General features: G+C 43.5%; 4 protein-coding genes and 1 long non-coding RNA gene across 6 annotated transcripts in view; 3 read left to right on the forward strand and 2 right to left on the reverse strand.

Moving 5' to 3' along the window:
* Positions 1 to 418: 418 nt before the first annotated feature.
* On the forward strand, positions 419 to 81,380 carry LOC120786477 (glutamate receptor ionotropic, kainate 5-like). The gene is made up of 21 exons (XM_040121948.1): positions 419 to 470; positions 1,182 to 1,375; positions 13,706 to 13,781; positions 16,036 to 16,200; positions 19,060 to 19,157; positions 21,337 to 21,502; positions 24,663 to 24,841; positions 28,467 to 28,520; positions 33,999 to 34,160; positions 36,458 to 36,610; positions 40,549 to 40,653; positions 44,840 to 44,947; positions 45,082 to 45,285; positions 53,273 to 53,386; positions 59,784 to 59,893; positions 60,727 to 60,900; positions 64,074 to 64,239; positions 65,413 to 65,638; positions 72,439 to 72,567; positions 75,418 to 75,539; positions 77,651 to 81,380. Exons 1-21 carry the CDS (start codon positions 419 to 421, stop codon positions 78,419 to 78,421), a joined length of 3,528 nt encoding a protein of 1,175 aa, XP_039977882.1. The 3' UTR covers positions 78,422 to 81,380.
* A 9,525-nt stretch (positions 81,381 to 90,905) lies between these two features.
* LOC120786682 lies at positions 90,906 to 91,912 on the forward strand. Its single transcript, XR_005706746.1, has 2 exons — positions 90,906 to 91,352; positions 91,459 to 91,912. It is a non-coding gene; the product is annotated as an uncharacterized LOC120786682 (long non-coding RNA).
* A 7,775-nt stretch (positions 91,913 to 99,687) lies between these two features.
* Positions 99,688 to 135,811, reverse strand: LOC120786619 (carcinoembryonic antigen-related cell adhesion molecule 20-like). 2 transcript variants are annotated; one of them, XM_040122150.1, is made up of 11 exons: positions 129,133 to 131,499; positions 127,254 to 127,353; positions 126,574 to 126,903; positions 123,688 to 123,851; positions 122,900 to 123,026; positions 120,641 to 120,919; positions 117,468 to 117,746; positions 116,359 to 116,613; positions 114,883 to 115,000; positions 103,976 to 104,015; positions 99,688 to 101,991 (listed from the first exon to the last, which is right to left on the reverse strand). In XM_040122150.1, the coding sequence occupies exons 2-10, from the start codon at positions 127,300 to 127,302 to the stop codon at positions 103,997 to 103,999; spliced, it is 1,620 nt and encodes a 539-aa protein (XP_039978084.1). In that variant the 5' UTR covers positions 127,303 to 127,353; positions 129,133 to 131,499; the 3' UTR covers positions 99,688 to 101,991; positions 103,976 to 103,996. The 2 variants fall into 2 exon arrangements, 1 of the variants encoding a protein (XP_039978084.1); XR_005706735.1 differs by lacking the exons at positions 99,688 to 101,991; positions 103,976 to 104,015; positions 114,883 to 115,000; ... (4 more) ...; positions 123,688 to 123,851; positions 126,574 to 126,903 and adding an exon at positions 135,172 to 135,811 and having other exon boundaries at positions 127,308 to 127,353; positions 129,133 to 132,913.
* Positions 135,812 to 136,647: 836 nt separating this feature from the next.
* On the reverse strand, positions 136,648 to 140,257 carry LOC120786629 (zinc finger protein 572-like). The gene is made up of 2 exons (XM_040122173.1): positions 139,803 to 140,257; positions 136,648 to 138,051 (listed from the first exon to the last, which is right to left on the reverse strand). The coding sequence occupies exons 1-2, from the start codon at positions 139,972 to 139,974 to the stop codon at positions 137,111 to 137,113; spliced, it is 1,113 nt and encodes a 370-aa protein (XP_039978107.1). The 5' UTR covers positions 139,975 to 140,257; the 3' UTR covers positions 136,648 to 137,110.
* Positions 140,258 to 142,548: 2,291 nt separating this feature from the next.
* LOC120786628 (zinc finger protein 500-like) overlaps positions 142,549 to 144,179 on the forward strand; it is a 4,245-nt gene continuing 2,614 nt past the window's right edge. Inside the window, exon 1 of the mRNA XM_040122172.1 lies at positions 142,549 to 142,823. Within this exon, the coding sequence (XP_039978106.1) occupies positions 142,652 to 142,823 (172 nt within the window). The 5' untranslated portion in view covers positions 142,549 to 142,651. The remainder of the gene's footprint in view (positions 142,824 to 144,179) is intronic.

Here is a 144,179-nt window from a genome sequence, read left to right on the forward strand (position 1 = left end):
CCGTGGGGATAATATCGTTGGCCAGCGTTGCTATGAAGCTTGTCAACGACTTTAACTCCTGCTCTATGATCATTGTTCTATGGTCATAAAATCATTTCACAAAGTGCTCATCAACACACACAAATGAAAACAGCTGTACTGTGTGATCAGCTATATGGAGACTAGGGCTGATGTCAACCCTACGTACTGGGGCCGACACACAATCCTTTGTCAACATCTTACTAGATAATAGAAAAACAGAAAATAACAGAATTTCAAACATGTTTTTTTCCACCAAAATCTTTTTTTTCTTAAAGCAAAAGAAGCCAAAGTTCTTAAATGTTAAATTTAAATTTGTCTAAATAAAATACAGTTTAAAATTGACAAAGGTTTGGTACTCGCCATCTAGATGACATGAAATTACATGATTTCATCCGATATGACCTTCCTCAGCGGTGGTGACTCCACCTGTCCTCCGGGTGGCGCTACGGGTAAATCATTCTCCACAAAGTCCGTTTTTTGCTTTTTCAAAATGTTTTTCAGATTAACTGGTGCATGACGAAACAGCAAAAATGGGATAAACTGGAACAGACACAAGACAAAAATTGTGACGTACAAAACATAACAATCGCACTGCAGCCGTAGTTCGATGGTTTGGGGAATCTGGGTTGTATGAGAGTCGTGTTGGGGTGAATCAGTCTGCCCTACTTTACGCTAGAGCATAGGTGTGTGTGTTTAAGGATGTGTGTGGGACAGTTTCACGTGTTTGAGTAGACTGTGTGTGGACAGAACAGAGAGGAGAAGATGCCTTTTCAAATTTAGGCAGCTCTTTATAATCCATTTATCACCCATTTCTTGCCATGGGTTCTGGTTGTTGTCTTATTGTGACGGCAAGGCTGAGACGCTAACAAATCTAATATACTGGATGTGGATAAAAAGCCTCCTCACAGCTGATAGCGTTGCTGCTCCTGCCTTCTGCTGCAGCTAATGACATGGGGGCTCCGGAGCTTGTAAATAGTGTTACCGTGTTGTGTGCGATGTGTGTTGTGCCTTTATAGAGCAGCTGCTTCCCGTCGACCGGCCGTGGTAGTAAAAAACGACCCTGTAAATGTGTGGCAGGACTTACTGTGTGACACGGGCCAGATGGAATATACAGTGTGTGTTACAGACTGAGTAGTTAATGGTTCCCTCCTGTCCTGCAGGTGGCGGTACAGGCGGCCAGCAGACCATTCTCCATGAGGAGCAGTGGAAGATGCCGGCTCTGCCAGCACTGCTGCTGTCGATTTACGTCGCCGTCCTGCTGCTGACCATGGCGCCGCTCTCCTTCAGCCAGGCCAACACCCTCTCTGCCGTCCGGATGGGTGAGTACCGCCACTGTGGGCTGAAGTCCCCCAGTGTCTGCCTGGTCCCGCCAACACCTGAAAATTTCGGAGTTGTTACCTGGTCAGCTCAAAGTTTCCGTTTGGATGATTGTTGATACAGTAATGCTGCATAAATTCCCAATCATTTCGCAGCCTTATGCTGAAGAACACACCAGGTACAGGGCCCTTTTTTCTGCAATCGTAGAGTTACTTTTGATACTTTAAGTACATTTTGCTGATTATCTTATGCAATTTTATCTAAGGAGGATTTTGATGCAGAACTGCTTGTACTGGAGTATTTTTACAGTAACGTATCGATACATTTACTTCCGGAAAGGATGTGCAAAGTAAGACCAAAAGGGCTCATTTCAAGTTATTCTTGTTTTCAATTACAAGACAAATAATATTTAAATCTCGCCTAATGGCGACTGCCATTGAATTTTGCACAGACATTGATGTCTATATTCTATGAACTTTAGTCATCCCCTGACTTTTTGCCTAACTACACCTGCGTGTATGTCCTCCCTTGTTTTTATTTAATCATGTCACATTGCTACTTTAAGCTACAATTTTTTTAATCAAACTACAAGATCAGATTAGAATAGATGGACAGCAGCAACCTGCTGTTGTTATACTCGACTTGGGACTTGTTGGTCTTGACTCGGGGTACGAACTGGGACTTGCTAATGAAGTGATTGGGACTTGTTGGTCTTGTCATGAGACTGAACCTGGGAATTGCTGGTCTTGATTGGAGACATGTTTTGGACTTGACTGTTGACATAACTTGGGACTCCTTAGTCTTGACTTGGAACTTGACTTGGGAAGTGTTGGTCTTGACACGGAACTGAACGTGGGACTTCACAGCAAAGACTTGAGACTTGGAAGTCGCGCGAGGACCTGAGACGTTCAAACCTGCCTAGTGTCTCATCTCCAGACACCTCGACCAGTCACGGTGTGAAGAAAAAAAAAAAACATTGCCAGATGCAGCCCGATTACTGCATCGGGAAGGTGTGTGTGTGTGTGTGTGGGGGGGGGGGGGTTAAGACACGGTTAGATGACCAGAAGTATAAAATGAGGACCTTACGCCCGTGCTCCCAGTCGAAAGTACAATAATTTAGTATAATAATTACCCAGAATCCGACTGCCTCTATGAATAAAAACACCTTCTCTGCATCAACCTCTCTCCTGTTTGAACAAGTTAACAGATAAACTTCAGCATCTCCTCTGTCTTTACTTACTCCTCCTTCACTCGTTTTCTCCTCTGTTTCGTCGCTTTCTGATGTCTCTCCCCTTGTGTTTCCAGATCGTTTTGTTGCTCCTCTCACCACCCACCGCTGTCTCTGTTTGCCATCTTGATTCCTCTCACACTATCTCTTTGCTTTGTTTGTCTTTTTACGAGCCCCTAGAGGCTTCCCTTTGTCTCTGCCGCTCGCTCGCTCGCTCGCTTGATCCGTGTTTCCGTTTCTTCTTCCGTCCTTGTTTTGTTTCCATCCCAGGTTGGATCATTTTTAAGTGCAAATAAACTCTGCCGAAAACGTATTAGGTAGCGTCTCCGTGACTTTCCTTCGTGGTTCCCAGCGAGGCCTAAGTGCTCTGCCATCAGCTCCTCATCACGCCCCGCGGAGGAGGAAGATTAACTCCAGTAGCAGCAGAGACTTAACGTTGGAAGCCAAAGATCAGTTCTCTCCTCGCAGCAGATAAAGATTTGCTTCCTGCTCATCTCCCAGCTCCGTTGGCCCCGGAGTTTAAATCCCTGTAGTTTTTATCACGTGGTACTTCTGCAAAATCAGCAGGCACTTACACCCACGCTGCCATGGCAACCGGGTCGCCAGGCGATGTGTAATGGCTCACCTTACCCTCTTCCATTAATAACATCTAACTGCTACACACACACACACACACACACACACTTATATTTGACACATGCAAACACACCCACAGTAGAGCACACACACAGGTTTTTTTTGGTTTTTTTCATGCTGTGATAAGTCGGGTGGCAGAAAATAACAGCGTTAACACTTTCACCTTTTAGATGATACTGTGGCAAAGAGAGACTGAACTCAGCGGCAAGCACCATTTACTTGTGAAGGGGAAAGAGATGAGAACCAAATACCTAAATCTGAAACAGGTCATACACTCATTAGAAGATGACCCAGACTTTATCCTATATTTTCTCTTATTTCCAACAAGTCTCATGCCCCCATCCAAACCACCGACTTTGACCAGTCTCTCAACACTTTCTGCCTTCCCTCTTCTGGCTGTAGCTCACACACACATATAGTTTTATTTTTAAAAGAGGCTCGGTCGTTATCCTTGAACAGCTGCTCACTGTAGTTTTTCGTTTCAACAAAACCAGGAGGAAACAGTGAATGTGTTGGGGGACTATTTTCAGCGGCGGATTAATCCACATCTGGTGCTGCAGTGACTCTTTGTGGAAGCAGGACGGTGTGTGCGTGTGTGTGTGAGACTGAGTCAAAATAAACCGCAGTGTGTGTGTCCGTGGCGATGAAGGAACGTGTCGCCCAGAGCAACAGAGTGACTCACTGATGCGTTTTAATAGTTTCCGGAAACAATGGGGGAATAACATACCGTATCTCAGGCTTTGAACACTCACACAAGACTTGTTGCCTCGTGGAAATTGTTGCCACAATTTCGTCTGCACCATTTAGGATGAGACTGGGCCATTCTGGAGGTTTAGTTCACGTTAAATATTCACAAGTCACATTTTGTGTGTGTAGAAAAAGTCTGGTCACTGATCATTTTTAAAGTTCAACATCACTCTGCATTTGACAGCCTCCATTCTTACCGTAGACCCTCAAATCAGATAAGGAAAAATTCTGCCTTAATGGGGAAAAAATGGAAGAAGAGCAACAAGAGAGAAGATAAAATATGAATCTGATTAGATTTTTTTTTTTAATAAAGTAAGGATCGGAAAAGCAAATGTCCAAAAAGTCACACCTACAATAAGTAATGTTATTTAATTTCTTGCCAAGGTTCTTGCTGGGCACATCACTTAAATGCATCATAAATCCCCTCATTACTTTCTGTAATGAAAGAAATCCAAATGTTGGCAAAATGTCACTACTGAAGACAAATGGATTATCTTTACCAGAAGTCCTCTACGATGAAGCGTTAGCGCTGTCTGACTGTCACTTTCTCAACAGATAGATAAATACTGTAGATATGACGACAAACATTAGCAGTCCAATGCAAGAATTACTTCATCAAGTGTTAAGATGTTTGAGCTGTACAGCAAGCCAACAGTGCAAACCAAACGTCGCAGCGGTTCACCGCCGGCCTCCTTTAGATAAATGAAGGTCAAAATTAAACCTACTCCTTTTTTTCCCCAAGTTGTTGAAAGGAATTGGTGACAGTCAGACTGTCTGTTGGCCCAATGTACCATTCGACTGTGTTTAGGTGCTTGAATGTTTCCTTTCAGCTGCATATCTCTCTTCAGGTGGTGGAAAATCTAATTTAGTTCCACTCCAACACACTCAGCTGTAACCAGATTTTCAAGGTTCATGATTCAGTGGCTGGGAAATAAAAAGGACTGTGTGAAAGCGTCTTTGTCATTCAAGAACTCAGGTTTTTGAGGGAAACTGTCAGCAGTCAAATGTTGGTACAGTTTGTCCTGCGATGGATCCCGAAGGGCAGATTTACCTGTTGCTGTGGCAGACACCACGAGCTTAAAAAAGTGTTCGTGGAGGTTAAGCTCACCGTCAACAGGTCCAAGGTTTGCAGGGATTTATCACACGTGAGTTTAACAAACTATGAGGGCAAAGGTCTGCGTGGGCCGTCACGATAGCGCAGCGGTTCTGACACATGTTGCAAAACTGTTTGTTTCTGAAGACAGACTTGAAAAATTGTTAACCTAAATTTTAAGGTTAAAATGCCTAAAAGAAAAACTAAATAAAAAAAAACTATGAATAAAAGCACTTTGATTAGCTTTAGGCGACTAAAGTACTTGTTTAGGGGTAAGAAGAGGTTTTGTGGTGGTCAGACGACAACATGCTGCTTCCATGTTTTGTTGGTGAAGACAGTCTCATTGGGAAACAATGTCGTATTTGTCTTATTTGTTTGTGTCAGTGGCTTTGATTGTCGTACCAGGAAAAAAGAATTCTGGCTGAAAATGGAAGCAGAGTGATTTAGTTGCTCATGAGGATGAACAGCTGTTTAATGGCTTAAGATCATAGTGGTTTTGTTTTTTTTTAAGTGCCAATTTAGACACGTCATACCCGTACCTGCTAAAGTAGGCCTACCTCTCCCTGCCTGGTGATGATGATGATGATGAAAGTTCTTTGATAAACAAATCCGTAGAATGAGTTTTTTCTCTTTCCAAGTATGAGTCAATAAAATGAAACAATCTTAATTTTAAATTCTCATGTACAAATCCATGAACACTTGTGCACCAACTTGCCTTATAAACAATGACGCCTAACAAACTCTCTATTTACTGAACATAGTAACTAACAGCCAAAGACGCAAACTGCAGTCTTGTAACAAAGCAACAAACCTCTGTGTCAGAGAATCTTATTTACAAGAACACCTACACAAAACGTGTCAGTACCTCTTCTTATCCGGGGAAACAAACCTTACTGTCATTGTCACCAGCACTTCAGAGGAGCAGCAATCAAATCACGAAAACAAGAATGACTCAGCTCTAATTATCAAACAAATACTGAACCTTAAATGAGCAGATGAACCGCCGCCACGCTGAGAAACGACCCAGATCAGATCAGAGACGGCGACTGTTTCTAGAGGAACTGAGTGTTTATGTTGCAGGTCTCTGGCTAAGACGTCACACCAGCTCAGGTCAGTAAATCCCAGTTACTCTGCCGATTAATGTTCAGGGAAGCACAAACTCGAGTCAATCTGTGTATCAGAAAGTTGACCGGACGGTGTGAACCTACACAAAGATGAGCGGTTTCCATCGACTGGTTTGTGTCTAAAGGTCCCTAAAATAGTCTTTAACTCAATCTCAACAGGATTAAGAGTCTACAGCCGGGATGGCAGCTCTGTAAAGATGTTCCTAGGCACCGCTGTGCTAAATGCTAATAAATCATTATGCTAACATACTGGCAATGACAATGTGTGCTTGAAAAGAGTATTTCACCAGTTTAACTTTTCACTCCTACAACACTGTCAGACTCACGACGGACAGTTTTAAAAAAGGATCAGAATCAATAGAATAGAGTAGAACCGGAGATATTCACACATTCTTCGTATTCGTAGAAACCTGGCGCCTACATTTCCCACAACGCAACCCGACCGCCTGCAGCAGAGACGGGCAGCGGGCTCCCCCAGACCTTTTTTACTTTCCAAACATGTAGTGTTCAGACGCGACTGACGCTGACTCAGGTGACATCACCTGGGGACGTCCATCAGACAAGACACAGCTGCCGCTGGAGACACCGAAGGATTTATACTGCTGTTTTCACACACGCGGTCGTACTCCCGGAGACACCTGGAGACACACTCTGACGGGGAAAATAGACGGAGTCCTCCTTTGAATCAGCGTGGTCTTCTACTATGGCTCGCATTACACTGCGCAGTTGCTCATGTTGTTATGTCCTCCCTCTGTACTGATGTAAAATGGTGATTTGCACTTTTGAAAATCAAGAGAGCATGAAATAAATCTTTAAATGACATCGTCATGCAGATACTTTCTCCCCCGGCAGGACTGAAAATCAGTACATAAATATTGCAGTGAAGGATTTTAACAATTCAGCAGCATCAGTGTCCTTCAGCTGCAGCTAAAAACCTCCATGAATTATTTCAGCCTGCACTATCAGTCATTCTGAAGGAATCATTAGCTTATGTTCATCATTAAATATCTCTAAACTACAGAGAAGCCGCCTGTGTAAAAGGTAGTTTGTCAGCGCAGGACGGCCGTAGAGTTATCCTTTAGGAATTAACTTAAAGTACATTTTTCAGATTTTGGGCATAAGTCATTTTGTAAGTGAAGGTGTCAGTTTTTATTCCAATAGGCAAATGTCTCATCTTGGAGGAAACCCCAAACTAAATATAAATTTCATGCATGTACTGGAGGAAATTGTGACTTCAGAGTCCGTTGAAACCATTACAGACTACGCACACCAAAAAAAAAAAGGAGACGAAAAAGAAAAACAAAAGAAAAAGTTAAAGACCGATGGAAAGAGAAGACAACACAAAGTTGAAACAGAAAGAAAAATATCCACTAGAGAAGTGAGAAGTCAACTGATCCTTTGTTGACCCGCAGCTTTAATCTGAAGGATTTTGTACCAAAGTTTTACAAACACATCCTGTGGCCTTAACAACGTATCTCTGATAAATTACACTCAGACCAACACTGCAGGGTTTGTCTCTGATAGAGACGTTTTCCCGTGGCTCTAAAACCATCACTTGGTTGGAATGTATCAGTACAGGAAGCTGGCATTTCTCACCATATTATCTTTAAAGGTACCATTCTGTACGGTAACATTCAGAAAACCCTTGATGTCAACAGACACCGGTGGCCGTCACGCGAACTGCAGTCAGCATCCTGTAGCTCACGCTCGTGCACTTTCTCGCGCCCCGTAGGTAGATGCGACTGAGCATCCTGGGCATCTGCGCTGGAGAGTCAAGTATAGTCTTCGGTCTCTGATACAGTTTTTAGTCAAACTCTAACAGCGTAACTTTAGTTACCTCATCCATCAACACGATGCCGGTCAGTCACGTTCAGTCACATCGTTATTGATGTGATAGTTTTCATCACAACTCTCATTTCGCTGAGTCGATTCGCTAACGTTTCAGCATAATAGACGAGACTGAATAGGTCTGGCAGTGGGTTGAGGACACGACAATCCTGAAATAATGTCAGTTATAAACAGATGACAGGACTGGGATGAGTCATTTAGTTAATGCACATCAAATCTACAAAGTAATGGGATCTAAAGAGAAGAGGCCTTGTTCTGTGCCGGGAGCCGGATGTTTGCTGACGTCGGCAGACTTTTTAAGCTAACGTTAGCTAGTGTTGCAGACTGTTGGCGCCGTTACAGGCAACCGAGAAAGTCGGGGAACGTTTCATTCGTTACGTTACGTTACAATCCGTTCACACAGTGGCATTAAAAAAGCGATTAATACGTGTAAATCGCTTCATATTCTTCCATGTGATTAAGACTTAAACCACATACCTGCGGACACTTAATCAATACATCCTACATATTTTATATTCTTGTCGTTCGTTCATGTGTGTTCTATGTTTTGGTAGCCACATGAGTGTAAACAGTGGGTTTGAGTTGTTGGATAACAATGGGGAGGAAATGGAACTAACCAGTCAGAAACTGGGAAGAAACCATTAAGGTAAATGTGAGAGAAAACCACAGAGGTACAGTACATGTATATTCAGCTGAGTATCTCGACTGTTTCGAAAGAACAGATTGATATTTTTGGAATTCGCTTATTCACTTCCTCGCCCAGTTAGATGATCTGTTTCTTAACTGTTAACATACAGCCAGCAGCCAGGTAGCTTAGCTTAGCACAAAGACTTGAAACATGGGGAAACAGCTAGACTGGCTCTGTCCAAATATCCCCCCACCAGCACCTCTGAAGCTCACTGATCAACAGGGTATGTCTCGTTTGGTTCGTCATTACAGTAGCTGAAGGATAAAAACAAATAAACTAACACATTTCACGATATTCTCAACTAATAAAACTATTCATTTAGCATGGTAGCATGTTAACATTTGCCCATTAGCACTAAACACAAAGCACAGCTGAGGCTGATGGGAGAGTCATTAGTTCTGCAGGTATCTGGTCATGAACCAAAGTATTGGACAAATAAAATGTGACCTGGTGGTGGCGCCAGAGGAAAAGACAGAGGATCACCAGTTATTCCAGTTCATCTTGAGGGGAATGTGAACGTCCGAACCTCATTTCATCACAGTCCATCAGATAGTTGTTGGACCAAGCGACATTACCGTCCCTGGAAAATCCTGCTCAGAAATGGTTCTGGATTTAATGTTAAGGTGACAGGACTCTGACGCTAAAGAAGAAGAACAACGGAATTCTTCAGGGAACTGTTTTCCCGCCACGTCTCACTTCACCATGTAAACAAACTTTTATATCGTCAGGGCTGCCTGTTCAGAAAAAAAAAAATCAATATGTCCCGTAAATACATGGACGCACACTTGTATACGCTCAATGATGTCTTGTTTGCCTCTGAAAGGACACCAGCCACCAGAGGATTGCAGCACTGTGATTCCACCCACCAGCCAAAAAAGCAATTTGTTGTTTTTATTCTGCTTTTTGTCTTGTCTGGTTGAATCTGTTGATCTACCTGTGGCCCCCAGAGTTCAGACTTTCCACATTAGTATCAGAAAATGTCAAATGCGTGGAGCCCAGAGGTGGGGAGTGACGAGAAAAAACCTGTTAGTTAATTTTTGGTTACACCGCCTCTAGGGGCGAAATAAAATCACTCTGCGGAGCTTCCTCTGCCTGATTAAATCTAGAGCAAAGCGCACGGCAGCGTCGGTTCAACCAGCTCTACGACCCCTTTACACAAATACAAGATGGCGCGGGGACAGAACGGGAGCGAAGGCGTTTCACCACCAGGGTGGGTAAAGAGGGAAGTTGAAACAGCATAATTTGACGCTAAATCGGAGCGGGGCTTGTTTTACAGCTCAGAGACAGTAAACGGGGCTGTCGAGAGGTAATTCACAGCAAACAGCAGGAAACACAAAGAAAAGGAATCACGACAGCGGAAGAGCACGTCCGTCACAAACTGCAACAAATGGGGTCAGAGCAGGAGACGGTAAAGATGTTACTCTATAGGACACAATGGAGCTGGAGAACGTGAATGGATAGAACAGAAGCAGGCAGGATGAGGGTGTGTAGCCACCAAGGGGACTGAAAACTGTGAAAATGTCCTCAACTCGCTCCAGCTGATATATCTGGTCCTATAATTAGCCGAAGTCCTGATATCACTCTGACATACTTCCGTAACTGAATACACTCACTCACTCGGCGTTTCTGTTATGCCCGGCCGAGGGGAACCCTGAGCCTAGCGTGAAAATGACCCCCCCCCCCTTTCCCAGCAGTGCCACAGCAGACTGCCGTCCAAACAGAAGTGATGTATTTACGAGAAATAAATGACGAAATCCACAGCACCAGCAGGCGCCATCAGTCTCAGGCCAATCAGCAGCCGCCACCTACAACTGAACGTACCGGGAGAGTGTTCTGTTACACATGCCCCACCAGAAGAATCAACCGCTTTGTGTCACAGAGCAAGTAATATCTCATTTGGCCCTCTAATGATCTGTCTAATGATCTGTGTATATATCTATATACTGCTCATTTTTTGTGGAACGTCTCAACAACCATTCTAGTAAGATTTGGTACAAGTATTCCGAGGATGGAGCGTAAGTGGGAATCCTCATCTAACTCCACCAGAAGGTCAAAGTTTACCCTCGTCCAACCCCGGGCTATGGTTCATGACGGGAAGCGTCTGAGACTAATGACAGGCCGATGTGAGCGCGCCCTAATGCCGAGTTTGAGGCTGCGCTCGGACTAAACGCTAAGTGACTTTTGTTTTTTGTCCCTTATTATTTACACTAAAGTGACCGCAGCTTTGTGTCTGCATTCTGTGTCCATTCTGCCGAAACAGCCATTTGACCAAGTGACGTTACAGATGTTCGCCATAGCTGCTTAGCAACGTACGCGCTGACTGTGCGTACGTTGGAGTGTGTCCGTGTGATCCGTGTCAGCTGAGACTTGGACTGATCTTAACACGTACGAAGACCTCTAGCTTCTGCCCATGTCGCTGTATATTCATGAGTTGGACTCGTAAAGCCTCAAAATAATCACATTTTTCATTTTATGCTCAAGTTGAAACATGTGCGACTTTTGCGCCACCTGTCTGAATTCTATGGATTTTTACATTATCTTCATTTACAGTTGTGCAGCCTCTAAAATTGGATCCATGCTCCGTCTGAAACCAACATAAATAATGATTTAGAGTCTAGCTGCTGTATCACAAATACCTTTTGTAGCAAGACTAAAGAAAACAACTTTAGGGGGTTTTCTCAAGGGTGACATTTCCTGATTTGCTATTGACAAGGGAGCAGGAGGTTTCCAAAGAAGAACGGCCTGAGCTTGGGAATGTTATTTGGCAACTTCCCCTTTTTTCGCTTCGGACTTGATTAAACTTTCAGATCATTTTCCACCTTTTTTTTCAGGATCTGGTTCCTTTTGTCAGATTCATCAACACAGCTTTCTTGTTTCTTTTTTTCAGCTGGGATCTTTTACCTCTCATCCCCACCAGCAAGAACCACACCATAAAAACGGTTCAGTGCTATCAAGGCAAATTTATTCTTCCTGTTGGACTGCGGGAAACATGGAGGAAAGATGAACATTTTCATAGAAATCATATACAGAAAGATTCAAGCGAAGGGTCATAGGTTCCCTGCACTGCTTTATTGTTATGGATGATGGTGTTTGAAGCCTGTTCTTCTCCTCAGACGTTACTGATGCTTCTCTGTTCCTTCTGTCTCCCGGTAGCGAAACGTTCGCGAGCACAGGGCTGGTGACAAAGATGGCCGCTCACGTTGCAGAAAAACACCCAGAGACGAGAGAGCGAAAACTTTGAGACAGAGTTGAAGTGCTCGACCCTCTGTGATTACATCTCTCCATCGTCTTCCTCCCTCACGAGCAGTGTCAACAAGCCTGTGTGTGTGTGTGTGGTCGCGGTGACCCAGAGAATCAGATACTGTGTAAACAGAGATAGTGTCTGAACACTTCCGAGGCTGCTGAAGAAGACTCTTTATCTCCCCCTCTCATCTTCCTCCTCCCCCCCTGCCCTCCATCTCTCAGAGTGCATGGCATTCTGGGAGAATACTGAGCTGTATTTTGGCACCAACAGACATCATCAGGAGTTTTCCAAATAAAGGGGGAAGGAACAGCACAGAGCGGAGGACGAGAACAAAAACAGAGATGTATAAATAACAAAGTGCAGTTACTCAGAAATGGAACTTGAGCGCTTTCATTTTTCCACATTTCCACCTTGGGGAAATATTGTAGTTTTTTTTCTTTGGCAATCCGCTGATTCATTCGAATGAAGCCGGTCCGCCAACGCAGAGGTGGCACCAAAGCAGGGGCCCCCCTGCGACCTGCCGCAGGCTCATCCAGCAAGGTGCCGCGTTGGCCAATCAAATGCAAGCAAACATTCCTGGTAGATGAATTTTCTTTAGCCAAACTGGTCGTCTTCCTGGTTTGTACTCTAGAAAACAGGCCCACTCCGAGCGCAGCCACTTGTGTTGTTTTGATGCAGGGCTGCTCTGCGGTCTGATAGCCCACTTCCATCAGTAACATCAGGACCTAGGACCTTGACTAAGGAGAGAAAGACTTACTCAACCTGCGAGACCCTTCCTTTCTTTCTTTCCTTCTTTATAACAACTTTGTTTTCTTCCCTTGTTCTTGCCTTTTCTTCTTTCTTCTTCTTTCCTTCCCCTCTTCAAATCTGAATCCATGAAATCCCCCAAAACTGGAGGTTGAGTTTTCCATCCGACAGCAAAGCTAAGCTAGTTCTTCACCGTTGTACATTAAATGGGAGTAAAAGTCTAAATAGACACTTGGAATAGAGTATTTTTATTACACTGGGGTCACGCTACTTTTACATAAGTAAGGATTTAAATACATATACTGTACTAGCGCTGATGAAAGCCACCAGTTAACAAAAAGAAGATTTTACAAATGCCTCAAAAGGCTCGGATCTTTTTGTGCCGGTTCAACAGTTCCTGATAGTAATTCTTTGAATGGCTGTCCTTTTTGGAGCGGTATTCCTGAAGAGCTTAACACACCACAGTGATTCAGAGAGCATCAGATAGTTCAACAGGAACCATCTGGCTCTCTTTGTGTTTTCCTAAACTGCAAAAACCCACAAAGGGTCTTTTTTAGGAAGGACACGATAAATCGCCTCCCAGTTCGCCCCGAGAGGCGTTAATTATTTAAGAAACACAAATCAAATCCAGAACAAACCCCGGCAGCGGCAGCAGACTTTCTGCTTGTTACTGAGTCTCAGCAGCACACTCGCTTTGATTTTTAGGCTTGTTGTGGGGTGTCTTTGCTCTGCAGCGTTATCCCTCAGTGTCCACTGAAACAGGGAAATAAGGAGGGATGAATTACACTGTTAAAAGAAATCTATATTAAGGCTAATAATCAAGCCCTGAGCCTGAAATTCTTTCCTTTTCTTCCTTTTCTTTGTCTAAAGGAGAAGAAAGTGTTGCTCCGGTTGCAGCAGCAGATATTATTTACCTCCTGGTCTTAAAATGGGATCTGCCTCAGGATACACTTTCCATATAATAAACTAGTTGATCGCACTCTCTCGTGCATTTCCATCTGCTATCTGTGAGCGCTCTCGTCGTCTGCATTCTGCCCACTCTCCGATCGTGCCGTCGCATTTTTCTGCGTGCGCCAAATGCAAAGCAGGTGAGTCAGCAGGGAGGGGGCAACGAAAATAAATATGGCAGGTGCTACGGCACACAGCCAGCGGGTAGTCTTTCTTTACCATTTCTAGAAGGTGGAAATGACGAGCAGTCGATTTTATTCGCTGCAGCTGCTTTGAACACTCTGCTCTGCCTCCTGTTTCAATCCAAAGAATATTTGCGGTACATCGTCTCAGTGCTGGTGATGTTTTCTCTCCTGATTATCTACAGGTTGTGTTTCACCTGGCCAAGATCCAATCCAATCATTGCTTCATTTACACCTTGTGGAAGACAGTTTGCCTCTGCATGCATACAACGTTTCCCACACATAATCCGGTGTTTATAAGAGAAGAATGTGTTAATTAAAACAGACCTCAGTGCAGGTGTTCACACAAATTTTTGTAGAGAGAGATCCACAGGTGATACGATAAGGAGGAGATTAAACATAAGGTGAGAGACGTAACCGCAGAGAAAACACAGTGTGTTTAGGTTGTTAAGTTATTTTCTGTGCAGTCTGCACAGCGATCTGTTAAATTGATGAGCAGCAGATTTTTATTATTGTTTTTATTTACATCGGAGGCGTAACAATGATCCTGAACGGCGAAGCACCTTTTGCAGTCTGTTTCAGTGTGAGCACGATAAATTAATCATTGATCATCCCCCTGACTTTTAATAATTAGGACTGAGATGCCAATAATGGTTTACCGGTGCATGCCACGAATTAGCGGTACAGGCGCCATAAACAGCCGCAGCCCCGTGCGATGGTCGTGCGTGATGACGGCCGATCTTTGGGAGAAGCCCGCTGACGAACAACTTCTTCTCCTTTGCTGATCTTCTCCCTGACAGGTCCAATTACAGGAGGATCAATATCCAAACAAGTTATTCAGGGCGTATCTACGTCCAGTCCGGTCTAATTGTGGGGGTGAAAATGAGGCTCATGCATTTGAGTCCAGTTCCGCAATGACTGCGATTTATAAAGCAGAACCAGGCGTAAGCACAACTTTAAAAATCTGATGAAAATGTCTTTGTGAGCTTCCTACGTCTGGCCCCTGGGGTTTGCATGTTTACGCTGTTCTCAACGGATAAATGATGTTTATTCAACTGCACATAACCGCAGGAACAATAAGAGGATACGCCACCAAACTACCTGCAGCCTACGGAAATCATTTAGAGACAACAAAGGTGATGCGATTACCTCTTATCTTGAGAAATCAGTTTGTTTATTTGTGATCATGGCTTGAATATCTTCTTCTCTGTGGAAATAGTGTGTGTATCACTTACACCACGTCTAGACAGAATGTGAGGTCTCATGTGAACTGTGCCTAATATTTCCACCAGTATCCACACAGTCCACATTCTTCAGACTAGGATACAGGTGTGTATTGTTTTTTAGCTTCCCGGTGTCCTCAATAGTTCGGTCTCCTGTCCAGAAATGCTATCGGGACAGTGGAGATGTTGTTAGTGCATGTGTTAGCGGGGAAGTTGGTAAAGAGCTGACAAGCCTGTCTTTGGGATGAAGGGGATGCATCTGTGTGAATTCGGCCGTCAAAGTATCGTAGCTGTAGAAGAATGAGAAGTTTCTCCGCTTCACGACAATGAAAATGGCTGTCTGTCCTCAAAGAGCCGTGGGAAACATGGCAAATAAGAACAATATAATACTCTAGAGGTTGACACAGAGACAACGACTTGTCTTAAAATAGTGACATGACTTGTTCTTAAGGGGGTTAAACTCAAGTGTTTTTATGTGTACAGGGAAAAGACATATTATATCTTAACTATACAGGAGGTTAGCACGGATCCTTTTTCCAGGAGCGCCCTGTTCACACCCAGTACGACCACAGTCTGATCGGCTGGCCGCCAAGCAGCTGCAGTGGAGCAGCTGCGGTTCTGGGGCCTTGCTCAGGGGCACCTCAGCGGTGGTACTGAGCTTGATCAGGATGCCTCGTTCTCTCAAGGACAAAACTCAATTGTTATTTCAAGATACTGAAACTTATGAACAACTCAACCTCATGATCTCTAGATGATTTCATTCCGTCATCATCTTAAGATGATGAGCCGAAAAAGCAACAGCTATGGATCATAATGCATTTTATTTTACATTAATGTTAAAAATGCTATTGTTTTGACTGATACATTTTTGGGCCTTAAACCCTGTTCTTGTTCAAAACTTCCTTTGGATTCGACTTTCACCTTCTAGACTCCCTGTCCTCTCTTCATCTTCATTCCTTAATCTCTCCTCTTCCCCTCTCTTCCTCCAGCGGCCATCTTGGATGACCACTCAGTGTGCGGTCGTGGTGAGCGTCTGGCGCTGGCACTGGCGAGGGAGAACATCAACAGTCTGATGGAGGGCTCCTCCCAAGCGAGGGTGGAGGTGGACGTCTACGAGCTGCAGAAGGACTCCCAGTATGACACCACTGACACCAGTAAGTGTCTGTCTTCTCCTCCATCTACCAGAAAGTGTGGTGGTAAGCGTTTCCTCCAGCTTCCTTCCTCTGCTCTCCTGACATTTCCAGTCAGGCTAAACTTTAGCAAGCGTTCTGTGTGAGGAAGCAGAGCGCTGCAATAAAGCAGCAACCTTTATTTAGCAAGGCGGGTCAATAGTGCAGCAAGTGCAAATGGCTGTTCTAGCCTCAGTGAACCTGCACTTTAAATACCACACATGTTCAACTGAGCCGAACACCAGGGAGCAAACGGGCGTAGAAGAAACTAACGAAGGAGCTAAGTGTGCTGAACGACGGCGTAATGATCCCAACACCTAAGAATCGACTTGTCATAGCAGAAAAAGTACATGTGTAAATAATGACCCTGTTCCATTTACTGTAGGTTTCCCTGTTGCACCAGCTCTGTCAGTTCCTCGGCTTAGTCTGAACGTAGTCTGGGAGTTGCGCTATAATTTCGTGAAAAACGACTTGCACCATACGAATGAGTTACTCACGACTATCGGGCCGGAGACCAGGTCCACATCCAGAGTCCCGTCTGTGGCTTAGGCAACAACAGCACTTTGGTCAAGGTTCGGGAGAGGTGGTGGTTTTGGTTCAGTGTAAATAAACAGGTTGGCGTCTGAAGTCAGCTGTGAACTTTTTCTGTATTAAACCGGACCAGGATCTTTCCCGAACCTGAACCAGGTGCTGCGAGAGTCTGAACAGAACCATAAAACGGTTTAATGATGCTGGAGTCACTGTAGGTGGATGTTGTGCTGCAGGATCAGATATTGTTCAGTAACAACGTATCTGTGACTTGCCAAATATGTAAACGAACAACATTTCCTCATTAAGTTAATAGGAAACATGATCTGGTCTCAGTAACATTTTGTAGAAAACGGATTTGCTGTTGCAGTTTACTTGAATAGAAACATCATTTTCAGGAGAAGGGTTGGCTCGTGCTGCTCTAAGTCTAAATGTCTGCTGTGAAAAAGGCCTAATAGTTGCAGTATTAGTCAACACATGTGGTTAACTTGTGAAATAAAGTGCAGGTTAAAAGTGAGTATCTCAGACAGATCTTAATATTTTATGACTTCCTTCTTCACCCTTGTTTAACAAGTGTAGCAACTCACACAGCACAGGTCTGAGACTGCTAATTAAACTTGAACTGGTCACAAAAGTTCTTAAGATGATCGACCTGGAGCGAAAAGAACGGAGACAAAACAATGGAAGCAGAAAAAAAAGGAAGGATTTTTTTTTTTTCCTGCAAAAAAAGCCTCATTGCACTGGGATGACTGCCGGAGAACCGAAACCATCTGAATGGCCAGATACCACAGAAGGTAAGTAGGAAAATGTCTCATTCTTATTTTCATACTGTCAGTATCTGCTCAAACGTGATGGCGGCAAACAGATGGATGGTGCTGGCGCTTTACAGATTCAGAGTGTGGAGCGGGGTCATGGTGACCGGAGAGCCCGCATCGTTCTGCACGAGCAGCTGCCGAGGACGTTTATTGATTATGAACTGCCAGCAGCGCAAAAAGAGACTTCACGATGGAGAGGCAGTTAATATTTTCTGTCAGAGCAGCGCAGAGCACACACACACACAAACTGAGAGGAAGCTGGCACAAATTGTACAGTACAAACGTTGCATTATGTGCAAGGACAAACAGTAAGTAACAACCACAGTACAGTCATAAAAGCTTCTACATTGAGATGTTCATACAGAAAACCGTCAGCTCCATGTACGTTCTCTTCTCTCTGTGTGTTTTAAAATCCGGAAACCTCTCATGTTGGCCCATGGTCCACTCTGAATGCGACTGAAGCAGTTGTGTTACCTGAAAGCCTTTCCTGTTTCTTACCTGCTGAGCGAGCGTGTCTTTTGGTTTTCGGATGTTCCTCTCAGAGTCCTCTCACCTTCGTGAGGCAGGAAAAAGGAAACCAGAGCTTTTGGATCTAGTCACCGGCCGAATTAATGACTACAGGAACATTCATTGCGTGTGTCGGTGTTAAAAGGTTGTAACGTGCACTGGGGATGGGGAGACCTGTCCTCATCACTGTTCTTGCCGCCGCTTTGCACTTACAGTTTGATTGTCTAACTAAATTCTTACATTTTGGCAAAAAACAATCTAAATGAGAACCGTGCTTTACTCTTTATCTTCGACTGATCAGTTCTGGCATCTTTTTTTAGGGGAATTTGAACAATAAACAGAAAGACGGACCTTTTTTTTCTTCTTTTTAACCTAAAAAATAAAGCTGGGAGTCGCCTTTTCAGCCCTGAGTGTCTGCAGGTATTCCATAACCTAGACTAATAAGGTAGGGCAGCCTGTATGTGGCCTGAAAGGTGAAACCCAGGGCACCAAGAGGCAGCAGGGCACTGGCCACACCCCTGCTTTGCTTGTGAAGCTTATTGCTTTGAGCGCAGGGGAACAACTGAAGGAGACTCAGACAAAGCATATCAGCATTTTTATCAGCTCTTCTCTTGTCTGGACTCCGGTGGCTGGACCGTAAAAGGACGACGCCTCCAGAGACTTTAGTCTGAAAAATTAACCTGAAACACCCATTCACACGACACTATAAATATACCCCAAAATCATGCAGTGCAAATCCACCAATAAATAGCGCCACTGTATAACACATGCTAGAGAGCTACAGTCCGTATTGAAAAAGCAAAGATTACCATACACTCACAGGAGAAAGCTTTACAATGCCCTGAGTTTCGCCTGTCAGGTTGTCTACTGTTTGTTTTGGCCGTATGCAGCCCGACAGGAAGATGTTCTCTGGCTCGACCCACGAACACAAATATGTCAAATACGCTTAAACGTCTGATGCAAAACTTTGTGTTTTTGTGTTTTGCTCTGTCAGTGTGTCAGATCCTGCCGAAGGGTGTGGTCTCAGTGATCGGGCCCGCCTCCAGTCCTGCCTCCGGGTCCACCATCAGCCACATCTGCGGGGAGAAAGAGGTGAGTCACATCTGGCCCCCGGAGCTTCTGCGGGACCTGCGAGAACGTGAGGCCTTACGGTGACCTCAGCTGAGAGCGGCAGCACTGCTCCAGAAAAACCACCCCTGGATTTAGAAACTATCGGAAACAGGTTGATTTTCGTTGGAAATACATTGAAATATTCGCGCTGGTGGATTTTTGCTCTTCTAAGAAACAGAAAAGAAGACAGTGTGCCACCAAACTGTACTTGAGTAAGTGTTCCCAACTTTACACCTCAGACTACGAGTAATGCTTTGCAAATGTAGTAAATGTATTGTGACCGCTACAGTATTCGGAGCTATGTTCCAAAGTCCAAAGTGGTGAATTGAATTACAAATCATATCCTGATAAAACAGCTGAAGTGGAACCATGGTTGACAAAAACGATGATGACGTTATATAAAAATATAATGTTATTCAGGTAAAATACTTAGGAAGGTCTCTTCACACGTGTCACAGCGCGTTTTTCTGCAGTGGCACTGAAACTGTGCTGAGAAAAAAAACCCGTCACTTCTCAGGCAGCAGGTCTCAAACTGTCTTTATGGATTTTTAAAGGCTTTAATTTTTAACTATTTTCCTGCCTGAGTGAATCTACGAGTCCATCTCCGTCTCCCTTTAGGCCTCTAACCGTCCTCATATCCTTTTTCTTTTGCCTGACAGGTCTCATATTATTGAATTCTCAGCTTGGATTTAAAATAAGCTGTGCAGATCAGAGCGAAGTCCTGTTGAGCTAATTACAGTTTAACGTTTAAACCTCTGCAGGTGTGAAGTGAGGTTAAATCACTGAGTGCTGGATCACGCAGGACATTTGGCCTCTGACCTGATTCCTCATTCATCGGCGATATCATTCATTTTTCAGCCTGATACAGACACTGTCAGTCACAGGACCTCTGCTCCGTGGAGTTTGAATTGAAGCAGAGCAACTTTGAAACTCTCGGTATTTCTCAAATTAACGGGTAAAGATCTCAGATGGTTTCATTTGGCCAGGTCCAGTTTTCTTACGCTTTTCCATCCGTTCGTTGGAACCTACTAACTGTTTACCCATGTTTTAACCAAACATAGAACCATACCATGTGTATACTACATATACAGACGTTTGGGTGTCGAGAACTATGGTTGGCCTGTTACATTTAGAACCAGGTTTAGACTGCTGCATGGGCCCTAACCTTTGTGTTACTTCCTCATTGTTGCTTTTACCAGGTTCCTCCAATCCAGAACCAGCTCCTGTTTCATGAGCTACCTGAAATGGGTCCTGGGCCTACCTGGGGAAAAAAAAAAAATGCTGTGATGAAAAAGGTTTATCAGAGTTCAAAGTCCCCCGAACTAAAAAACAAAAGTCGTTTGTCAGTACCTTCCCAAACGGCTACAAAAATGAGTTCTGTGGCTTCTGGTTTCTGATCTTCAGCCTCCATGGTAAAATTCTTTTTAGATTAGGGCACAAAATCTCCTTGGGTAAGGCCAAGAAAGGATCGGGGTCATGGTCAAAAGAAAACAAAATGCACTGTAGGCCTAAGGTTCGTGGTCACCAGAGGGACACTCATAATGTTTCTTTAGTCCCAGCTTCAGGCCAAAACTTCTACCTGAGCACAAGAATCTGATGCAGAGAAAGCTGTGAAATTTCCTGAGCACATTCATCCTCCCCAGAAGATGAACTCTGTCCATTTGGACACTTCTTTCTGTCTTCGTTCCTCCAAAATAATCCGCCCCATAAATCCTTTAAATATTAAAGTTTGACTGTGTGGAGGTGAACTTCAAACTCTCTTTTCTAATATCGCTGATGATCGGGGCTTTGCTCTATTTTCAGAATTTCTTTTTTTGAAACGGAACAAAGCCTCGATTATCAGCGAGTGTCCGTCTGATTAAAGCTTTCATTTGTTATCTCAACTCCCTCTATAGCCTGTATGGTTTGATTATTTTTAAAATATTTGATCCCCTGATGTCATCATCTCCTATTCTCTCCGCTTTCTCTTTTTTCTTCTTTGCTTTCCTTTTGATTCATGTTCATTTCTTTTCCTTTCAGTCCTCCCGCCCCTTCTTGACTTTCCTTTACTTTTTCTTCCCCACTCTTTTTCTTCGACATGAATATTGGCCTTTAGGAAACCCCTAAGCTGCCATCAGTTCTTTTCCTAATAATTCTTCTTCCTCCCTCATCATTCCCCCAGATCCCTCATGTGAAGATTGGTCCCGAAGAAACCCCGAAGCTGCCCTACCTTCGCTTCGCTTCAGTGACGCTCTACCCGAGCAACGAGGACCTGAGCCTGGCCATCGGATCCATCCTGCACTCCTTCGGCTACCCAACAGCCAGCCTCATCTGTGCCAAAGCAGAGTGTAAGTCCGTTGTGTTCGTGTGTCCTCCTCTATTTCCATCTTCTCCTCCATATCTCTGTCTGTCCTCTCTTTGGTGGTTACAGCGCCTCCTCACCTACTTCAAGGCGGAATAGATTTGATTTTAGAGCTGCTGTAGCTTTTCTGCTGTGCCCTCCGGTAACTTCATGAGCTGAACTGGAGCTCCTCTCTGATTATTCATGTTTATTTGATCAACTCTATTATTTTGAGTCTGCGCAGTGTTTCAGCTGGAATTAGATACAGTTCTTCCAGAAGTGCTGAGTGGCTGAATGTGCTGTATGTAATGTAGGACAGCTGGGGTTCGTTAGCAGCAAGCGGTTTATGCAGATATGGTAGCGTTCACCAAAGTTTGGATACTGTTGCCAGGGGATAAAGTTCATTTGCACTTATGGCAGCAGATTAGGAGTTCTGATATGCTTGAAGACGAAATATGATATTTAGTTTCTTTCAAAAGAACTAGCTTGATTTGTTAGGTGTGTAGCTCAGTTTGCATGAGACAGGATGAACTGAATAATGTAAACACTCTGGACTGTAAATATGAAGTTAGGACGGAAGCGTGATGAAGAGTCACGAGATTGAATTGCCTCCATATTAAATTGACCGTGGGAATGCACTCATCTGTGCCGCCGAATGGTATCAGTGCCGGTGCTTACCTCGTTGAGTAGATCATATATCAGTCAGACACAATCAGCATTACACGTAAAATGATCCCAATGAGCTGCACGCAGTGAGGTGTACAGATTTCCCATGGCGGCAAAAGAGAGCACTGGTATGGGATCAGTGCTGGGTACCCACAGATACCAGTATGGGGAGAGAAAGGGTTGGAGAGGTGTATCCCTAATTTATCGCAAGCTGTCAGTACTGCTTAGAGATCGTTTGTGTGATTTCTGCCTTTAGTCTGGGGCTTTTGATCCAGCACATGCCAAAGTTTTTGGATTTGCAAATGAAGCTTTTGTTGCACCCAGATGTACAAGCTACAGAATGGCGCTGAAAAGCAAAACGTTGAAGAATTTCTTTGAGAGCACAACTGGAGTGCAACTACATGCTCTGAAATGGAGCACGACCACGAGAACAGGACTTCAAACAATTGTTTCGGCAAATTATAAACGAGCTGGTGACCCACCTCATCGGCCAGTCAGCTGGTCAGTACAGTCAAACACTGATTCGGTCATAATGTGCATCATTCAGTCAGTTCATGGATTAGCAGAGTCTGTCTGATGAGCTGGGTTTTTGAGGGTCAATAGTGTGAAGATGCTTTTATTCATCTATTTATTTCCTCAATACTCTCGCCCTTGCATCCCTCCTCTCCTCTCCCTCTCATCCGCTCCGTTCTACTTTTATCGACGTCTCTCCTGTTTTTCCACCTGACTGGGCTGCCCGGCTAACTTTTAATGCTCCTCTGCTCTAGCTGCAGGACCTTCCCCCGGTCTTTAGCCGGACCCTCGGCCCGTTAACGGCAGCGTTTAAGAGGCCTGTATCGTTGCGGTGAAGGGTGCTGTCGGGTGCACTTAAAGCCAGCAGGGCCACGATCAACGCTTTATGGCAGCATTACCCGAGACATGCCCGCTTCTTCTGTCACGGGCGGACGAGGAAAGGAGTCGGAGGCCGAGAGGCTCTGAATGTTATTACTGAGATGATGCAGGAAATATTTTAATAATGAAACTTTCCTCCTCCTTTAAATGTATTTCTATATTAATATTTGTACCATCAACTACATAAAACACAGTAAATACATACCTGTGGCTCTGACATCAGTTGTGGTTACAAAAATAGTCACACAAGATATTGCATGTGAATCCTTTTTGGCCAAATACGAATTTTCTTAAACCGTCAGCCCCTACAAAAGCGTGGCTTCACAGGGATTATGCTTGTTTTCCTGCTGAAGCTCGAATTACTGCTGCCCCTTTTTTTCAACCAATTCATCACAGTTTCACATCTTAGACGTCAGAAGTGAATGAAAAATTACCATCACCACTTCCCGGAGCCCAGGGTGATGTATCTTAACGTTCTCTGTCCAAACCCAGAGATACAGTGATACAGAACAGATGGAAACAGCAAATCCTCCCATTTGAGAACCAGACAATGTTTCTGCTTGAAAACTGAATTAAGCCAATAATCCATCACTGTAATTGTTGTTGATTCATTCAGCAACGATTCCCTCATTTTGAATAGTTTCAGCACTAGATCCAGTACTTTGAAAATCTCAGATAGTGCCAGTATGACTTGAGGGGATTTTATTACCTACAGGGTGGGAACAGTTTTCTCATTTTGTATTTGGGGAACTGCCCCTCTGTTCGTGAAGAAAGTCATGGTGTGGCACTTGGTTGCTACTACTTTCACACCTCCACACACCTGACTGTCCACTCTGGTTCCCTCTGTCAAGTGTGCGTGGATGCTCTGTTTGGGAAAGTTACGTCGGAAAGGTGTGAAGGGAGGGGGTTTAAAGCACACCGACCCTTTTCAGATTCAGTCTTGCTTAATCTGATGACAAACGTGGTTATTGGTGTTTACTGCGAATGCATTTTAATAATGAGCTTGCAGATTCATTGATACAGGTTGACTACAGCACCATTCAGCACAATAAAAACGACTAGAAGTAATTAGTGAATGTAAATACACTGGATGTCTATGAGATAGTATCAAAAATGGGCTTTGATTTGATCAAATGTTAAGGATTGAAACTTTAATTTACTTCAAAATGTGTCACTGTGTAACAATCAGCAGCTTAAGTGAATCCAATCTCCTCTGTATGGACGCACGGGACCAAGTTGATTCTCTGAGGGGAAAATTAATGGACTCTCAGCATAGTCACCATTATCCCCGTCTGTGTTTATTGCCTCTTTACCGGCCAGGACGTTTTTAAGGCAGCACCAGTTATTTGTCTCCTTAATGACTCTGAGTCCCATCAATTCCTGGAACCTTTTTTTCCAGGTCAAAGCAATAATTTTACAAGTAAACAAGATAAACACTCAGGCGAGAATCATTTATGGACTCCTGTCTCCTGTTCAGCTCCACTGACGTCCTGAGACCCAGCTTTAACCCAGCCATAAATTCATGTTTGGGAAAACGGTACATATTTATTGATGTGTTTAATGAGGTTGTGTTAAGCTCCATCAACTCTCACACCTTTCCCGCCCTTTAGGCCTGCTGCGATTGGAGGAGCTGGTCCGCCGCTTCCTCATCTCCAGGGAGACGCTGTCGGTGCGGATGCTGGATGACAGTCTGGACCCCACCCCTCTGCTGAAGGAGATCCGTGACGACAAAGTGGCCACCATCATCATCGACGCCAACGCCTCCATTTCCTACCACATCCTCAGGAAGGTCAGGGCATTCGGAGATTTCGCTTTTTTCTTGAAACTGTCACAACTACCATTTACTAGACAGCTGTTGGTGTCGACATTTTCAAAACCTGCATTGTTTTACTTTGTCCTCAGTATCAAAAGGAATCCAGGTCATTGTTTTCTGTACGTCTATGGTCAACAGTGAAAGCTGGAAGCCCTAATAACTAATGAAACATGACTTTTCAAGGTGCAGATTCATCACAATGTAAGTGATATTAGAAAAAAACTAATATACTACAAGTTTGTTTTCAAACATTACTAAGAATCAGACGTCCCATCAACGTGGTTCTTACGCAGCTGGAACATTCTTCTTTGTCCGCTCATATACAGATACCAGGTTTCCTGCCGTGTGTTAAAGCAGAAAACGCTCTGCCTCACCTGAAATAAAGAGCACCTCCAGTAATGTCAGAGGAAATGAATGCGCCGTTAGGAAATGGACCATCGGGGTTAAGGCAGCACGAGCAAGTGCTAATTTACACAGCAAAGGAAAAGTACTTCATGAGTGAGGTGACTATTTAAACCGTCCTCTAGCGACGACATGATGGGTCAGGGTTTGTGTCTGATTCAGTTGAGCAGGTGACGGCGATTGATTGGCTGACCAGTCATGTTGTATGTTCGCTTCATGGATCGAGCAGGTCTGTGTGACGTGGGCTCCACACTTTTACTCTCTGCCTCTGTAATATTACATCACTCCCTGCATTAGCACTAAAACCTGGCACTGGATGTAAATCACGAGGTTCATGAGGACGTCCAGTATGGATGTCATTTCCCAACAGATTCTGCATCGAGTTGGAACTGGTTTAAAGTTTGTTCATTTTGTTTGTGCTGACTTGTGTGATCAGACAGAGAATTATTTTAAAGACGGAAGATGGCGAAGAGCCCGGAGATACAGTATTCACTGCCTGACAAACAATTCCAAGCTGTGTGAATCTTATTTTTCTTTTTCACAAAAACTCCTCCCAGACCTCGTACAGTGCTGCTCACACGCCAGATGATCCCATTTGTGAGCAGCCTAACTTACTTTGAAAATGAAAACATATTTCATACCTAGCTGAGACAGTGATGATGCCAAAAGCTTGTGAATGAAGGAAAAAAGAAACCAAGCAACAACAGCCTCCAGGGTTCAAAGGGTTAAGATCTGCAGAATGACATCTGATATTATGTTCTATATTTCAGTTCCGCCAAGATCTTGCAGAGTTTCAGTCTGATTATTGAGCTGATAATGTCTGCTGAGTTTGCAGCATCTTTTCAAGAGAAATACAACTTTAATTTGCAGCCTTTGTGTTACTGCAGCGACTGTGAACTCCTGTGGGGACCGATGAATGTCCCAGTGCAAACATTAACTGATTTTACTCAGCAGTCACAGCTGAAGGATCTGCTGTTTAATTTACTTCACGGTAGAACTGAAATATCATGAGGCTTTTAAAGAATCTCAGCTGGGACTCTGAACAGTCCTGCTCATCTGTCTGTTTGAAACATCTTTATTTCCTACCTTGTTTGTGTGTTTATTCCTCTGTGGTGTTTACAGAGTAGAACGGGACCTTCAGACACAGATTGGTTTCTTGCCAAACTGGCTAGGAGAGTCGAGAGACTTTACAGCCCCAAACTAAATCTACAGGCTTTTGGCAGGTTGTAATTTCCCTCTCTGCTTAGTAACCTTGGAGGCCTGAGAAGTTTGGAATATGAAATAAGACCGCTCAGTAACCTGCAGACTGAAGCAGCGTGAAGGTCGCGCTGTGTGGAAGGTTAATGGCTTACTAACCCAGGCAGTCTGCAGGCTCCTCGCTGTGAGGTTGCCGGTTGAAATCCCAGGCTGGCTGTGAACATTTATAGTGGGCGAGTTGTTCTGTTGTTCGGATGCTGCATGTAAACAGGCTGAAGCAGTAGCTGCCCTGAAAAAAGAGCAGCAGGTAGAAGAGGAACAAAGTAATTTCAGCAGGTTCATGAAACAAAAGGAGAGCTGCTGAAACAAAGATCTGCAGCCACATCACATCCAGACCTGAGCGGTGATTTCACCTGCTGCTCAGATAACGCCAACATGAGCGCCCAGCGTTAGCGAACGATGCCTAGCGCCCTGTTGTTTTGCTTCACGAGGTTAGCGAATGCATGTCTGGCAGGAGAAAGTCAGCAATTGTCTCGTGCTGACGGGAGTACTGATACTTTTCTTTAAAAGAAACCAACGTGCTGGGACCAGTTTGCTGAGTCCTACCCTGCAGTGCCAGGACGTTGGAGTGTCATGTTGCCTTCGTATACCCAGGTCCAGACCTCTAAATGTCGTGATCTTTTTGAGCATCGGACGTTGCTCACCTTTTAGGCCACAAAAGTGCAGAGCACAATAACAAGATATGCGAGTATCGAAAAAAGGGGGAAAAATATCTTCCAGAATATGACGCTGTTGGCTACATAAAGCTGATAACTTATGAAATCAAGACATCTTTTGCTTTACTTACTGTATTGTCATTGTGTTGATGCGACATGTGTATCATTTCTATGGTAAATACGCAAAAATCTACCAACTCAAAAGTATGTTGTAACATGTAGTAGCAGAAATAAGAAATGACCTGGAAATGATAAAAGTATTTATTTTACTTCTACTGGGTGTATTTCAGTCAGTGTGTAAGAATACCACTAACAGGCATCACATACTGTAGTTGCCTAACCATCAGCTAAACTGCAGCGGTGAGTCTTGACAAACTCCACAAGCAACAAGAATCTACAGTCCAACAGGCTAAAAGCACAGAGTCTACTGTCAGACCCTGGTACATGAATGAATCTGGCGAACCTCAGAGCTCCCAGGCGGTCTCTTCAGTATGCTCCAGTGGTACAGGCTTGAGTCCGGCACGTGCAGGATCTGGTAGAGTCGAGCCACGTACACGGGTTTCTACACATCAAAGCGTTTTTTGCCAGCACTAGTACCGAGGACACAGAGCACACACTGGAATTTGTGCAGCCAGCAAAAACACAGTAATTCACCGTGATGCTGAAATGCTGACACCCAAACTGAATGACAAATACCAGCGAGACTCACTTCCACCTACTCCCTCACAGAGTGCTGTGGGGAAAGCCACTCCCTCAGCGGGTCAGGAAGCATGCTGAAGTAGCAGCAAAGCTCCGCCGAGGAGGGAGATGCAGTAGCGCTGACGAGGACTTGCTTGCTCAGCACTGAGTTTTGGATTTTGGGGTGAAAAGACACGTAGAAATGTGGCTTTTAAATGTCTGGGTTACACGTGGCCACATAACCTCTCAGAGAACAGCTTTCGGACGTCTAGAGAACGCTCAGTTTTTGCTGCACGTGACCCAGTGGGAACACACTGGCCTTCTTTCAGCTGCTAGTGTTACCTGCCCAAACTATTCTGAGCAGCTTTTCATCACTGACAGATCCTGTAGTCGAATTCGGAGACATAACCAGTTTCAAGGTCGTTTCGTCTCAGCCAACAAGCAGGAATGCTCCGATACAGCCTGTCAGTGTGCAGGGTGGAAACTACAGAGTAGATGGGTCCTTTTGTAACAAACCGTGTCTCGTGTTTCTTCAGGGAAAGCTTGAGGTTCATTTCTGCTCTCACAGTGCTGAGTTTTTCTTCTTCTCCTCCTCTGGTGACCTGCAGGCGAACGAGCTGGGGATGACGTCCGCCTTCTACAAGTACATCCTCACCACCATGGTAAGAACCTCAAGCCTGGTCAGGAACCACTCACATACTCGTCTTCCATTAAAATAGGCTTCTTATCTTCTCATTCCATTCTTCCTCATAAAGACGATGATCCTTGTATTTTTCTGTACAAGTAGTGGTTTTGTCCTTTTTCCATTCCTCGTCTCTTATATCCTTATTTCCCTCCCTCTTTCATTCTGTCTGCTGTTTTTCTTTCTTCCTTTCCTCTCCAAACCCAATCCCTTTCTCTTATCCCTCTTCTTTCCCATTTTCTCATCTGTCCTCTTTGCCTTTACTTTCTCCTTCTCTTTTTTGTTTTCCTTTCTTTTCCCAAGTATCCCCCTCTTCTATCAGCCCCTCCTTTCCTTCACTTTCCTAACTTTTCCTGCCTCCTCATTTCCTGACCTCCCTCCATTTCTACTCTTCCGTTTTCCTTTCCTGTTTTTTCTATCCTCATCTCCTTTTTCTGTCCATTACCCTCTTTTCCTTTCCTAAATCCCTACGCTCCTCTCCTCTCATCCTTTCCTTTCACCTTTCCTTCTTCCCAATGATTTCCTTTGCTGTTCTGTCCTTTTGTTTAATCCTTCTGTCCTCTGTCCTTTTTCTTTTCTTTTCCATCCTCTCCTTAACCCTTTCCCTTCCTTTTTATTTCCTTTTATCCCTCCCTTATATAATAGAGCTAATTATAATTGTTGTATAATATTGCAATTTTCTTACATCCACTCTTCTTCCTGCCATCCCCATCTTTGTTAGTTTGTTACACCTTTAAGAATGTTTTTGGGTCACATCCTAAAACTAAACTCCCCAGGCGTCTCTCTGTCACCCATTCCTCCCTCCATCTCTTCCCTCATCTCACCCCTCGCCTTCGTATATCTCCTCTTTACCCATAACTCCCCTCTCCTCCTCTCTCTCTTCTCATCGGAGATGCGTGCTGGTCCCGCCGCCGTTTGTCATCATTATAATTTCCCTGTCGGGTATCGTGCCCTTGTGCGAAGAGACTTTGCGTGGATAATAACTCGTCTCGATCCCCGCCTCGTCTCTAAACGCCGTCGAGTCACAGACTTTGACTGAGCCATCCACAAGGGCACTTCACGCAATGCTCACAGACCAAGGGCGAAACTGCCGTTCTTCCCCTTCAGCAGAACCCTGGATATGGACCAACAGTAAAATGATTCCTCCAGCGCTTCCATACACGCTCAGACACCTGCAGCGCTGTCTTTGACCTACCTTTAACTTTGTTTTATACACGCTCTGCTGACTGTGACAAGAACGGCAGATTTCAGATGACAGACGTTACGTAGAGTTAGAGCCACTGTTTGGCTACGAGACATCTGAGTTTAGCGAGGATGGAAAAAAACTGAGACAGGATCTACGGTAAGGTGAAAGCCACCAGGCAGTGGGGTACCTCAAGCCATTGTCTCGCAGTTGTGAAAATCTTGGTCAAGAGTGATAGAATATCAGACTAATCGCAGCTCTTTAACCTGCCTAATTAATATTTTTACAAGAGCAATAGCTGAAATGATTATGTGTAACGTGGAGGGGGGGTCACTCGTACAAGCCCACGGAGAATTCTCACCATCTCTAGTACTTTGTGGAGCTTTATAGCCTCTTTTAGCGCCTTGCTTTGGTTTTACTGCTCATTCTCTGTATGTTTCAGTCTCAGCGCCCTCATCAACAGAAAAAGTGCTGAAAAGCCAGCCATCAGCTGTGTGTAATGTGGGTCAAACCGAACATTAGATGAAGTTCATTACATTTCATCTAATTGACTGCAGGATCCCACATTTTCCCAGAGCAATGCCATCTGGACCTGCTCCTTCGTCCTGTCAGGTAACTGCTGTATGTTGGCAGTGTGAGTGAGCGGATCCACCACTTTGGTCCCGTCTGGAATATCCTGACAACAACCGAATGGATTGCCATGAGAAGAATCATTGACGTTGCCCTGAGGATGAATTCTAATCACTTTGGTGATCCTTTGGCTTTTCATCTAGCGCCATTATCAGGTCAAAATGTTAGTAGCACTACGCCCAACTTCTCCCTCACCAAGCTGCTCTTTGGCGGCAGTATACTTCTTCCGAACCACTTGCCAGATGGTCAGACAGCTTCAGACGCGTCCCCACACCTTTCCTGGCGTCGGACTGGGGGCGGCTGTATCCTACCATTTTTTCTGTAAATTGCTGAGACCAACATTTCGACAGTCAAGCCTCCTTTACGCACTGATTGGTCAGCTGTGTGGAGGTGCGAAAGCAATCAGGCTTCTCTGTCAAAGTCTCTTTTTTTTCACTTGTTGCACAAATATGTCTGGCACTTTTCATGTGAGCAGTCAAGTACAACACTATGAACGTCTTCCAGGAGAGACTGTTCCTATCATCTCCATATTTACATCTCCCCCCTCTCTATGACGACGGGCTTTTCATACTGCCTTCGAGCGTGGTCTTTTGACGTCGTGCCACTTCTTTTGTAGCATAACCCAGCCCAGGACACACATATTGACCACGTCACATAGTGTAACATCAGCTGACATGCCTGACAGACAGAGGACGCACGTTGACGCTGGGAAAAAGGGTAAAAGGTGAATCCTGGTGCCACCTGTGCGTGAGCTTACGTAGAAAACGATGGGTACAGGTGTTTTACGGCATGTGACTTGCCACTGATGTCACAGTAAGCAAAACATAGCAGAGAAATGAACAAAGTCTAGGCAACTTTTTTGAGATGCATACATGAGTTAAGAATCTAACAAATGTTTTAATAGAGGGGTGTCAGTGTGTCCCAGAATGACTTCAAGTCAGGAAGTCCGTTTGAAAAGCCAGAACTCTCCCTACAGTCTCCGTGAAGTAAAGTTTGAGTCACAGCTATCGATCAATATCCTTATCAAATCTGAGCCATGTTGAAACTGTCACATCTTTTCTTCAGAGTGCACAGAACTGACCTTGTACCAGCCTCCTCACCTACTGAAAACCTGGTTCTCTCTAAATGAGCATCCTTTCTAAAGTGTGCTGCAGTCACGGCATCGCTGGCGTCCTTCTGGGACGCTGTCGCAGTGTTTCCTCCCTCGGCGGAGCTGGCCTGGTTGCTGCGACTCCTCCAGCCAACTGCTCTTTGTCACGGCTGGCGGGCGTACAGTCTGACAGCGGACTTGGCTGTAGCTGAAATTGATTTGGCAACTGGCAACCACACCAGCAACAATAACAGCTTCCGGACCGGCCGGGACGCTGCTAAGTAAATGTCGGAGAGATTCGGGGAAAAGGAAATTAACCCCACACACAGGTTAGCAGCTGGCCAGAAAAGGGTCCAGGGTCTGAATATTCTCAGTTTGTTTTTACTACAGCTCAGTGGTTTGGACCTCGACGGTGACGGTGGCTCCTACCCTCTACAGACACCGTTTCTGCAAACAGGATAGATTCTGTGCCAGATTGTTTTTACCCCGCGGGAGACGCCGCCAAATAAGGATGATGACACTCCGTCCGTCCAACACTGTTGCCGAGAGTGACAGCTACTGGCCAGATTTCTTTCCATTGTTTCGTCAATCGACAACAAAACAGCAATAACGTAAACAATACAGCAACATGACCACAGGTAGAAAGTATGCTTCAGTATTTTCCTTCAACCAGGCCCCGACCACCTCCATAAAGCCTACTGAGTAAAAACAGAAACACACCAAAACCAAGAACAGAAAAACTCCATAAAGCACAAGACAAATGGACAAAGATATATCGACCAGTAAAAAAGGAAGGAAAGAGGAAAAGAAGAAAGAGAGAACATTGTGATGTAAAAACAGAGAATGAAGGAAAGGCTTTTTTGTTTTTTTGCGTTCAGTTTTTAGCCGAACCAGCATTTCGGTTTAAGGATGGCAAGGTCTGATATTTTCAGACTGAAATATCTCAACAACTACTGGATGGATTGACATAAGATGAGACACAGACACTGGTGGTCCCCAGAGGATAAATCCTACTGACTTTGGTGAACTTTTCCTCTACTGCCACTGTGATGTTCGCTTATTTGTTCTTTGAGTGAAATATCTCAACAACTACAGGACAGATAGTCATGAAATTTCGTACACTCTCTCATATTCCCCAGATGACGAATTTTATTGACTCTGGTGATAAAGTTTTTACTTATCCTCCATCCAATATTTATTCAGAAATGTAAGGCCCTCAGGCGATAAATCCCAATATCTCTGGTGATCCTCTGAATTTTCATCTAGCCCCAGCTTGTGGTCATAATTTAAATATTAATGTCCAATTCTTTGGTTTGTGACCAAATAGCTGCAGAACTAATGACATTCCCATCAGCCTGCGCTGGATTTTGCGTTTAGTGCTAATTAGAACCTGATAGGATGCGAACTCGCTAAACTAAGTTGGTGAACATGGTAAACATTACCTCTATCCCCAAGGAAGCCATGTGTTGATAAACACTGATCTCGAAATAAAAAGCATTGCATTGATCCGTCAACATCAACATTTTCGCATGCTAATTTTAGCATTTAGCTCTAAGCTCTGCTACAGCCTCACAGAACCATTAGCATAACTGCAGAGGCCTAGAATTGTTCTAACGGACTGAAGTAAAACTTAAAAAAACTTTAAAAAATAAGCCAATGGCAGAAAATTAAACACTGATAATTGTTGGAAGTGATTTATGGAGTAAAAAAGTCATATTTTCTTCTTCAACTTCTCCAGTGTGAGGATTTAAAAATGTTTTTAACTCATCCAAACAAAAGAATGAATTTGAAGAAGACTCTGGGAACTTGTGGTGGATATTTCTAACAATTTTTTTTTTTTTGCACTTCATTTTATTTAAAAATCAAGTTTATGTTTTGATAAAGGAAATAACCCTTAATTGAAACTGAAGAGAGACAATAAGAGCAGATGAATGAATGAGGCACATTCAGTGGAGCGTGATTAATAACCACACCTTCGGCTGGGGAGGACGCACAAAGTGAAACGAGGCAGGTGTTTGGTTTGACTCAATTATCTTCTCGCTCTGACTCTGAAGGATGCGGTGTCTGTTTTAAACAGAAACCTGCCTGAATTCTTAACAGCTAAAGCTAAATGTTTCACCGTCAGCATGTCTCGCAGAGCAAACACAAACCCTCTGAGGGCCGAGCAACAGTTTGATTCTTGTTTTTTTCAGCAGCAGAGCTCGGCGTGACACTGACACTGAGTCTTCATGGACTATTTGAACTTCTTTGAAATTCCCCAGCGTTTGACTTTCAGGACTTTTCTATCTGTCACCCTTCCCAGAGCATAAAAGTGGAAAAGAAAACTCCCATCATGACCCTCTTCTGTGTCTATCTTCCTCTTCCTTCTGCTTTTCTTTTATTGTCCTCCCCACTGTGATCTTGAATGGTCGTTGTTTCTGCATCTCACAACTCCTGCTTTTTGAACAAATTGTTAACACACATCACACGAGTCAGTCAAAACATAAAACTTCCTTTTCCTTCCTTCCCTTCCTCTTCCACCCTCTCTTTTTCTCTCTCTCCCTGTCTACCTTCAGGACTTCCCTCTGCTCCGGCTGGACGACGTGGTGGGCGATCAGTCCAACATCGTGGGCTTCTCCATGCTGAACAGCAGCCATCCCTTCTACCTGGAGTTCATCAGGAGCCTCAACCTGTCCTGGAGGGAAGGCTGCGATATCAGCCCGTACCCCGGACCGGCGGTGAGAGAGCCAGAGCTTCTGAATGTTTTTTTAAGCCTGTTATGTTGATTTCACAACTTATTTGGAACTATTATCTTTAAGTCATGATTTAGATGAGAACTGCAGTGATCCAGTATTGCTCTTCAATAAGGTTGAGGGACTCAGCTGTGAAAGATTAAAAAATACATAAATAAAGTCAGCTGAGGCGGAGATATCCTGACTTCTCAATTATTTCATTCTCTCCCAAGACAACAATCCTTTGTGCTGCTGACAGACAGACAATAGCGCCACATCTTATGAAAGTCAGGAATCCACGTCATAGCTGTGTCATTTACTAAGGCGTATACTGTACATAAATACCAAGGAGAAGCTTCAAGTTGCTCCGGAGCAGAGAGTTCGGGGTGAGGCAGGCACCTGATTTGGATTTTAGTCAGTCAGTGTAGTTTTCGTCATTTAAAATGTAGCCTCATTTAGTCTCACCCCTCGTGTACAGTTACTGTTCCTCAGCTGGAATAAAAACAGACCGACTCCGTTCCCAATACGAACTCTGAACTCTGACTCTGAATACTGACAAATCCAAAACCACATCCTGTCTCATGTTTCGAGTCAGCGCGGACTTTTCAACGCAGCACCGACGTAATACCCGGTTACCTTTACCCACGTGACCCAGTGTTGATTTTTAGTGTGTAGTATGACAAGAGAAGCATTTTTCCCTTTTCTGTCACCTAGACCCTCAAGAACTCAGTGAGAAAGTCTACGACGTCCCCAAGCTATGGGGCAACTTCACCTACAGAGTTGTTTGACAATGATCAACACAGACCTTACAGATGTTTAAGTTATTCATTAAGCAGGTAATGGAGTTGAATACTAAATGTAGGTATCAGAACTTATCCCGACACTAGGTTAGGTCACAATCTTAAAGTAACAGTCGGATATTTCCTAAGGTTACAATATGTTACTTAAAGCCGGTACATATGTCAACTAAAGGAAAAAGCAGCAGGATCAAACAGAGCAATGAGAGCCAACAATTATTTTTCAGCCTTTCCGTCTCTGTCTCCCTTCTTCTATCTTTCACTCTTCAAACCGTAATTAGATATCTGCATCCAGCCCTGAAACTATCGACTCAGAGACGAGTCCAATCGCACGCAGTCGTACATCCATCTTTTTTATCAGCTGTCGACAGACTGTGCGGCTCTGCCTCCATACAATTTGTCTGGTTCCCTCCAAGTGTCAGTTTGACTGACAACTGACCAAACAGAGCAGAACGTCACACTCTGATAGGATCAATGAGCTGTACGAGCTGCGCACTGAATGCCGCTGATAGCTGGAGCACTTGAGTGTTTCTTTTTTCTGCTATCATTCCCCGACGTCCTCGACCAGCTCAGTTTTCTATGTCTGTTTACCACCCGGTCTGTATGAATGTTATACAATAGAACAACCGGTGTGACGTGAAAGGGGGTCACTCACGGCATAAAAATTCCAGAGAATTACCAGCTCCTCAGAGCTTTTCAGCCTCTTTTAGCTCCTAGTTTTGGTTGTGCGGCACATTTACTGTCCAGCTGGTGAGGAAACACCACTGCGGCAGCTGGATGTGGAAGGAGGCAGCCGGTTGCTAAAATCTTCGTTAACACAACATTATAACCAGGAGATACAGAAGTGCTTTGTATCTGTCTGCTCGTTTTAAAGGATTTCTGTCCCCTGGTGGTCAAAAAACAACTAATTTATTCGTAAATTATTGTCAGTAATGAAGGAAAGTAAAAACAGTTAAATAGCTTTGTGGAACAATTGTTCAGCAGGGAAAACAGATTTTTAGAGTAACCTTTTGGTTAATAATGCATTTTTAAAAGCTAAAACTCTTTTTGTCTGCTTTCTTTCTAAACTAATCAGTGTATCAAAATGTTTTAGCAGCCATAAAATGAGTGTCTCACATGAATTGTCCCACGTCTCAAAAATTGTGCACAGACAATTTTGATTCAACAAATTATTAACTGATTGAAATTAATTGTTGTATTAGCGCAAGCAAATAACTGAAAGATTGAGAAAAGCACAGCATTAATTTGTTTAATCATACATAAAACTTTCCTTTTCTGTGTCTTTATAAAGCTGAAATAATTCATTTAATATTGTCAGCTCTAAACATGACCTTTTTAAAAATGAAAATTTATCAGTGAAACTTTTACATTATAGTCTTTGAATTTCTCTTTTAAGTCAAAGTAAATCGTTTTTTGTGGGTTTTTTTAATGGATACACACAAGACGCCAGTGGAAGTTGTGATTTCCAAAAATCCACTTTTTTACTGTATTGTTTCTGTGTTTCAGCTTTCGTCGGCCCTGATGTTCGATGCAGTCCATGTGGTGGTGAGCGCCGTGCGGGAGCTGAACCGCAGTCAGGAGATCGGGGTGAAGCCGTTGAGCTGCACCTCTCCACTCATCTGGCAGCATGGAACCAGCCTCATGAACTACCTACGCATGGTAAACACGCACATTTATTACACACACGTACTGTGTACAACTGCTTTTAATCAAAGCCTGTGGGAAACATCACAAACACTAAAGGAACGCTCAGGCAGTTTGGGAAACCCTCCTGTTATGCAGAGTTGGTTGAGAAGAAGACTTTCAGGTCTGTGCATCCAATGAAGAGAGCTTTTGGTGGTTAGCCTAGCTTAGCATAAAGACCGGAAGTATGGAGAAACTTCTGGCCTCTAACTTATTAAATAATCAGCCGATTTTTATCCGAGGCCAGAGGTCCAGAATGATTGGCGATAACAAAATAACATTTAATTAACTCACTCTTAACTTCTACGCAACATACATTTAAGTTCAAGACACTCAAGATGGTCAAAATACATTATAAAAGTCACAACCTATTTATCCCCACAATACGATAGAACACAAATGGCAACTGAGACCAACACTCCCCTCACCTCAGTCAGGACTGCTCACAGAAGACGGTGCTGAAGGGCAGAGGAGGCTCTTGGGTAGTTCACAAGCTTCATAGTATTCTCTCCGGAGACTGGCACACAGCACTGACTGGTGTATCATGCAACGGTTTGACAGCAGGTCTGGATGGTGCTCTTTCAGACCCCGGACAGCTCCAGTGTCCTTCCCAACCATGGCTGGAGCACCGCCAGTTGCTACGGACACAGCAGTCTTGATGTCAGTTCCCCTTTATTAAGCATCTGCACGATGGCTTCATAAATGCCCTCCCCTCCAGTGTGGCCATGGAGTGGCGTCGGGCGCCGTACGTCTTCACAGAGTCACCCCTTTACCTTGCTGAAACATCTGACGAAGACACATATGTGGGCTTTATCAGCGGCGTCTTTTGACTCGTCCACAGCAAGTGAAATGCACTGTGCGCTCTTGATATCGTCAGATAACTGCTTTACTAGGTCATCAGCAAGTAACTCTGTCCTCCTGGTCGAAGCGCAGGTGGATAACTGTAGTTGCTTGAGGTTCTCTGCCATCTCCCGTTTCTCTTGTCCCTCAGACGTAGCCTCAACTATCCCATCCAAACACATGCTTAACATGTTCTTTCCCTGCCCCCAGGCCACTCGGAGAGAGGATTTATTTACTTTCTCCTCTTGTGTCGCAGATCTCTCAAACTATTTATTTATTTATGTTGAGTCCTAGAAAGACTTCCACTAAATTTTGTTGTCCTCACCTCTGTGTTCTGTGGGTACCACTGTTCCAAATGGCAGTGCTTGGTGTCTTGGTGACTTTTTACATTGGCAGACTTTACAAGCCCAACTGTTTCTGTGCAAATCAAACACATGGGTTTGCCCCAATGCTGGATTGGGTCAAAATGAAGGCATATTTGTCTGTCCACTCCTCCTTGAATACTCGGTTTTCTTGGTCAACTTCTCTTTCCTCTGTAAATTGTGGCGACATCTTAACTTCATTGGAGATTGAATGTTCTGAGAAGACCCGACGCATCCTGCCTGCCGGCAGGTTACCCGTCGTCGCAGATAATTCAACCGTCGACATTTTGACACACGCCCCGTGCAACACCTGAACTCTGATGTGCGATTACACCAGAAACGTCACGCCTCTTGTGACTGGGCCAGCACGAAACCGAGGCAGACACGGCTCAGACACATTCTTACAACTACATTGTCTGACCACGGATTGACTTGCTGTTCAGTTTGGATGCGGACCGAGGTCCGGACTTTGAGAAGCGATGTTATAGAGGCTTAAACCCTTTAGGGACGAGGCTAAGGTGGATGGATGTGTCAACAAACTGAACTGAAAAAGCCTATGTTTGTCATTTGGAAGGAAGAACCGCTAAATATATTGTGCAGTTTAGTTTGGAAGACGTCTCCTACTTGCTGCAGGCTGCAGATCAGATCTGAACTGATGGTTAGATTCAACAGAGCCACTGGGCACAAAGCGAGAGGGAGGGAGAGTTTTATTGTTTCTCTTTTTCTCTCTGGCATCTTTCCCTTTCTCCCTCCTTCGTTCCTCTTTCATTTCCATGTTCATTTAATTTATTCTCGTCCCGTTCTGTCTGTTTCTGTATGTTAGCCACTTCCTCTTTTCGCCGACCACTGAGGACGCCTCTCCCTCTCTCTCTCCCTCCATATTGTTTTTGTTGCTCTCAGTGCATCACTTCATCATCTCCACACTGTTTTTGGCAGCAACCAGAGATCTCTCTGTCTCTGTCTCTCTCGCCACAGAGTTTTTGGGATGTAATTCATCTTGAGTCATGCTCACGCACACGCACACGCACACACACACACACACACACACACACACACACACACACACACACACACACACACACACACAGGGAGCACCAGCAGCTCTGTCACTGATCTGATCAACTGTCTGTCTGCTTGTTTTCTTCTTCTAACATGAATCTTGTTTTTCTCCTTTCAATCTGAATCAGTCCAAAGTTTCTGATTCAGCTGCTACAAACATCTTCTGTCTGCTACAGCAGGTCAGACACTCTGAAATCCCCACTAGTTTTCAAAATGTGAAATTTATCCATGCGTCCCCACAATATAGGTGCAGCTAGAAGCTTGGTGACCGAGGGACTATTCCTGCACTGCTGTGGCTGCTGTGCTTAGCCAGCCTGCAAACATGCTCGTGCTTGTCAGTTACAGTATCTCTCTGAACTAGTGACCTCAGTAGTTTGGTCGCTAATGGGACACGTGCGGTTTATTCACGAAACATATTCCACAACTTGGAGGAGTCGTTGGAGCAACACAGCTAATGAGCTGCGATTGCTTTCTTCGTTTTGGGCTCTCAGACTCTCCATTCCCTCGAAGGTCAGATCTTTGAGGTTGGTTTGCTCTCCAGTTTATATGATGTGATGGTTACATTCAACGCAGGGCAAACTGGTTGATTACATTCCTGTATACATAATCCAATATAGTAATACAGGACAAACTGGGTGGTTATTGAAAAATACTTAAAACCACAGAGGCTAACACTCATATAATAATGCCACTTTCCATATATTGTTGATTGATTCTCTCTTTTAGTTAATGTATTTTTTAACCTGGGTCTCAAGGACCGGCCACACCATCATTTAAAACAGCAAGACTTTGCAGCTAAATCACTTCATTTAAGTGGAATTAGCGCAATCACTGGATTCACCCATGAATTGTTTGCATCATGTGGAACTCGATGCAAGCACAAATCTGCGCCCTTGATCAGTAGCAAGTAGTCTAGAAAATACTTGGAGGTGCTGGGGATCCGGATAGTCCAAAACGAAGGTAGCTGTCATAGCTTTATAGCTGTGGGTCCCCATCATGTTGTAGTGAATCTCCTCTGAGTATAAACTGCTCCACAACAGAAACATGGTTTTAAGACAGCTACGAGACAGGATTCAGTGGCATAGAGCTTTTTTCCCCTCTTCAGTAATTCCTTATTGAATGAAATGATGTACAGCCCTAAAATCAAACTGTCAGGCACTAGGAGACAGCCAGTAAAGAGAAAATAATAAGAAGCATAGAGGGATATTGTGACTGAATGGCACTAACATCTTCCTAGCTGGCCAGCATGTTAGTGGTTAGCTCGCCAGCTGCAGCAGTTTACCAATTAGCCTTGCGAGTAGTCGCCATGTACCCAAGCTTTTTCTCGAAGACGGCCTGATGTGACCAAGCCTTTATTTTCCTAATTGTGGCTGTTTTAATTCCGGGTCATGTTAACCTTTCTGTTGTAGAGATTTTGGACGAGCGATTCCAGCAAAACAACGTGTATCAGGACATCCTAAAGCTTTCTGAATAAACATCAATTTCATATAAATCGTTTCAGGTTTCTCTGAGTCTGACTGAGTGAACAAAAACATTAGTGCCCTGGATTAGCTGTTCTAACTGCATAGCGATCCACCTTCGTTGCAACTTGCTGGCAGACCTAGCTCATCTAACAACATATTTTCTTTTCTTGCTCTCTGTCTGTCTCGTCAGGTTGAGTACGATGGTCTGACGGGTCACATTGAGTTCAACAGCAAAGGCCAGAGGACCAATTACACTCTGAAGATCCTGGAGAAACACCCCGGGGGCCATAAAGAGGTAAGAGGTCAAATGGGGTCAAGTGGGAGGCAGACAGGCCAGGGGTTAAATTAACATTAAGCTGCTGCATCTGAACCTGTGACTATTTGGCAGTATTGCCCAAGAGAAGAAGCAAAAATCAAACAAAAAGAACAAAAAATAACGTACAAAATTTTGTTTAACAGAAATATATTTTTCTTTCTTTCCATTTAATCAACTGTTAACCCCTGGGACTCCCAGATTTGGAACCACTGAACTCGTGCAGGGAACTCGGACAGAGTCAATACAGTATTTTCCTTAATGTTGAGGGTTACAGTCATATTCTGTTCACTGGCAGTGGGTCAACAGTAAGCAGTTCCCTCATTGGTTCCTCAATAAAATCAATACATACAGACTTTGTACAAATGGGCTGAGTATTGGTTTATGACCTCAGATTAACATTAAAAGGTCAAAGATCAACTGAGGTCCCCGTAGGGTCAATTGGGCTCCCACGGCAGGATGAAGTTCGCAGTGCAAAGTAATATTGTGTGGGTGATTCCAACTTGATTTACATATTGACTTTGATGCAAGTATATGAACTTAATTGACTTCAGTGTGGAAAATCTGAATTGCTTCACTGTCACCAGCAGGAGCATTTTGTTTTCCATCCTGTTTTGTTTAGTAGGTAGCTGAAATTTCAACCCCCTGATGTTTCTTCTAGCATCACCCTCATTTTGGACATTCCACGAAGTTTAGCTATGTCCTCTCGACAAAATGTCAACTTTTCACACGATATCTGAATGTATGATTTTCCAGATTTCCACAAAGAGATTTCCCTCACTTATTGGCAACCTGACCTTATCATCACTCAGATGGACCTATTCTACCTTGCTAACACGTAATTGTACACGTGCGAATTTCCATTTTTCTGAGCACTTTCGGCATTCGTAATCCACGTTGGCTTCAGAATGTAGATTAAAAGTCCATTCTTTCCTGTGGAGAAACCAGTTGACGAAACAATCTCACCTCAAGGTGTATTTAGTAGCCGCTCTGGAGCTTTTAATGATATTAACCCGCAGATGGGGATTGGCGCAAACTCAATAAGCTAACATAGACATGAAGTCCTGCAAGTACTCTATAATTCCATGACAAAGACTTCAGTTGTCATTTAAATTTAATGCTTTTAACTTTTTGGTTGAAGCTTTTAAGAGTAACGTATAACATTAGAACAAGATCACACAGATCAGATAATAATACTACAAGTCAGTTTCAGTTATTAGCACTAAAGTAAATCCATACTCACTTATTAAGTAATAAAATGGGAACAAACCTGACTTGTGTCTATTGTATCAATAATTTGAAATCAACAGTTGAAATGTTAGCTGTGGTTTTCTTGCCAAGTGTAAGATGAAACACTGTCATGTCAGAAGAAATTTAGCTTAGCTCAGCATAAAGACCGAAACAGGGGGAAACAGCTAGCCAAAAAATGGTCCTGGACATAACCTCCCATAAAACCACAAGATGTCATTTTTGTACCTATTAAACAAACCAGATACACTGTAAATTAGTGAGCTTGTGAGGGGCTGTTAGGCTGATTTTATTAACTTTGGATAGAGCCAGGCTAGCTGTGTTCCAATGTGCCCATTTTTTATGACAAGCTAAGCTAACCAGCTGCTTTTTGTAGCTTCAAATTTACCATACAGACATGAGAGCAACATGATATCAATCTGAACATCCAGATCTCCACAAGAAAGCAAATAAGCATATTTTCCAAATGTCAAAATATTTCTTTAATCATATAAGCTGGTGGTCCAATTTACTTTAAATACCAACCTCCCTTATGAATGGCGTGTTGTCCTGCGAAAAAACACTGGCGCAACCTATAGTGGAACCTTGTTTAAGAAGAGCATTTAAAATCAGAAAACGATGAAAAAATGTTGGCGATCAGAGCCGTTTGGGTGTTACACAGTAATAGAAAAGAAAAAGAAATGGTCTTTTGCTCTAGAATCACAGTGGAAACCACGTGCGATTAGGCCTTGTAGAAAACTTGGATTCTTGGGTAAACAAGTAATGAAAAAAGGTAATAAGACAGACTGGAAATGGTGGCAATGATTTAAGTGAGCAGAATGGTAGGACACCCGAAATCTTCCTAACGTAGATGAGTTTTCACATCGTGATGGTAGTTGGAGAGGGAGTGGCTACTGCTCTTTATCAGCCGGTCCCTTGGGTGACAGCGCAGTATCCTAACAGCTAATAAATACTCAAACAACAAACAGGAGGTCAGGTAAGGTCACGAGGTCGGAAGATTTTGATGAGGTCAGTTTTAGGTCAGCAGATGGGCATGCACGTGCCCCATTTTATATTTATGACCTTATTTAACCTGCTGAGTGAGCCAGGAGGAGCAAGACCCTCCCTCATTGATTTAAGAATTGATTCTTCAGTGAGGACCATTCAGCTTCTTCTCTCTGTCTGGCTCAGTGCCTCTCTATTTCTGTCTCTTTGCCTTTTATTATACACTTTTATGATTCTTATCTGTTTATTTGTTGCCCTTCGTTCTTGCTCTGCTACATTTTACCCTCTTTCTGATCTTTCGCTTGGCATTTTTATTCCCTTATGTCCTTCTGGTTCTCTTTGTTTTTTGCCTCCATATTTTTTCATGAGAACTATTGAATGCAAAAAAGGTTTCAAACCTTTGAAGCCACTTTAAAGCATACACGGTAGTTGTGTCTCAGCACAGGACCCGTCTCATTCCAAGGACGTGGCCGACGAATGACCAAAGTCGGTATAAAGTCAGTAATGTAAAGTATACATCTCACGTTGATGTAAGCATGAAGCCTGCAAACACTTAAAATGGCTTTTATGGATTATGGATTAAATCAATTTCACATCCGTTGGTCCAGGCCAAGGTTTAGATATCACACTGTTTGTCAGAGACAGCTTCTATAATTGGACGTTCAGCCACTTCTGACTGTCCATAGACGCTCAGAACAGGGTCAAGTTTTAGACTGAAAACCTTTTGTGACAGGCTCAAGATCTGACCTCCAGCCACCACTGATCATCTGTGGACATTCGGCAAGGGGGCATTTATGAGACTGCTTTTGAACATCAATGAACGTTCATGACAAGCTTATGGTTAGACAACCGGCCTTTGTCCGTGGATATTCAGAACAGCATCAAAATTTAGATGTCTTCATGAGATCAATTCTGAGCATCAGTGAACAATCGGGACAGTCACTATTAGACGTCTTGTGAAGCCACGCATCAACATCAGTAGATGTTCACAAGTTTAGAATTTTTTCAAGACCACTATTGATTGTCAGTGAGTGTTCATGGCCGGGTCAAAAATAAAACATCTGGTCAAGACCACTTCGTAATGAATATTCCCCCCCTTATGCAAAATAATATAGGAAAAATGAATAATACTTCTTCCATTGCTGTCTCGCCTACTCAGCTACCAAACAGCACAAAAATACTAAAAAGTGCTGTCAACGGAGAAGACAGGTAGATTTGCTGCTAACCAGAGAAAAGTGTTTGACTCCTGTCTAGAAAACCTGCATCTTTAGTAGAGCAGTATATTCCTGCAGAGCGAAACTATATAAAATTAGGTGGTTCAACACAAGTAATAAACTGTGATAGAGTTTGCTGTTGGTACAGATTAACTTCCACCGAAATTAGTTTATTTTGCTCTAAATGTTACTATTTAAAATGCTGGTGTCAACAGACATTAAGAGGTTTGGCGGCACTATGCCAATGTCACACTACATGCTTCTTTGTAGACATAAGTAATTTTAGAGATTTAAACAACTAATGCTGTCAGAGGCGTTGTCATGGATGTACCTGTGACCCATGACCCCCTAAACACCGCAAAGACCTGGGAAATTCAAAGTGGTTGTTCAATATTCCCTGTATCTATGAGTTTATGAAAAAGGCTTAAATGCACCATTAAATAACTGATGATGGACACGCAGGTTGTGTCCACCAAATCTGAGTAACATTTCTCAGTTGGAGTAACCGTGGATATAGGGCCGGCCTTTTTGATCTGTTAAGACAAGTTTGGGTCTTGGCATGTGGACTTTGACAGTGCCAGTAAAAGCATCAGCATGTTTTTAGTCACACATTTCCTCTCTGCTTTAAATCTCCTGCCTTTGCCACTTCTTCTCCTCATCTTAACCTCTTCCTTTTCTTCTCCTAACTCATCGTTTTCCTCGTCTTTTTCCTGGTGGAACAGATTGGTACCTGGTACTCCAACAACACGTTGGCCATGAACTCCACTTCCCTGGACCTCAACGCATCAGAGACGCTGGCTAACAAGACGCTGATAGTCACCACAATACTGGTAAAAAAAATTCTATATATATATAAATATAGACATACATATATCTGTCATAAATGTGTTGTAACATGAAATATCACGGGTTGGTGTTCCCCCTCCTTTGAATCCGCTGGATGTTCTCACATCTCTTCTGACAGGAAAACCCGTACGTCATGCGTAAGTCCAACTACCAGGACTTCCAGGGTAACGATCAGTACAAGGGTTTCTGTGTGGACATGCTGCGGGAGTTATCGGACATCTTGAAGTTCTCCTTCAAGATCAAACTGGTGGACGACGGGCTGTACGGAGCCCCGGAGCCCAACGGCAGCTGGACTGGCATGGTGGGAGAGCTGATCAACAGGGTGAGTGGGGGAGGAGGGCAACAGCACACACTACAACACACTAATGAGCATCTTTACCCAGTTTATAAGAAAAGTCATTTCTAGGAAAGGACTAGACGACAGGACCAGGATGAAAGTCAGCTGCCAAAAAGACCTGGAATCAAGAACTATGTTGTCAGCAAAGCGATTAATATTCCAAACGAATGCCACACATGCGCATCAAAGAAGGAAGGGGAAGGGGAAGGGGGGTGAATTTGGGTGCTTCTTTTACTAAAAGTTTGCAGAACAGCAGCCAGCGTCACAATCTGAAGTGCCCCCATTTTCCTAAAATGTTCTCATGTTCTTTCAATGTCCAGTGTTGTCTCTTGCCCAAAATGTCCTCACTTACCAAGTATAACATCGATTTGCAGAATGTTGTCGCTTTTCAAAGTTTTTTTTCCAACATCTGTCCGTCCCTCCATCCCGTTCTCTTGAACGCGATATCTCGGGAACGCCTGAGGGAATTTCATTACATCTGATACAAACGTCCACTTGGACTCAAGGATGAAGTGATGTAGAATTTGGTCACTATGGCCTCGCAAAACACATATTTGGCCAAAACTTAAGAATTCATATGCAAGTTATGATAAAACTCACTTTTTATTAACTTTTTATTAAATCCTCCAAAGTCTTCACTACATATATTACATGACCGACCTGGATGTAAACTGCTACATGACTGGTTGGCAGAGACTTACAACCGTGAGGCGGTAACTTTTTTATTTTATTTATCTTTTCATTTTGTTGTTGTGTTTTTTGCCTTTATTCGACAGTGAGCAGTGAAGAGTCAGAAAGGGAACACGGGGGAGAGAGAGGGGGCCTGACATGCAACACAGGTCGCCAGCCGGAATCAAACTGCCGACGTTGCAGGTGTTTGACATGCGCTGTAACCGTTCGGCTACCAAAGTTCTCCTTGTGGCAGTAATTCTAGTTAAAAGATGCCCTCACCTTGCAGGTATAAAAGTCAAAATGGGAGAAAAGAGCGTAAACACAAGTCTTAAACCTTAAACAACCCTTTGAAAAAGTAAGGACAAGATAAAAGATCCTCCATTTTCAGGTCCAAAATTCAAATTGGTCCCCACAAAAATAAACTGCATGGGCACACACACACACACACACACTTGCCGACATTTCTACTTATTGTCTTTACTGTCTCTCGCAGCCTTGTTGCAGGCAATTCTCTGCACAGCTTTAATTAGACTCAACTTGACTTGAAATGAGCCACTTTCCCTGAGAAAACAACTAACGGGGGAAAGTGGGCTTCGGCTGAGCCACTTAACACGTCCTCAGCATCTGTGTGTGTCTGTGCTGCTCAGGCCAGAGGAGCTTTCTAACGCTCCACCACTTCTTTAATTGGCTTACTCTTGTGTTGGAGTTAAGGGCGCCATCACTGTCAACAGCTCGGAGCCCACGTCTCACACCCCTCACGCCTGCCCACCGCCACCTGTTGCCATAACAACGAACGCAGAGCAAATGTTAATGCGATCTCGGAGGCGCGCTAGTGTGTGCGCGTTCGCTCGGCCAGAGTCGATACGCTGCTTCGGTGTGTGCAGTGTTTTCTGTGTGGTCACGCTTGAACTTGTTGACTGCTGTAAAACACTGAATAAAATACAGATTATCTTCTGGCAGTGTCTGTCAACACAGGGTTTGCTAGTTAAGGAGTAATGTGTCGCTTCATTGCTTCTTGGTGTCATTCTGCCAGTTGTTGGTCAGATTGTCTCGAGACTTCCAGATCTCTGATAATTTGACCTTTATAGGGGTTTAAAGCTTGAAGCGGGGGGTGAAACTTTGGGGAAATTTTGGGACAGAATCCGAGACCTCCGGAGTTTAAAGTAGGCGTAAACTAAAACCACGTCGGCTCAGGTTATGTCAAGTTAAACCTATATGTGGAATAATGTAGCGTCACCTCACCTCCGCTCACCTCAGTTTAGACCTTTGTTGTTCACATTCGTTATGAAACACAGTGGGTCTGCAGTAGCTGCACCGTTGAGCTGAAGAAAGCTGACACATTTTAAGGAGCTTCAAGGCAGTCCTCTATGCTTCCTAGCCTGTCTGGTTCAGTTCAGATGAACTCCGGTGCGTTTGCAGGTCACCACCTGAGTACGGGGCTTTTCCCTGAACAGTTTAAAAAGCACTTCATTAAGTCCATCAAAGAATGCATGACATCCCATAGTAATACCTCCTTTACCTCCTACCGGGGTAAAGGATGTCTCTTTCTCACCTTTTTCTCGTCTAATAAGGTGTTGATAGTAAGTTATTCATCAGTTATTATCATGAGTTATTTCTTTGTGAGATCTCTGTCACACCATTTGTTGTCAACACTGAAGTGCAGTAAACAAAAAAATATCCTTTATTTATTTGTATTTTTTTTTATTGTCGGTCACCTAACAAAATTGTTCCGATGACTTAAACCGATCGTTTTGTCTTTCTGACGTACGACTTCTTTGACTTCCTTTCAAAAGTCCGGAAGTTTTGTCTGAGCTGTTTGAAGGTCCTCAAAGGCAAAGAAGTACCAACATGTGTGGTATGTAAAGCTGTTCCACATAATGCAAAGACTTCACTGCTGTTTGTCATGTTCGTGCCTCCTGTCTACTGCTGCTAATAACACACAAACAGTAACACTTAATGGTGATGGTGGGTAATGATTGCCTGTGTGTGTGTGTGTGTGTCAGAAGGAAAATGGGGAACACAAGGAGACCATTAAGAGGCTAATCGACTGTCTTTTTTCTTACTGCTTATACAGAGCTGTTTCAATTACACTGCGGGATCCCACAGCATGAACACACACACACACACACACAGGGGCCAGCAGGTATTCGCACACTTTTATCTGTAGCCAGAGACTCTTTATGCATTTTATATAAATGGGTTAAAAGTCACAAATGCTCTTCATCTCTTTCTCTCCCTCCCTCTCTCTTTTCATCTCTCTGTAACCGTCTCTCACCCCTCGCTGTTCTTCCGCATTGGAAATTTCAAGGTTGAAGCTGTTAAAACAACCGTATGCTTTCAAACACACACACAAACACAGGCTTTGCTCTCTATGAGGCCCAGGAGTCTGATGAAAGTGGGTGAAATTCGTTTAACAATTGTCTACTCGTTAATCAATTAAGTGTTAATTAAGGCGCAGAGAGGTGTCTGGGGTCCAGACAAACGCTCCACTGTGGATCCACTTTGTGTCTCTCTGTTGACTTTAACCTTAATGAGATTATCTTTCAACTTTAATTCCGTTCTGCCGTGTTTTCCCAGCAAGGTTAAACCCACACTCAAATGTGAAACTTCATTATCACATGTAACTGCTGGGACAACACATTAAAACGTGCACTTTGATGTTGTTATACCGATTATAATTTTCTTTCTTTTCTGTCATACATATAATGTTACAATGTCAGATGTAAATATTAAATTGCGCCAAAGTTTCAAATGATGAGGTAAATGTATGTAAAAGTATTCCCTGTGAGACAAAAGCTCAGGCGTCAGACTGCTCCGATGCTACGTTGCCAACGGTTCTTTCTACTTCAGCTGCGAGATGACGTCAGCTCGTCACAGATTTCTTTATACGTTCATCTGCTGCAAGCACAGCTCGTTCTTTCAAAACAGCCTACCTGAGTAGTATTATAGGCACGTAATGTACTCCAGGATATAATGACCGATGGTGCAGGTTTACATATACATTTTACTAGCAACATTAGCTTTTGTATTTCCTGACAGACATTTACATTCGGCCCTTCCTACACATACAACTATTAACAGGGGCATGTATAGAAAAAACTTTATAAAATGATTGTGATTAACAGACTAAATCCACCGTTATGCCACACAATGAGCAGGTAATTGGCGTAATATTTAAAGAGCAGAAAAATCCTGCTATAATCTTTGTTGCTGCAGATGTTCGTGTTGTCCACCCTCATATTCTGGATCGGATACGGGCTTGAACATTTCCAGTTATTCTGTTGCTTAGTTTTACAGTTTGCCTTCGGAACCCCCACACTGGTAAGAGGATGAGGCGGTGCTCATAATAACTGGCTGCCCCTCAGCAGGCATCCCGATGTTCAGAAGAAAGTGGACTTTTACGGAGGCCCTTTAAGGAGGCCTGAGCTAATATTGCCTGTCTCAGTCGGAAGCTCAACTGAGGCGATGGATAACAGGCAGTTTGAGATAAATTAGGATTTTCTTTTAACTATGAATTGTGCAAAGCTACTTGAGTGGAGTCCCAGAATAAAAATGTGGAGCTGGAAATGAGCATAATAGATCCTCTTTAAATTATAGCACATAACATATAAATGGCCATTTAAGTGTTTAAATGAAAATAACGCTAAAATGGAGCTGCTGCTTTGACAATGAAATATAAAAAACACATCAGCTCTTCTGTGTGCATTCAACAGTGGAGCAATGCCAGCACTGTCAGGGGAAATTAAGAAAACATTATGATGCATTATGACAAAATGTTCGCTAAAATACACAACAAAGCACAGTCCCAGTGTCATGAGAATTTGATTATAATGAGAAAGGGTCCTCAGCTCTGCAACATTAACAAAATTCATCACCGGTACAGATTCTGAATGTTAACAGAACAACACAAAAGGTCATCTAAGTTAACCCAAAATAATGAGGACATTTGTGGATGCGGGCTGCTATAAATCAAGTGGTGTGTTTTTAAACCGATCTCCAGAAATGTCATCAGTCAAATTCTTTGTAGTTCTCCATTGCTCTTGCATTCAAACCTTTATTGAAGCAGCACATCAAACTAATGTTTCGGTCCCTGCAGACCTGCAGAGCGTGAGTTCTTAAAAACCTCATATACTGATTCAATAAACTCTTAAATGCAAGAGCGGTCTGCAGGGATCTCCTTTTTACAGGATCTGTTCCTTACCCCCCGTATGTCCAGTTCTCTACCATTCTACAGCGAGAAAGAAACCCATTCGATTTAAAACGTGGTCACTGTGACATAATTCAATTTGTTTTTTGAGGGACACAATTAGAAAAAGCCCCTGTCAGTACCAACGATTCATGGCCTAAATTAAAGTGTGTCTCAGCTTGAAATGGGACCAGTATAAGCGCCATGATTTACCCATAGAGCACCACCAGAAACAAAAGCTTTTAAGTGGCAGTTTTAGTGCCACGCTGTCCCCTGGCAGTTGCACAGTAACAATTAACTGTTAACTTGTAAAGCATTCAGCAGCAACAATGACTTCTGTACAATAAAAATCAATATTTCATTAAAAGCACCAGAATCTCTGCAAAAACGTTCAAACATCTGGAACAAAAGTGCTGCCTTTGAGTGTGGTCTCTGTGACTGAAAAATCAGGAGCTCTGCCTTATAACAAGAGATGGCTCCCGGTCCGTTCAGATGACCAGATCATCAGTCAGGACAGACGCTTATCGCCATCCGTACGTAAAGGCCAACAAAAATGGTTATTGTTCTCTGTTCTGGTGAAGGTCCGGGACGGAGGCGTGGCGTTGAGGCACGTCCAAGACAGATTGGGGAAGAGGTTTTAAATGTTAGTTACTGTGATGCAGAGGTTGTCTTTAGTTCTGGTCCCTGAGAAGAATCAGCTCTGTTAAGGACCAGTACAGCTTGTCAGAACTGGCTGTCAGTCTCTGGAAACCCCCTTCCCCCGCACCTTTCCGACATGGGATTAGGGGGGGTCTGTGTCCGACCATTTAAGTAACCTTTCGAGTCTGACGAGCCGACACTAACACCCACTTCGGTCACTTGCGTGACCGCTCGGCTGTGCGGAGGTGAGAAAGGTCGCCGGCGTTCACTTGTTACCCAACTACGCCTGTCACCTGCCACACTATGAACGTCTCCCTGGAGAGACAGTCTGATAATGTGTGCTGATACGCCTGCTTGTAAATGATATTTAAATGATGGTTTTAAATCGGTGCGTATTGCGTGTTCAGCTGAAGGCTGCCATGGCAACGGCACTGACAGTTTGGGCTCTGTTAGCAGTTAACTTAGCAGTGAAATCAACCTTTCTATGGGTCCTAACACTGCTTGATGACAATGACAAAATTTGAACTCTCCTGCTAGATTTTCCACGAGGCCCTTTAATGTTTTCTGATTCAGGAACACCCGCTATTTATTCGTGGCTGTAAATGTTTACTTCCTGGTATGCTTAGTGTGTCCCAAACACGCACATTGTTGACAAAATATGTTGAAATACACGGCGTCTGTGTGTCGGTGGCGCCGTTAGCCGTTTACCTTTACCGCACACACTACACTTTCGGCTAACTGAGCTAGCTGTGTATTTTAGCCGCGTGAATGTTGTGACCAGACTGATCATACAGACGGACGATGAAGAAGTGGAGCGGAGAGGAAAACGTTTCTATGGAGGTTTGGGGATATTTTAGACCCGAGTCGCATTTGAATCCACCGTAACTGCCGGCAATCTAAACCAACTCCATGTATCACCCTCCGGGGAGCAAGCATCCAAGTTTTCAGAGCAATCTTTCCCGTGGGGGGGTGGTTGAGTTAAAAAGACAAAAAACAACTAATAACCAGTAAATAACACTAGCAGCTAAGGTTTAATAGATACAGTAGATCTAGGATGACATCTCAGTGGTTTCATTGTCAACATCACATAAACAGCGCTCACTGATGATGTTGTGAACCATCAGCACTGAGCTGGGAGGAAATGCTGGGATTTGAGGACGCTTCAGCATCAGAGAGTGTATCGCTGCCGAAAAACATTGGTCCTGAAGGCGTTATGTTTCCTGCAAAATGTTTTTCTCTTAGTGCAAAAGAGTTGAACACGAATGTAATTCACTGGAGGTTGTTCAGCTCATTGCAGAATAAATTAGGAGCCATTAGGTAGTTAGGAGCAGAAAGGGAAGCGAAAGTCTCCTCCTCTGCGATCTCTGAACAGTTCCCGTTACATTTGGTTCACTTTGTTTGCTCTGTTTATTCACACACACGGAATATTTGTGGTGTTTAATCAGTTTGTCCTGAGTATGAGCTCAGGGCCAGACCGCAGAAACACAGACTCATTTCAAATATGCTTTGTTATTTCAGTGTCTGTGTCTCGCTCTTTCTGTTCTCACCACCTGTACATCAGCTTTACTTTCCTGTCCTTGACGTCTAACCCCACTCGACCCCTCCTTTCTTCTTCTGTCCTCTCCTGCTGACGACCTCCTCCAGCGCTCCTCCTATTTTTCTCCTCTTTGATGTGGATTTCTTTTTCTTTTCTTTTTTTTACCGCCTCTCCCTCGTTTCCGGCTCGTCTTGTTTTTCTCACGCTTCCTCCTTCTGTCTCTCCGATGATCTTACTCCCTCTCTCCTTTGTACTTGTTTACTCCTAATCCTCTGTCTTCTCCTCCTCTTCCTCTTTCGCTCCCACTCCTCTCCCTCATCCTCTTCATACCGTCAGTTCAAACAAGTTCGATTCAACTCACTCCATTAAGTTCAATTTGATTCAATTTCCATTCATTTAAATGGCAGACGATCATAAAGACAGTGTAATGTCATCCCACATCGCAGTGTGCAGACACATAATGGTCAGTTCAGTGAAATAGCAGGAATCTTTCCATCTATCTAATATAAGGGGATGGATGGTTTTCCTTCCACCTCTGCAGGTCAAACACGTGTAATGTTGCTGAAATCAGCTCCCTCTTCCTCTCCCTCTCTCCCTCCCCCTCTCCCTCTTGCTCTCCCTAACTCCCTCCCTCCCTCCCCCTGTCCCTCTTCTTCTCCCTCCCTCCCTCCTCCTCTCCCTCTCCCTCCCTCCCTCTTCCTCTTCCTCTCCCCCTCTCCCCCTCTCCCTCCCTCCCTCTTCCTCTCCCTGCCCCCCCCTTCCTCTCCCTCTCCCTCCCTCCCTCCCTCTCCCTCCCTCTCCCTCTTCCTAACCCTCTCCCTCTTGCTCTCCCTCTGCCCCTCTCCCCCTCTCCCTCCCTCTCCCTCTCCCCCTCTCCCCCTCTTCCTCCCTCTCCCCTCTCCCTCTCCCTCTCCCTCTCCCCCTCTCCCCCTCTCCAGAAAGCGGACCTGGCAGTGGCCGGCTTCACCATCACCTCAGAGAGAGAGAAGGTGATCGACTTCTCCAAACCCTTCATGACTCTGGGGATCAGCATCCTCTACCGAGTTCATCTGGTAAACTCACTTTTGCATTTTACTTGTTTATTTTATTTTTTATTAAATCTTTAACAGGGATTGATTTTATACATCGGCGTAGTTGTATCTTATATTGAACGATACTCGGGACTAAAGATAGCTTTTGTTTATCAATTCTTTTTTTTATTTGTCCGTGAGTCCCCCAGTTTTATGGAAGCGTAATGATGAATGGTTTAAAGGATAAAGCTTATGCGACACTATATTTTTCTTATTTTCAGCAAGTCCCACAAAAAGACCTGAACCGACAGTGTGTCAGTCCGTCTCTCAACGCCTTCCCTGCTCTGTCTGTGGCTCTCTGCTCTGAGCCCATTGGCTCCTGCCGAAGACGTAAATCTTTCAAACCACCTCAGAAATGTATAGTTTCATTTTTCAAACGGTCTCGGTAAATTTGCTAAAACAGCTGCTCATTGTAGTTTTTGAAACAGACAAACAGGAGGGGAAACACAGCGCATTTGTTGGGGACTATTTTCAGCAGCGGATTAATCCACCTTTGGTGCTCTAGTTTTTGTGGCAGCAGGACAGCGTGTGTGTGTGTGTGTGTGTGTGTGTTCATGGTGACGAATGTCACCCAGTGCAACGGTGTGACTCACTGTGTCTAAAAAACAGAATTTATCTGATGCGCAAGCTGATGTTCAGCAAATCAATACATAATCAGAGGATGCAGCTGTAAGTCACTTTGTGTTTGTTGTGAAAAACCCAGCAGGCGGTTGGTTTTCTTTCAAGGGAGAGTTTGAAAATGATTTAAAAAGGGTGAAATTATTTCACAGTCCTGCCTGCAGAGGTGATCCTGTACAAATTGAACAACAGTGCGTCTGCATCTGTTGACATTTTCTGTCGGCCTCTCCGTCTGGCCGACGATTTGATGAATTCGGAGAGAAACTGCTGCAGTCACAGCAGCAGTCGCCTCCTCAGCAGGAAGTCTGCTGCTGGAGGCGACAACAGTCCCCCGACTGCTCGGGTCACTCAGTCAAACCTCGAGTTCAGGACGCAGCAACAGCAAATATTCCTGCGACTAGAGATCACGCAGGGGGAGAAGAGCTGGGCGAGCAGATAAAAGCAGAGCGGAGGACACAGATAGAGGGCATGTTTCTTCTTCTGCTCTTTTTTTTAGGAGAGGAGCGGGGATATGATTCAGTTGGGGGGAAGGTTACAGGAGCTGCTGCTTGAAAAATATGAGTTTTTCAGCCTCTGAGGAGGATTGAGGACTCTGCCTCCCTGACTGGAATATGAAACTCTGACTTCGCCCCTCTCCGCTTCCTGTTAGTCTGACAGAGACCTGCTCAGGTTAGAGGTTTGGGTGAAGACCCTGCAAACGGGACGAAATCACTGAGCGGTTCAGTCGGTTAAAGTTGAGAGGCCAGACGTGACCATCGGTTATTTCTGCTTCCAGCGGGGAAGGTGTTGAAATAAACTACTGGGGGACATTATGTCTTTACCTTTTTCACTCTCTGAAGCTATTTTGTGTAAAGACGTTTGAGTTATTGCTGCAAATATCAAGAATGAATATCTGAGAAAATGATGCAACACAAAACAATAATTCTGCAAGAAGCGTTGTGAAGCTGCTGTAGCTCTCCGAGTCTCTCTCAGGACAAATCCTGAGGGACTTTTCAAATCTGCGGCTGCAAATTTAACAACATATGTGTCCTGCTGCCTTCAGATGCTGCAGGGATTTAACGAACTGAGGGGAAAACTTTTCATTCAGCATAAAGCAGTGAGATACTGGGGGACTCACTGGCGTGAATCTACAGATCACTGCAGACCACGTTCCTGCTGCGATCGCACGAAACATTTGCTTTTGATGCCGGGTTCAATGCGTCTGCTGCTCGCGAGGTGATTAATTGTTTCTTTACGTTTTTCAGCCTTATTCAGAAACTGCGTCGTGGTTCTGCATCCGAATGCTGTTGCGCCGTAATCAGGCGAGGTCCTGAGACGTGTTTCCCGAGTGCAGTGTCTCAGAGGCAGTTTCCACCGAAATGCCAATACCCCTCTCCCCCCATCTGTGCCTCATGCGCACTGCGCCAGGCGGGGACAAATGCGCTCATGCCACAAATATAGAGCCTGGACCCAGGGAGATTTCTAAACGATGCAAAGGGCTTATTTTTCTCAGAAATGCAACAGAGATGAAACAATGGCAAAATCATAAGCAGCTTTCAGCATCTCTTCATCCTCCAGATCTAGTTAGAATTAGTGATATTTTAACTACATTACTGATACGTTGTTATATTATTATTGTTACCCACGTGACACCTCCAAGCTTGGGAAGGGGATTTGAGCTGCCCCCCTTTTTAGTGCCGGGTTTGAGCATCATGGATAGGAGTCGGAGCCAACAACAATAAATGTTAATAGAACATGTATTTATCTGTTGGTATCGTTAAACCATAACGATGTGTGTCCGCTGAGTGAAGACTGATGACGTGTCACTGCCTGCAGTTACTGTACATCTGCAGTTCATCATTATTCAGCTGCGCCATATGTCCTCCATGTTTGATTCAGTCCCCTGTTAGAACCTGAGCGTATTGACTCAGTGATCAGTCAGCGGTGTAATGGGTGTACAGCCGAGCTCGTGCTCGCACACATTCATTTTCTTAACTGTTTATTTCAGGATTAAGTTGCACGTTTTTAGCAATTTACGCTCTCACACTGCCGAGCAGTCAGAGATCCATCGGCTCCATCTGGAGCAGAACCGATTCAGTCTCCCGATCCAGTCCCAGCTGGAGGATTTGAACTGAGGAGTCGGAGATTCACTGCATTAAAACACCAGGCTGCTGTTATCAAGTGCATCACCGGTGGCCATTATGCACCATTATGATTCTATACAACTAAACTGGAACCGACCGAGTTATGTTTTCTGTTAAGAAACGATGAGGCGATGACGTTTAATTTCTGTATCTGACAAGTCACAAATGCATTGATACTGAAAGTGTCAGTAAAATGTTCACAGGCAACGTATTCTATTTGTTTTCCACCAAAATAGTGGGTTCCTGCAGAACAACATCCACTTGGGGAAAGACTTGGGAAAGATCCCGGTCTGGTTCAATACACAAAAAGTTCACAGCGACTTCAGACACAACCGGTTTATTTACGCCACAAAAACGTATCTGCTGTTGCAGTTTAGTTGTATAGAAACGTAATTTCTAGGAGACGGGGTTGCCTTTAGTGGTGCATTTTACAAAACACATTTCAAATCAATGAAAGTGCCACGTGGAAAACCAGGGGCCTACGGGCTCGCTGAGGGTCTGGGCCGGACCAACGACAACCCTCTGCGTGAGCGGTACGTTTGTTTCTGAAAGCGAACAAGCCGTTGAAGGCGTCACACGTTAAATCTCAAACTACTGTGTGACTTCCAAGGCAACTAAATAAAAAAATACAGTCATGTATGGAAGTATAAAGACCTTTATGCAAATTATAAAAAACGCACACACTCACACATGCAGCACGTATCTAAATAGCTTGCAAGCACACTTAAAGATGGTAATCTATTTAATTGCTCAAGCTGTTGACTTATTCACACACATTAGTGAAGTGCTATCGTGTTTATCAGTGTTCTTGCCCCCCGGTGCTGAACGGTGTAAATTTATGCCTGATGCTGCTCCCAATTCATTAGTTCTCAATACATTATCACTCTGCTATTCACTGCATCTGAGGCCCAACAATGTATGACAACGCGTACGAGCGGCTCAGACGCCATCACCGACGAGATGCCGGCTGTGGCGGCAGTGTCATTGTTGAGGGAGCCTCAGTGACACTGTTCTTATCTAGAAAAATCTGTCAAGCTCCCGGCTCTGACTTTTAAGAAAACTAAGCAGGTGTTGGAGAATGTAATCAGGCCGACGAATTAAAACAGACACAAAAGGATCAATCATATTTTACAGTTATTGATCGATGAGTTTGATGAACGCGTGGTGATTTTGTCAGGGATCTTCATGTGTTGATGCATTTTTCTCTCGTCAAAATGTGTCTTTACTTCCTGAAAAGTCATCAAGCTGGAGATGAAAGAGTCATCTGTCATTTTTCATATCAACCCCGACCCGTGTTTGACTTCACGTCGTTCTGTTTTTATAGTGTAGCAACAGGCCCTTTTCCCAGCAGACATTTTGACTCGTCAAGCGCTTTGACAGTGGAATTCGTGAGCCAAACACCATAACCTTAAGCTTCAGCTCGCACTTAGCGGTGCACATCACAGAATTTGAACCTTTGTGACTGGATCTTTCTGAGTGAAATGCACCTTGGGAGTCGTAGTTAACTTCTCCCTAAAAGTTTTTATGTCGACAGGCTTGCACCTTCGAATTTCTATCAGAGAAGCAGATATTTTCAAACACAGTTCTTCATGTTTTTACTGATGATCCAACCAGGAGAGTTTCACGTAGATCCAGGCCACCATGTGGCTGGCAAGTGTATTGTTATCGGATTTTAGTAAATCTCAGATATCAGTATTGGCATTGGCTATATCCACTATAGAAGTACGTTGTTATTGAAGAATTTTTACATTTTCATCAGTGTGGGCACATTTAAGGACTGTTTTTATATGTGAAAAAATGAATTCAATACACAAACCTACGAAATAAATGAACAACTACAGATTTCATTCAACTGTTACCTTCATGCAGTTTTTCTACTTTTCTGTAGAGTTTGAAAAGAAACTCCCACAGATCAAATGAATCGGACACAGTAAAAATAAAGAAACTTCGTCTGGTTGAGGGCGGCCTGGCGGTGCAGTGATTAGCGATGTTGCCCCAAACAAGAAGTCGCCCCGGTTGGTCCGGGGCCTCTCTGTGTGGAGTTTGCATGTTCTGCCTGTGCGGGTTTCGTCCAGGGTTCTCCAGCTTCCTCCCACAGTCCAGAGACACGCAGGTTCGGTTAATTGGCGACTTTAAATTGCCCAAAGGTGTGAGCCCTGTGATAGACTGGCAACCTGTCCAGGTTGTACCCCGCCTCTCGCCCAGTCTCAGCCGGGATTGGCTCCAGTAAGTCTTGAGTCTTGGCTGTGAAACCCCGAGTCAAGGTAGAAGTCAAGACAAGAAGGTCACAAGTCCAGTTCAAGTCCTAAAATGTGAACTATGAGTATGTAATTGGGAAGAGCGGCAACACTAGGCTAACTTTACAGCTAGCTACCCATCAGCGACAGATAGCAAACATTAGACAGTGCTAATTGTTTACTCATTTTAAAAAGAAAGCCTGCAAAATCTTGGTTATATCTTGAAACATTACCATGTTTGATGCGTCAGGGGCTCACTGATTTAATGTTTGTAGCACTTATCACTTTAGCTTGAGCTAAAACTGGCCAAAAACATTTGTACTGGGCTCAACTTTCCAAGTCTTACTGTAACTCCCCTCTAAACTTTTTATATTTTTGTTTGCGAGCAGATTAAATAAGAACGATACAACATGTTAACTAGTGATCTTTCGAGGTGTTGGTAGGTTGGATAAACATTTCCTAAAAACACTATTGCATTCTTTCAAAGACAGCAGGAATGTAAAAAGCTTTATGGAGTCAAAACCGTGAGACTGATTGGGAGTCGATTGTCTGATTCAGTGGTACAAAGCAGCCTCGCATCAGATAATCGTTTCGCCAACCTTGCATGTTTCTTTGTTTTGTTTTGTTTTTCCAATGAGCCAAAATGGACAAATAATGGAGAGAGAGTTGATTGCCTCCATTACAGTTCCAGTCGTCTACTTTAATTGGTTCCAATCTGGGAGTTCCTCAACTCTCTTCGCAGCCAAATCCTTAATCCAGTGGGGGGGTGGGGTTAGTTGGAGGCATCATAAACAGCAGGGAGGGGAAGTGATGAAATGGGTTGATGGGGAGCGACTCACCGGGGAACACCATCTTACAGTCGTTAAAACTTGAAAAGCTTGTAGCTGCAATTTTTCCTCTTTATCTTGTTTTTGGTATTTTATTTGAAATGCAGGTTTACGTGCTGAGAAAATGTGAAAAGCTGCAAAAAAAGAAAAGGGAAACTATCCAGTTCCCACAGTGTAGTTTTCCCAGATGCATGGCTGTCAATCTGAAAGGAAGGGTTGTGTTTCTAAGGCCTAAGACGCTGACGGCTTTCCGTGCGCTGTGACTGGCAGGTGGTCATTATCATTCACTACTATCTGTCAATTCACTACTTGCAGCTGGAGACATTAGAACCTCCGCCGATGTTTTTCCACTTAAAATTTAAAGTTCCTAATGAGCAAACACACGTAAGTACAACGTTTTCATCGATGTGCAGAATAGGCGGCACGGGTGAAATCCTCCGTCACGATATGTCATTTTATACAGAACAGTTGATATTAAGAATATCATTATGTACAGTAGTAGGATTTCTTGTCACTCTAATCTACAGGAATGTCATTTGTGGTTGATTTAGGGAATTGTGTGTGTTTTGTTCAGGGTCGTAAACCAGGTTACTTCTCCTTCCTGGATCCCTTCTCTCCAGCTGTCTGGCTCTTCATGCTGTTGGCTTACCTCGCCGTCAGCTGCGTCCTCTTCCTCGCCGCCAGGTAACACACCTGCCTCCGTGAGTGCAACTCTGTATGCTGACCAGAGTGTAAACCTCAACACCAGATGTGCGCACCTGTATGTAACAGAAAATCGGACTTTTTGTTTTTGGTCTTTGTCCCCGAGGGTCAAATGTAATTGAAAAGTAGTCGTTGAGATTCTGTGTGTCGCTCTCTGGGCAGAAGCGTTTGTCTTTGTAACAAGATAAAAGAACAGGAATGTTTGCTGCTCTCTTCAGGGTTTGCTGTCACTTGTATTTTATATTCAGTGAGTGAAGGTGTCTCTGCCACTTTCCTCTCTCTCTTTCTGCCTGTAATCTTGTCGCTCACAGTAACATTATAGCTTCACTCCAGACGAGCCTCTAAACACAGTCATTATTTTGTTTCCTACTGTGTATAAAGTATGTATTTATCTGTCTCTCTCACCTTCTCCCGTTTCCTGCCTCAGCACTTAAACTCTGAGACGCGTGGGACAAACTTAACACCTCAGCTGTGTGCGTTTTATCTGAAAAATCCTTTTAAAAACACTCTGTGACCTTTGAGAAAATAATCCTAATAAGAAGTTTTCTCACTATCGGAGCGAAAGCGCTTTGTGAAGCGCTCCACAGGTCGAAAAGTCCAATTAAAATTAAAAGTTTAAAAGATTTGAATTGTGCTATTCTGGCGTCTGCTGATGTTTGTGGTTTTGATGTGAGGGAGCTCACTGTGACCTTGTGTTTACGTTTGGTGCTGGTTATAAGAAGTGTGTTCGCATTGAAGGCTGGTCTGTGCGTTTCATGACAGGTCTTTTGACTTTTCTTGATTATGTTTTTTGTCTGCCCCCCCCCCCCCTCCAGGCTCAGTCCCTATGAATGGTATAACCCTCACCCGTGTCTGCGGGAGCGGCGGGACGTCCTGGAGAACCAGTACACGTTGGGGAACAGCCTCTGGTTCCCGGTGGGCGGCTTCATGCAGCAGGGCTCAGAGATCATGCCCCGGGCTCTGTCCACCCGCTGCGTCAGCGGAGTCTGGTTCGTACCGGGGGGGGGGGGGCACCGTTATGTCATCCATGTCATCATGTCAACCCACAGCTGTAGACACCAGAAGCTCAACGACTTACAGTTCACTCATGCTTTACAAACGCACGGTAACCTGAAGCAGCCTGAGGCGTCTCCACGGGCTTCAACTTTACTTTGCTCTGTCTTAACGCGCATGACTACTGCAGCTGCGTGTTTCCCTCTGAGCGCTTTCTGACTACCCGGAGGCGCGTTGACTGAACGCATCCAGCGTGACGCCAATGGAGGACCCAAGCTGATGGGAGGCTCTCGCTACTCGGCCAGTGCAGACAGGGTCAGACAGGGTCTTCTGTACGTCCTCTGTCCCTCCAGGCTCACGTTCTGGCTTCTAACTCGCGCGGGACGTTTATTTGTCCTGCGCGTCTGCAGAGCGTTGTTTGTGCCAGAGATCAGCAATTAGGTGCAATTAGGCAGACGGACTGTGGGTGTGGATGAGCGAGGTCAGCGGCAGGACTCTGAACGAACCACGACAGCAGTGGAGGAAAGTCTGGAAGAAAAAATAAACCGAGCGTGTCTGCAGTTACCTCTTACGGGTGGCGTGATGGTCAGGTGGTCTCAGCCTGGATGCACATTTTACAGTCATTTGTGAGTCGGTCAGGATAAACATTGGAAGATGAGAGTCACAAGACTGTGTGGGAGGTTCCAATCCACATTTATCCCCTAAATTTACAAATAAGCCTGGAAACCTAATAAGAGTAAGTGAGCAACCCTAGAAATCATGTTTCTATTTATTATGTTCAGAGGCAAGAGTGAATGAAGCGCCACATTTAGGGACTGCACCTGAGTCGCTGGGGGTAACTGGGGTGGATGGTGGGCGTACAAGGAGCAGGACTAAGACACCAGAGACCGGGTCCCATCTTTGGCTAAGGTTCGGTAAGGATGGTGGTTTTGGTTCAGTGTAAATAAACAGGTTGTGTCTGAAGTCACTGAACTTTTTCTGTATTAAACCAGACCAGGATCTTTCCTGACCCTGAACCAGGCGCTGTGAGAGTCCCTACAGGTGGAAACTGAGTAAATGTACGACGAATACTGTAGTACTGCTAGGTTATGCATACGTCATGCAAAATCAAAGGTGCTCCAGGAAGGTCTTTCTGCGATCAGCCGGGAAAGATGCAGCCTCCTGTCTCGTTGGTAAAATCCAGCGTCGCCTCCCCCCTCCTCTCTGTCCATCCCTCCCTCCTCAGGAACATTAGCTGAAGGTGAACAGATGGTAAAGTGGCTCTCATGTGTAAATGACGATGTCAGTTTCTCTTCTCCTTTTATTTCCGCTCCTCTGCCCTAAATCTCCCCTCCCTGCCGGAACCAGCGACACTCAAATCTGAAGTTTCACAAAAATTCTGTCGAAAGATTTCACGGCAGCTCGTAACTGTGATACACTTCAATCGTCGGATGTGTCAGGCTTCGCGTAGCTTTGCTTCGGTTGGAAAACTTTGAAAAATGGACAAACCCACCACCAAAGCTTCTATTTTAATTGGTGCTTTATTTTTTATGGGAACATTATTTCCTAATAACTCCCTGATAAATTCCTAAGACGCTTCCTGGAAAGACAGTATTAAAGTAGGCGGGGGAAAAGGAACAAATAGGGGAGGGTGGCAGAGTGTGTAATGTCCATGGGGAGAGAGTTGGAGAGGGTGGGGGCAGCGACGGCGAAGGCTCCGTCCCCCCAGGTTCGGTGTTTGGTCCTCGGAGAATAGAAATGGGGGTTTGAATCAGCTACTCATTTATTTTTGGAAAATCGTTCTCCATGTTGAGTTCAAAATTTCTGCAGGTTCAGGTGACCTCCATGTTTCTTTATAATTAGCTTGATTTCATTGATTGTATTTATAGTTTTGCTGCCTTTAAGTTCACTACTTGGTTGAAAGTTCAGCCTTTTTTTTTTGTGACTGCATTTGTGTTGTTATTGGACTCTTTTATTTGATCACTTAGACTTTATTTGTCACAGTAACAAGCTACAAACATTTACAGACATTTATTTAAACCAAACCAAACCAAACCTCCGTCGTCCTGCTGCTTGTGGAGATGAAAATTACAATCACCCTACAAAATCTGTCCTCCTTTCTTTTCCTTTCCTTCTCCTCCTACTCCCCCCTCCCTGCGCCCCTGCGGCTGCAAGCAGACAGATGGTGGAGTGATACTGGGGGGACTGGAGCGGTCATCAGCATCTTTTCTCTGACAGCTCTCGGCCTCACTGGGCAATTAGCCCCATAAAAACTCATGATGCATCCGGATGTCTGTGTCTCTGTCTGTCAGTCAGACAGAGACAAGGACAGACAATTAATGACTTTGACAACAGAAAACATCTTCCTCGGTGCCTGGGGTTTTTCAGTTGTCATGGAGACGGTGTAGTTTGTCGTCAGGTGACGTCGGTATGAAACTTTCACCCTTTCACGTGATAGCGGGGGGTCATAGGTGGATGAGGGGGGCCTGTTTGTGGTTTTAGTGGGAGTCACTCACTGGAACCGTTTCTCGGCGAGCCGCTGTGTGGCTGAGCTCAGGTTCTGGCTTCGGTCTCTGTACAAGCGTGATGACTCCAAACATGGCCACCCCACTGTGAGGCCGAGACGTCAGGAAGCTGCTCACAGTCGCCGCACCGACTGTTGTTCAACAAGGCGCAGGTCCGGCTGCAGGTAACTCCTCCTGAAAACGAGATAACACACGAATCAGTGGGCTTCAGAGGTGCTGAACTCCGTTTCCAGTCTTTATGCTAAGCTAGGCTAACCACGTCCAGCTCCAGCTCCGTTCTCAACACTCAGACATGAAGCCGATATCCACCTGAACAACATCTACAGCATATAAATGAAGACGAGCAGAGGCAGGGTGGTGCATGTTAGATTTAGTTTTCCTGTAAATATGAGACTGAAGAGAACTGCTTTCGTCGGATTCGTCACATTCGTCACCTCCCTCATGTCACCTGCCTTAATCCATCTCTCCATCGTCTGCAGCGAGTTCATGTTTAGGTTGATGATTTTTACCTTAAACTCCCGACGTTTCCTGCAGAGCTCTCCATCTGTCTGTCCTGCTTTCCACTCACAGCTCTTAACGAAAAGAGGGGGAAAAAAAAGGGAGGGTTTGGAAGTCTCTCAGGGTAAATAAAGGTTAAAGCTGCTCCTCTTCTCTGGTCCTTTCAGGTGGGCCTTCACCCTCATCATCATCTCGTCCTACACGGCCAACCTGGCAGCGTTTCTCACCGTCCAGAGGATGGAGGTTCCCATCGAGTCTCCGGACGATCTGGCCGACCAAACCAACATCCAGTACGGCACCATCCACGGGGGATCCACCATGACCTTCTTCATGGTGAGACTGGGAAATAATTTCATTTCATTCATTCATTCATTCGTATTGATTTAATTCTGATTCTCACTTCACATTTATCATTCCAGATGCAGTGTGTTATTCATTCTTTGTTTTCTTTATAATCTAACACTCCTGCTTCACACTGGACAGAAAAATAAAATCACAACCATGAGATTAAAGGTAAAAAAGATAAAACCTGTTCCAGTGATGTAAGATGAAATACATTATTTTTAAAAAAGGGATTGAAACTGAATAAAAGACAAACAAAGTAAAAACTCATATAAAATCAGGACATGCTCTCCGACAGAAGTATGTTTTAGAAAGCAAATTTAAAACAAAGGGTTCTGACTCTGCCAGCCTGATTTCTTCAGGCAGGTCATTCCAGAGCCTCGGGGCCTCGGCTGCAAACTCTCTGTCCCCTCTAGTTTTCAGCCAGGTCTCTGAAACAGATAAGAAAACCTTTACCTGAGGATCTCAAACTACGCACTGGCTCCTATGGCACTAAAAGGTCATAAATGTAACTGAGTGAAAGGCCATGAAGATCAGCAGGATCTTAAAATCAGTTCTTTGACTTCGAGGTCTGGAACCAGGCATGTTCCACTGGCATCTGTAGCTCAGTGTGTTTGGACAGTAAAGTCTGAACAAGTTTTCCAATCACTTATTTTGTTTGCATTCATCAGCTACGGCTCCCATGAGGATTTGACAGAGTGCCGCCGGCTAATGCAACATTCACACCATAAAGGCAGAATGGGAGCGAAGGGAAAATCTCCCCTTTTATTAGGATTTACTCATTATTACTCCAAACTAAACGATAAAAGCAGTTGCTTGTTCTCGCCTTTAAAATATTAGTTGAATCAACTTTAAACATTATGATGTAAATGCAACACAAAGCTGCAGGTGTCATGGGTAACCACAGGTCACAGAGGGGGTCGTGAAGCAGGACTGAACATGTTATACCAAAACATCCATACAAGTGTAAGAAACCAGCTGACCCATCAGCCCCCAAGGGCATTCGCGTCTGTGCAGACGGAGAAACAAGTTCCAGTCGTAGGACTAATACTGTCACTACGCGTCAGCAGCCACATGTTTTAATCTAATCCAGGTTTCAGAAATAGCTCACCCTGTGAACATGAGACCGAGGAAACACTGACCCTGACTCTCCTCCTCTTCCAGAACTCGCGGTACCAGACGTACCAGCGGATGTGGAACTACATGTACTCCAAGCAGCCCAGCGTGTTCGTGAAGAGCACCGAAGAAGGCATTGCCCGCGTCCTCAACTCCAAGTACGCCTTCCTGATGGAGAGCACCATGAACGAGTACTACCGCAGCCTCAACTGCAACCTCACGCAGATCGGAGGACTGCTGGACACCAAAGGATACGGCATCGGCATGCCTCTGGGTGAGTGGACGGGGGTGACCAAGACCTGCCTTATGACACCTACACTGTCACTTTAGGAGGTCAGTGAGTGAAAGGACCCTGGAGCACGAGCCACGAAGCCGCTAGCTGTTCAATTTTAGTCAACAAAAACGGATAACCGACGGTAAAATCTGCGACCAATCAGCCACAAGTATAAGCAGTCAGTCATTGTCAACACCAGTTGATAACATGAAGCGCGCGAGCCGGCGCGAGGCGAGAACTTCAGTTCCCTTCACTTCAACTCATTTTTTACATTTATTTGAATACGAATTGACCAACAATAAAAGCATGACACAAGCCTGGACAAGTGGTCGTCCACAGGGTTTCGAAGAAGCCGTACACATTTGATGGCTATTTTTGTCTGACGTTTTGAGGTTTTTACACCCCAGCTCTGATCAAACTAAATTGCCAAGGACATTGCAGTTACGATGTGAGATTCTTAGACCTTTGCACCACCAAGACGCCCCACAAAAACAGTATTTTTGAATGGTTTGATTGACAGACTTGAACTACATAAAAGCTGCTGCTGGTTGCCACAAGTACAACGCCCCCCATGTTGCTGATACTGATGTAGGGCGTCCTCTGAACCTAAGAAACTCATGCACTCTCTCAGTGTTTAGGCCAGAGGAGTTTCTCTGCTCTGTCCTAATATTTCTGTCCGTAAGTAAACCAACCACATCTCCGTAGCCTTCATTTATATGCACCGTGCGAAACATTTGGTTTTTGTTTACTTGGACTGTCAGTGATGGTATCTAAATGATCTCCAACCCTGTGGAAAGTTTCCTGCAGTGTAGCAGCACTATCGGGTCTAAGGATGGAGGATGTCGTACCGTACCCTGTACAGACTGTAAGGCCCTTTCAGGGAAGATGTGTGCCTCGTGATTGTGCGTAGTATAAATAAGATTAACTTGACTATCGTGCGTTGCGAGACAGAGAGGATCGGGCAATAAATTACAGAATTTCAAGGGGAGCTTTTTAGAGGCGTGGTCCACCTGAATGCATTGCTGAAAATTCAATTTTTTATTTTCAGTTTATTTTTGTGGAGATGGCGTTTTTATCCTGAGGGATTCTTGGCAGAGGTCTTGTTTGTTTTGCTTCACACTGAAAACTGACACAAAGCTTGAAGGCATGTTGATGCCTGTTATTTGTTTGTGCTGTTCACTTACAAATTTGTGTTAGAGATACGTGTAGAGCTTGTACTGCAGCTCATAAACACCATTTGTAGTCTGTCAACGGCTGGGGCGGCCTGAAGCGACTCTCACCGAATGTTTTCTAGACTTAAGTCTTGTCGTGAACTCTGAGCTTGTGAAAATCTGGCCTTCCCAGAATTACATTTCTGGAGATTTCAATTTATACGTGAAATTTAAACATTACAAATATTAAGTTGAATTAAGAAGGACCAGTAAAAGTGTATTGACACCAGACGAATCTGGAAACACTAACCTGTTTTACTTTGTTGATGTGAAGTGTAATTGTCTTTAGTCTGCCGTCACATCACACATTGAGGCTGTGTTACGTTTGGTCCATCACCTTGTGTGTCGATTCTGTTTTAGCCGTTAACCAGGTCGTATTGTTTTGTGTGCGACTGCTGTTCTCGGCAAATTAAATCCATCCTGATTCCAGTTTGGTGTTTTGGTTCCTGCTTTTGCCGGCGTCTGGCCTCACCTCGTCGCCTGCCTCAGACTTGTTTCTGGCGATAAGTGTTAGTGCATAGATTAGCATAGTTAATAGAGGAAGGAGGAACAGATGTGGCGAGAGGGAACAGAACAGCAGGGAGACAGGGAGACCAAAAAAAGATGAGGAGTTTTGGGAAGACCGGCCTGTCAATCAGCCTCCCCCGCTAAGTGATGCAAATAAAAGCAGCAGAATCACCCAGGTGCCCCGGGTAGGCGGTCGTCTCCCATGTTAACTGTGCTGACTGACAGTGAGCCATTAGCATTAAAAACATAGAAAATATAGTAAACTTGCAGCTGCTTTAAAAGTAAAGAGATGTTTTGGCTTCTGTGTTCTGGGAGCTGAAAGTAGACCCAGAGGAGCCATCCATCCCAGACATCCTCCCAAACTACTTGTTCCAACTCCTTCTGATGGATCTTCGGGTGTCCCCAGGCTGGGTGGGAGTAATCCATCTGGCTTGGGAACTTTCTCACTGCTCCGGGTCTCCCTCGAGGTCTCCTCCCAGTTTGACCTATCCAGAATGCCTCCAGAGGGGAAGTGCCCAGGAGGTATCCTGATCAGACGCTTAACAGGTCCTTAGACCTAAACCTAAATGACTAAAGAACCTAGACGCTACTCTAAGAAAGGACCAATATCCCTGTTTTCTGACTCTCTAATGTTAAGATTTGGTCAGATTCAGACATGTAGTACCACTTGGGTAAGGTTAAGGCTATGGTAATGGATATTTCACATCTGTTGATTTATGCAAGTTCAACACATTTACACTGACAGTGAAAGCAAGGAGGTTTTGGTTACCGGTTCGGTTCTCGGTCGGTAGTGGTTCCCCCCAATGGATGAAGGGGGTCTGTGTGAATGCAAATGTGAAATAATCAAACTCCATGATTTCTGTCAGTGTAATAAGAAGGAATTCATCATTTAATTAAAAATCAGACACTCGCAATAACATTAAAAATGGAATTTCGGTCAGGTTCTTCGTTGGCCTGACAAAAGTTGAATTGGGACACTTGGGATTTCTACTTTACATTTTCTTCCAAAGTGCCCGTTTGTTGTTGGAGCAGCTTATAAAAGCACAGCCTACAGAAGAAATGGCTAAATTTTGGAGGTTTAAGTTTTTTACATCATAACTTTTACTTTAATGACATTTGATCACTGTATCATATTTTATATGTAAACAGTTTAAGTGCTTTTGCCAAGAAATCGTCAAAGTAAAATTCTTCACATCATCATATACTGTATGCAGGTTTACAAGTGAGGTACATACAAAGTGGCTTGTTTACGTCCGCCTACAACCTGACGTCAACACTAGCCAGGGATGAAGTGGTGCATACTGTATATGGGGATATATGGTGCAGTTATACGGGGGATTTGCCTTCAGACTACCTAAAAATGGCCACGTATCAGTGCACATCACGCAAAGCAAACATGCACACAATCACGTTGCAATTTTCCAACTAATCTGTGGTATTAGCTCCACCCCAGAGAATTTTGTTCCCTGATCTCAGACTTTAAGGCAGTGCCTCCTCCCATGCAACATAAATACCTCCATAAAATGTCACAAAGTCCGGGGTGAAGTAATGCCTGGAGGACAAACTCAGGGAACAGATGTCACTCACTGTACTATCGTTCTATTAGCCACAAGATTCATGGGGTTTTTAATGGATGAGCTAATCAAGCGAACACACCACGGCACATTATTAAACTGTCAGCAGGAAAAAATGATGACATTGAGGATTGTCTCAGCATCTCCAAAGGCAGATGATCAAATATTCAGATCATTTTCTTGAGTAGGCACAGTGCAATATAAATATTCTCTATGACAAATAAAATGAAAATGTCGCCTAAAAAGGTACGTAAAAGTATTGTTATCAAAGTGTACTTAGAGTAATAAACATTAAGGTCTTTTGTAAAGTAAAATTTCCTAAAAATTAAAAGTTGGAGAGAGAAAAGTGAATAATGTGGGAAGGAAACACTGTAAAGGACAAACCTGAAGAATGAGATCAATGTGAGCAGGGTTTGAAGGGAAGAATGAGAGAAATGGGAAAAAGAAGAGTTCGTTTCTGAAATGGTATTCAACCTTTTTTTTTTTTTTTTTTAAAAGCTGAAACTGACCATTCTTTAGGAAACCTGTCAAATGAGGTACTTGGCTTCAATGGTTAGAGTTATCTTTCTATAAAAAGAGAGAAATGTATCAATGTTTTTAAGAAAGAAAAGGAAGTCAGGAGGTGACAGATGAATCGTCTGTACCTGTAAAATATGGAACATCCAACCACTCAAAAGTGCCGTCGTTTTGTCAAAGACTTCACTTATCTTTTACCTTGAGAAACAGCCACGCACCTCCTGCTTTCACAGGTGGGTCCTGGTTCTGGCATCCTGATTTATCCTGAATTATTTCTTCTCCTTTTGGTGGCAGAGTTTAAAACGCTTCTGCTGTGTTGAGACTCTCGTGGTGATATGAAGTGGATTTACATGCTAATTTGTTTTATCCGTTAGTGTTTTGTTTGCTTGGACTGGCCCCTGGCAGTGTTCTGTTCTAGTGAAGGACGTTTTTTTATTATATTGCACTTGACTCTTGGGGGATGATCGAAGTGGATCTTGAGAGTATAAAGTTCAGGATTTTGACATCAGAGACCAAGGTTCGGTTCAGGTTAGGTGTAGATAACAAAAACATTTTGCTTAACCTTAAGGCAAAATGGTAAATGAAGGGAATATATCGTATCTCGTGCTTCGAGCCGCTGATGCCTTTTGCGATACTGAACCAAGACCACAAACTTTCTGTGACCTCAACCGAGAGCAGAGTGGCTAAACATAAAGCACTTTCATCCTGCTTTAGTTGCTGTGTGAGGATATTGTGCCACAAAAGCAAATGTGACTTACATAGTGACACACTTTTACTGGTAGTAAGTTCAGTATCATCGTTTTGTGATTTGTCAGCTTCGTTATTAACAGTGATTCTTAATGGTGTCAGGTCGCATCGGCTTTAAAAAATTCGTAGCGAAATCTATTAAATTTAAATGGAATCGCCGACGTTGCGGATTCGTTCATGGGGTCAAGTAAATCCACCCGAATTCAGATTTCAGCTGTGGAAAATTTGACCAGTAGCATGTCGTCCTGACAATGCTGACCTTTATTATTGCAGTTTATCGGCTGTGTTGCACCCTCCGGTTTCATTCAAACTGCTGTGCTGCAGTAAAAACTGATCCACAACAGAGACGTGGTTTACACTCTGTTAGGAGCCAGGGGGGAAATGCAACACATACGTCTTTGAATTCATGGTGTAAACTTGAAGGAAAGAAAGAAAGCAAGAAAGAATGAAAGAAAGAAAGAAAGCCATCCCTGCGCGCTGAGATGCACAGACTAATTTACTGTGGCTCTTTCTGGTGTGATGATGAAAACCATAGTCCAGGCGGCATTAAGCAGGATTTATGCCCCTTCCGAACTGAAAAAATCCGACCATCCGACATTAACGCCAGCTTCCTGTTGTGTGGAGGTGGAGGTGAGGAGTCAGGCGTTGTGCTCCTCTCCCACCTCTGCTTTCATTTGTTACACAACTATTTTCGTCACTTTTCATGTGAACAACCAGAGCGAGACTGTGAGCGTTTTCCTGGAGAGACTGAAAATACCTGCCGTCACCCCCCCACCCACGCCGTGCTGCTGCTACAGAGCTCCGTATTTAGTTTTAACACATGAACACCGACCTCGGGTGCGAAATGGGAATCTAAACATGTTTGATTCGTATAAAAGATGCAGCTGCCGCTTCGTCTCCGCTCTCTTAACGTCTCAGCTCGCTTTGCAACTCAACACGTTTAACAAAGCAGAGGTGAGCGGGGGAGCTGTGGCTGTGGCTCACACTGGATAAAAGGGCTGAATGTGCTGGACAGTGTGTTTCTTCATGTTCCCTTAGTGTTTGGCAGACTTACCTGTGATTTTAGAAAGACCCTTTACTTAAAGAGCAATCAATCTAAAACCCCGACTCTTCCTGCAGCTTCGTTTTTTCACCTCACATCGTTTTCCTTAAATAACACTTCTGGATGCAGAAACACAGCCTTTATTTTGGACGTTCTCTCTGTTCGGACAAACTGTTTGTTTGGGCTGGTGTGAAAGCTGTCAATTGAACTCAGGTGCGGCCTAAACAACCAGACCAGAGTACACTCAAAAAGGAGGGTCTTGGTCTGCCTCTAAGCAGACTCTTGCTTGGTTGGTTTGTTTCTGGTGTGAAAGCAAAGGATTTTTTTCTTTCTTTGTACGGATTTTGACCTGTTTTGAAAGCAGTCTCCCCGTCTCAAAACCTTTATTTATACAAAACCATGGTAATACACGTGCACCTCACCGTGTGAGTGCTGGGATGTTCCTTGATTGATTGTAAAGTAAAACGAAGTTACACCAAGAAGGTGCATTGTGCTTAAAAAGTGAGTGAACTAAGTGAACATCAACGGTGGAGACTACACAGTAACTGTCCTCCAATAATTCGTTGTCTTCCTGCCTGTGTGTCACCAGGGAGACACAAACCCACGACAACAAAATGCAAAAACTTACTACACAGAGATGCAAAAATCAAACACAAAAAATGCAAACCAGCTACAGAAAGATGCAGCTCGACCAAGCGCTCAGTGTGGGTGGAGGAGCCTTTCACAGGTCCGTGCTCCTCACAACCCGTCCTCGTGTGGCGCTGATGACGCAGGAGGACGTCGCCAACGCTGTCCAGCGAACGAGTTGCTCGTCGGTCGATCCGAGCATTCTTCCTACAGCTTTTGCTTTGTTTGTAGTAAAGTTGGTGGGAACAAGAACCGGATCAGGAATAAAAGGCAACTGATCTTTTTTTTTTTTTCTCTCAGACTGAACCGGTGAAAGTGAAAGTGAAAGCAACGTCAGACTGTAATCACAGTCCGCTTCCTCGGACTTGTCCACGTGCACTTACAATGAGACAGCAGACAAAAAGAGGGGCAATGACCTTTTATCATCACTCTCAGTAAATGCTAAAAACATGGCCAGTCTGGTCGCTGAGCCGGATGATTGCCTCTGGCTAAATTTAATTCAGCTTCGTTTTAGTTGTGTAAATTCACCAGGTGAACCTTGGTCGTGCGACTGACTCGGCTCTCTTCCCTCCTCAGGCTCTCCGTACAGAGATGAGATCACCCTGGGGATTTTACAGCTGCAGGAGAGCAACAGGCTGGAGATCCTGAAGAGACGCTGGTGGGAGGGAGGACAGTGTCCCAAAGAGGAGGACCACCGAGCCAAGGGTGGGTGTCCCGGCATCTCTCTTTACATTTCAGGACCACAGCGCTGTCGGTCTTCTCATCTAACTCTCGCCAACAAAGTGAATAGGCCTATCTCCCAAAATGTTGGACTATTCCTTTAACAGTTACAGGTACTAAAGTTTCTAAGTGAAGACCATTGGATGTGATGTTGCTTTCTGCTTATTTTTCCTCCATTGCCTGCATCTGCTCACGGTAAATAGAGGAAGATGAGCTGTAGCGCGTGGGCTGGTGTGGGTGTTGCTGGGTTGAGGTTTGTGATTGGCTCTCAGAAGCTCATGGGATTCTGGGTAGATGAGCGAGTCAGCCTCTTGCAAACGTCACGATTTCTCATTTTGGTTCAGGTAAAAATGAGAAAAGCCTCACATCAGTACAGACGTTGGAAAACAATCAGTTTCATTATCGATTAATCTGTCAACAATTTTTTTTACAATTAACTGATGGTTTAGTCCATTAGATGTCAGAAAGCAGTGTGGGCGCCAATCATAGATTCCCAGAGCCCAAAGCGACGTCTTCAGATATCTGTTTTGTTCAATCGACAGTCCGAAACTCAATAAAATGTTAAATTCACAATGATATAAAACAGAGAAAAGCAGCAAATTGTCTCTTTTTTGGCTTTTTTGCCTGAAAAATTACTTAAAAGGACAATTGTCAGCATTGTTGATTGACAAATTGTTTCAACACTAAAATTTATGACTTTAAACAAAAACAGTTCATATTGTTCTTTAATAAACTGACAGATTATAAGAATTGATGAATCTGTTGACTGACTGAATGATTGATTCATCTTTCAAGCGCTAAAACTTAACCAGGCAGCGTCACTCTGCAGGACGGCGGCAGCAGCCAGATGTTCTGGAGGAAAAACATGGCGGTGAGGTTTCCGGAGAGACGCTTTTGAGTTTGCGTTTACACGGAAATTTCTGGTACGATGAAAGGGCGGGTAGCCTGGGTGGAGCTAAGGTGGAAGGAACAAGTAGCAATGGTCTACGAGATCTTTTAATCAAGGTCCCCGAACACAGCTCAAAGAAAAAAAAAAAAACAAACTAAAGGCTGGAGTCATGGACGCACCGGGAGTCTTACGCGATCAGAGGATCTGCTCGAGGACGCGAAATGAATCGGCGCCAAGGTTAAGCCCGGAGTCCAACTCCGCTGAGCTTTGACCCGCGAACTTACACCACTGACTAGTAGCAAGAGCAGAGAGCCAGAGGGTCCGAAATGGAGGAAGCTATCGTAGTTTATTATCTGTGTGGGACCGTGGACTGTTACTGAACTTATTGTCCAATAGACAGTTATAGGACAGGAGTCGATGGTACAAATACGTCCCCTGAATATACTGTACTGTAAGACCTGTGCCATTGAGTTTGCTAACTGACCGTTAGCTCAGAGAGCTTTAGTTTCCCTGTCCAATAACTCTTTATTGAGCAACGTGGGGGACGGGGGGGTAGAGAGAATATCTGGGAACTATTGTGTCTGACTTGAATACCCGGCTAAAAAAAAAAAAAAAAAATCCCAGATAGTCCTGTTCGTCTTTCTGACCTGGTTTAAACAAAAACCCTTCATCGTGTCATCGTCCAGTATGTCTTGTTTTTCTGTCTCCGCCTTTTGTCTGCGTCCATCGACTCCTGTCTTTCTGAACTGATTATGATGACAGAGGTTTTCCTTCAGCATTTCCATTATTGATCCACTTTTTTTTTTTTCCAACGAGACAGTTCCTCCTCATCGACTCTCTCACTCAGATCGTGTTTTTAGCATCATAACGGGAATGTGAGTCCTGTCTGAGTATTGATCCGCAGCTGTTGCTTCACTCCCAGAGTGGGAAAACAATGTCACACAGCAAAATGGTGTGTGTGTGTGGCCTCAGAAAAATAAGGCATTAAGATCCCATAGAGACCCATTAAGATTAACCAAGTGTCTCTTTGTTGCTTATTACATACAGTATGTGTGTGTGTGTGTGTGTTATTGTTCCTATGTGCCCCACATGTCCCCACAAAGATAGAAAGAAACTGTAAAGGAAACTCCTCCAAATTAAAAGCGTTTTAGTCCTTGCCCTGCCAGAAATGTACGTTGTGTTGGTCTGGTTGTTATGAGCTCAGGTCTTACAGATGAGCAGCTGGTATCCAGTATGTTTTGGGCATTTTCTTTTCTTTTCTGTTCTTTTTTTCATTTTATATTTCAGAGCGTTCGTTTGTTGAGAGACAGTAAACGTGTGGAGACTAGAAGCTGTCGATCAGTTTTTCCTTTTTCCACACTGAGATCGAAACACAGGTTTACGTCTCAATGGAAGTTAGAGCGTCTTTGTCTTCGGTAAGGAGCTGTAGAGGACCGTTGGCCTCCACACACACCTCCCTCAGCTGCAGTCTCCAAACACACACCTCCTCCTATGATACAGCTCCGTTAGCTTACCCACCTGCTCGCGGTGAAGTGCAGCTTTTTTTTTTTTTTTAAATAAAAACAACGGGCGGGTTGGCTACTCCACCCAAATCCCAGTCGATTCGATTTGACAGATTTACGTGACTGGAGCGTACAGGATGGGTCATCAAAAATACTAAAAAAAAAGAATTTTTTGGACACGTATGTAGCTTGTAAAAGGAGATTAATGAACAATTAGCACAGGGACACGGGATCAGAACCCGAGGTTTCGTATTTCACTGTGTCTTTAGCATAAAACAGGGGAAACATTCAGATGACGATGCCAGTCGCTACCGTGCGATGGACGGCCGTGAGATTTTCCACAGACATCCAGAGGACGCATCCTGCCTTTTCGTTAATGTGTTGAACATTACAGGGATCAAAATTTTTCCTCCTTTTACTATTACTCTACTCGGTGTGTCTCAGGTCTCGGCATGGAGAACATCGGTGGGATCTTCGTGGTCCTGATCTGCGGCCTCATCATCGCCGTCTTCGTGGCCATCATGGAGTTCGTCTGGTCGACGCGTCGAACTGCCGAGACGGACGAGGTAAACCTTCATCCTCCTCCTCCTCTTCCTCTCTCGTCCTCCTCCTCCTGCCCCGCCCCCGGCCTCAACCTCAGCCCAGACTCCTCAGTAGGTCGTCCGCCTGTGTGCCTGTCCTGTGTCATCAGAATGAGCTTCATTCAAAAAGATTCATTTTCACCCCTTCCATTCTGCTGAACGGCTCCATTATCAAAGTCATGCCAGTGAACAACATCCTTTTTTTTGATCCTGCATTATTGATTCCAGTTGAGTTCTTGGCCACATGCGGGCAGCGCAGCAAGGTGTAAACGCAAGACCGACTGTCTGAAATGTGATGTTTCTCACCAAAACACCCGGAGGCCTAACAAGCCTGAACGTCTTCTTCCTCAGAAGAACTGTAGCGCTGATTTTTGGGGGGAAAAAAAAAAAAACAACCACAAACTGAAACCTGCATTGTTTACATGTAGGTTTCTAGCTAGCAGTCGTCTTCTTCACTTCTCTTTCGTTTACACGCTGCTTTATTTCTTGGTGAGTTACCGACATTTTGTCCAAAATGATTCACATCAACCTGTTGTGGTGGTTTATTTTATTGTTCCATCCTCAAAGCTATTTTCTAACATGGTTCTATTAGGTTCTGCCTGTAGAGCACCAGTCAGTGATCGGACATAAACTCTTGTTTTCTTGCAGCTCTACCGTGCTCCTAAAGTGGCTGGGCTTCTGTTCAGCTTCTCAGTTATTCGGCAGACGTGAACCGATGAGCGGGTTTTCATTCAGAGCTCAGACCCTGATGGTGATAGCTCTGGCTAGTGTGTCCAAACAAAAAGGGGGAGCAGGAAGAGACCGGAAAGGCAGTGTAAAGACGACGAGCAGGCAGACGGAAGGCTGCAAACTTTACTTCTTTTTTCTAAATTGGTAGCATTGTTTGTAGTTGGTTTGTTAGAATTAAAATGACGACACAGTTCATAAATATCTTTTATCGTAACTCCATTCAAAAATGAATTAATCAGTCATTAATTCTGTATACATAGACAAAGCAGGACTAAACTAATAACTACTTTTTAAAAAGAAAAATCCTTGATTTTTGTCCTGCCTCACCAGGTAGAATTAGAAAGTTGTATATATAAAACATGTTATAAAAAGCCACATTTAAAAATGTGATAAGATTTTGATATTGTATATTTAAGGTACAATAAAAAAGTTGCCTCTTTATGGTACAGACTTCAGTCCAGTCTGAAGAAAGTGGCTTGTGTTGCAGAAAACATGGCTCCACAGCTCTGCTGGTCAGAACTTCCACAGTGTAAAGATATTGATTAGATTCGATCAGTGTGGCTTGAATTGAGTCTCGTCTCTCTCTGGTTTCTGTATTCCAGCAGTCGGTCTGTTCATCCGTCCATTCGTCCTCTGCAAATGCAGTTTGTTTCTGACTTTCATTTGTTCTTTTTTTATCTGCCCCAGCTGTTTTTTTTTGTTTGTTTGTTTTTTTTATAGGACAGATTATGAGGCAAATACGCTCACACACACACACACACACACACACACACACATCTACAGATAACATTGGTTTGAGGCGGGAAGCTGCAGAGCATTAAACACACGCTCAGATAAAAAGCACCCAGAGCATAATGTGTTGAAGTGTGAGCACTTCTTGCTCACACACATTCACTCTCTCCCCCCTCATCTATATCCAGATACAGTATTTTTGAAAACTGCTAGAGCAAATCTTTTAGCACAAAAAAGGTACATCGGACAGACAATAAATAGGAATAAATGGGATTTTTGTTTTGTGTGTGAGCATATGTATGTGTACGTGGCCCCTCAGAGAGCAGGCCTCAGCCAAGGCCAATGTCAAACGACATACACCAGACTTGAGAGGAAAAATATTCTAAATCCATTGTAATGTGTTCTTCCCTGGCCCATGTCCCACTCCTCCAACAAGTTGGCTGTAAATCAGTTCGGTAGTTTTTGCGTAATCCTGCTGACAAATGCAAAAAAAAACACAACAGACAGGGGTGAAAACAACCTCCTTGGTCGAGGTTATAAGAAAAAGGAATAAGACAGAAATAAAAATAATATAAATTCTGCAAGACTACTGAGAATACGAGGCCTGATGCAGACACTCTGTTTGTCTCTCTCAGGTTTCTGTCTGTCAGGAGATGTTGACGGAGTTTCGTAACGCCGTCTCCTGTAAGAAGAGTTCCCGCTCTCGTCGCCGCCGGCCGCTGAGCAACACTGGGGGTGGAGTCCTGCGTCACCCATCCCGCCTGGCTCTGGCTGCTCCTCGCCCCATCCGTCTGGTCCGCGAGATGCGTCTCAGCAACGGCAAATTGTACAGCGGCGCCGGTCCGCTGACGGGCGGGCTGGCGGGGCTGGGGGGAGGTATGGGAGGAGGCCCCGATTTGGGCCCGGGGCCACAGAGGCTGCTGGAGGACCCGCTAGGAGCCAACGCCACCACCAGCACGCCTCCTCCCCCTCCCCCGGCGTCAGCCCTGGTGGCTCCTCCCGCCCCGCCGCGCGGCTTCCTGCAGGGCTGCAGCCATGTACGAATCTGCCAGGAGTGCCGGCGGATCCAGAGCCTGCGTCCGGCCACCCTCACACCTCCCCCGCCTCCTCCGCCCTCCTCATCCTCCTCTGCCTCCTCCTGCTCGCGGATCCCACCCTCGGTTGCGACGCCAGGGCACCACCATCGCCACAACCCCTTCCATCTCCACTACCACCATGGCTCCATGTCGCTGCCCCGTCTCCCGCCGCCACCTCCCCCGATGCCGACAGACAGAGCTGACAGTGATGGGGGTGGGGGGGCCGCGAGCCCTCAGTGGGCCAAAACCAAACCAGTTCCACCGCCCAGACCACTGCCCCCCACCAAAATGCCCTCACACCCGCCAACAGACTTACTAGGGGGGCACTGAGCTGAGGGACACTGTGAGAGGGGTCTCTTTACATTTTGGCCCCAACGACAGCTGGATCAGTCCAAACCAACCTTTCAGCAGGGGTGGAGGGAAGAAACCATTTTGACCCGTTTGCAGGGTCTTTCACTAAGACAAAGCCACATGGGTTCAGTGGATCATACCAGTAACCTTTCCGCTGGGGTTGACGGATCAAACCACTTCGACCTGTCAGCAGGAAGGACAAGACACGTGTTCCATTTTGAATTAAACCAGCTGAGACGTTCGCAGCCTTTGGATCGCAGGGCTGCAGAGGATGGACAAACCGGTACTGGCCGCCAAATGGACGTCATCCTGGGGTCTCGTTTGTTGAACCCATGTTCAGTCCTCGCACTCTTGCCTCAGCCAATCATCAGGCTCTGTGCCAAGCGAGGAGGACTCAGAGACACAGAGAGACTGAGTTTATCAGCACTCTGAAGTTTTACTGTTTGTACAAAACACCTGGTTCAGTATTCGGACGGACGGACGGACACACACACACACACACACACACACACACCACACAGTAGCAGAGCAGCTGTACAGTTTTCATGGTCATCTGTCAATCATTCGGACGTCTGTGGAGGATGTAGCTCTTAACAACCCTGATGCTGTTTGAACAGACTCCTGCTGAGCGGCGCTTGTGATCCACAAAGCAGAGAAACAGCCACATCAACACTCACCTCAAGTGTGCGAAGCTGTGCCGGGGTTACTCTTATTTTACATGTAGCGTCTAATTCACCAAACAAAGGCTGATGCATGACAGGGCGTCCTAAAGTATGAAACTAATGGACAGGGAGGAGACGAATGAAAACGTTTCCTTGCCAGGTTCGTTGTTTTCGTATATAAAGGGGGGTTGACGTTCAGGAGCCAATTAATGGGACAAATGACAACCATGTGACCACGAGACCGGCAACAAATGGTTCCAGCACATAACTCTCCCTAAGCCACAAACTGTCATTTTTACTGTTCTGTTTGAGGACTGATTGAACAACATGTTAATCAATGAGCTTTAGAAATGTTGGTAGGTGTGTTTTTTGAACTTTGGACCGAGCCAGGCTAGCTGTTTCCCCCGTTTTCCAGTCTTCATGCTAAGCTAAGCTAATCACATCCTGACATGAGACTGATCTCCTTCTAAACATTTCACTCTCAGAAACAAAGAAAATAAGTGTATTTTCCAAAATGCTGAGCTGTTCATCTAAGGTTTGAACAGAGTGAACTGTACTCTGCCGCCAAAGAGCAAGGCAGCATCTACTGCATTGCTTTTCAAAGTAAAAGTCATAAGAATCCCATGTACCCATAACAGATTTGTCTAAATGCAAATTCAATTTGACATCTGAATGACACGACCAAAACAACTAAAGTACTGGTCCAGTTCCGGCTGCTGGCCCGACTGGTGCTAATTGGAGCTACCCCAAACCCAGACCAAATCTGGCAGCCATATCTGGACCACAGCAGGGTTACGTTTGGAAACAACGCCAGAACACAGCCGAGTGTCCAGATTTGAAGAGCTGTTACATACGCTGACTTTAAGGGACAGTCTGATAATCATTAGGGACAGTTCTTTTGGCCAGAGGGAGGTGGTTCTTTTTTATTTTCTCACAGCAGAATTACATTTTAATTGTAGCCTTCCCTTGCAAGATTTAGTGTAGTGAATTGTATTCTAATTTTTTTCCTCTTCTAATGTGCAAATTGGCGGCTATTGTGACAGTTTAAAGGTTTAAAGTGAAGTACACCAATTAAGTTTGTTTATAGTGGTGAAACGAGTTGGAGCAATGGCTGCACTGCTATATTATGAACTGCTGTTATTTTGAGATTTTTTTGGGGGGGGGGTTTGTTGGTCCTTTAAATAGTGAAACCTAAGGTTAAGCCTCTCTCCCAAATCAAGACATTTTCATACAGTCTCTAAACTACCTTTAGTATAGTTTGGTATATTTTAGGCGACTATTAAAGTTGTTTTTGGCCTGTTTTGATCAAAGTGCAGGGTGTAACCCCCCCCCCCAAACAGTCAGTGGAGCACAGTCAGACAGGCACGAATGAACTTGGGAGGGCAAACTGGAAAAGAAAAAAAAAAAAAGCTAAAGTTGTGATTGTGATTTCCTTCCTTTCAACGTGTCCAATATAAGTATTGCTCGTTTTCTTTTTCATGGGAACCTTGAGACTTTGAGTTCTTTTAAATTGATATCACGACGATTCATGCACCGCTTTGAAGTTCAAAGGTCAGCTGCCGGCAGTCTCCCAGATCCATACACATGTCAACAAATCGTATTGAATGATTACACAACGTAAGTGCTGATATTGATTGTCAATTCCAGATGTAATTGCTTTACAGTCGCCCGGGTGCAATGTAGAAAAAAAAGGAGCCAAATAGAAAATCAACTCCTACACATTTCTTCAACGATACGGTTTGGAAACATTGTTTTGTTTTTAAGACCAGTGCCTGTAGTTTTATTATGGTTTGGTTTTTTTTTTTAAATCTTTTTGCATAGAAACCGTTTATAAATTGAACCAGCAGCAGCCGCAAAGAGGAAACGTTTATGAAAAAGATAAAAACGCAAAGGAATGTAGATGTAAAATGTGACTTTAAATGGGTGATTTCTGTGTGTGTGTGTGTGTGTGTGTGTGTGTGTGTGTGTGTGTGTGCGAGCGAGTGAGCGTGAAGAAAAAGTGAATTCTGTTGTGCGTTTCATCATATTGCCAGCTGTTTATTTTATGTTTTTCTGCTCCTCTTCTCAGATTTGTACCAGCAGTGCTCAGCTGATCAGTAGGACAGAGACGACAGATGGATATTAGTCTGATGATTCTGTTGTTATCATTATTATTGATATTGATCTGTGGGGTGACTGTGGGAGGGGACCAGCCTTCTGATGTTCAATATATAGACACACATTTGGAATAAAAAATTTTAAAAAATTAAAAGAAAAAAAAAATATCAATGTACCAAAAACGGTGCTGTTGGTGAAGAGTTTTTTTATCCAAAGACTTGACTCTTAGCTCCTTTAAAAAAAACTGTTCCAAACTGGATTTGGTTGTATGTACGTACGTATGTACACACACACACACACACACACACACACACACACAAAATGAAACCTTGTTTAAAAGCAAGGCGCAGAGATGTGTTCAAGTGTGAGGAGAGCCGAGCTAATTTACTGTGGGATAGTACTGGGATGTTCGAGTATCCCCCCGGTATATACACCGGGTGCGGATCTCTACGATACTCTGTATCGAGTATTTTGAGTTTTCCAGTATTTTGTGCTGTGCAACGTTCAGGCCACAGAGTGCAGGACACACTAACATGAAATGACATATCAGGTGAAAGTAAAACAATATGCCTCCTCATCCTTATTAAGCAGGAGGCTGCCTGAAATTAAGATGTGTTTTTACTTAACTTACTGTGATAATTGTGTTGATGCTGCGAGTTTTCTTTTTCTTTTATACGATGTATAAAACTCTACCTATGTATGTATGTAATATCATGACAGGAGTAGAAATAAATGGCCTGGAGATGATAAAAGTATTTAAATCAAAATGCAAAAACAATTATCACTAGCAGAAGCTGAAAGGCACGTTAAGTTTAATTATATAGCACCATTTAGACACAAGGCAATTCATTAAAAAGACAATAAACAAAAGCATGCCATTAAATATTTAAAGATTTAGATGATTATATATGTAATTTATTGGAAAGCTGCAGTAAACAATGTTTTAATCCCTGATTTAAGTGAGCTGACGGTTTTAGCAGAGCTCTGGTATTCAGGAGGCTTGTTCCACAGGTGGGGAAGCTTTCAATCTAAAAGCTACTCCACCTTGTTGGTTTTGATTCTGGGAACACCTGGTAAACCTGTCCCAGATGATCTGAGGGGTCTGGATGCTTCGTAACGCACAAGTAAAATCAGATGTGTTTAGGCCCGAGATCATTTAGTGCTTTGTAGTCAAGTAACAGGATTTTAAAATCTATCCTCTGACACACGGGAAGCCAGTGCGGTGATTTCAGGACCGGTGTCTTTCTTGGTGTTAGTGAGGACTTTATAGTCTTTCAGCAGGTTATAGTCTAGCCTGCTGAAACTGTATCTTGTATCCTGCTTAGACAGAAATCCTTGAGTTCTTGTTATGTTTTTAAGGTGGTAGTAGGCAGACTTTGTAATTCTCCTTATGTGGCTGTTGAAATTCAGGTCAGAGTCCCCAACTACATTAAGATTTCTGGCTTGATTTAGATGATTTTAGTGTCCTGGATTCAAGGTGAGAACTGACTTTTTATCTCGCTCTCCTTTGGGGCCGAAAACAATTAGTTTTTTCTATAATTTTTTTTTCTATAATTTTTTCTAAAATTCTCCCAAATCCTCTCATTGATTTGTTCAATGTACTTATTTAGCAAACGTAAGGGACTGTAGTCACGTGATGACACTTTAGAGTTGTGTGTCATCCGCATATTTATGATAAGAGATGTTATAATATTCCATACTCTGAGCGAGGTCGAGCATGTAAATGTTGAATAGAAGAGGCCTGGGAATGGATCCTTGAGGAACTCCACATGTGACTTTTGTTCACTCAGATTTATAGATTACCATTTGACACATAGTATTCCCACTCTGGTAAATATGGTTTGAAGCAATTTAACACTATGCCAGGTAGACACACTCACACTCTTTCGAGCAGTAGCTTTTGGTCAGCTGCGTCAATTGCAGCATTGAGATCCAGTAATACCAAAACCAAAATCTGGCGGGGCGTTACCGTAGCAACGGAGAGGGCTACATTCATTATTAGTATGGCAGAACTTATATTATTAGTGTGTTTCAGAGGTTTCAGGGGCCAAGTAAAATAAGTTTTGAGATGCATTTTTGAGTCAGTTTTTTTCATTTGTGTGAGTTTAACAGCAGAAAGCTGTTGTCCTTAAGGCATGCTTGAAGTTTAGCTAACTAGCTTCATCTGGCTTAATTGATAAATATAATCTGGTATCATCTGCATAACAATGGGATTTTATGGACTGTTTCCTAATAATATTGCCTAAAAGGAAACATTAATAGGGTGAATAGAATTGGCCCAAGCACAGAACCTTGTGGACCTCCATGACTAACTTGAGTATATGGAGGATTTATTGTTAATGTGCACAAACTGAAATCGATCTTATACATAGGACTTAAACCAGCTTAGAGAGGCTCCTTTAGACCATAGAGTCTAATAATGGGATAAACGCACTGCTAAGGCTATCAATATGTCGCATGAATATTGAAATCACCTACCTTATTTAACTACTTTATCTGTACCAAGGACTAAACTTGATAAAAACCGAGAATTCAGATAAAAATTCAAAGTATGGGCCAGGAGCGCGGTACACGATAACAATTAGAGTTTCCCAGGTTGGATGTGTAAGACTAAGAACCAGGCTTTCAAAATCGGTTATAATTGAGGTCAGGTTTACGGTTGATTATTAGGCTTGAGTTGAAAAAGGCTGCAACTCCACCTCCTCGGCCGGTGCCTGGAGGAATGTGAGTATTATATGACCGGGAGGAGTGGATTAATTTAGGCAAACATTCATCATGACACAGCCAGGTTTGAGTAAGACTAAATAAATCAATGATGATCTGATATTGGATCATTTGCTAATAGATCTGTAGATGGGAGCGATCTGATGGTTAGGAGTCCAGATTTAATTCCATTTCGTTACACTTTAGCAGTGGTATTTTTATTAGGTTTTTATGTACAACTCCTCTTCCTCTTCTGTGTGTCACTGAGTGAAGATTCAGGCCAAGGACTCTGCTAAAAAAAGTTTCTATTCCTTTCCCCAGAGTTGGAATGGGGCTTAAGATGAAGACGTGCTGCGATTTGACAGTCGCTCGGTTTCTCATGTAGCAGGGAAAAGTTTTTTCAGGATCTCAAAGCCAGTTTTCCTTCACAGAATGTCAGAAGACCCAGTGCGGATAATAATCCTCAGGATAACCGGCGACAGCTGTGTTGGCTCCCTGACAAATGTGTCAGCTGCAGTTAGATTTTTCCGTCTTTGCAGTCCTTACATGCGTAGTTATAGTCCCCAATCAGAATAGTGTCTGGCTTATCAGTTGTGTAGTTGTTTCTTCTGGCTCTCGGCCTAGCACTGGTTTTGGTAGGCCTAAATGCTGGTGGTTTGATGAGTTTCCCTGGTGTCAACGTAGTTGGTATCATCACACATTTCGTTCCGTGTCAGTGGACCGTACCCGCTTTCCAATGAGATTTCAGGTGGTGGAGTTAGCGCTGGTGCCCTTATTTGATTTCTTGCCGAATTTGCCTCTGCGACAGACGATGTCAGACCAAGTCCTGGCGGTCTAGCGCCGGTGCTTTGCCACTAAGAAGCACCGTTAGGGAAGGCCGGTTTTGGAGCATGTGCTACTAATCCAGTGGCTTTAGGACACATCCAAAGGACCGTGTCAGCCAAGTCCACGATGGGATGCTCTACATTTGATGTAATCCCATGTATAGAAATCCATCTGTCGTTAGCATCTGGGGGCTCTGCACCTTTTACAGGAGCTGCTACCGAGCCACTGATTTGCTCACTCACGTATTTGATGCAGCGTTTCAATCTTTTCAAGCTGCTTTATCCTCAGTCGCTCACCAGTTTCTCTGGGTTTGAAGACAACTTTTACGTCGTCTTTTGATGGTCAGAGAAGCAAGGCTAGGCTAGGCTAGCAGCTTAGTCTGTGGCTGGGCTCTGAAACTTTCCTACGTCCTGAAAGTTCTGCAGCTCAACTTTAGACATTTTCGTTAGCGCTGACGTAACCGGTAATAGCTCTCTTTGGAATAATATTTGGAATGCTTTCATTTATGTAGTAGACAGTTTAGTGACATAAAAGGCGGGTAGGTGAGAGAAGGCGAAAGCTTTCGTCAGTGTTGGACTCTCAGCTGTTTCCTGGAGGCGGCACGCACCAGTGTAAACTCGAATCGTATCGAAATCGCAGAAACGCCAGTAGAAAATTAAAACTTGTTCGTTTGGGGCCAGCGCTACTCTGGGAGTCTGCGGACGTCAGAGCTCATCTACCGAACTAGCCCCATTTGACCTGGGGGGGTGCTGCGTGCTGAGAAGAGGGTGGGGTTTAAAATGGAGGGAACAGGAAGGTTGATGAAGTTAAATCTCCATCAGCTTCTCAGGAGGAGGAGTTGGAGTAGAAAGGGTTCAATAGTAGAATATATAAATATGAATGAATATATAAAGGTGTTTAACTGCTGCCTGTTACGGTGACTTTTATTCTGTCGTTATATCGTTTTTTTTAATTAATTTATTTATTTTTGCCAGGTTGTGTTTGCTTTCTTATTTTTCCTACTCTTAGTTTTTTTTTTTTAAATTTTTGTTTAATTTGTGTTCATTTTTATTTTTCCTTGTTTTTGGTTTGTTGTGTATGATTTTGTTTTTTGTACATTTTTGTAATTTGTTGGATGTTTTGTTTTTCTAAGTTTTATGGGTTTTTCCCTTTGTTTTGTCATGTTAGTTTAAAGTTCTTTCGAAGGAGCTTTCTTGTCTCTTATTTTGCTGAATATTTTTTGTATTTTTGGTCCACTTTTGTTAATTGTTTACTTTTTACTGCTCTATTTTAGTTTTTGCATGAAATCATCTTGGAGCATCATGCAACACAAAACCAGGAGGTTTGTCTTTAGTGAAGTCAGGACAGATCAGAGGTGTGTGTGTTAATGTTCAAAAGGAAATCAGAGTAAAAAGGACCTGATGTAACACCCCTGAAGATCCAGCAGAGGGCTGTGCAGGCCAGAGGAAAAACAGCACAGACCGTTTGTCAGTTGACTGACATATATATATATATATATATATATATATATATATATATAAATAAATAAACACACACACACACACGTTTACTTAGGCTGATTTCTTCTTTAATTAACATGTGAACCAGTAACTTTTAGTATTTGTATTACATTCAAGATCACACCTGTCATTTTATATTAAGTTGTATAACAGATTTTATTAACACAAAGCAGAACTATCGCTATTACCCTCTAATAGAATTGTTTGCATAGTGATTTTACCTAATTAAGATTTCATTTAGTCCTTCAAGGCTAATTCTCACATTATGGTGAATAAGAGGCACAGATGGCACATTTTTAAATGAAGTCCAATTACAATCCGTAATTAAGTTGTTTTAGTTTATTTTGCAAGTTTAAAAATCTGACTGCCGAATTGGGCCAATAAAAGAGGAATTACAAGATAATTTCTCTGTAAATTAGTATTTTTCCGCTTAAAAGTGTCAGTAACCATACGATTCTTCCTGGGCAGGGACAGTTTCTCAGCAGTTTAAAATTTAAAACACATGAAGTGACGTGTTCATGAGGAACAGAAAATATCAGCTGTTGCTGTAAAGAAACTGCATCACACGGATTTATCTCCTGAACAAACAGTCACAGACAGACAAGTCATTTATCTAATCCCGGTTGTGATAAATCTGTGGAGCCAGAGAACGGCAAAAAGATGTGAAGGCTGAGCGATGCGTCCTGACCCAACAGACAAGGAGTGATAAAAAAATAAAATTCAAAACTGGGTCACTTTACTGATGAAGTTTGAATTTGACTGAACTATTAAGACTTCCTCATTTGGACTCATGAGTCATGGGAGAAGAGGGAGGTCATGGACAGGGTTAACAGAGTTTAGCCAAGCAGCTGACCTAGCTGTGTTTCGGAAGATCGGCGCATTTCATTGTTGTGGAATTTTTTTTCCCTCCACCCACTTGTTTCATTGCCTGAGAACCTTCAGAGTTCTCAGTGAGTAACAGACAAAAAGTAAGTATCCATGAGTCACTTTGGTTCCTCTTGAAAGTCACAACCAGCACAAAGAGGGGCAACAACGAAGTGGATCATCTTCTACGGCACAAATGTGAAAGTCTGACTTTAGAGGAAAAACTGGAGCTTGTCACCAGCTGCAGGATCTTGTTATAAACCAAACCTGGTTCAAATAATCCCAGATTTAACTTTGAGTGGCTCTCCAGGGAAACAGCCTTTTGGTTCCTGTGTGTCACTGGGAGGGGGTGGTACCGGCTCAGGTACTGGTTTGGGGATCTCAGGCATCTTTCCGAGAGGATCACCGATCTATGTGTCATTACAGATTATTATATCACATTGATGACATTTAATATTGTGCTCTTGATTACAGATTTTTGAAAACAATCCAGTTTCTTCTTTGTTAATGTGAGAGTTTTGAATAAAGTTGGACAAAATCAACTATTGCAGTGAAGAAATTGCTACAATGGGAGACTCCTGACGACCTGCGAGTCAGGGGTTACATGACCGACGGCTCTAGATGAACTAGCGTGACCGGCACACTGCCCGCTAACTACTGTGGGCTGTGTGAGCTGCTGTTGGAATGGTATCCAACAGGCCACACATACTGAGGAAAAGAGCTGATGGACGTCTGGATGAAGGCAGCAGAGCCACATATTGAAAGAATTCAAGGGGACAAGTTCAATTATTTTGACGAGAGATTTGGTTTTCAAACTTTGAAAAAAACTTGGCCTGAATATTCAAAACTGATAATAGGTCATTTTGGTGGGAGGCTGGCTCATACAAGTCTTCAGTTTGTCTCTTAGGATTGATTTTATATTAAGTCTTTTAAATTGTTCTAAAGTTTGTCAACACCAGCTGAGAGTGGAACAAGGATGAGACCAAACCTGAGCCTTAACTCAAAACAGGTTATTTTACACCCCCCTCCACAAAAGACACACAGAAACCACAGGGGCGAGAACAAGAGTGTCTGACGGCCACGGGTTTATATAAATTAGTCGGGAGGTCAGTCCAGGTGCGCTGAATCTCCCTGACGACCTGACTCTGCCCACCAGGCTCCTGCAGGTAGAGACTGTCCTGAGGAGCCGTCACAATAGGAATAAACAGAAGTGATCAAATCGAGCTTTATGAAGAGTTTCATTAAAAGGGAAAAAGCAGCAGAAGAAAACAGAATAAAAAAGAGAAACGCAGAAAAATAAGACAGAAGTTGAAACAGTGAGTTCTCAAAGAAGAAATCAAATAAATGAAACAGACTATGACACGTTGTCAGCAGACAGTGTGTGAATGAATGTTTGTAGTGATACCAACATTTCAATGCACACACACTCCCTGTGATGACTTTACAGAGCACTCTGATTCACCTTACGCTGAATCCATGGAAATAAACATGTTGCAACCATCCAGTAAGTGTGAACGTCATCCTTTTTTTTTGGTAAAACCAGGTAACTACGGCCAGAAAAAGAACAAACATGAACACAATGAAAAGTCAGTCACGATAAACATGAAACTCCTCATGGTAAGTCAGGATTTCGACTAAGTACATTTAAATTATCAAGTCAAACCTTTGACCTATTGAGTCCAAATTTATAACGATTAAATCAAACTTGTGACTTAAAATTATTAGTTAAAAAATTCATTCTGACTGAAATGGGTTAGGGTTAGTAAAAGGGTTAAGGGTTAGGTTTAGTTAGGGTTAGGGTTTAGGGGTTAGGGTTAGTTAAAGGGTTGAGGGTTAAGTTTAGTTAGGGTTAGGAGTTAGGGTTAGGGTTTAGGGGTCAGGGTTAGTTAAAGGGTTGAGGGTTAGGTTTAGTTAGGGTTAGGAGTTAGGGTTAGGGTTTAGGGGTTAGGGTTAGTTAAAGGGTTGAGGGTTAAGTTTAGTTAGGGTTAGGAGTTAGGGTTAGTTAAAGGGTTGAGGGTTAAGTTTAGTTAGGGTTAGGAGTTAGGGTTAGGGTTTAGGGGTCAGGGTTAGTTAAAGGGTTGAGGGTTAGGTTTAGTTAGGGTTAGGAGTTAGGGTTAGGGTTTAGGGGTCAGGGTTAGTTAAAGGGTTTTGGGTTAGGTTTAGTTAGGGTTAGGGTTAGTTACAGGGTTAGGGTTAAGGGTTAGGGGTTAGGGTTAGGGTTGGAGTTAGGGTTAGTTAAAGGGTTAAGGTTTAGTTAGGGTTAGGGTTAGGGTTAGGGTTAGTTAAAGGGTTAAGGGTTAGGTTTATTTAGGGTTAGGGTTAGGGTTAGGCGTTAGGGTTAGGGTTACTTAACGGGTTAAGGGTTAGGTTTACTTAGGGTTAGGGTTTCGGTTTAGGGTTAGGGTTAGTTACAGGGTTAGGGTTAAGGGTTAGGGTTAGTTAGGGTTGGTAAAAGGGTTACGTTAGGTTTAGGTTAGGGTTAGGGTTAGTTAAAGGGTTAGGTTAGGGTTAGGGTTAGGGTTAGGGTTAGTTACAGGGTTAGGGTTAAGGGTTAGGGTTAGGGTAGGGTTAGACTTAGGTTCAAGGGTTGGGGTAGGGGTTAGGGTTAGGGTTAGGGTTAAGGGTTGGGGGTGGGGTTTTGGTCTCTGGTGTTAGGTCAAAACTGTGAGATAATGGGTCACAACTACAAAACATTGGGTCAAAATCTGGACCCATTGAGTCACAAATATGATACCAAAATCATTAGATACTAAGTCAAATAATGAGACTGTAAAAATCATGAGAGAAGTTGACAATTGAACTTTGACAAACAGTTGACTCAAAATCTTTTGATTCATGTCAAAGAACTTGGAACCTGAATTAAAATGCTGACTTACCATGAGTATTTTCATTTTCATCGGGCCAACTTTTTTTTTTCTTTTAAATTTACAACCCAAAAGTCTGAATGAGTGGAAAACACTGAACCATAGTTTCAGAGGCACAATCATGGTAGAAATGTAAGTTTGGTATTTTGTCTTTTTGTCGTTTTTTTGCCAGAAAATAAGGAATATGAGGTCTGTAGTAGAACCTTTAGTGTGGAAAACAATTTGGAGCTACAGCCACAAACTCAGCAGCTGTTGCGGCGATGTGAGATCCTAAAATGCTTTGCACAAATAAAATCAGGGTCAACTTGGAGCTTTCAAACAAAATGTGATTTGTCAAGGTCGTGTGAAGATTGAGTCCAGTGCAGACCAAAACACACCTGAAGTAGGACTACCAAGGCCAAAGTGTCCCACGGGTGGGACAAGGGTTGGAGCTCCATCGCGGTCATGCTTTAGAATAACCGATGTTGACTGTCAGGAGGAAATGTGAAATGAACAGTGGTTTGGGTGTTAAACTCGGATGTTTAGTTACAGTCTTTTGATACTCAAAACAGGTTTTAGATGGATTGAGAGGATTTTGGGGTTTTGGCTCAGTTGAAAGAAAACAGTTGAAACATTTGAGCATCAATGCAAGGGCCTTAATTTACAGGTACAGCCACCCCCCCAGTGTGTTTTCTTTTACAGTGCACACAGGTCCAGTCGTTCCAGTCCTGCAACCTGTGTCTCTTCATTTGTATGTTAATGAAAAACCAGAGAAGGAAGTATAAGCTCAGATCATCTGAATATAAGCAGGATGATCGACAGGCAGTTCCAGACCCACACAGGTGTCTTCAGTTGTTCTGATTGGCCCTCTGCTCAGGTTGAAGGTGGGTGGAGCTGTGAGATCACAGCACTCAGACAACCAATAAAAAATGGAAGAGGTGGAGGTTTTCCTGCCTTAACAGGTGCCACATATCTGAGACTGAGCCAGATGCAGCGTCCCAGTGGAGCTGTCTCACCACTTTATTCAGCACAAACTTTCCCTTTGCTCCTCTCTACTCTAGAAAACGACTGGCCGTTGCACGTCTGAGGGACCTAAACCCCCAAACGCCTCCATTTTTAGCTGCAGTTGTGGCATGGCTTTGCCCCAGACTCCAGTATCCCATCAACTATCCAACGGATTGACATGGACTTTTTTTTTTCCCCTCTGACTTTGGTGATCACATGATTTTTCCTCTGGGGCCACCAGCAGATCAAATTTCAGCCCAGTGTCCCTATAGACTGAAGTGTGCTCTTTCATGCAGAGAGGTGGAGGGGAAATCTGATTTTAAAGCCTTGGGCTAAGGGGGCATACGCGGCTACAGAGCCGGCACATCCAGTCACAACCCCGGCAGGGATCCTGTTAACCCCGGTGTCATGGGTAAATCTGGCTGACCTTGACAGTGTAGCAAGGGAAGCGTTGTCCTTTTGAATTCCTGTGTCGAGTGTTCATCACACTCGTGATTATATTTGCTCTTTCATTACAGTGCTTTCTCGTATGCTTTGTGGAGGCCATGCTCTGTGAGATTTTGTCCATCCCATCTAAATCAGTGAGGGTAAATAACAGAATCTCGTCTCTGTATCAGGCAAGACGTTTCAACGGCAACACACTCACAGATTCAGTGGGTAGATCTGACTGTGAAAGGGATGTTTTGAAATTAACTTTAACTTTAATGCCCTGCAGCAACTTCATGTGACACATGCCAATGCTTGTATATGTAGTTTACTGATCTCTAGGCACTGCTTGCAACATGAGCTACACACACACACACACACACACACACACACACACACACACACACACACACACACACACACAGCTGAAACCGTTTGTCTGATATGAGATTGTCTGGTCACAGTCTGCATAAGGAAGAGAGATTTTATCTGAAATATTTTGTCCTGAGTTCTTTGTGCTGTCAATAAAATTCTTTTCCAAGTTAACGTTAAGGTTCTTTTATCATTTTTTTTTTTTTTTTAAATAAAAAACAAAAAAATTGTCTTGTTTTTACTGGAGACATTTACGAACATTTTAGGGAAAAAAATGCTTTTAGTGTCATGAATTTGCACTTAACTCAACCTGCTCTGTTGATTCTGCACTAACCACTGTGCAGCAATAAAAAAACAAAAACCTGAAATCCACCTTTTTATAAAACACTTTTCCCTTTTTGACACAGGGACTGACTTTTGAATCTGAATCATCACACAAATATTTCCAGCAATTAGACCAAACCTGGCAACGGCAGCAGTCCTTTCCTTCCGACCCCACTATCGGCTCCATGAGGAGACATCTCGACTCCTTCAGAGGAGTCGGGGTCAGTCTGGGTTTGGAGATGTGCCTGCTGTTTCCTGTTCAACCCCCACTTCCAGAAATGTGACATTTCACTGACGGTAATGCATGCGGATTAAACTGCATTAATTATCTTGTTGTTGTTGTTGTTGTTGTTGTTGTTGTTGTTGTTGTTGTTGTTCACTCCCAGCGGTTACAAGACATTGTGTCAGGACAAATCGCTGGGTCTCTTCATGCCAGGTGAGATTTTCACAATCTGGAGATTCCAAACCTACCAAATATGTAAAGGCTGATGCACAAATGTGAAAATGGATCCTGTGACATAATCTTTTCAACACATGCATACATATAAACATGCGGGACACTGTGTGTGTGTGTGTGTGTGTGTGTGTGTGTGTGTGTGTGTGTGTGTGTGTGTGAGTGTGAGATGGCTTTCAGTGAACTTCCATAGAAGGGAAAAAAGATTACGATTTAGCTGTGAGTTATCGTTCTGACATTCCAGCCGACAAGGCCGTTATTACTCTACCCTGTAATCACACACACACACACAGGTAGAGTGTAACCTGCTGGGACTGACTCAAAGGCTGCCCCCCCCCCACACACACACACACACACACATAATGAATTCCCTAGCCCCTTACCCTAACGCAGACCAAAACCTGATTTGTAACCTGAACCCCAAAACCAGGTCTGAACCCTTAAACAGCCCTTTGAAGGTGTGAGGACCGGACAAAATGTCCTCAATCCGTAAGGTCTATAACTCAATCTGGTCCTCACAAAGATAAGAAGTGTGTACACACACAGATATCCTCCTCCTGCACTTTCCACTCAGTGTGTGTGTGTGTGTGTGTGTGTGTGTGTGTGTGTGTGTGTGTGTGTGTGTGTGTGTGTGTGTGTGTTTACAGTACATGAAGTCTGATTGCTGATGTAACTCAGTCACACACTAACAGTCTAACAGCAGCCACCTGCTTCTACAACCAACACCTCAAACACTTTCACACAAGCTGACTGAGTTTATGACCTGCTACAACACAAGGGGGCAGTAAAGATACCGAGCTGATCTGTTTTTTAAAATGGCTGCTGAGGAGGGAACCGACATTCTCGTCTTTTGTTCATTCGATTTCTTTACACCTGTGCAACGGCAACTAAATTTAAAACAAAATGTAAGAAGAATAACTTGAATAAGAACAGAACAAGGGAAAAGTCCAAAGTCCACGAACAATAGTAGGCTCCGAACAGGACATTTGTCGGAAGAATAGGTGTGTGTGTGTGTGTGTGTGTGTGTGTGTGTGTGTGTGTGTGTGTACTTTCATGGGAAAAAATAAGTACAACCCATGGAAATTGAGTTTCTGAACACATGCAAACATCTGGTCCCCTTTGATACAGGGTCTACAGATAAAGGTGATGCACAGAGCATTCAGAAAGTCTTCAGACCCCTTCACTTTTTTCACATTTTGTTACGTTGCAGCCTGATGCTGAAATATATATTAAAAAAAATTTCAAAAATCATTTGTCCCCTCCTCAGTCTACACTCAATATCCAATAATGACAAAGTGAAAACAGAATTTTAGAAATTTTAGCAAATTTATTAAAAACGAAAAATCACAAATGGACATAAGTATTCAGACCCTTTACTATGAAACCTGACACTTCAGCTCAGGCGCCTCCCAATTTCTCTTGATCATCTCTGAGGCGTTTCTACACCTTGACTGGAGTCCACCTGTGGTAAATCCAGTAGACTGGACGTGATAAGAAACACACCTGTTTATACAATGTCTCACAGCTGATAATGCAGATCAGAGCAAAAACCAAGCCACGAGGTCGAAGGAACTGCCTGCAGAGCTCAGAGACAGGATTGTGTCGAGGCACAGATCAGCTGCATTGGAGGTTCCCAGGAGAACAGTGGCCTCCATAATTCTTCAACGGAAGAAGTCCAGAACAACCAGGACTCTTCCTAGAACTGACCCTCTGGCCAAGCTGAGCTCTCGGGGGACAAGGGCCATGGTAGGAGAGGTGACCGAGAAGCCGATGGTCGCTCTGACTGAGCTCCAGAGATCCTGTGTGGAGATGGGACAAACTTCTTGATTTATTTCAAATAATTTGAAGATCATTTGGCATGATGACGCCACACGCTTCAGGTTTAAATAGGACAGGTTCCTCTTGCACTTCCTAAGGAGGTTCTGATCATTGGCACCTAATCTGGACCACCTCTGGATTCTACTTTTCTGGATCTGAAGGTGTGATGTTCTGGTGTACTTACTTTTTCAATGTGACTGGTGGAGATTTTTTTTTTTTTTTTTTTTTGTCAAAGCTTAATCCAGCTCTGATTAACTGTAGGAGAGTGAACAATTAAACAGAGAGGCTGATATGAAATTAAACTGTCATGCCGGATTACATTCCTGTGATTTCCTAATCCAGCACAGGAACGGCGGACTCCACAGCCCACGAGAAAAAACAAAATATAAGGAGGTTATTGAAGAATATGAATACATTTAATGGCTTTGCTGTAAAAATGCCAACTATAAACAGCAGCAAAAAATGAGGTTTGATTTCACAAAGATCTTAAAGATCATAACCATAAATCCTCTTAATTGTGGGTTGTTTTTATTTTTCATATTAGGTGTTTTCCTAAAAGAAGTCAGATTCTAAGACACTTCCACTGAAGAACATCTAAATCCGCCTTAAAAGTTTTATTGTCCCGCAACTCCTGAATTCCCAGTTATATGGCCAAGGACACGACCTTCACGGTCGCCACGGCCCGAACGTTGTTTAAAATGAGATAACTGAGTCAATACGTCTTGAGAGGAATGTGAAACAAAGTGTCAGAACCACCGTTAAAGAGATTCCAGTTGAAGTGTGATCACGTGGAACAGTCGTAGTGAGGGACTGAAAATGGAGGGCCGGCGTTGAGGAGGGAGTATTTCTCCCCCTCCCTCCCTGCATGGATCACCGTTGACTCAAAGAGAGGGAACACACATTCCTGACTAAACGCTGCAGGCGTGTTCAGTCCTGCCACCTACACCCGACTCAACACACAAACCGAAGCAGACTGTCTGTGTGTGTGTGTGTGTGTGTGTGTGTGTGTGGGTGCAGAAAAGTCTTCCCCTTCAGTTTGACTGTAGGTTTATTTTAAAGCATCATTTAACGCTTGGAGACCCCGTCTCTTTGTCTCTCTGTGACTTTGGACTAAATGAGCGTCGTCCTTGTAAAACAATCAGACCTCATTTAAACTACAGGAGGTTGTACAACAGACGACTGACTCGCTCTTTCACGATTGAACATGAAACCTCCTCCTACCTGGCTGGATGAGCACACCTCTCGCTGGGCCCTGGGTTTTCAGATTTAACTTTTGAACTTGAGCACATGCTAGACGCTGTGGAGACGTTAACTTGTGTACAGGGGAGCTGCAACGAGAGAACAGTTATTTTGGGTCTCCAGGGTTCTGGATGTAATGATGAATGTAATTTAATGAAGTTGACCCTTTGCTTGGGCAAAAGAGTGCGTAAGTCTTCCTGTTCCGACTGACTACCTGCTACTGTTTCCCCCTGAACCATCCATTTCAAAGGCGTTTTCAGCCGTCAGATATTAAGTTTTGCTGACAGGAAGGATGCTAACGTGTTTGTTTGGATTTCGATCGATTTCTTGCAGGTCACCAGAGGAAACAGATGCTTCTCCTGCACTTAATTTCGTTTTATCTCGGAGTTCCTCCAGAAAACTAATCAGTGAAAAATCTCACCCAGCTGTGAGGACAGAGGTTGACCTGGAAAAAAAAGCTGCTTTAAGGAGCTGAATTTGTTCCTGATGGGAAAAAATGATCTTCATCTTCATCTTCATCATATTGAATCATACCTGCTACGGTCACGGGAGGGACGTTACGTAATCGACCTCTGACATTTAGAGTCATGGGAGGGCGATCAGAGTAGAGAGACTCTATTGTGTTGTGTCCTGTTAAAACCGCATCCGTCAGGTTTTCAGACAAAGGTCAGATGTTGGGAAAACGGCGCTGACAGGCTCAAATAATCCACAGATTAAGTCACCAGGTGGATTTACCTGTCAGAGCGACTTATCAACCACACTGAATCTGACACCTGGCAGCAGGTCAAGGGTCATGTTTCAACAAGATGTTTGCATGTCTGCTGTTTCGGTATTACTGTATGTATAGGTGTTGCCAGAGCAAAATAAAAGCCTTCAGAGTTGGGGCGGAAGAGAATTTTGAGCTTCAAAGTGGACTGATAATGGAAAATCTGTGAGATGTTTTTCCAGCCGGTATTTAACCCCGCCCCCCCACTGGTGTCAACAGTCGCTGCCTTTGTGTGTGTGTTTTGTGTTGAGTGTGACTCCTCTGCTGCGTGTTTACAGAGACCAGACGTCATTTACTTGAAAGCAAAACTCATTTTCACAGGGCAGTTTTCCCACTGAGGCAAATCTCAGACATGCAGCGGACGCTTCACACCGATCCAGTCACAACACGCTGCCATGTTTTCACAAAGGTTCGTAGACAATATTTGGCTTTTTGGACACCACAGTTTTAGTTTTTGTAGCAGGCGAGAAGGAGCAGGCCGCAGCGTGGGACACTCGGACAACTTAAATGTTGCAAACCGACATTTCGACATGAACTGTCTTCAACAGATTAATGGGTGAGTGCCATGAAGAAACAGTAAACACACAGGATATGAAGCAGGGAAGAAGTTGCCAAATCTTCATCTGTGAGCTTTCCAAAATTACTCAATTCCTCTCAGAGAAAAGGTGCACGACTGACTATATATGGCAAAAATAATGTAGACACCTGAACACTGCAGCCATATGGCAAGGAATCAAGTGAACTTTGAATCAACCATATCGTTTAAAAAAATACAAAAAAGGGAAGTAAAACATGGGCCCAGATTTGTGCTGCACCACTGACGCTCAGTCCCTCCACCAATCCCACCTCCCCCTTTGTCACATTTCCTGTTGTTTATGCTCACGCAGGATTAGGTTTCTCAGCAGAACAACCGTACTGTATCTAAAGTTTGCTTCTGGCCACACAGAGTACCTACCTTTTTGATCTGATCAGGAACGCTTGATGTGAAGCAGGGGATCATCTGGAGATGTAAAAACAGTTTTTTACTGATTGTTTTACTGAATAAAAAATGATTCTTCGGTTTCCGCGGTGGAATGGGGGATGAAGGGTGTGTGTGTTTGTGTGTTTTCTCTCCATTTTAAAAGAAAAGGATTATCGGGAGGTTAACCTGACTCACAGGAAACCAGCGTGCCAACCTGACACAGCTTAACCACTCTCTTGTAGTTCTGTCCTTGTGAGGACCAATTTGAGACCTGGAGAGAAAAACGAGGCGTTGAGGTTGAGCTTTGGGTTAGGGGCTACGTCTCTGAGGGTCCCCACAATTATAGAAGAACTAACGTCTGTGCAGTCTATCGAAGAAGGGCAAAACAAATGTGACTCCAACTAATACGGTGCCCGGGTAGGTATCACCACAACTGATACAAATGCGAATGTCCCGACTTAAATAAGAGAGACTAAATCGATATTAAGATCCCGTGACATTTTGGTCAACTCAACTTCAACACACCAGCTGCACCAGCGAGTTACTTTCGCTCCCCTTAGCACATCAGAGTCCCAGGTAAAGGGCGTGAATGAGCTAAAAATGTTGATCTTCAGTTCATTTAAAAATACTGGCATTAAAAGTCAGCACATGTAAATGCAAAAGGACAATGATACTAGTGCACCTTTTTCCATCGTTATCTGTCCCACAGCTGCACCGCTGACTTTTCAGATATAATTTCCGAAAAAACGTCGGACTCAACGACTCGTCAACGTAGACCCCACGCGTTCTTACGAGTTCAGGTTATCGGAAGCCTGTTCCGAGTCGATAAGTTCCCACAGTGGAAAGGAGCAAATGGTCAACGTACAGTGGTTCTTAAACAGTAACTTAAGACCAAGCCAGAAAGCAGAGCTGCTTTGCTGCCCTCTAGAAGGTTCCAGGCTTGTTTCCCCTCTGACCACACCCAGAATCACGGGTGGCTGGTGAGAGGTGAAACTCCTGATGATGCCTTGTTCTCCCAGTGACCACACCCAACAGTCATGTCAGTGTCCCAGAGTACACCTGTACATCGCCGCAGCCAAGCCATCGGTTAAAGCACTGGAGGTCAGAAAAAACAAGACTTTCAGGGGCTGTTTAGGTTACTCATGATCTTCAAACGTCATCTTGTTGAAGACATCCAAATGTTAGTTGCACTAGACCTCTAACTACAACCTTGTGCACTCCAAATCTTTAACAACCAATAATAAGATGTGGTAACCGTCTGGACTTAATCCCTGCGCTAAACAACCTGTCAACAATTGGAAGGGTGACTGTAAAATTTTTTTTGGAGCAGCTTCATCTTTTGTTTTTAACTTTTTCAAATCACTGATTGTTAAGACGAAGATGTTACAGGGTGAAAATGTGACGAGATTACTTGTTAAGACAGAGTGCCCTGAAGGTGTGTGTGTGTGTGTGTGTGTGTGTGTGTGTGTGTGTGTGTGTGTGTGTGTGTGTGTGTGTGTGTTTTTTTCACACACACACAGTGAGCCAGCAATTTCAAAGCAGTCACTTCTCTTGTGATTGGATGGTTTGAAGATGCACAGACTCTGATTGGTCATTTTCCTGTTTTTGACCATCATCTTTAAACACAAGCCTCAGTGTGACAGTTGAAACAGAATGAACAAAAACATGTGGGACAAGGCAAAATTAGGAAAATATTTCCAAAACTTTTTATGGCTTTACATTGCTGTTTAAACTGGACAAGAAATTCACCTGGTTACATTTATTTTATCTTTTGCAGATTTGTACAGGACTTTTGTAGAGGTTTCTGTAAACATTAACCAAAAAAAAAAAAAAAAAAAAAAAAAATCAAAGCATCTCTGAAAATATTAAATCATGATAAGAAATAAAACCCCACTTATAATCCAAAACATGTCACGAAAACGGTTTACAGTGTAGAACATCTATCTCGATTATTTACAATGAGGGCACTTTCTCTTTAAGGCTGCTTGAGTCATTTCCAAACATATAAATGCACCTTGTTTAGGACAAGAATCTCTCCATGTTGTTTTTTTATAGATTCTCCGCTATGGGTTATCCCAAACTGGAGACATAAATATGTTGAAAATTACCCATTATTTTCAAGAAGTTGTTGTTTTTTTTTTTTTTTTTTAAGGCCAGTGAGCGTTTTTCGAGCACAGAGTAAACTAAAAAAAACCGCTAATGAGACTCTGGGTGATCTGCAGACCAGCTATGATCTTTAACTCCAGTTATTAAGGTTTTTTTTTTTTTCTTTTTTTTAACTAAACAAAATAAATACTTTTCTCACTGGAGATCAGTGCATGTTGAAGTCTGAGATCCCAACCAAACCGTTAACCACACAAAAAAAAAAAAAAAAAAAAAAAATCATCAACCAGCTCAAAGAGCAGCATAAATCATCCGAGGTTTGATGACGATATACTCAAAAAAAAAAGTGATCTGGCTAAAAGCTGAACTTCAAATAATTCAAAAAGTGGTTTGTTTTTGTTTTTACATTTTCAGATAACTGACTGTTCAAAAGCGAGGTGTGTTATTAACCTGCAACAGTATAATTTAGATTAAAATCCAATAGTGGTAAAAGTTTTTTTTATAAAACTCAGTAGCACCACCCTGAAGCTCACCAAACTTTCCCTCCAAAACTCAAGGAATGTCGACGCCCACAAACACCTTCCCGCCCTTTCCTTTCGTTCCCTTCTTTCTTCGCCTCGCTGACTCGTCCCTGCATGCTGAATCATGTCTGTGCCGCCTTAAACATTTATCTCCCGCTCCTTTTGCTCTTGCACATTTCCACAGAAGAAGACATAGGATGATTTTAAAACAAACACTAAAAAGGATCCCGGGCCGTGAGTCAGGGAAGGATATAGGTAAAGAAAGAGGAAAAAGTAGGAAGAAGTCAGAGTCACAGCTAAAAGAGTTAAGGGTTAAACTGCCTACAAACCCTTGGAGGAGGGTTTTAACAGTGACTAGTCCGTGGCCATGGTATAAGAGCCATAATGCACTCTGAGGTGCTACGATATAAACGATAACGCACTCATGGTGTCGTTTGCTAAATCTTCACTTTAAAAACTCCCTTTTAACAACCTACATCAAAACATCTGGGACTGGTCCAATGGTGCTACATTCAAGACGTCTCTAGAAACTCTTCTTCTTAGAACTTCTTCTTTTAATTATTTCTTTCATGTCTTCTGCCATTCTGAACTTCTATTTTAATTTTCTTTTACTTAACTAATTTATCATGTAAAGCATCTCTAGTAAATAGAAAAGCACTCTATAACATTTTATTAGTAGTAGTAATTGTTTTACCATCTTGTTCTACTTATTTGTGTGTGTTACAGTTTAACTTTGTTTTGGGTTACATAAATAAAAAGTTATTACTGATAATAATTGTTGTTGTTATATCGGGGCATCTTGTTTTGCATCATGGCTTACTTGTTGACAATGCCACAGTCTAGGGTTTTTAAAGGGCTGTGTAAAGATGTTTTAAGCTTATAGCTCAGTGGGCTCGACGGTTTCTGTCTGACACCGTGAAACAACAACAGAAAACAGGGAAAGAGACGGAGAGAGTTTTGCAGTAACCTCGGTTAAAAAAAAAAAATCTCAACTGCCAACGCGTTTCTAACAAAGTGGGCTGAACAGGTGTGTCAGAAAACGGTGAGCACCGAACAAACTGAGGTGTGTTGGATCAAACTGTCCTCCCGCATCGCTGTCGAGCACAGAGAAGCCTCCAAAACTTTACTTGAAAAGCCTCCACTGCACTTCAAGCTTCCCCCTTCAGGCAAACTCCACCCGCCTGGCAAAGACAGTGAGATAAATCAAACCGCAAAAATTTTGATTTTATTTAAACCCTGAACCTCAACGTGTGTGTGTGTGTGTGTGTGTGTGTGTGTGTGTGTGTGTGTGTGTGTGTGTGTGTGTGTGTGTGTGTGTGTGTGTGTGTGTGTGTGTGTGTTACTTGTTCTTATATCCCAGTGGGGACTTTCACCTGAATGCACACTAACCCGTGGGGACTTGTGTCGCTGTGGGGACAAACTGATGTTCCCGCGGGTAGAGACTGTTGTTTGAGGGTTCAGATCTGGTTCAAGGGTTCAGGTTAGGGTAAGGGGCTAGGGAGTGCATTATGTCAATGAGTGTCCACACAGGGATAGAGGAACGTGTGTGTGTGTGTGTGTGTGTGATCTCCTCAGGTTTCCAGCAGGATAAAGAGAGTCACTCATCGTAACTGTCAGTCCATCAGCTTTGGTCCAGAAAACGTCTCCGTCTGAGTTTCTGTGTTTTTAGTTTCCTAAAGGAAGCGGTGAGCCAGACAAAAGGTGAGAGCTGACGTTTGTTAACACCAGGTGGAAGAAAAGAAGACAAGGCCGGGGGGTGATGTTGATGATGATGATTCAGTGATGGTTTGTGGGGAAGGTGGAAAAAAAAACAAAAAACAATCAGAACAACAGTGAAGATTCCAGCTAAAAATCCAAACGCTCACAGAATCCATCATGTGGGTTAAACCAAGTTTCCACTGTCCTCGTCAGCCACAGAGAGAGAGAGAGAGAGAGAGAGAGGGATGATGGGAAAGCTGGTTTGGCAAGGGCTTCACAGGAAACCAGCTGGATCCATGAGGACACCTCTCCCAGTTGCACCGATGGATCATGGGAAACATGGGAAACAGTTGTTTGGGCCAGCATCTCCTGAAGAGAGAGAGAGAGGAGTAAATGTTACCAGAGCTGGTCCCTCTTTTCTAATATTGATCTACTATGTTTTCATATTTATGGTACATACACGCTTTCCTTTCTGTTCTCTTGTGACCTGTAAACTGTCTTTGTAAGCTGAATTTTCTCCCTGTTGAAAGGTCTTTCGACCCCTATCTCAGTAAATATGACCCGTATTTACTGAAAACACGATTTCGTATGATTCTGACTTCATCTGCTTCATTACAGCTGAATTCCGGCTGCTGTCAGGACATCTGACACAAAAGTTCATACATACGTAGCAGCCTGATCATAATTGAGTTGCCCGTTCAAACATTTTCTGGGCTATTTTGGTGAATTTTGTCGTTTTCCGGGACTGGAAGTTGTGTTACAGTGTTAGAGGATGTTACTCACACAGCAAATAACACAAAGCGTTCTCTCTATTTAGTGTATTTTATTTAACATAGTGACTGGTGCCCTGAACTTTCGTTCGTGTGTTCAACTGTCGCCTTCCTTTTATTCTATTTTTGTATTTATCTTTCCACTTTTATTTGACGGTGTTTTTTGTATGTAAATAGATTCTCCGTATACAGAACCATTTATTTATCCTAAATGTCCTAATGAGCATCTTAAACATTTTTGTGGCCTGTGTTTTTTGATATCCTGACACAAGATGACGGTTGAGCCTCGAATCAGAAATTAACACTAGACCAACAAAGAAAAATACACAAGTTTCCCAGTAAACACATGAAAAGCTGCAGACAGAAGCTTTAAGTGGAAAGACTGTGTGTGACCCCACTTTGAATCAACAGTTTTATCTCAGAGTCTCTCTCTCTCTCTCTCTCTCAGCTTTGTTTGCTCAACCAAATGGAGACAGCCTTGGTAGCTACTGTTTCAACATTGACTCCCCGACTTGACCCCACACACACACACACACACACACACACACACACACACACACACACACACACACACACACACACTCTCTTTCTCTCTCTCAGATAAAACACAGACGCTGAAGAGCAGCAGCTCCTTCAGGGACATCGAGAGTGTGGAGCCCAAAACAAATTCCAAACAAATGTCAGTTAGCAAAGGAAAGTAAAGTACGTCCAACTCATCAGTCATTTCGAGTGTAGTGATATAAAGTTTTTCTTCTTGTCAAAAAGTCTCAAGTGAAGACTCAAGCCACCGATAAATGCCTCGTGTGTGTGTGTGTGTGTGTGTGTGTGTGTGTGTGTCGAAGCCTGATGTATCCTATCAAACGCATGAGTGAGTCACACGGTTGCTCTGGGCGACATGTTCCTTCATCACCATGAACACACACACTGCGGTTTATTTAGACTCAGTCACACACACCGTCCTGCTGCCACAAATACTCACCACAGCACAGAATGTGGATTAATCCGCCGCTGAAAATAGTCCCCAACACATTCACTGTTTCAATTCAAAACTACAGCGAGCAGCAGTTTTAGGAAAATGACTGAGCCTTTTTTAAAAGAAATGAAATCATATGTTTGTGAGGCGTTTTTTAAAGATTTACATCTTCAGTAGGAATCAGTCGGCCTGGAGCAAAGAAGAGAGAGCATTGTGCTTTTAATGTTCAAGCAGCCAGTTGAACTGCATGGTATATTTTTACTTTTTTTAATCTTTGTTAACGATTTATTAGAATTATCAATAATACAATTCTTCACATCCAACAAACCTTATTCTTTATTTTGTGATTAAGTATTTAAGCAGTTGGTCCCCAAACAATTGTGTGGTCACTTTCTTCTATTTCAACACTAACATATTACTAATTTACTGTAAGTATCTTTCCTCAAAGCATCAGCAGCTCATGTGTGAAAAACTGTTTATTTGGGTTCAAGTTTTTTTTTTTTTTTTGTTCTTTTATAATTACCATCATTATTAAGCAGCAGTCCAATGCAAACAGACACATGATGTAAATGACGTTATAAAGGAATGAAGAGTTATCAGAGAGATTTACCAGCAGTGTGCAGGGACTTCTTCAGTACGGCGACTCCACCCTGAAAAGACATAACACAACAGAAAGCAGTGATTAGCACAGCGGGACCTCGCTCTGGGGGTGTCGCATTAGTTTGCAAAAATAATCACTGACGGCACTTTGTGAGGGACGACGACCTTCACGCAGTCTGGGAAATCAGCTGTGATGACATGGTATTTTAGGGTTTCAGATGGTGCGATGTGACGAGAGCAAACAACATATGAAGAGTTACGGTCAAACTCTGATAAAACATGGCAACAAATGAACACTATGACTATGACATGTTGTTGTTAAAGGAAAGCTGGAGCTTTCATTTCATAGCCGATATTAACGTCATTAGCACCAACCCCCTCTGTTTTTGTGCAAAACGTGATTCGAGGTAGAAATTGTCTTTATTTTGGAGACAAACGTCTGTGCTTTGATAACTAACTGACACATCTCTGCGACATCCTCGTTATTGCCTTGACAAACCTTCAGGATGATGTAATCTCATTACACACACACACACACACACATTGACACAGATTCCTTGTTTAGAGGTTAAAACCACAGAGGAAGGAGAAAGAAAGAAGACGGAGCTGGAAGTTGAACAAGTGAAATGTCCGAAGGGAGCCGCTGTTGTAAAGGAAGCAATTTAAACTCCTTGCTAAGTAAAACTGCTTTAATTCGTTCATTTGTGTGTCATGCAATTAAGACAGAAAACGGGTTCATTCCGTCGCAGGAGAGATGTAAGGCTCAACTAATTATTTCAGCAGTCCAGTACTTCTTTCTGGGTGCATGGGGGAGAAGCGACAGTGCCACGTATAGTGGGCATCAATAGGGGTCCAACAACAAATGTTTACCCCAGGGGCCTCTAGGGGGTTAATCCGGCCTGGACCGAAAGGGTCTGAAGAGTCAGAGTTAGCGAAAGCAAGTGCTGCAACCAAGTGACCTGATCGTTGAAGGATATTCAGTTGAGCTCTCATTTAAAGAGTGCGGGATGAAAGCAGCTGAACCGTCAGTTGAAGCGCAAGAGATCAAAGTAGCTGAGGCGTCAGTCCGAGCTTAAAGATCAGCTGACGTGTCACGAGAGATGCAGCTGCTCAGCGACTAAAGGTAAATTCTGACAAACACTGTGAGCGAGAGCTGTCGGTTTTCTGCTTTTATCTCTCGGCCTCAAAATGTGCCACACTGAATCGTTTCCACTCTGCCCAGTCTAATCTCAGTCAGATGCATATTATGATATGCACATACAATCACTGACTGATTAAACCGTGGCAAAATAACTGACTTCCTCAGCCATGTTTCAGTCGCTTTTCATGACACCATTTGTGTGATTTTCAGAGAAGCACTGAGCGAGTCAGGGAATCTTTTTTGGTGGAATCACTAACTCTTATCACAGGAACTGTGATACATTTTGTTTTGCTGCTGATAAGAGCAGCAGCAGCACTTCTGAAGAAGAGCACAGACAAATGCACATTAACCACTTATCGTCCGGTGCAGTGGTAGCGGAACCTTACGGTATGATAAGAAGCAACAACGGCTGACAGATGATTTGAAGTAGCAGAGAAAAAGAGGAGGCGATGGTGGTTTGATTAGGTAGAAAAACAGTGCAGAGAGAGAGAGAAGTAAATTTAGATAAAACAAGAGAAGCTAAAAGAGAAACCGGAGGGTTAAAGAGAGAGAGAGAAGAGCCAAGAAGCGACACAAACGTGAGCTGAAGAAGACGAGTTCAGACATGACAGTGACATTCCTGCCATTCTGTGAAGGCCTCGCCCTCCTTCCAAAAAAAAAAAAAAAACAACCCTCCTCCCATTAGGGAACAAAGTACGTCCGTTCTCACATACACGACTGAGGACAAGGCCAGTGGATTTCAGAGGCTTAGCTCGTAGAAAAAAAGAAGTGTTGGTTTCGGTTTCTTGGTACGAATCAGACTGAGCGAGAGGGACCAGACGAGAGGTTTCACCTAAACGATCTCACCTGTTTCTGGACACTTGATGCTGCATTTTAAGAGGAGCTTAACACAAAGTCTGCTTTTTTCTGAGTTGTTAAATTACTACATGTACAGTCCCTTTGTTACATTACATTTTATAGCGTTCATCAGAACTGAAGTTATTTTCCATTTTTTTCCAGAGAAAATCCAGTAATTTTTGTCCAGTTGACCCCAAGAAATCTGACATACTCTGGGACACAGAAATACAACAGCAGCACTACCTCTACTACTCGTCAGCGAGTGTTCAACAGTGTTAGTCTTTGTGTCACATTTACAACTCCCCCTACCACTCACACATCCACATCCCCTGTTCTGTCACTTTTCACTGCCTCTGCTGCATTTAATGACACTATGCTAAGCCGGTAAAAGAGATGCTTCGTGTTGCACAAGTGAAGCCGTGTGAGCCGTTACCGGAACATAGTGGATCATTTAGCAGCTAGAGAGCCAGATGTCTCCCTCAGGAGCTGGTGGAGACCAAAACCAGAGCTAAAAGAGAGGGAGTACTGGACTTGGGTCCATCAGGTGGACTCAGACACTAGATCCAGATGGAGGATCATGTTGCTCTGTAACTGCTGGAGGTGGAAATAAGAAACTGTGTGATAACAAGTTCATCATATCGACTTAAAAGCTGAAGAGAACGACAAATTGACAAAAAGTTCAGTTAATGCAGGTTCAAGACACCTTTGGGATCCGTTCTGACATGTTAAACCCATTTATAAATCTAAAATATTTTAATTTATGAAACTAAAATCACCTAAAGACTGCAGCAACAAATACTTAGATCTGTCTGCACCAGTGTGGATGAAAGCCGTTTAGTGGCATGTTTGTCAAATGTTGATGCATTTCTGGAGCTAATAATGCTGGGTGGGCGATGTGGAGCCTGCAAAAAAAAAATATCCTCATTATCCAACTTGTAATTATCACTGAAGGGTTTGATGTGAACGGGTTTTCCCAGATGTGAGCTTGTTTTTCTGAATGCAGCATCAACAGAGGGATGTATTTTAGCTTCCCAAGCATTTTCTAGTGCATCTAACTGGTTACGAACAATTCAAACAACTTGACAGTCACTGGTCATTAATCTCAGCACTGACGTTATATACGGCAACATATTATTTCAGAATAAAGCTTTTATCTCCAGAATCAATTTATCAAATTACAAAACAACCACAGAATGAATACATCAAGCAAATTACAGGGTGAAGCCAGGCTTGTTTTTAATGCCTGTTTTTCCTCAAGATCAAATCCTAAAGTTTGTGGTAAATGTATAGGTGCAAACACTCGCTAATGTGAGCCGCTGAGGAGACATCTAACCAAAGTGTCCATCTGCTCTGCAGACTGATTCCCCTCCAGCTACAAACAAGCAAATATCTCAAACTCTCGACAGCTGTTGACAAGTTTCTCTACTGACATTAAAACCTTTCCCACTCAAATAAAAACTGCAAGATTTTGACATAACTCACCCAGTGCTTCCCTGCCTGAGGGTTGCAAGATAAATCTGAGGGACTTTGAGATGATTAACAGGCGAAGAAACCAGAAAAGACACATTTCTGCTACATATACAGTATTTCATTCCTCTAATCTCTGCTTTCTTTTCTTGTGAACTGCTGAACAACTTTACTTCAACTGGACTTTTTAAAAATAATTAAAGACAGAAACATCGCTAGTTCGGTTAAACTGGTCACAGTTGATCCGTAGATCTCGCTTTGTTTCAAGAGGTCACGAGCCAGAAATGCTGCCTTCATTTTCTGCAAAGCTGAGTCTTTGTGTTTTTGTTCAAACAATCTTAAAAAAAAAAAAAAAAAAAACACTTGTCATTTTATAATAAACCTAAAAAAACAATACAAGGAAAGAAAATGTATTAATTTCTAAAGCCAAAATAAAAGATTTTAAGATCTTTAAGAGATTTAAGAGCTATCCGTCTTGGAAAAAAAAAAAAAATCCATCAACATCCAATTACTCTGTTTTTCTGGAGCTTTCAAGCACAGTTGAGATGGAGATTATTGTGTGTATTATGATAAAGATGTTATATTAAAGTTAGACACTGCTGAATGAAGACCATAAGATGCCGCTGAAACCGGTTGAAATACTACGGACATTTATGAAAAATCCTTAAGTTGCTCAGAAAACAAACGGAAAACTGAACTTCCACGATTCCATGAGATCGTGTGATACGCTTGAAAGCTTCACAGCAGCCAATGAATGGACCTGGTGGTGAAGATGTTTTTGTTTTGTTGTTTTTAAATGGAGATTTGATTTTAGATGATTATCTAACATAAATATAAACAGGACTGGACTCAGGTCACGCAGGTTCTTTTTGCAGTAAAAATGCCTGCAGTCATGACACGTCCATCCTAAACCACGTTAACTATCCCATGTTTAAAAGTTCACCTGGGAGCAGGAGTACAGACGGTCCCAGCAACACACCCTGAAACTACTGATCATGGATCCTGACTTTGTAATTCAAATCTGGATTTGCATGTGAAACGGTCAAACCACAGGCAGCTATGCACATTTCCTGGCACCTATACGCCACCACCCCCACCCTGACGGGGCGGAGTCTCCCCGGCTCAGAGGGTGAAGGAATGCAGTCAGACTGTGTTTTCAAAATACCAATACCCACACGTATGGACCTAATACTGGGTGACAAGGCCATGAACAACGAGAGGGGCGTGTGTGTGTGTGTGTGTGCGTGTGTGTGTGTGTGTGTGTGTGTGTGTGTGTGTGTGTGTGTGCGTGTGTGCGTGCGTGTGTGCGTGCGCGCTCTTCCTCACGGTAGAGGTTTCTCACTTCCTGTCAGCAGCTTTAGCACCTAATTCCTGTCAACCACTCCGTTCAGTTTGACACGGAGCTTTTCAAACATATATTTAACATTTTCAGCATTTTCTGTTTTATTGATGTGACTTTTAACTACACTGTGTCTGTTCTCTACACAGTCAGTGTAGCTAGAGGCTACTCAGCATAATTATTCTACTGATACATTCTGCATCAACATTTCTGTGACTCGCCAAACACCTTAATGTCCTCAGCGCGTTAATAGAGAATGTAATCCTGTCGTAATCGCATTTCTTTCAAAATGTATTTGCTGTTGCAAATTAGTTGTATGTAAATGTCTTTCCTAAGAGACGAGGTTTTTATACCTGTATAATCCCCTCTATTTTGGTCCTGCTGTTTCTAACCAGCAAGAAAGAAGACTGTGGTGGCTTTGTCCAGTAAAAATAGCTACAGTTTCCATGAAACGTTAGACAACTAGACTTCAGGAGGTCGCTGCACCTGGGCGAGAATCGGTACAGTCTATAAACCCCTGCAAAAACTGAACTGTCGTTTTTTTAAACTTGGTTTAAAACTACCAAAATCCGCCTAATTAACATGAACACCTCGTTTGTTTAGACGGAGTCGGGCTAACTGTTTCACACCTCCTCTTCTTTTCTGCATTCCCCAGTGGCAGCAATTGACAAGAGCGAAGTTTGAACTGGTTTTGTTTGCCTTACTTTTCTCATGTAACCTTATCGTCTGAACTTGTCATTATGGTACTGAATTCTGATGAGCCTCTAATGTAGCAGAATCTCCAGTTTTATTTTTGCTTCCAGGAGGGGTCAGAGGCTACTAGTTTTTAATTTCATTCAGTAATTGCTACTGGAAATATTCAGGGTTTCACATAAATATAAATATAGTTTACACATCAATTCATTAACATCGATATCAACTGTAAAAATCTTTAAGCTTTTGCGTAACACCATAACAAATATTTGAGGATTTTGATGAGGATTCACATGCATACATGTGATTAAACGAGAGATTTCATCTTTACTTTGAGCTGCTCTTAAAGGTTACCTCCCACATTTCATTGAAAATCCCATTGAGCTTCTTTAAACTGAAGTGTAATTGTCAAATCTTTGCTAAATATGGGTTCTGATTGTTGAGTGATTTTATCAGTTAAATCCTTTCCTGACATGAATGGGACACGTATTGGGGGCAGGTGGTTTTAGTGTGTTGTACAAGTTGAGACTTTGCTTTTCTTATAAGCTTTCTATCTGCACCTGCAGCTGGGTCTGCTAAGTCCTTTTTCTTATTTAAAGGCTCGTACGATACGGGCTCCAGTTTGATTATCAGCAGACTAGATCTTTATTTTGATTCCTGAACATATATCCGTGCCCCTCTCCCATGCTGCAGTACAACAGGTGTGTGTGTGTCTGTGTGAGTGTGTGTGTGTGTTGTTGTTGTAACCTGAAAAAAACCGGTTTATGCTTTAGACCTTCAGGACAAGGACATTGTTGTGCAGTGAGGTCATTCTTCCTTCGAAGCCCTGTTTTTAAATCAAAACCTGTAGGTAGAAGGCTTCAAGATCAGCTTCTCCTTGTTGTTTTTGTTTTTTTCTTTTTAAGGACAGTGCGAGTGCCAATAACTTGGTCTGGTTTAGAGTGAAAACTCTCACCTCAAAAATGAATAAAGCAGATCTATCAAGTGGCCGTGGTGTAAACAAGATAATCTGCCCTGATTGGTGCAGTTATGAAAAATAACCCACGCGGCCTTTCATCGTTGGTGGTTCAATCCCCGACTCCTACTGTTCACATGTCAGTGTCTTTGAGCAAGACACAAGACACTGAACCCGAAACTGTTGCTGATGTTTATGTGAAAAAAATGTATCTCGCTTTGGACAAAAGCGTCGACCAAATGAAAAATATACAGAATATCACCAGACTCCTTTTACTGAAAGAAATTTGGAGCGAAACTGCAGGACAGTTGCACTTCAGCTCGCAACGTGGTAGCGTTTTTAGGGCTGAAATGATGCAGAAACTACACCTGTAGTTCAGCATCGCCAGCACAGGTTCTCCGTACTCTTATCTCTATGTCTGTCAGCAGCTGAGGTCATTCTGTCTTTATCTCTGCTGTCAACACTCCTGACGGCTTTTCTTTACACTTGTCTGTCATCTGGACGTCTGTCAGACTCCGTGTGTGTGTGTGTCTGGAAGTCCAGCCTTCCTCTTCTTTCCATCTCTTTGGTTGACTTCTTCGTCGTTATTCCTCCACTTCCAGCTGAACATAAAAGCTCTGACATGGTAACTGTCAGATGATTAAATAAAAAAAATTTTTTAAATCCAAATTTCTCCATGTTTCTCTCAGATTTAAATTTTTCCATAAACATTTGAAGTTAATTAAACCATTAAACCGTTGTCCTCAGTTGTCAGAGACACACAGATACCAGTCAGAGAGTCTGGATCGTTCACCTAGACCTCCACCAACAACACCAACACGGAGGCCCGCCACAGAACAAAGGCCTCCTTTCATCAGTGTTGACACCTTCTGACGGCAATGATGATGGTGACGAAGATAAAATAACAGCGGGGCAGATGAGTCAATCAGTTCGAGGCCCTGGGGCCCCGACAGGCACTCCACAGCTGTACAACACCTCTACCTGACACCTGAAGCCCTGTGCTTACTTATGGCTGTCCATCGAGTCCGACCATAACGTCCAGCTCCGGCTTTCATCGATGAGTTCTTTGATGGCTGATTAGTCCTATCCTGGACCCACAGGTCCTTTTGCAGGTGGGACATGTATATGTGGTGGTGGTAGCGGCAATCGTGGGTTTGTTCCTCCTTTAGTCTCCCTTGTGGTCTCCTGTCCCATCCAGGCACAGCTGCCGCCAGGTGTTACGGTCAACATCCTCAAGGTCCTCCGGTCTGATTTTGCACCTCCTTAACGCGGTCTTCGACTGGTCCTTGTAGCGCTTCCTCTGCCTTCCAGCAGAGCATCGTCCACGGTGTTGCTGGCCATATAGCACTGTGTATCCACACCTCTGAAAACTGGGGAGGAGTTTTCTTCCACAATTGTGTGTCACTTTATAGGCTTAACGTTAACCACTTAATCTAGAGAGTAATCTGCAGATTGATCAAGAGTGAAATAACTGCTAGCTGCAGCCCTACATAACACATGTTGCTAAAACAGGGACAAAAATGTGATTTTTAGTAAGCGCTTTGTCTGACCCGAGCTCGGCTCCTGCTGCGAGTACGTCACCACTGCGTACCTGTTCATCAGTTTATTACCTCTGACTGCGAGAACAGCCCAAAATGAAAAGAAAAATGACATCCGTGCACATTCCTAAAAAGGAGAACCACCTGTTGCCCAACATTAGTTCCAGGAAAAGAGGAGCCAAAACAGAGTCACTCAACTTTTCCCTCACCAGCATCTTCACAAGTGAACGTCTTTGGATTTCAATTTCCTGTGACCAGAGCTGACAAACTGCTTTGAAAGTCTTGGTTTCCAATTGCCACAGTGGTGGATGTCTCGGGATGTCAGAGGCTGCAGCATGTGCCATTGACTCGTTCCCTGTTGCAGCTTCCTGTTCAGCTCCACAGCGTGTTGACACCTGACAGAATGCAGTGCAGGCTTGCATCACTGCCGCTGTCTGGGAGGTGTGAAAGGTGTGAAAAGATGTAATCTGCCGCTGCTCTTCGCGCTCTGTTGCCTAATGTGACTGGAACTGCTGCTTTTAATGAGTGGGGTCTGGAGTTTTCATGCGCAAGTGCATTTTGTTATTTCTCTTGGAAAGACTTGGGAAAGATGCATTTTTTACGCATTATAACATTGAGGCCAAAAGGTTCAAGCTTTGTGTCTATACAATATCTTCCTTACAGTTTTATTCTTTTATTGTTCCAGGATTTTTAGCAGCTGAAAATTTAAAGCATGAATGTTTTTGCTTTCAAGTCTCTAGTTCTCATTTTTGTGACTAATATCCAATTGGAGTCTGATTTTGTAAGAAAACTGACTAAGAAAATCTCAATTTCTTTTTTTTTTTAATTTAGTAGCTGTTCAGTAGCTTTTTTCATCATATCAGATGATCTTCATCAGTGGATGGAGTTTGTCCAACTGTCGTGGAATTCTAAAAAAAAACTTTCAAATTGCAGTTTGCACTTTAAGGACTTCTTGTCCCTCGTGACAGAAACTGCTGTTTTCCGAGAATGAAATTTTGAACCTTGAGTATTTTTTGTCTTGTTTTCACCTCTTGTCCTAGAGAGAATTTAATCTGCCATTGCAGTAAGAAAACAGTAATTTGATCTGTTTCCAAAACAAAGTGTGTTGTATCAAGTTTTTTAAATTTAGTATCTTAAATGAAGACAGAATAAAGTTCTCAATATGCTCCAAATAAAATACATTGTACAACGAAAATGAATCGTACAAACAGGGATAACGGCACTTCCTAGTTCACACAAGGGACTGAAGTAACTGCGTGAAGAATGAAAAGTCACTGAGTAAAGTGGGTGTGATTGTCAGAGTGTCTACTTCAGAAAGTTATAAAAATTGCTGAATGCATATAACCCCGGATTCTGCTGTTGGAAACAGACAATCACTTTGTTTGAAGAAAACTGAGGACTACAGGCAGATCTGTGCACCATCAGGAAAAATTACACTCGATTTTTTAATTTGATTCGTGCTGGAAATGTTTCTACATTATCTCAGCACATTGGAATTTTGTTGAAAAAAAACGAAAAAAGACACCTCAATGAGAAGGAGATTTTGACAGTGTGACTGAGCTTTTCCAATGAACTACTTTGGAAGACATTTGATTTTCCACTGGGGCGCTCGGCTAACGCTTCCTTTTTTTGGTTGACATTTTGCTGTTGACATTTTCTTGAAGCACTGTTTTCTGTGCAGCTCATATAAAAAAAGAGAGATGTCTTGTAGTTACAAGAACTGGATTCTGTTTAGAAACATTTTCTATGCAACAACTTTTGAAGTGGGGGAAATGTGGTAAATTATGTTGCAATTGCGACAGTTCGTTACTGTTCCAATAGTGTTGAAGGGTGTGGCACCTACGTTGTGTGTGTGTGTGTGTGTGTGTGTGTGTGTGTGTGTACAATAGTTTAACATGTTGAAAGACGCCAAGGTGTGAGGAGGAATGAAGAGAATTTCCTAGGAGGTCATGAAGTGGCTGATGTGACTGAGATACATACAGAAGCAAAGAAAATGTCAGACATGCTACAGACGCACACGCAAACACGTACTGTATCAATTCAGTATAGACAGACATTTTAACAATGAAGCATGAAATCAGGGAGTAAACAGCAGCAAGGGAAGCATTGAGAAAGCTTTCCGATGTAAAGAAATGCAGAAAAATGCATTCTTCCATGACAAAAGGCTGGTATGACCAATACAAACAGACCCAAACACGAACACTTCTTCATGCCCGTGGCTTTTTCCTCGTTTGGGCTAGATGTGTTTCATGGTTTCATTGACGGGAAGTCTTACTGATTTATTACACAGCAGTGTTCTTCCAACTTTTTGTCAAAAGTTCACGTTTGTCCCCTTCCTGTTTCAACATCACAATGCTCCTGTGCACAAAGCCAGCTCCATAAAAAAAAAAAAAAAATGGTTTTCCTAGTTTATTGTGGAAGAACCTGACTGTCCTGAACAGAACCCTGACCTCAACCCCATCCAACACCTTTGGGATGAATTAGACTGACTGTGAGCCAGACCTGATCACAGAGTCAGGAAACTATCTTAGGGGAAAGGTCTGGCAGTTTTTTTCCAAAAACAAAATAATAAAATCGAACAATAAAAAACAGGAAGATCACTGCGTATCCTGCAGAGGCCTGAAGTAGAGTTTTTGGAAGAAGAAAAATACAAAAATCTAAAACAGCTTTCTGAGAGAGAACTTTGTGGGGCATCTAGATTTCCTCGGCTACTGTACCGTTTCCCAGGATATGCAGAAACCTTGAAGAAGTATAACTTTATCATCATTTTCAGCCAAAGCCCTCATTGAAACTAGTTTTGCAGTCTACGGCCTCAGTCGGGTTTACCCGCACAACAGAACTGAACAGCGTGTTGGCAATCTGCCACGCCCTTGCCTGTCCCCCATTTTGCCCATTCACAGCCCCGACTGCAGGCCCGGTTCCAGATATCAAAAAGCTGAGTACTTACGGCACTTTCTGTCGGCAGTATATGATTAGGGCGATGGCGGCACCAAGAGCGATGAGGACGGCAATGACGATTCCAGCGATGGCTCCATTGGAGAGATGTTCATCCAACGTTCCCTCCTCTACAAAAACAACACAAACAAAATCATTTAACATGATCATATCATTTAGAAAGAAATCACTTTGATACAAATTCACTTTAAATTTTCTGAGGGTCCTGGAATTCTGGCAAACATCTGTAAATCAACCATAACAAAACGTCTTTTGAAAAGAAATATTTATAATTGATCCCACGTTTGAGGGCAATTTCAGTTTGCTCAGAGCAGGAACCACTTACGGGATATGACTCCGGCAGTGGTTTGGTGAGTAACTTCTGGGGAAGTGATCGTTGAGGCTGATAAGGCACATGCCCACATCACAGGTTACATAATATCATATATATATATATATATATATATATATATATATATAAATCTATTTAAGGTGCTTATCAAATTTTTTTGTTAATATTGTGCAATTTAAAAGAAAAACTTATATCTGCTGATGGTTACTGGACTTTTTTCAACTCTCCTGTTGATAGTAGTGATATCTGCCTAAGAAATTCAATATCAGTCAGGCAACAATTAGCTATCGTGAAAACCAACATTTTAGCAAATGCTGAATGTCAACACACTAAAACTTGGTATTTTAGTATGCTACGTTTAGCAGCAACCTCAAATACAGCAGGGCCAGACAGGAATTCACTCTTTTTTTTTTCAAGGTATACTGTCATGAACTTAAATATTGGACAAAGTGGAAGTTTGATAGCTAAAAAATGTGTAGGGAGTCCTACGATGACCATCGTAGGGGGTCTTATACTCAGCCTGTAGGCTCAGCTTTGCTTTGACCTGTTTACTAAGTTCAGCATGTTAACATTAAACATACAAGTTAAAAGCTATTGGATGTTAATATGCAGAATTTTACCATGATGAATTAGCAATAATTAGCAATAACCTTGAGTACAGAGTACAGGTGAGGCGACAGGAATTACGCCATTTATTTATAGAGGTTTCCTGAACCGTGAACTTAGGTGATTGACACATGGTACTGTGCTAGCATGGCAAATGCTAGCGTGGTTAATGGCATAAACAAATGAAAACTAGGGCACGACATTGCTGAAACTTGTCGGGTTTCTTTTGACCTGTGAGATGACCTAAGACATATCTGTCATCTGATAGCAGAGCTCTCAGTCTTTTTACTGCTGGTTGTCTGCAAAGAAGATGACATATAAATTAAACTTCGGTCCACTTCCTTAAAATATTGGGCTTACAGAATTAGCCAGAACCTGCAGCCGAGCGGTTACTTTTTAAAAACTAAATCTGTACAGACGTTGTATTCCTGACACATTTTGTCCAACCATTTCTGCAGCTGACACAGATGGAAGGTTTTGTATTCCTTTAGAAATCAAATATAGGTTCCAGGCTACAGACATGGACTTTACCTTTGACGGACAGGTTGTGGGTGTACATGGTGGTCTTGCCAGTGACCGCGTTTGACGCCACACACGTGTACGCTCCGGTGTTCTTGTAAATGGCCGCCTTGAGGGTATACTCTGCTGTTTTGACCATGGTCTCTGAGCCATTAAACTTCCAAGTGAAGCGGGCGGGCGGGATGGATAATGCCGAGCAAGTGAGCGTCACGGGATCGTTCACCTCTACAGCCTTTTCACCTGTCACCATTGCTGGTTCAGGACCAACTGGACACAAAACAGAAATAGAAGAAGGTTCATTATGTGGGTTTAATCATAAAACGTTTAACAGCAGTGAATCATTATAGTATTAGTAAAGCAAAACCAGTAGGATCCCTGTGAATTAGTGTGTTTGTCAGGAAGTGGTTAGCCTAGCTTAGCATAAAGACTGGAAGCAGGAGAAAACAGCTATCCTGGCTCTGTGCAAAGTTGAAAAATACACCTCTCTGGACCTCTCTCGAGTTATGACTCTGAAAAAGAGTGCAATCGCATGGTAAGCACCCTAATTGCTTTCATGTGAATCCCAGCCACTGCTGCCGCTCCAGCTACTGACTTTGCTTGTGAGCACTTGAGTCAGCAGCCAAACTGCAACAGACTAACTTCCTGTCCCGTTGTTTTTAGAACACCTACATGCACCTGTCCCTTTTACCTCACACGGTATCTTTGCCTCGTACCTCCCCCTCCAAACCCCCCCATGACTCTGCTGCGGCCCCCTGGGGAGGTGCCTCACAGTTGGACAGCCGGAGTGGTGCATGTGCAGTATAGACAAAATGTACAGGTCCAAAAGGATGTGATTCCTCCTTTTGTCACCACTATTTGATGATAAAGAATCCCACATGCTGTGTATCACAGTCAATTTACACCTGTCCGTTTACCTAAACGCTAACCGCCGTTTATGTCAATTTTAAAAATGCATGAGCTTCTGAATGAGTTTTGGCAATAAAAGTGCCATAAAAACAAATCACTGCCAGGACAAACAAGTAAACCTCCATAAATGCCCCCATGATGTAAAACCACCACCCCTGACAACACTGCAGCGTCACCACCACATGCTCAGGTCTCTAAGCATGACAAACACTCACAGTTGACCACCATCTTGTAGGAGGCTTTGTCAGTGTTGATGGGGTTGGTGAGCACGCACGTGTACTCCCCGTTGTCCTCCTTCTGCAGCACGTTGATCATCAGGGAGCTCATGTTGTTGGAGAACACCAGGCGGGAGCTGGCAGACAGAGGTTTGCCATCTTTCAGCCAGGTCCTGGTCTTCACAATGCCAGCTGTGGCCTGGCAGCTGAGGTTGGCTGTGCTGTTGCCGGCGATGAGGGTCGTAGTCGGACCAGTGATTGCAATTCCTGAGATGGCCTCTGTAAGTATTGATGGGAATAATTATTACAATTATTATTCCTCTTTTTACAGCTTTTTTTTTCTATTCCACTATATTGTAATACTTGTCATCATTTTGAGCTTATTCTGTCACATTTGATTACTTTCAAAACATTGGCAAAATATTCCAAATTGCACCTTTGGTATATAATAAACCTCATTGAATGGAAATTAAAACTGCATGAAAATGAATGACAGCAATGAAAGGTTCTAAGTCAAAGACCCACATTAAAAGAGTACTCCAGTGTTCTAGTAATGCACCATGAAGTTGGGAGACAGATCAATAAAGAAGGGTCAAGATCGAAGCAACGGAGCCCACGGTACGGGTCAAGCTGCAAGAACACTGGATCCTATATCTCCCATAAAGACAGTTATTACTGGGTAGAACCTCTCAGTTGCTCTCTCGACAAACTGATGGACGGCACTTCAGAGTTGTAAGAGTAGCGGCAGATAACAGATCGGGCTGCAACACTCATAAGCAAATGGAAGGACACAATCAACCAAATTTAAAAATGGAGATAACCAGATGGCACAAGATGCAAGGTGGACTTCAAGATACTCCTAAACCTAAACCGATATTCCTAAAATAATGAATTATTATTATGATTATGATTACTACTCTTGGATGCCTTTTCTTTTTAGGAGCGCAGTGGTTGTAAGAGATTAAAACTCTCAAACACTATAAAAAAATAAATGTCTTGACTGCTTTGTTGGCCTCACAATGTTGTGATTATTCCTACCTTTCATAGTGTAGTTCAGTGGACTTAACCATGTGTGTCTGAATGCACAAGATAAAGAGTCTAAACATTAATGTCCATTTTCTATTTATCAAGTAGAGAATTGTTTTCCAACAAATGTGATCCCCAAAGATTTCCACCTTTTAGCCCACATCCATATCCTACTGTACCGGTGGTCCTCCAATACTTTAAGCTTCACGATCTGCCAAACACATTGAGTTACCCCCCCCCCCAAAATCATTGAGAAAGAAAACACAGAAACTGCTCAGGGCTTAATATGAGACCATCCTCCAACCCAGCAGGTTTCTCACACACATGCGCGCACACACACAGAAATGGTCTACAGCCCAATTGAAAACAACATCCTCCGAAAACAAGAAGGAAAGAAATTCCTTGGCAGTAATTACAGACAGCACAGTTTCTCTGTGAGTTACTCACTGCTCAACACCTCCCAGGTGTAAAACTGTGAGGTATGTGCTGCGGCTCACTACTGCTGGATGTACTGGAAGTGTCCCCAGCAGCTGCTATGACTGATGTGAGTCCATTTAACAGCCTGGTGCCTCGGATGTATGTCACCAGGCAAAGAACAGGTTTCAGTCTGCTTTGTTTCAGCTGTCTGTCGGTGGAGTTCCAGTGAACTTCTGCCTCATTCGGAATGATGAAGTCATTTTGTTTTATTTAGCCAAACTGTTAAAATCTAATGCCCCATAAAATCTCAAATTTATGTCTCTTTCATAGATTATTATTTAAAGATTGCAACCATTTCGGGCCACAACTCACTGTCATTTTCAGCTGAAATTATTTTTGTCAATCTTTTCAAAACCTTTTCAGAACTACAACTGTTGCTGTCAAGTAATTGCGGATTTGGTTTGTTTCCTGCATCTCTTCACTGCATCACTGTAAAAAGTTTTCCCCTTTTAGCTCAAGCCAGTGTTCAACCTGCAGGATGCCAGTGATATGTAGCACTTTAGAATGCTAATACCGGGAAAACTTAGTCTTCTGTCCCTTTGGTCGTTTTTCGGCAGCGCTGTACAACGCAAACTTGAAAGCTCCGGCGTCTCCGGGCGGGTGGGAACGCCTCCCCGAACGGGTCGGGGATTAATATGCTGATGCTTTTTGTAAATGACTTGGCTCGCTGATTGTTATTTGTACGCAATAGCTATCATAGGTTATTTTGGTGACACAGAGTGAGAGTGAGCAAGCGAGAAAGACAGCTGAGAGACAGAGACAGAGGCTGGTTATTGATTGATTATTGATTATAACGGCCTGCCCCAGCAGCACTCGGACAGTTTGGTATTTTTCTGCTCTTGAAGTTCACTTTGTCCGTCTGTGTGTTACTTTGGTGTCCAGCTCGGTGTGCACAGTGCACAGGTGGGAAGAGAGGAGCAAGTGCACAGAAATAAGGAAATGATGCTTCAAATGTAGATAAACTATTTTATTCATGAGCTCTCAAGCCAGTAGATGCATTTAAAAAAATAGCTTTTATTGTTTTTAAAGCAGGACTGTCGGTATATCATTCTGCATCTTTATAAATGAACAAGTGGTTGTTACAGAATCTGTTGTCCACAGTTGCTTTGTACTGCGTGAAAAGTTTCTCCTTCAGTTCACGAAATCCCTGAAGTGTCTGAAGGCAGCAGGACACACACCTTCGTTAAATGACACGCAAATGACACCAGGCTGCTACTGAATGACAACACACTGCTCTACACGCACCAGAATGCTCGGTTTTAACTCCAGATTAAAATTTTGACCTGATGGTGGCATCAGATGAAAAGTCATCCTGAGGGGAACACGACCGTTTGACTGTCTCATGACCAACCAACCATGTCATCAAATTCTTGGGGCTTGTGTGACAGTTGAAATAACAAACTCCTCATAAATCTGCTGGACGTTTTTTTTTCCGGGACAAATGTTTGTTTGTTTTTCCGAATGGGGACTGACTCGACTAAGAAACTCTAAGGAGTCTAAGTTTACAATCACACAGCACTAAAAAGTAGCTGAACAGCTGCATGGAAACGACTTGTGATGACATCTGGCAACACGCTGCGCTTAACAAACCACAAACCACAAAGACTCCATCTGTTTAATTATCCCATAATTTGTAGTTTTTTCTCAGAAAGCTCGGCCACATTACTCACCCATCACAGCGAAGGAAACAGCAGGAGACTGGATGTTGCGCTGGGTCTTGTCATTTTTGGCTCGGCACGTGTATTCTTCCACTTGTTTCCCTAATCCCAGCTCTTCAATCACTTTTAGAGTGAGGACGGGACCCGACGACTCTATCACGGACTGGTTGTGGTACCAGGTGAAGGCGGCGGGCGGGCTGGACTGGGCTGAACAGGACAGGTTGAAGTGGGAGCCAGACCTGATGAACTGCGGAGTGCTTGGAGGACTGATGGTGACTTCATCTGGTCCGTCTGTGGAGCAACAACAGATGGAGTGGGGTTCACGTTCAACATAAATGTGACCCTATGGTTCCAGATTGTGGTCATGGTCTTCAAATAACTTCATCAGCAGACCACATTGATCCTCAAAGGCCAAGAGGCTGCTAGTTTCTGTCCTTACCAATCAAGTTCATTTGGACCTGATCCGTACTCAACCCCTATAGTACTGGGTACCTGCTGAGCGGAATCCGATACTTGTATTTGCCTAAATGTTGATTAAACACGTATCTGACACATTCAAATCAGAGCTGTAGCTACTGAATCTGACAGACCTAATTTTTGATGAGCTTCTTGATCCAAATACGGAAGGTTCTAATTCAAAATTAAATTACAAAAAAAAGTTATGGATTTTGATATGAATGAAAATTGAACGAGGAGTCCTGAAATCGACGTTAAGTGAATACACTTGTTGGAAATACGGAAACGCTCAGTCCACTCTGATTGTACAGTGGTGTTGAAGAGTGGAGCTGGATTTTTTAAAAGCATGTTTCAAGTAAGTGTTTCTATTTTATCACGGCGGGTTTTTAATGTCCCTTTCTTACGATTAAAGACTTTTAAATCTTTCTACACAAGCAAAATGTTGTAAAAATCCATTTTTAATCTGATTCCATGCACACCCTGGTATTGTAGTGTTCACTGGAGTCAAAGATGAGTTTCACTAACTTCATTACACAGCCTGACCAGGTTAAACCCTCCTGAGCTGAAGGGTAAGCTTTTGATTAATTAATAACAAGCTTACCCAGCGGTCAGTGCGGTTTCCCTGGCTTTCAGGTTAGTCACAGGGAAGGAGTGGAAGTGTAAGTCACTGTGTACACAATGCGGTTTTAGTCAGAGTGTACAGGCTGAAAGGGAGCGCCCTGCAAACACACGCCTCAATCTTAAACTGTAGGAGTCACCCGGCTACACGACTGCTCAGACATCTATTTAAACCCGGGTGTTTTTAGGAAACTGACCAGGTTTAAAGTCCAAACAGTAAATGATCTGGAGATACTGTAAAGGGCCGGGCACCAGCGTGAATCGGAGTACGAAAACCGGTGAACGCATTTATGACGAGTGACCTGTTCAGGTGTAAAGAAATGACGGCACCTGACTCATGTCTGACCTTGTTTGTCATCGAACGGGTGTGGAGCTCTTTCAGGAAAGTGCAGCATTTGAGACAACGCAAGACTAAGACCTCTGAGTAAATAAATCAATGGGGAAACTACTCGCTGTCAAACTGCCATGAGACTATGTGCGCTCAGCGCGTATCCTGGTCACAATTTTAAAAAAATCAAATATAAGGGAGGCCATATTTGTATATTTATATAGGTGTTTATATCAGCCGATATATCATCATCAGATATTTCAAACCCTCACACAGTCTACAGTCAACAGCCACAGCAGCCCCCCCTAGAGGCTTCAACGTTCATCACAAACCACAGTACAAAATGTTGGAGGGAAGGAACTGCATCAGCACTATTGGCTATTCTTATAGTCCTACCAACTGTGGTGGTAAAAATTTAAAGTTCTGAGGGTGGCGCTACAAGAAAGATCATGAGGTCATTCAAATCTGAGGGGTTCATCCTCTGGGAAGCAGGAATCTGCCCAGTGTTTTTCATGACGTTACACCAACTAGATTTTGACATTTCCTAGATACAAATGGAATTTCTGGCCTGAGGTATCGCCCACAAATCCGCAGCGCCTTGACAGTCCTGATCCATTTTTTTTTTAACTGTCCATCATGAGTCCCACAGTGTCATGGGAGTGAAACGGTAAATCGGTTGAGCACTCTTTTAAAGAGATCCCAGAGATCACCTGTCAATCAAACAGTGTGGGCGTAATGACACAAACTATGACATTAAATAGTCACCGCCCACATTAAGAATTAAATAATAGCTCAGTAATTAGCTAAACGCTAAATGGATTTTCTGTAGTTCTCGGGCGGAAAACAGGCAGTGTAGGCGCAGTACTTACAGTAGACGGTGAGGTTGAGGGGGGCGCTCTTCTCTTCCTCCAGCTTGTTGGAAACTACGCAGTAGATAGGACCAGCCAGATCTGACCGGAGGACACCTGTGATGGTCAGTGTGCTGGACATTTCCTCCTGTGAGACAATCCAAAGGAGAAAGTACATCAATTCCTGTATACGTCGCTTCACAGAATGAACAACAAAAATAAAAACCGAATACTTAGCGGAATGTAAACTCTTCACAGTTTACAAGCAGCATCTCTCCAAAACACTTGTCGTGTGTCCAAAGTAGCTGAAGCTAGTCTAGTTTAGCTACAGTAGTATCTTATCCGTGATGTCATAGCATAACAATTTAGTACTTATATACAAAAGTAAGAAAAAGTCAAATTTAACGGATTCTTTTTTTTTTTTTAAATGGTTATCTGCCATTTTAGTAAAAAAAAGGTAATGTGTGGTTTAAAGGGGTGTATATTCGAATCAGCTGCTCCTCCATAAATTAATTGGGATGCGAAATTGAATAGAGTATTCATAAATGAATAGACTGAATGGGCAAATGAATGCATGAATGCTTGAGTTATGGGATGAGTAAATAAATTCAGTGTATAAAAATTAAAGAAATAGCACATGATTTAATGAATAATTGAATGATCGAGCGAATAAATAAGTAATAGCTTGAAGGCCGAAATAAACGAACTACAACCGAATTAACAAAGAGAATGGGCGCTTGAATTCATACCACCTTAAATCCCTGCAAAATGCCTTTTTTACAGTAAAGAAAATTTTGATATGAACTGACATTTTTAAGTGTGAGCCGTTTGCCGTCGCCCACGATGTTTGTGGTGCCATTCCTCCAGGCAAACGTGAGGAAGGAGCCTTTAGCGGCGCAGTTGAGAACCAAGGTGCTGTTGTGTTCGATCACCTCGGGCAGGTTGGACTTGATGACCACGTCAGACACCGGCTCTGCACAGACACACGGGGAGGTTGTTGTGCGTGAGGAACAGATTAATTAACAGTCGTGTGAATAGCACCTGTGAAACATCTGCAGAAAGGACTGAGTTTTATTGAAAGTAGCTTTAATGCAGGTGAAGAAAAAAAACAGCAAAGTAGAGGTTTCTCTGTTGTGGTTGTCGCCTGGTCTTTGTTAGCAGCAGGCCTCACGTTCGCATTGACAGTTCTCTCACTTCAAGTGATTAGTGGACATGAAACTCCTCCAGGTTCAATCATCAAGGCACAAGATAAACAGCTAAGTTGAAAAACGTCTGATTCTGTGATTACAAAGCCAACTACGACTCCCAAGATGCATTTCTGTAAGAAATGCCCAACCACGAGCTTCATATCCCGTTAATGCGTGGCCAACAACGGCAGATTCTTAAGATCACACTTTTGAGAAAACTGACTTTACAACCTGCAGCTTCAATCATTTCAAGTTTGAATAAATCCCCCGGCTATGCTGCCACATTTTGATCCCATCTGCGACAGTAGGGCCTTTTCTGGTAGCTGAGGCTCACGGGTTCGTTAGCAAACAGAGCCACTCAGCAACCTATCACAAAAAAAAGCTCTGAATCGAAGTTAAAATAAGGAAAACTAGCGGCCAAACCATAAACCTGTGGTACGGTCCAATTATGCAGAATACACATTATCCGGTACATCAATTCTTATATGAGAACTTTGAGTAAATGAGAAAAATTTGGGATAAAATAAATATTTTTCTGACACCAAAACCTGACATTTAGTTCATTTTGTGCATTTTGCACTAGCAGGAAAATGAGGTCGACATTTGGTCGCTTGTTCAGTAGAAAAGAAAGAATCGTGAAAGAAACAGCAAAACCAAGTGGATCCACAAACACCAACTAAACTGCACAATTTCAGAGAGTCCTGCTACGAATGAGCGGTGGACGGCGGCGTCGGAAATCAACATCTGAATGGGAGCCAGTGGATAAATTGCAGCAACTAGACCTGCTGGACTGGTTCTCGGTGATCCCGGAGCGCCGCGTCTAAATGCACAGCCTGTTTATTGACGATTAGGCAACAGTAGGTGCGTGGGAACAATGTGGAGGAGCGGCAACTCGTTCTGACAGCAGTGTAACAGCCCGCGGCCGTCGAGGGTTCATCCTGTGACTCCACACAGTCTGTACTTCGACAGGATACGTTTTGCGAGATACACTTTGTCGACTGACCGTGAACCTGCGGGAACGTTAAGGATCTGCTCTGATGCAAGAGGAAGAGACTGAAGACACAAACTGCCGGTTCCGCTCTGCGTGTTGGCCAAATGTGTGGTTTTACTGGCTGGTCCCTGCGCGGAGAGGAGCGTGACCGCACGAATGCGTCAAGCGCCCTGTGATAAATAAAGACACAAACCGACAACACGACGCTTCTGTGATCAAAGCGTTTACTGTACAGAGCTGAGTGAAGCTGCGACGACTGGCCAATTAACCAGCGAGTCGATCAAGAGAAATCGAATCTGCAATCATTGTAACGATCGATTCATCTTTTAGCTCATTTTTCAAACTCAAATGCCAAATATCTGCTGGCGCCAGCTTCTTAAAAGTCAGGACTTGACGCTTGGGATTCCTCGTGACTGATCATGTGCCGGGCATTTTGCACTGTTTTCTCAAAACCTTCGCTATTTTACAGATTTATCAATTAATCACACAGACACGTCGACGGGTCGGTGGATGATGAAGGGAATCGACAGTTGCAGCCCCCCCGTTGTGTAAATCTGCATGTGTGTGTGTGCTGTAACCTGCCTGTGTGTGTGTTGCAACATGTAAAAGCTGCATCAAATCCTGTCCTAAGTAAACGTCTTTCTGAGGGCCGACACCTGCCTGTGTGTGTGTGTGTGTGTGTGGGAGGTCACGGTATTAGAGAGCACAAAGCAGCCCTCACTGAGCCAAAACGCAAACAAACAAACACACACACACACACACACACTCTCCACCGGGAAAGTACGGTCAAGAGCCACGCCCTTAAGTAGCACAGTGTGAGACGCCGCTGAGTTTTCTGTTGTTTTCCTGCGGAATCCGACCATAAGGTCACGTCTACTCGTGACCCTGGACGAGCCGCTGTGCTCACTGGGGGCACTGGTGCGCAGTAGTTCACGAGACCCGCTCCGGAGTGTTAACTGGCAACAGGTCAACTGGAGCAGCTCGGGGCGATAAGGCGTATCTGGTTTCCTCCGCTAAAGAAAATAGTCCCCGCACGGTGTCGTTGCTACGCGAGGCGTTCGTGCAGCGCAGGGATATTTCTACACCGGTTACAGGTGTGGCTCGCGCTGTGGAACCGCACCAAACTGCTTTGGAGAATCGGTCAATTGTACGTGCGGCAGTTTCAGGGAGACGTTCACGAGCCCGAACGTAAAGTAAAACACTGTTTTCTGGATCTCACGGTGCCGCTGATCAGCTCGGTACAGATGCAGCCCAGGAACCATCTCACGTGAACTAACAAACGACCCGGGGAAACGCAGGCCGAACAACGCGATCGAAGTTGTAATTTAAAGCGGCGTCGGTTCACAGAGACGCGGCAAACATCGGGGTGTATGAATAGAAGATGTTATGAATCATTATGTGACAGCATGTGATCCACAGGCGTAGCTACTCATTTACGGGGGGGTCCAATAATTCTCCTGTAAAAGACACCTTGGCAGGGAGCGTCACAGGTGTGGCGGCGGGGGGACGTGACTCACTCAGAACCCGGAGCTTAATCTCCCCGGTTTTCGTATCACCGTTGGTCAGAACTTTGTTGATGCTATAATCCCCGCTGTCCTCCGTCCTCAGGGACATCAGGGTCAGGAAGCCGTTGGTCTCGTTTAGCGACACCCTTCCCTCGTACGGCGCGTTGACTTTCGTCCCGGTTTGACCCACGGTGATGATGTGAGTCTGTTCGCTCCCGTCGTTGAAATTCCAGATAATAAAGGCATAGTCCGGAATGTCGATCAGGGTTTCAAATGTCACATTTCTCCCCACAATCGCGTCCAGCGGACCCTCCGGCAGGATGTCCTGCCCAGCACAGCATCCTGGGGGGAAGACAAGTCACATACGCAGCGTTAGACCTGTGGAGTCTGGGGTTCTAGAACCGCTAGAATCCCTAAAAGTGGTTCCATGCATTTTCTCTCTGGTCTGCTCCGGTTCCTAGCTTCTAAATTATGTCTCAATCAAACCTAAACTACATCATTTTACATCCTTGTAGTGGGAATTCAAACAGGCTTCAGCCTGGGAGCCGCTTTTCCTATGCACAAGCAAACCCGTGAAAACCCAGCAAAAATACAGAACATAAAAACTGTGAAGCCCAGCTCAGTGCGCGGGGACCCCGCAGTCCGTCTGCAGCGGACGGTGTGTGTGTGTGTGTGTGTGTGTGTGTTCTTACCGAGCAAAGAGAGCAGAAACAGAAGCGACTTGAAGGTGAGCGGATCCATCACGGACGGTTCTTCCCAGCAGAGACAGAGTGGGAAATGCGGCGGTACCTGCTGCTTTTAGAGGGACACACCCAGACAAGGTGAACACACACACACACACACACACACACACACGTCATCGGGATGATGATGATGTAAGCCCCCCCCCCTTCTTTTTTTTTTTTTTTTGAATGAATCATTTGCATTCCTGTAGTACATAGGGGAGTTTGTATTTACTCAACTGTGAACGATGGATTGGGTCAAAGTAAAAACACTGCAAAACTCCAATGGGCCCCTGGACACGGACGTGGAAAAGGCCCCCGACGCTCCTGCTCAGCCGCAGCACAGAGCGCGCTTATGTTTTTCTAACTATGCTGCTATTAATGGATAGATCATCCAGATTCAAAAGACACTTAAGGGGTTTGGAGTCTGTATTGAACCCTCCAGTTTCCAGCTGTAGTTCGGTGACACACCGCCGCCACCCAGTGGACATTTGAATTAAAGCGCGCAGTGAAAACCTTCATATGGGAAGTAAGAGGGTTCACATCAGACCATTAGAGTCACAAACAGCAGAGATTCACAACTACGACTGTTGTGCTTATAAAAACAACATCAAACATGTCATTCCAGCTCATTTGGTGAGAGTGGGTTCATCGTTCTTCTCACTTCAGCCAAGTAACGCCTCCAAATTTTTGGCTGTGTCTGGTGTATCCTCTGAGCTTTTCACTGCTGAACCGGGCCACTCTCGGGCAAATCCATTCATTACTATGTATTCACATCAGCTCTGTTCTCGGAAAATGATTCCAACCCTTCGGAACGTACGGATGCCGAGTTTTGAAAGGAAACGAAAGTCTACGTCTGTAGAGTTCGTTTTTTTAGAAGTGAAACTCTCAAACCCAGCCGGACCCCATTTTTCACTCACGCTGGCCTCCAGGGTTCGGTGGTAAAGAGGGGAACTGATATACGGTGCTTTTTACAATTAAGGCAATATATTTTAAACTCTTTTACACATTCAGTCTCCGTCAGTCATGGTTTTGGCGCCAAACAATGAAAACACCTGTCGTTTCAATGCAGTTCGACAGCATCACAAACTGCTTCCTCCAAAATGGTCCCACAGCTGAGTCGACGGCGCTCCGGAACATTTTGAACAACAGCTGAACGTAACGTTTTCATGAAGGCAGGATTCAATACCAGACTGCATTAATTTTAGCTGAGCGGACCTAATGAACTGCCGTGGCTAATTTTTATGTGATATAACACTGAGAAAGTGGAAGTTCTACATGAAGAATACTTTTATTTTTGATACCTAATTACATTTTGCTGATATTTACTTTTAATTTTAGCGCACGCCCTGTACTTGAGATGGCGTGTTTTTAGATAGTAGTGTCAGTACATTTACGTAAGCAAAGGACCCGGGTCGTTCCTCCACCACTGGGTGGTTAAAGAACAACTGTTGTGACGCCACGGGATAAAAGAAACAGTCATTTTACATGACTTTGGCGTGAATTCAAATAGGCTACACCTATGCAAAGACACAGGACCGACATTTCCAGAAACGAACGACAAAACCAGTGAAAAAAGATAAAATCCCTGATCAATCTGCAAGTAAACGGCAAACCCTTTCCTCCTACCGATGAAAGACAGAAGCAGAAGTGACCTGAAGGCGAACAGATCCCTCCCGGTCGCTTCGCGTCTTCCCAGTTCAAACAGAGATGAAAATAAGGCAGCTGAACACACACTACCCCCAATCTTTCTCTCTCTATTTCCCCCTCAAACACACACACACACACACACGTATGATCTGAGCCATTTAAAAAAAATAAAAAAGTCTTTAATGAATCATTTGCGTACCTGTAGTCATAACACGTGTCAAAGGTTTCACTTAATCCAATCCATCATTCACAAACCTATTTAAATAAACATTACTTATAATATATACACAGTTCAAACGTATATATTCCATGAAGTAACCTTACAGTCACCGATCCTCTTGAACTCAGTGAGGGGGAGGTACTGATGGGCTGGGACATTTCATTTTGCTTCAGTTTTCGAGTCTAGATTATACATCTCACAAATGTCACCGTTTCCGTTCAAAGGTGCAGTAAGAGGCTTATTTCCTGTAAAGCAAATGAAGATAAGCTGCGGCGGCTTCAATTGTCAGATTCGGCACGGTATTGAAATGTGGATAGATGTAAATATATGTATCTTCTTTTTACATTAAGGTTAAGGTCATTCTGTTGTCTCCCATGGGAGGGAACGGTCTGGGATCGAGGGAACTGCTTTACTGCTACATTACAAAGAAAACGGATTAAACACACATTTGCACGCATCACTTTAACAGTAACGCGCCTCTCACCTCACACACACACAGGCACACAGGGTTGATAAAACCGGCAGGCGTCACAGAGCCTCCCGGCTGCTCTGCCCGTTGATAAATTAAACTGACAGAGGTATGAATGCATGTTTATAGCGGTTGTGTTTAAACGGAGGGACCCTGTACCATCATTAGCACATACTCAGAGTTCAACACATGGGGAGGGTCAGATAAAATCCTGTGGTCTGCTAAAAAATGTCTGGAGAAGTGAGGGTTGTGGGCGTTCCCCTCATTTCCCCTGTCGTTTTAACCAGATTAAATATTTGATCTTTGAACTTGACCGTTGATAACACGGTGACGTAAGCTCGTCTCCGCAGCAGCGCTGTAAAAAAATTCACACAAGTCTTTTAAAAACATCATAACCCCAAAGTTTTTTTTAGACATTTTTATCTTTAAGAGGCTACACAAAACTCAGCAGAAATGCGAGAAATGAATGCCCCTGTTTTTGAAGTCGTTCAGCGAGCCTCTGCTGCCATCCAGTGGACATCAGGGAAGATGTCGCCCTACCAATCGTTAAGAGAGGATTCAGGAAGTAATCGTGTATAATGCTAAATTACGTGTCTCTTACTGAGGGTGAGCGAATGAAAAATAATGGAACAAGGATTTTAAAGCATAGATCTGAATGTGTAGTGTGTGCGCATAAGCGACCCAATGTTAGAAATGACACACATTGAGACATGGGGCCAAAATTTCCAGCCTGCCGAGAGGATTCATCTCAGACTTCGTAGATTTGCAAACAGCTGAGCGCCCACCTAAACACTGTCCAACATGGGTTGAATTTTAACAGTCAAACAGCTCTTTGTTTTGCAAAACTGTCCTCGTACCATGTTGTAAGTGTTGTTGCACTGTAATTAAAAACTATTTGCGCATTAATCATCTGAGGAGGAATGACTGCCGTTGATGGAAGTCCGATGATATTCATTATTTTTCTTCATGTCAACAAATCCCATAAGCCAAACCAAAACTGAATGCCTCCTACGAACAAGTGCTGTCTATGCATTCAAGTCCGATGCATCTTACTCCTCTGGGCCACAGATCTGCATCGTGGTTCAAAAACTATTGACAAGACATGAATGAGCCCCACCGTTGCACTGGGTGACACGGATTAATCCACCGCTGAAAATAGTCCCCAACAAATACACTAATTCCTCCTGCTTGTTTGATAAAAACCACAGTGAGTCTTTTATAAGAATGAAACTCCATTTGTGAGGTGACACCGGAGCCACAGACAGAGTAGGCCTGTCAAAGTATTGACAGGTGGACAAAAACACTGTTGGTGCTGATCTGCACATGCGATTTGATGACAAAAACCAAACAAACTTTGCAAGCCTTATCCTTCTCTACTTTGATCACAGGTCATTTTGTGGTTTGTAAAGTTTACAGTCTGCCATGCTGTTGCTTCTGCACCTCCCAGTGTAAACTGACACAGCTAAAAATGGGACCGGTCAAAACCTAGTATCTGGCTGGACTCGCCCTTTATCTGTTTGCTTCCCTCGGACTCTCTGCGCTCACACATACAGTAATTTAATGCAGCTGAATTCCCAATAAAGCTGCTCTCATTGACGTGTTTTTCTGTTTCTGACGAGAAAACAAGTGTGAAATAGCGACTGAAACGTCGCCCATTAAGACGACGACGATGTTTTCCGGCAGTCACTTCCAAGACATTCCCCTGTTAAAGGTCTGGCCCCGCTGCTGCAGTCCAGCCTGATGACTCAGATCATCGACTCTTAAGAAAAGAAAAAGTCTTATGAAAGGTCTTAGCGAAAAAGATTAAGCGTGACTTCATTTAAGAGTCTGTATGTCTTGACCTCAGCACTTCAATCCTGCTGGAAAAATGGTCTCAACAAGCATCTCCTCCTCTATTTCTGCTGCTCTCACCAGCACACTTGTGTCTTTTGATATACGCGAGCCGAGTGAATCTTTTATCACAAATGTTGCAGCTGAACGGTTTCTCCCCTGTATGGACAGTCATGTGTTGTTTCAGATGCCCGTGTTGTACAAATCTTTTACCGCACACCGAACAACTAAATGGTTTCTCCCCAGTATGAATTCTCATGTGATTAATCAAAGTGTGACTGGCTCTGAAGCTTGTTTTACAAACTGAGCAGGTGAAAGGTTTTTCTCCTGTATGAACTCTAATATGGGAGATTAAATTACAGCTTTTTAAAAACCCTCTACCACAGATGGAGCAACTGAAGGGCTTCTCCCCTGAGTGGATTCTCGTGTGCTTCACAATATCTCCACTCCATCTACAACGTTTTTTACAAACTGAGCAGCAGAAACGTTTTTCTTCGGAATGAAGTCTCATATGAGTAATTAAGAGGTTGCTCTGGGGGAACCTTTTACCACAAACTGAGCAACCAAATGGTTGGATTTGCATGTGTTCCTGTAGATGTCCCTTGTGGCCCAAATTTGTAGCGCACTCAGAGGAGCTTACTGATGTTTTTCCAGCATTACATTCAATATCTCTTGCAGGTATTTCACTGTTTTTCAGAAGGTTTAAACCTGACTGAGGTTCCCTGGTCTCCTCCAAATCATAACTACTGTCATCAGTCTCAGATTCAGAGGCATGTGAAGTCTTGTCATAACCACCTGGTTGTAAATATCTATCTGGATTGAAGGTCTTGGTTCGTTCTGACCTTCCAAATTCCTCTCCTTCAGGTTCTATTTTCAAATGCTCTGCATCTCTGTTCTCCTCTCTTTGGCTATGATGAATCTGCGAGGACTGAGCTCTCTCTTCATCATCATCTTCACTCTTCACAGGGACGGGATTGAATGGGAACTTATAACCCGGGCGAGGCTCCCTGGTCCTCATCCAACCACTTCCGTCTTCTGTCCGAGCTTCCAGTAGCCGTTTAATGTCGTCTATACTATACGGTTGTAAACACCTATCTGGATGGAAGTCGCCGGCTGGTTCTGATCCTTGACAGTCCCCTCCTTCGGTTTCTGTTTTCATCTGCTCAGCTGAGCTGCTGGTTGGAGACTCTGTGGCTCTCTGAAGCTGTGAGGACTGAGCTTTCTCTTCATCATCATCATCATCATCATCATCAGCCTTCACGGGGTCAGGAGTGAATAGGAGATTGTCCACATCGGCCTCCTCCAGCCCTTGAAGCTGCTCTTCCTCATGACTGGCCCAGAGTTCCTCCTTTCGCTCTTTAATGCATGCGGGCTCTGGTGAGTCCTCCTGGTCTAGAATGGGGCTGCACTCCTGCTGCTCAGGGGAAACCTGTTCTTGACTCACCAACAGCTGCTGAACATCTGTGGAGAGTGATGGAATACAAACACATTTAAGAAAACCACTGATACCATTACTTTGATATTTATCTGGAGTTCATCAAACCTAAAACAAACAAACCAGAGCAGAAATACCATAAAATGAGGTTCACTGCAGCGATTCCATCATCAGACCATGTGTACATGTAAATCCACTTGTCATGAGTTCAAATAAACCTGTCAGCTGAAGACTTAAGTGTTTTACCTCCATTTTGCTTCTTTCTTCAAGTGACATGCCAGAATGGCTGAATATACTCCAGGTTTTATGTTATGCTGTCACTGAGGCTAAAAACACATTTACTAACTGATCCTTCATGCAAAATAAAACCATCTCTTGAAATACTTATGAACAAATCCGTATTTCTGTCAAAAGTTAGAAGATGTGCCTTTTTCTCCTCAACACAAGAAACTATGCCTTTGAATTAATCTAGAGTTGTAACTATGGATTATTTCAATGTCCATTTATCTGTTGACTTTTTGAGAACAATTGATCAGAGATGAAAGGAGTAGCTGATTAACTGATTAGTCAATCGAATAACTTTTTCTGCCATTATTTTGATTATCAAAATCAAATTTAAGCAAAAACAACTAAAATGTGATGGTTCCATCATCTCAGACATCAGGACTTGCTGCTTTTCTCTGTTTTAAACCTTTGGTTTTTGGACCAGTGGTTTTTAAGACATCATCTTGGACTCTGAGAAAATATAGTTGCCCTTATCCTCTATTTTCTGATGTTTTATACATCAAATAAGTAATCAGATTAATCAGCACTGCAATTGATTAATCATTTAATCTCTCAAGTGTCTAAAAACATAGTGGGAAAAGCCCCTCACAATTTCCCATAGCCTAAGGCTTAGCTCACTTTGAAATTACATGTTTTGTCCAGTCAACTTCAAAAACCCAGATATTTGGTTGGCAATGATTTACAGGGGAAGGTGATAAATCCTCAGATTTGAGAAGCTGGATACAGGAAGTGACTTGAATAATGGATTTATTATCAGAACTTTACCAAATATTTTCTGTAAGTTGACGACTTGATTAAACACCTGATTCAATGTACTCTAAATCACTCCACTATATATATATACACACACACATATGTATGTATGTATGTGTGTGTGCAACTTTTTGTGCTTTTAAATGTTTCTGAATCCGCAAACTTTCGGATTATGTCCACGTTTACATGAAAATATTGGAGATATTTTCCAATGTGGTCTAGGACTTTTGAACCCCACTGTGTATATATGTTTTTTTTGTACATATATATTTACACAGATAGATAGTTAGAACCAACATGCGCCCTAGCACATCATTGATCTGCATCACCGATCGCCTCCGTTTCACTGACATTAAAGACAAGAGACACGTGATCTCTTCCAGGTTCACCAACCAGGCAAAGCGGGCACCTACCGACGGGCCCCAAGAGCCCCAGGTTTACTCCGTGTCCGCTCTGTCTTGATTAATTGATTAATCACTAATTAGTTAGAAATGTGCTAAATTTCCTCCATCCTCCCCCTTGTGGCCCCAGGGACTGTGCCAAAATCTACTTGTACGACCTTGATTTCATTAGTTTATATTGAACTCGTTTGTTTTAAAGTTGCGTTTTATCAAATTGCTTTAATTTTTTTCTGTGTCAGGTAATTGAGTATCATTAAATCACAGGAAGACTGTAAAGCTGCAACCAGCAAGTAGTTTCATAACCAATGTCAGATCATTTTCTTCAATAACCGACTGTTCAGTGTCTAAAGAGTCAGAAAATAGCGAGAAATTCCCTGAAGCCCGAACTTACAAAGAGGTTGCTTTTATTGACCCACACTGTCACAGTCTTGTTGAGTTCACTGTCATAGAAAACTGGGAAACTAGCAGCCAGTCACGTTCACAAAGCTGGTGCCAATGATTTTTTTTTTTTTTTTTTTGCCTAAAAATAAAAAACAATTGATAAACTATCAAAATCGTTTCAGATTAATTTCTCTCTCAAATGCCAATTTCCTCTCAGTTCTACAGTGCTCATTGGCTTCTGGGTGCCTGGGGAGACCATGAAACCGTCACGGGTCAATAGGGGCCCAAAAACGGCCGCACCGGGTGGTTAACCCAGCCAGTTTGTTAAAAGTGAGAAATAAAAACGAGCCCATCTTAACAGGCCCAACGCCTTCACCGTAAAGTCCTGGATATGGACGCGGTCTTTTGGCGGCAGCCGGTTTCCAGGCACTTTGGAGTGAGAGGAATCATGAAACTGTACAAACCCGCTCTGCGTAACCGGACTTCGGGGTTGAAAGCAGCGTCCAGTAGTTTGCCTCGTCGGTGATTCTCTGTTGAGCAACAAAGTTCCTCCTCGTACTCAGCGATGGTTCTTTCAAACAGCCCGAAAATCTCCTCAGCAGCCGCGGTCAGTCGCAGGTTGACGAAAGCTCTCAGTATCTGGACTTTAGACATGTCTTTTATTTTATTTTTATTTTCTTTACAAATCACAACAACTCTTTTTTCCCGGACCAAACGGACGAGCGCCCTTGTTGCTAGGTAACGTTCGCGTCCGTTTATTGCCAGCTAGCAGGCTAAGCTAGCTTCACGAGATCGTTCAGACATTTTCAAACAAAGACTCTCCGGTTTATCTGGGCACTTTGGGTCCATGAAAAATACAGTTTGGCCCGAATCGAAACAGTGACTCCGACGTGTGGTGTGTGTGCGGCCGAGCTCCGTCCCTCCCCAGTCCGGTTTCTAGCAAGCTATGCTAAACTCATTTGGCGTTACCGGCTAACGCAGGATGAGGTGAAACATCCCGACATGTTGCACAAAGTCCAACCACGCATCCAGCCTCTGGCGGTTCACGCCGGTTGAATCTAATACACAACGTCGCGTAAAGAGCTGGATTCGCGACAAAAACGCGAGCGTTTTTCTCGAGCCGTGTCAAGTTGGTCTCTACGTCCTGTAAATGAAACAGCTTCCGGTACCACTTCTTCGCTGATCTTCAAAATAAAAGCACCCAAACTTTTATTTGCAGGCCCATTACTTCTTCACCCATCTGGGTTAAATTTACCACCGGTCCTTCTACCACTGAAAAACAGTGGTAGACAGTAGACTAACAAGTGTATATTAGAATGTACACAAGTAAAAGTCCCACATTAAAATTATTATTTTTAGGCGACAATAAAAACAAAATTACGACATATTAGCAAAATGTACTTTGAGAATGGCTCCGGTGGATTTCGTTAGCTCATACAGTTTATTATTTACTGATACCTTAACGACAAGCAGCCTTTTGACATTAATGCATCAATAACTATAATCCAGTTATATAATATCTATTATTCTGAAATGGACTATTCTGCACGATGGGTACCTTTTACTTCTAGTAATTTAACTATATTTTGTTGATAATACTTATACACTGTAGTGCTGTAGCTTTTCCTTAGGGAAAAGATCTGAGTACTTCGTCCATCGGCGACTGTACCGTGGGTGTGCGACTGTAGTATGAATTTGTACAGTGCATTTCTGGAGTGAGGTGTGCTTTGTGTGTGGGTAGATATGGGAGTGGAGGGAAAGCAGCTCAAGGGTAGACAAGGGCCGGTTTGGGGTCGTTTGGGGGGGGGGTGTTCAACAGAATTGTAGTGGGGGAAAAAAATGTCTCCACCCTGTGGTTCCACCTGCCAGGCAGCAGAGGAATACCTGTTGTCATGGTGATCAAGACATACGCAGTCTGGAGACTGAGCTGTGGTGTAAAACTGAACTTGTCTGCTGAACAGACAGGTCACACTGACTACATCGTCCAGACATCTGCGGCTCCATATTATCCTGTTATTCTTCTTACTTTCCATAAAGCTGCCTTTTCGCTCTTTGTCAACCCTGAGGAGACCAGATATCTTGTTTCAAAAAACTTTATTGGAGTTGTCACTGGACATAACCGACGGGAGGCTCCTTTCCTACATTCAGTGTGAGCTCCGTGTCGTGGACGGTCAATTCGTCCGTACACTGTGTGAAGTTGCAGGAAGGCCACAGACAGGCCAATTAAAACGTGTAGTGCGAGTTAACACATGATACAAAATTGATAACATCCGTACAGTGTCTTCCCAGTTTAAAGTAAAGACAATCTGCTGAGCATTGTCTGGTTATTTTCCTGCTCTAGTTGCATAGAGTTGCATGTAGTTTCTCTGTCACAGTGGCCGATCAACCAGCAGCTCCCCACCTTCACCCGCTGCCGTCGACAGCACACTTATGGTTTCTGACTTGTGAGTGCCAGGTGAATCTTTTGTCACAAATCCTGCATTTAAATGGCTTCTCCTCGGTGTGGAGGGCCATGTGTGTGGTCAAATTCGCCTTTTTTGAAAATCTTTTACTGCAAACTGAGCAGCTGAATGGTTTCTCCCCAGTATGGACTCTCATGTGATTCACCAACGTGCAACGCAGACTAAAACTTGTGTTACAAACTGAGCAGGTGAAGGGCTTTTCTCCTGTATGAACCCTTAAGTGTGTGGTCAAATTTGAGCTCTTTGTGAATCTTTTACCACAAAAGGGACAAGTAAATGTTTTCTCTCCTGTGTGGCATTTCATGTGGATCTGCAGATGCTCATTACTGTCTAATCTTTTAGCACATGCAGAGCAGTCAAAAGATTTTTTGGCCGCATTATATCCCATATCGCTTACAGGGACTTCGTTGTTTTCCAGAGCATTCCAACCTGGCTGCGGTTCCCCGCTCTGCTTAAAGTCATCATTACTGTCTTCGGTCTCTGAGGAATTTGAAGTCTTATTACTATCTGGACGTAAATGTCCGTCCCGATCAAAGTTCCTGGCCGGTTCTGATCCTCCACCGTGCTCTCCATCAGCCTCCATTTTCAAATGCTCTGCCTCTCTGTTCTCCTCAGTCTGGCTTTGATGAAGTTTTGAGGACTGAGCTTTCTCTTCTTCATGGTCATTTTCACTCTTCACTGGGACAGAAGTTAACGGGAGCTTGCTCTCAGTCTCTCCCAGCCCTTGAGGCTGCTTTGCCTCGTGACTGGTCCAGAGTTCGTCCTGTTCCTTTTTAATGTGTGGTGGCTTTGGGTCCAGCTGGTCCAGACCACTGCTGCACTGCTCCTGCACGAGGGCAACCTCTTTAATCACCGTAAACTTCTCAACATTTGCGGAGAACACTGGAAAAACACAAACACATTATGTAAATATACCAAATACTTATTGTTTTGTGGCTTTTATACATGGGGCTTCCAGGGAGGCCCGCTTCTGAATTGGAAGCTGTTCTAAATTATTAAAGGGTATTTTAAGGTTGGTTCTTTTCAGTGCTTGAAGAAAGCAGCGGGTGACATCGGAGCTTCGGTAGATACGGTTTTATGATCGAGAGTGCAGCCTCTCCTCTCTGTCTTTCTCTGACCTGTTCCCTGTGTCCTGTGCCTGAGGGCGGGGCTGAGCTCCGACAGCCTCAGTTGACATGTCATCGACATCGTCACTGTTCAGTGCCAGTCAAGAACCAACCAGAGTCTTTTATTAAAACGCCTGTTCGGGAATAAACTAGCGGAGCAGCGTTGTTTTCAACTTCTCTGTCTGCAGTCTTCCGCTCAGCACTGGTGTGTTTCAGCCTTAGCGCGTCTGCTGGGCTAACAGCAAATTGTTATGAACAAGCTGAAGCAAAGGCTGATGGTGTGTAACTTCTCAGCCTAATTTGCCACGTATCTTAGAATTTTTGCCGCCCCCACTATCAAACCAGCCCCTTCCTCCTCTACGGGAGGAACCCACATCAGGGGTAAGAGTGAGGACAGTGAAGGGATGAATGATAGCGACTGATTTCTATGTTCTTAATCCGTTTTGAACTTCACCAACTGTTTTGGTTTCAAAGAAATATTATTTAGTTATTTAGATGTGTTGAGTTTCTAGTGTTTTTGTTGTTGTAAACGTTGCTGTTGTATGTTGTTATACTTGGAAATATCCTCTTCTAAATGTATCCTTCCTTTCAAAATTCATTATTTTCCTTGTACCGAATGAGTAGAGACAAGATCGATAATTTCTATTAAGCTTTATGGAAGGCTTGGGACATTGACAACTGAAGAGCCAACAATCAATTACTGTATCTGTCCTTCTTACCCTGTGCGGGGCTGCGAGGGAGCTGGAGCCTGTGACCAGAGCGACACTGGCGGGCACACCTGAGCAGGTCACTCGTCTATCACCCTGCTTAAAACTATACGTAAAGCCGGTCATGTGACAACGCAGTGACCCAAGGGTTCAGAGTTCGGTCTCTGGTCGGGCAGAGGTGAAGAGGCGACGGTGGTGGTGGATATGTGCTCGGCCCTGAATGCTTTAGATTATTCAGTTTGCTACATACATTGGAACACAGGCATATGGTCAGGACGGGCGGGCGGATCTTGGACAGACGCTGGGACACAACCGAACGAACCTTTACGCGCACGGTCTCCCCTCTCATCGGTTGCGGTATCTGGTCCGGTGCGAACTGCTCGCGCTGTCGGGAAGGAGACGCCCGCTCTTGTCAGAATCCAAATGTGAAAATCCAAATGAAGGAATAAGCAGACAACGCTTACGCACAGTCGCACAAACAGAACTAAAGCCACCCACGGCCACAACGCAGGAAAACGCCCCGCCAGATGTCTAGATCATCCGGTTAGACAGTCTGTGTCCGAGTCCTGTTACATGACTACTCCGGGCCACAGTGTCGACCTCTTTCTCGATTTAACGCCACATGATAGTGGTTACATCCACATGCCAGTGTTGTAATGTGAGACTGACATGAGAAAAACATGTTGTTATGACGTGAAAAACTGTGTAAAAACTAAGCAAGTTTCCGGTTATAACAAGACATTAAGAACTTTTTTTTTTTATCACGGTGCTTTGAGGAAATCAGCTGAATGAGTATAATAGAGAAACCCCCTCTGCCCACCCGCTGTGTCTGCCTGCATCGCAGCCTTCCCAGCCTCCTGCAGCAGGCTGCGCTGGCGACCGATCTCCTCCTCGTACTCCGCGATCGTCCGTTCGAACAGCCCGAATATCTCCTCAGCAGCCGCGGCGAGTCTCTGGCTCACGAAGGCTCTCAGCATTTGGACTTTCGACATTTTCACCCAGCTACACCGCCCTTTCCTGCAGACGAACCCCGTCGGGGCGCAGCTCGGTCCGCGGCAGTCTGCCCGACAAGCAGCGGCGTTGCTAGGCTACGCCCTCCTCCGTTTATTTCGAGCTAGCAAGTTAAGCTAACTCCGCCACAGGTTCGCAGGCGGTCGGGAGGGGATTCGGAGGTAAGACAGTCCGGAGAGGTTGAACAGCACGAACCCCGTGAAACAGCGGCGTGCAGAGGCGCTCGCTGGTCACTCCAGCTGCGCGTCGGTTAAGGGTTTTGAAGGGAAGAACGTCGCTCATGAAACGAAGCTTCCTCAGCCCAGCGAAGAAGAAAAAGGGCTCCCGTGGCCCGTTGCTCGCTTTCAAAATAAAAGTATGTCCTCATCTCAAATATTACGGGATCAGAATGGCATTGCAAGAAAGGCGTTAAATTTTCTTTAGTGATTATGAAAATGAATGATTATTTATTATCCCTCTCTCTTACACAAGGCCAGAATAACCTCCTGGGGAGGTGGATGGACATGTCCTTCCCTCCCATATCAAAAATTTGTCGTTTGGCACCGGCTGACCCCCACTATGTGTGAGAGTTTAATTATTTCTCCAGGCACCCAAAACCAACCAGTATTCTGGAATTGAAAAGATTAGTTGATCAGTCTATTAGTTCATTGACAGAAAATTAATTGACAACAATTCTGATCATTTATTGATCACTTAAGTCATTTCATAAGCAAAAATGCCAAAAGTTCACTGATAACAGCTTTTCAAATGTGAGTATTTGCTTGTTTCCCAGTTCCCCATCATAGTAAACTCAATGATGCCTTTTTGGCTGTTATAATATCAGATATAATGAAGCAATCTGAATACGTTTACTTGGACTTTAGGGAATAATGATGGGCATTTTCCATCCCTTTCTGACATTTCATACACTGAACTATTAATCGATAATTAAAGAACATAATTGTCAGACGTATAGATAATGAAAATAAGTGTCATTGCGGCCTTACAGTAGTCTTATGATGGACTATTATACCCTTTGTATGTTAATCACTTGAGGACGAGGGCCATAAGATGGAGACTGGAGGACCTATCCCAGTTGGTGTCCTACTTCTGTGGTGCAAATTTCTAACAAATTTGCTATGAATCAAATTATGTAAACAGAAATAGCGTAGAGTAAACCTTTGGGGCCCTTTAGGGTCAGAGTCCCCTGGGACGTTGCCCAGTTTGCTCAGCTGGTCATCCAGCCCTGCTTTTACTTCACCACAACCATTTTGCTATGAACTATAAACTTCTGAGCAGTATTCTGAAGTCTGCATCCCCAGCAAATTCTCTGCAAGTCCGCTTCAGGTTCTATGTAGACTTGATGAAATGTGGATTTGGTCAGCCCTCAGAACTTGTGAATTTCAGACACTACTCACACTCACACTCATAATAACTTCCAGTAACAGATTTGTTGAAATCTTATCTCACCTCATATCTAAATGTTTTGAAAAATGCCCCTGTAAGTGATTCAAAAAGTAATAGTGTTTTAATAAAAAATCATTTAGCTGCTCTGAGTGTGGTAAAAGATTTGTCCACAAAGGAAATCTGAAGATCCACATTAGATGGCGTACTGGAGAGAAACCATTTGGTTGCTCCATTTGTGTGAAAAGATTCAGGCCGAATTCAAATCTGGCCGCACACTTTAGAATTCATACAACAGAAAAACCTTTCACCTGCTCTGTTTGTGACACAGGTTTTAGGCAGTGAGGGACGTTGGGTCAGCACATGAGGATTTACGCTGGTGAGAAACCATTTAGTTGGTCAATTTACAGCAAAAGATTGACACAAAAAGTCTCGTGACAGAACACGACTGTCCACACAGACGAGAAACCATTCGGTTGCAGCGTTTGTGGAGTATTGAACAAGTCGTCAAATGCGAAAAACCACGTGTGTGTTTATTTCACAGATACTTTAACATAAATGATCATGTGCTGTGGCGGACTTGACTTTAACCCTGAGAACTCCCCAAAGACGTGGTGTACAGCGCACAGCAGGCCCGTGTCACCAACGGCATTTTCCCACTATGAGAACTTAACAACCTCTAACCTGAAGCTTAATGTGACCTTTTAAGAACTTGTGAGGTTTTGGTTCTGGGTTCTGGTTTGCATTTCCAGCGCGTCATACGGTTGAAATCACCTTTAGTCTTTACAAACACGTAGCATCGACACACATTTTTGATTGATTCCCTTCAGTTTGTGTTTGAAAGAAATGGAATTTGGACATCCAACAGTTGAAAAATGAACTTGTCGGTGCTGTCTGATGGACAAACTATCTGCCATGAAAGGTGGGGGTCGGTGGGGTCGGTGGGGGCCCAACTACTAGTTTTTGCCCTGCAGGGAGGTTAATCTGGCCATGATGTTATTTCAATAATCTAACTTTCTCGATGCTGCAGTCACACAATTCACAACACACCGGTGGTTTCTGGTAGAAACAGACTCGCCAAAACTAATGAATGTAATTATGGGTCCAGCGTCAAAAAGCCGCTTTTAGTTTGAAAACGGATCCCGGAAGTGACTGCTCAGGCGTCAGTGAATACTTCCGCTAAAACCAAACCAGGATCCAGTGAACTGTTGATGTCGGTGACAGCACCGACTGTTCCTCTTTTCCCTCCGCTTTCACTGAGCTCTCCGGGGGGAAATGTCCAGACTCCAGGGTCTGAGGGTTTTCGTCAGCCAGCGGCTCAGCGCGGCCGTGGAGGAGATATTCGGACATTTAGAGAAAACCATCACCGAGTGCGAGGAGGAGATGGACCGCCGCCAGAGGCTGCTGGACTCGGCTTTCAGACCTGAAATTAAGCTGCGAAGAGCAGGTTGGGGTCTTTTATCATTATTATTGTCATGTTGCAGGGGAGAAAAAGATAATCGGTTTGATAATGAACCAGGGAGTCGCGGAGGAGCTAAGGTTAGCTAGATCCTGCCCACACACAGCCTGTTCCCGATCCAAACGCCTACAAGGCTCCACGACAATCACCGTGTAACGAGGTTAAAGTGAAGTTCAGGCTGAGGTGGACGATCATCCAAAACAGAACATAATGTGGATTTACCTGCTTCCTCTCTGTGAGACCGAGACGGACCGAGTGTAGATCAAAAACCACGCTGCTGGTACTTGTCAAACCTGGACTAGACTGACATGAAGGCTAAAGGCTGCTTATCCCTAATCCATTTATAAAAGGCCTTATTCACCGTCATCCTGACCACATCGAACCTGGTGTGCATCAAAACCACCTGAGTTAGACTTGGGAGACCTGGACTGGATTGATATAGAGACTCCGGAGACTCGTTTGACATCCTTTAAAACTTGTGAAACCTTTATCCTATTTGTGAAAACGCACAGAGGTCGATTTCATCATATACTATCCATCCGGACCATATCTGATCAGACCCGCTTTAGAACTAATACTTTTCAAACTTGGACTGGATTAACATGGAGACCATAAAGACTGTTTAAAGATCGCTTTCCGATTTGTGAAAATTGGGTTTAACTCTTAAGACCAGGTAAAATAAGTTATCTCAGACATGGAATTCAGGTGATTTCGCATTAGTGAGGTTCAAAAAACAATCCACTTTCACTGGGACCTTTTAAGAGAGCGGTGAAGTTTTCTTAAAAGCCCCATTAAAGAGAAGCAGAAGCCTCATCAAAGCCTTGAAGGGCAAAGTTACCTGGCGCAAACCTCTGACCGCGACCGGGCGATGGTCAAAGCAGCGGGTTTGTTTCGAAGAGCTTCACTGCTGCTGAAAGCTGGTTTGATTTGGCACAAATCAGCCGTGGTCCGATACTGATTCAGCTCTGCCACGACAGGACTTGACGTAATAAAATAAAAAAGTGTATTCAGGGTTTCTGCAGTGCTCAACACGTCAAACCCAAGAGTTTTTAAGACCTTTTCATGCTCATACTGGTCAACGAAATGGTGGAAAACCGGTAGAGACAATGGGGCCGAAAATATTTCATTAAATACATGAATTTACTGACATTTTTATCTGGTTTTCATCAGTACATCAGTACTTCCCTGGTGTATATAACATTAAGTCCCAGTAATATCAATAATGAGATAATGTGGCCTGGACCCAGATGTGTGGCAGAAAATTTTAACAATTAAAAAAAAGTTAATTTTTCAAGTTAATTTAAGCCTTTGCTTAAAACCAACGCTTGAGCTTTTCCAGCAGCA

Source organism: Xiphias gladius, chromosome 24 (genome assembly GCF_016859285.1).
Source record: "Xiphias gladius isolate SHS-SW01 ecotype Sanya breed wild chromosome 24, ASM1685928v1, whole genome shotgun sequence".
NCBI lineage: Eukaryota > Metazoa > Chordata > Actinopteri > Istiophoriformes > Xiphiidae > Xiphias > Xiphias gladius.

What these genes read in the sequence shown, in the direction of transcription:
- LOC120786629 (XM_040122173.1), bottom strand. Translation starts at nt 139,974, where the DNA reads ATGTCGAAAGTCCAAATGCTGAGAGCCTTCGTGAGCCAGAGACTCGCC. An exon ending in GATGCAGGCAGACACAGCGG is followed by an intron (nt 138,052 to 139,802) that starts GTGGGCAGAGGG and finishes GTGTTTTTCCAG; the next exon opens with TGTTCTCCGCAAATGTTGAG.
- LOC120786477 (XM_040121948.1), top strand. Translation starts at nt 419, where the DNA reads ATGACCTTCCTCAGCGGTGGTGACTCCACCTGTCCTCCGGGTGGCGCT. An exon ending in GTGGGCTGAAGTCCCCCAGT is followed by an intron (nt 1,376 to 13,705) that starts GTCTGCCTGGTC and finishes GCTATCTGTGAG; the next exon opens with CGCTCTCGTCGTCTGCATTC. An exon ending in ACCCCGGGGGCCATAAAGAG is followed by an intron (nt 40,654 to 44,839) that starts GTAAGAGGTCAA and finishes CTGGTGGAACAG; the next exon opens with ATTGGTACCTGGTACTCCAA.
- LOC120786619 (XM_040122150.1), bottom strand. Translation starts at nt 127,302, where the DNA reads ATGGATCCGCTCACCTTCAAGTCGCTTCTGTTTCTGCTCTCTTTGCTC. An exon ending in TGTTTCCTTCGCTGTGATGG is followed by an intron (nt 117,747 to 120,640) that starts GTGAGTAATGTG and finishes CAATACTTACAG; the next exon opens with AGGCCATCTCAGGAATTGCA. An exon ending in CTACAAGATGGTGGTCAACT is followed by an intron (nt 116,614 to 117,467) that starts GTGAGTGTTTGT and finishes TTTTGTGTCCAG; the next exon opens with TTGGTCCTGAACCAGCAATG.